The sequence below is a fragment of the Mixophyes fleayi genome, chromosome 2 (assembly GCF_038048845.1).
Source record: "Mixophyes fleayi isolate aMixFle1 chromosome 2, aMixFle1.hap1, whole genome shotgun sequence".
Classification (NCBI taxonomy): Eukaryota; Metazoa; Chordata; class Amphibia; order Anura; family Limnodynastidae; genus Mixophyes; species Mixophyes fleayi.
Window position 1 is genome coordinate 259368319 of NC_134403.1, and position 117182 is coordinate 259485500.

The window sequence follows — 117182 nt, forward strand, 5'->3', positions numbered from 1 at the left end:
CGATATCATTTCTCATCGTAAACATGTTTCCTTAGTACTTGACCGATTACGCCAGCATCACCTATACTGCAATCTGGATATATGTGTTTTTGAAAAGGATTGTCTACCCTTTCTAGGTTATGTGGTTTCGGGTTTTGGTCTGCTCATGGATCCCGAGAAACTGAAGGCAGTCTTGGAGTGGCCTCAGCCAATGGGACTTAAGGCGGTCCAGCGATTTGTGGGGTTCACTTCTTTGGTGGCACCCATTACCGCTTTGACCAAGAAGTCCACGAATGCGAAACTCTGGCCACATGAAGCTGTGGAAGCGTTTACTTCCCTAAAGAGAGCCTTCACCTCTGCCCCTATCCTACATCAGCCTGATCCCACCTTTCCTTTTTTCCTTCAGGTAGTTGCATCTTCTGTTGGAGTTCGAGCTATATTATCACAAAAGAACTGCTCTGGGAAATTTTATCCTTACGGCTTCTTTTCCCGAAGATTATCCGCTGCGGAAAATAATTATGGTATTAGGGACATGGAACTCCTTGCCATCAAATTAGCTCTGGAGGAATGGAGACATCACTTGAAGGGAGCCAAGTTTCTTATAACGATATACACGGATCGCAAGAATCTTCTATATCTACAATCCACATCTTGTTTAAATCCCCGTCAGGCCAGATGGTCATTATTTTTTTCCTTCTTCAATATGATCATAACTTTTAGGCCATGCTCGAGAAATAAAAAAAACGAACGCACTCTCTCGTTCCTTTGTTTCTGCAGCAGAGGAAGTAGACAGTAATTTAATCACCATTGGGCTTTCAGTATCCACTGGTAACAAAGAGGGAGCTGCAGGGGAGGGAGCGTTTTGTTTTTGCAATTGGGTTTTAAATTGGGCATGCCTTGTATTGCTCATTTTGCTAGTAGAATTCTTATCTAAATATTTTTTTATTCCGGAGAGGCTTAAATGATAGGATAATTAGGTCATCTACAAGAAATTAAAGTGTCACATTAAGATGGTGTGAGAATGATTATACATTCAATTATAGCAGACATAAGTAATGGATTAGACACATTGGGCCTGATTCATTAAGAAAAGCAAAGCAAAAAAAAAGTAGTAAATTTGATCCTGGATAAACCAAGTTGCAATTTAGTTTATTATTTTGCACATAAGGAAAATACTGGTTGATTTTTCATGTAGCACAAATACTTGATAGCTTTATTTTTACACTGAAATTTAAAGTTGATCTAGGACATGCCCTACCCCAACTATAAATCTGTCCCCTCATTTAAATTTAACTCCTCTTTCAATGCATCATGTTTTTGCCAAGGTGCAAATTTGCTCTTCTTCTTTTTTTGCTTTACTTTCTTTAATGAATCAGGCCCATTATGAGGAAGTCTTACAAGAAAACAAGCAGTTAGCAAAGTTTGCATAAAATGCAACTAGTGTAAATGTAACTTCACTCTAGTTGTCTTTACAGGATAAGTATGAAATAGAGTGAGAAGACCTTTCTCAGAGGTGGCAAAAACACAAAATTCTTCCTATGTAAACATAAGTTATGTGCAAATGTAACCTATTCGTTACAATTAGACCAGTTTTTATATAACAAACATAGTATGCAGGAACATATGATAACATAATATGACCCAGCAGAAAAGTAATAGTATGGAAGTTAACATTCTAATTATTTTATCTATTGTTGAGGGATCATCTACAGCAGGGGTGGGCAACCTGTGGCTATTTGACTTTAAAATTGAGGCTTCTGGCCAGCTCGGTGATACTCTGTGGCTGTCAGCAGTGATCCAGGTACCGACAGCCTCAGATCTGACAGCTTGGCTGACTGACAGCAGCTGCATCATGTGACCTCTGCATAACGCAGGGAGGTCACATTATGACAGGCCATCCAATCAGGGAAGGAGGAGGAGAGTGTGTAGTCTACTCTCCCTCCTTCCTCTGTGTGGGATCCAGTGTCTGTGTGAGAGGTGTGACATGTAAGTAAGGGGCATGTGAGAGACTGATTGCATTTGGGAATATCTGTTGGAATGTGTGGAGGTTTGATTGGCCTGCATGGGGCAAGTGGTGCGGCTGATTGGCATGTATGTGGCATGTGGTGAGGCTGATTTGCATGTATGGGGCATGTGGAGACGCTGATGGCATGTATGGGGAATGTGGGTAGATCTCATGACATGTAGAGAGGCTCATGTGTTTGTAAGGGGCATATGGTGAGGTCTGGTTTGAATGTGAAGAGGTCTGAGGGTCATATTGGCTATTTATGACTTTTTTTTATCCCCACTTCAACAGCTCCCTCCACAGCGATTGTGGATACAGAAGCAGAGTGAGCTACTGTGAAGAGACTGTAAGTACCCTTTAAACCCTCCTCCGCCGGACACATCAGCAAGGTAAGAGCCAAGTTGATTATTATTCTGAACATTTTGTCGATGTTGGATATCTTATTTTTCACTTAGCAAGATATAGATGATGTTATATTTTCATTGTACGTGTGTGGGTTATGTATGCAGATGTTCATACAGTGTATATGTATATACACATATATATATATGTATATGTATATACACATATATATCTTAATTTCCCTAGATTACCCTATTACCATCCCTAGATTACCCTATTACCATCCTCTACACTGCTAACGCAAGACAACAACCCTCTGACCAACATTGCAACACACATAGCCCACTCAGTACTTTTACCTTTGCAGTCTGGCTGGTCCATTGTGCAATATGATGTAGCACATGCCCTTGTGTTTCTAACTCCCATTGTCCTATAGATTGTAAGCTTTCGAGCAGGGTTCTCTTACCTCTCTGTCTGTATGTATTACCCAGTATTGTCTTATTTATGTTTGTTCCCAATTGTAAAGCGCTACGGAATTTGCTGGCGCTATATAAATAAATGTTGATGATGATGATGATATAAAAGGTAAAGTAGCTCTTTGCCGTATCAATGGATATTTTGTGTCTCTTAGGATCCAATTGGTTGGCCACCCATTTCGTTAGGGCAGGCGATAGTGGCGACACCCGTTTCCTAAAAAATGAGATATCATGAATTGGGAATTATCACATTTTTCTCTTTTGCTATCACCCCATTTCTTTCATAATGTTTCTGGGCTTTTTCATCATTCAGATCTTCTCATATGTTCTCATGCATGCCTTTCCTCAAAGATCCCCTTTTCTGCTCTTTTTCCTTTTTAACTCTTCACAAAAAATCTTGTTTTTCCCTTCTCTTCTCCCCCTTTCCCCTACTTATTCTGTCTCTACTTCTAAAATTACCTGTCTGTTGGTACTGTTGTCTTTTCTCCAAACCTACATGTGTTATCCTAAATCTAATATTAAATGTGTGTACCTGTTCATTATCATATTCCTCCTTATCCCTATTTAGTTTCCAAACCAAAAGGTTTCAAAGACTTCAACTTTCTTATTTACTTTACTATCCCTATCTTTAAAACTGGAACACTTTTCAAAGCTTTAAGATGACTTTTTGTTTTTTCAACCTCACCCCGAATGTGGTCCACCTTAGTTTCTCTATTTATATCTAGTATTAGTTGTAGGTAGAGCCAAAAACATGATTGTTACTAATTAATGTACACTTAGGAAAACTAATACATTGTGAATATCTTAATCATGATTAGAAACCATTAAAAACCAGTGTAACAACTCCTAAAAAAGTGAAATATTAAAACATAGATATATAACTGAGGAAAGAGGATTTAATGTGATTTAAATTAGTAAATAGATTCAACGGTTACCATCAACTGAAATATAAGTTTACAAAGATGATCAGGATGATTATGTAAATGTCATTTACTCTTTTTTTATACAGCAACAAACATAGACGTCTCCAATTTAAGAATATTATGTTTATTGTTCCACACACTTTGTATTCTAGAATAGTTAGGCTCTATTGTATAACACCTTCAAAAAATCAATAGCCAAATGTTTTAGAATGTTCATTGCAGTTATGTACTATCAGATTAATGTTCGGGATTTAAATGAATCTGTTGGTATAAATATTTAAACAATACTGAATGATAGCGTTCATTACAGTCAGTCCAATTCCCTGCAGATAATTATTTTAAACTATTAGTAACCATGTCATAATGTTAGTTCAGAATACTAATAAGTGTTTGGGGCTATATTTACTAAACTGCGAGTTTGAAAAAGTGGAGATCTTGCCTATAGCAACCAATCAAATTCTAGTTATCATTTATTTAGTATATTCCATGTAACCCGTCACTGTGTGTAGTGTGGGGTGCAAAGGATAGACAGTGCACCTCCTTCTCCAGCCCTGGCTAGCTGATGGTTATTGGTGTCACATGTCTCTTACACTCCAGTATTCCATACTTCACTGCAGTTCCCCCCTTCTCTGCAGGGGCATTCACATGGATGCTAACAGGCAGGCAGCTTCTCCGCGGTGCAATTCTGACACACGCTGTGTAACTCTCAACTGCAGATCACTCCATCTCTGCGGCGATGATTTCTCTTTTGGACTCTGACACTTCTCTGTGTACTCTCAGCTCCTGGCTCTGACACTTCAGCTACCATGCCTCTTGTAGTCACCCTCACTCCAGGAACTCTTCCATGCAATTGTCTTCCTCTCTTTCTGGGGGTTCTCTTTTGTGATATGGGGTTCTCCCCCCTCTATGGGATTAGGGACTCCTCCTCTCTGTATATGCAGCCACACTACTGCATGCAGCAATCCCCATTTCTCTTTTGGGGTCCTTCCCCTTATGGGCTCCCACACTCTTGCTTAGCGCACAGTAGTGATAGTCTATAGGCAGCAGCCTGCACTCACCCGCTCCTGGGCAATGCCGGAGGACCCTGGAACACTCACCTCCACTGTCCAAGGTCCCCAGCTTTCACATCATCTCTGCTGGTCTTGTGTCTATCTGTCTGACTCTTGGGTGTCTCTCTCCGCCTTTGCTGACAGCCCCTCCTTCCACTCACTCTGTCTCTAGCAGACTGGGCTGGGTTATTACCATAGCAACCAGCTTGTGTAACGTTTCACGAACACCTAACTTGCCGTCTAGGTGACTTGTCCTGTATTCATTGGGTGCAGAGTTTACTAAAACGCCTCTAGGTGGTGTTACATCTACAAAATGACAGATACCACTTTTTCCAACCCGCAGTTTAGTAAATATACTCCTCTGTGTCACTTTACCACTCCTAATGCACTGAGAAACTGGAAGATGAATACTTCCTTTTGCCTTCTGAGTAATGGCAAATAGATAATTTGAATACCTTTCTAAATTCTCACTAGGTATGGTTCTGTCCAATCATAAAGATAGAGAGATAGAATATACTTTAATTAAGGGAGTACCTGATTCTAATTCTGCAGGATCATGGTATAATATACCAGCATTATACAATAATGTTATTTTTTACTATTATACCATTATACTATATTTTATTTCTCTCAACAATAAGACTGTAAGAATTTAATACTGCTAGAATACACAACTGGATTAGTCTCAATTAATCAATGTAGTAAACCAGACTTCTTATAGAGATGAGCAATGTATGATAAGTTAATCGTTTATTAGTTTCAATAGTGCTCTGATATTATCAATTTAGGGCTCTGATATTGTATGCAATAATCTGCAGGTTTCAGAATATTAAAATAAGTTGTAACATTGTATTCTGTCTGCGATAGATCTTTATGACCCCATATCATTTTGTTAGAAAAAAATAAAAGAGTGCCTTCTGATACTGTTGACTAGAGCATATATTCTTCAAGTGTCTTGTCTAATTTTTTATAAGTACAGAAAACTCTTATACAATGAAATATATTGCTGTCTTATGCTGTAATTTAGAGACTTTATGCTGGATTGATACTTTTATAGCATGCGTTGCTGCCTCCTAATACCATATGGTAGTGGATAAATTGTGAGGGCATCCTATCCAGTCTGAGACATTCAAATTCTCATGTCTGATGAATAATATGCGGTAACGCACTGCCAAACTTTAAACTAACAGGGCTAACCCGATTGTTGGGTTGTCTGCAACATTTTAGGTGACCTGATCCAATCATTTAATGAAACGTCAATAGGGAAAGAGTCCGATCTTAGTTCCTACACTGGTTTATGAACAGCAATGTTGCCCAGTGTATTTAACAATCATTAGTAACAAAACAAAAAATTATAATTTAATAAATCTCATTTACATACTGATTATGTATCCAATGTGATACGGAAAAATCACATTTAATTGCCAATTTTATATACATAAATATCTACTAAATGATAATTATTGTGTGTTAATTAGTGATCTGTGATGATGTTGTATGTTAATAAAGTGCTAATGTTATAAAGTGTACTACTATAATAATGATTAGGTTCCAAGTGTTTAGAGACTCAGGCACTTGGGGGGATTGGTTCCCATTGCCCAGAAAACCCCTCCGTCCAAGACTCGTAAACCAACTGGCCCTTCCTTCAGGACCAGCACTTTAGTGCCATGGATCTACAGATCCATTCTGCCCCACTGGTCTACAGTATGTGTTCAGCCCCCTTCTTTCGTGGGATGGGCAGCATGTCATAGTGAAGTGTGCAGGAAATTGGAAAGCAGACAGAAGAGTCTGAAATTTACAGAGCTGGGTGGTAGAAAGTAAGTGTGGATGGAAAGCTCTTAATATAATAGGGGTGGAGGCAGGATATTACTATAATGGTGAGGGTGGGTGATAATCATTTAATAGTGTGTGGGAAATACCAATTAATTAACATTGGGGCAATTTGAGGGAAATAGGGTTAATAATGAAATTATTTAATATTGAGGCTGTTGAGTACCATTAATTTAATTTCATGGGCATGTTAGAGGGAAATAGATCTATTAATTCTGAATGCCATTACTTTAATGATGGGGTTAAGTGGGGGGAAATAGCTCTAGTTATTAAATGTGAATGCTATTAATTTAATATTGGGGATGGTAGGGAGGAAAAAGGTATATTTATTAAATATGAATGCTCTTAATTTAATGTCAGGCTGATTTCAGTCAGGAAGGCCTAATTATAAAATGTAGATGCTATTGATTTAACATCAAGTTTGGTTTCGGAGAGAGGCCTAAATGGGCTCACTCACTGCTGGACATTCCACATTTTATTTATCTCTCTGTTTTCCAAATGGGGCCCCAATATTCCAGGATCCAAACAAGACAATCCTGCATTTGCCCTTAAGACTCAATACAAAATTGAATGAAACTGTCCAAACCAAATGTGAATCATACCTAATGTGCATAACATGCTCTTATAAAAAGGAGTGATGTGCTGTAAATGACCAGTACGTGAAAAATGAAGTGTAGATGGAAGTTAGGTTACAAATTACCTTAGGAGTGTGTTTGATATATCCATATTGCTTAATACAGCATCTTTAAAATTATGTGAATGTGAAAAGGGGAACAGATTAATCACATAACTAATTCCTAATAATACACCACTGAGTGATATCAATTTTAAAGGTAAAGAAAACCAATCTAGTAAATATTCAACTACATTTGTATAACTGATATAAAACTTAAATATTGCCCTAGATATGTACAAATGATAATGTTGTCTTGATACATTAAAAGATAATGTGTAAACTGAAAATAGTTTACAGTGATAGGGAAAACAAAACCTAATCCCATGGTTATGGGCAGGATAGTGGCTCAGTGGTTAGCACTTCTGCCTCACAGCACTAGGGTCATGAGTTAGTTTCCCAACCATGGCCTTATTTGTGTGGAGTTTGTATGTTCTTCCCATGTTTGCATGGGTTTGCTCCAGTTTCCTTCTACACTCCAAAAACATACTGGTAGGTTAATTGGCTGCTATGAAATTGTCTCTAGTCTCTTTGTGTATGTTAGGGAAATTAGACTGTAAGCTCCAATGGGACAGGGACTGATGTGAGTTCTCTGTACAGCGCTGCAGAATTAGTATATAAATAGATGATGATGATGATGATGATGGTTAAAGAATGATTCCATTTATTGATGGAACATTCTCTTCATATTAAGGTGAACGGCATTACATATAAGTTTAGAGTATATATAGGGCTAAAAGACTTTTTTTTAGCATGAATGGTTTACATTTTTGAGTTAACCCCAAAATACAGAGATTCATAAAGGGATTATTCAATTATTGGAGCACATATCAACTGAATCGCTAGCTGCTTATAAGAAGACAGAGTAATTGACATTCTAATACAGACCTTTCTCAGTGCCACACAGTCCATTAAAAAGATCATGTGATTCTTTTTTCAATAACGACTTATCGATATCTTTTCCTCATATATCTGGTATGATAGTACTTATCCCAAAGGCTGCAAGTCCGTCAGGGTTCCCATGATGGTATTTAAGGAAGTGTTTAGCGGCTAGTGTCAGAGTCTTAAATTTAGGCTGATCTGCATACACATTGTGGATTGTGACTAAGGTTGTCAATGATTTGATCACAGCTAAAACGAAAGGCCATTACTCTCTTCTAATTCTCCTGGATCTCACTGCTGAATTTGATACTGTTGACCGGCCTCTCCTCATATAAACAATGCAATCCCTAGGTCTTCAAGATGCTCTCCTATCCTGTTTCTCATCCTACCTATCTAATGGCTCTTTCAGTGTTAATGTCTCTGGATCCACCTCCGCTCCGCTTCCTTTATCAGTTGGAGTACCACAAGGCTCAGTCCTAGGTCCTCTGCTATTCTATCTACACCACTTCTCTTGGAAAGCTAATAAGCTTCTTTGGATTTCAGTATCATCTCTATGCGGATGATACACAAATTTATCTATCCTCTCCTCATCTCTCACCATCTGTATGAGACATCATCACCATTTATTTATATAGCGCCACTAATTCCGCAGCGCTGTACAGAGAACTCACTCACATCAGTCCTTGCCCCATTGGGACTTACAGTCTAAATTCCCTAACATACACACACACAGACAGATACACAGACTAGGGTCAATTTGCTAGCAGCCAATTAACCTACCACTATGTTTTTGGAGTGTAATTGTGGTTGTTACTGTATGCATTCACTGCAAAGATCATATGCTTACTGTTACACTCCCCTCCCCTGAAATCAAACTCATAAAAATATGTTAATATGCTCTGGGTAGAGGTTTATGAGGCCTGAGGCCGCCAGACTGCCCACCTATGGGTGACCATTCTTTGGATGCAGCGATGGTATTCTGAAGTAATCTCCATCGTTAATTGGCTATGTGTATGCTAATCAGCATTGGAACTTGCATGCATGTTACATATGACATTAGTTATTAGTGTACTAAAGATATTATTATTCAATAACCTTACAGCACTGAGCAAAACAAAGGTTGTTCTATTAGTGGTTACCCTTCCACTAGGTCAAGCTGTCATTACACACCTCAATAGTTCATTATTTTGCTATCCTGCTTTCCTCTGCCCTGTTAGCCATTTATTGTTAATGTTCATTTATGTAATGTCAATAAACTTTAGTCTTTGCCTCCACTTCTGTATTTTCGGAGTAGTGTTATGGATCTTATAGTTTTCAGCACCAAGACCATCCTTTGACAACAGGACAAGATGCCTAAGTATGGAAATATGTTTTGTGGTTAAATATGTGTGTTTAAGTGCAAAACGAGAAGTTATTCCTGTTGAGGTAGGAAAGAAGTTGTGAATGAAAAGTTATAACCACCTGATTTAGAGGAAATAGAATTACAGATGAAAACACCTGAGTGTTTAACACAGAAGCATCAATTGCTGTCTCTTTCGTGTAAATAGTTGTCACACTGTGTGGGGAATTAACATATAATGCTTCAGTAAAAAGCATTTAATGAGAATATTCATTAATTTTATCTTATCAAATGGAAATAGGAGTTTCTGAAGCACTTTGGGGTTTTATACAGAAAATTATTTCTCTGTTGTAATCTACACTGTTGAGATTGCTTTAATGAGGGTAGACTGTTAAACAAAAAGGATTTGAAGAACAAGTGGACATACGGGGTCTATGTATGAAGGCAAATATGGAAGAAATTACAGCACATCGCTCCTAATTCCTCAATATTTTCTGCCATTTTGCCATGGGTGTGCCCAGAGAAGTTACAGTGTGCATATATGATATGAGATTATCGTCACCATAAGTCATATGCACCTCTCTCCCTTACCTCAGACATGGCAGTGGTCAGCTCTGCTCTATTTTTGACGCCACTCTGCCCCAAAAACAGAGATGATTGGAACTCTAGGTACATTAGCAATTAGAGCCCTAGTTTGAAAACAGAGGGAGGGAGATTGAAAGGCAACATAGGAAACCAATTCTTTGGACGAAGGGTGACAGTGTGTGAGCAGGGATGATGACAGCTAAATAATTGTAAAAAAATGCAAGAGACAAAATTCTGAACTGTGTTTTTAAAATCCAATCTATGTCCATAGCCATTTGCCATCATACTTGCGTTTTCATTTATTTGTGTTGCGTTTTATTTTAAAATGCTTCTTGCATCGTTGCAGTGCATTCAAAGCAGGTGATCACATTTTCAAAAATTTCCATCAATTTCTATTTGAGTTTATTGTGTATATACCCTTTAGGGCAGTGGCTCACTGGGGTACCACCTCGATCTCATAGGGGTGCCAGGGCCAGTGGTAAGCAAGGCTGGGGACTACTTGGTACTTATTTTGGCTTAGGGGTGCCTTGATAAAATTATGGCAAACCTAAGGGTGCCTCGAACTGCGAAAATTTGGGATCCACTGCTTTAGGGGTTAACACAGGCAGATTAAGCAGCATTACTATGTACTTTTCCATTCACGTCTATGGGATTGTGCACTACATGTTAAAACACCATTGGAAGAAATGCACCATGGACATGATTAGAGCTGCACAGCACAGGTAATTGTGATTCGATCACAAATCAGCTGAAATGTATTAAATATGTGGGGAAACAAAAACAGAGATCCTGAACCCTTCACTGCCTGTCACAAGTGACTTACATGAAAAACCACTTAGGCGAGTGGCAACTGACACTCCCAGTCAATTCATTCTTCACCCCTTCTGCAGTGTCCTTTGTTGAATGTTTTTATCCCAGTAGATTACAAAATGATCTTGCTTTGGATTAAACCAGGGTATTTGCTTTATTTACAAAAAATGTATTTATTTTTCTAAGTGTTTGTGTTCTATTTAATTTTTAATACTGTTTGTGAGCAGGAGTCTTAACATTGTACTGGAGCCAATGAGGTAACAAAGTTACCACTCTAAGGGGGTATTCAATTGTTAGCGAGATCCCCGGAAAAACGAGCGCTCGAAAAATATTACCGTTAATATGGTAATATGCGCGTAAATACCGTTAATGCGGTAGTTTACTCGCTGAATTTCATCTCGCAGCTATGAAATTCAGCGAGTAATTACCGTATTAACGCTAATATTTTTCGAGCGCTCGTTTTCCGGGGATCTCGCTAACAATTGAATACCCCCCTAATATTCCGATCCAAGGGTGTTGGGAAGAGACTCCGTACTTTTTAGTGTGATGCTGGTCAGGGACAGGCTGGGCTGGGGGACAGGGGGGCATCTGCCCCCTGGGCTGGTCCCATAATGGGCTACCTTGGGCTGGGACACCACCATTTTTGTTCGTTAAAATATGCTACTGAGTGGAGTCTTGCAGCCTGGGCTGAAATTTGCCAGCCCTCCCCTGGTGCTGGTAATTTAAGGGAGGAATATCCTGATTTTTTGTGCTCCTCCACTATGGATTTTCCCACCTGGGCAGTTTGCACTATGTCAGGGGGATCTCATGTTTCCCTGTTACTAGTGAAAACCAACCCTAGCTGTCTAGCCTGATCCTGATTTCTACCCCACATTTGTTGTCTTCCTATTGTAGAGGAAAATAACTGCAGCTATAGTGCATGTAAAAACATGAGCAAATTAATAGTTTTTTTTATAAGAGTGTTCACATACGGTTGGCACTTGGATTTTTTTTTGATTTTTTTTACTGGAAGCCCAAGGCTAGTCGGTAACTGTAGTTTCTGCATTTGTGTAATGTTTGCGTACTGGACCAGCATATTTTATATATGTATATTCTTCCTTCTATTGGGATATATAGAACCATGGATAAGAGCAAGTGGTAACTTATATTCACAACCCTTGTGATGTTTTAACGTAATATAGCTCAGCAGAAACAACAATTAAAGATTTACTAAGTAAATAGTGAAGGGTGAAATAATACCTATGTTATGTCTAATCTAAACTCATGCTATATATTTGGTCTGTATGATAGATCCCTTTCCATTACCTTTGATTAGGATTTCTTTTTTTTCTATACCCTAGATATCTGGTTAGATTGTTTCAGCTGTACAGTAAATACTTTTATATTGTGAAATAATTAACACAAAAAATCTATATTACCAAAAACAAAACCGATAAGTAGCAATATTCATTTACTGTTGCTTTAAGGAAAATAGAATTTATGTACTTGTTATTTTAAGAAAAATGACTTTGTGATGCAAAGTGAATAATAGGATAGCTAAAAGTCAGAAAATGAATGACACATAGCACCACATAAAGAACAGGATGGAGAGAAGAATAAATTGAGAAGCTACGTCAGCATAATAAAATTAATAATGAGTAGTGTTTGTCTATATAAAAGGACTCTGTACTAAAATTAAAGTTGTTCGTTTTCTTACCCTGAGTGAACTGTTATCGCTCAGTTAAGGGTTGTATTTATTAAAAGAAAACATATTGGAGGCAAGACTGCTCACCATCGATTATTATTAACATAAGAAAAAGAAGACCACCTTCCTACTTAAACAATAAACACCCCCCAATTACTGGATACTGAATACGTCATCTATGCAGGACCTGACTTGACCATGAACACACCTCCTCTCCATAGTACCATCCAAGCTGCATTAGTGGGCTCTGGCTGCCGTCATAACTGGTAATGCAAGGGGTCAACAATATGTCCTGCCCCATATAAATGAACCACGTTTTTTCTTTGATGTATATCTTTATTTTTTCTATCTCCAACGCTATATTCTGTTTTGCAGAAGGGCTTGGGGAAAAAAATGTTTTTGTTTTTATTTCACAGGTTGACATAAGACAATACGGAAAACGTAAGCAAAATTTAATAAACAAAAGATAAAGAGTGATAGCAGCAGTCTTGGGCATTTGTGTGAAATAATGGTTCTGAAAAATAGCTTAGAAACAACGGCACAGAAGTCTCATTAATAAGAGAAAAAAATAGAATCGGGTTCACTCAACAACCCAATTATACTAATACTTAACAGTAGTGAGTAACAGTTCTTTACATATTAGAGTCCTGTAATCTATTTGAAGTGTCAACAAGAACCTTGTCATAGTGGTCTATGTATTTACTCAGTTCCTGCACACAGCGTCCAGCTGCATCCTGCAAACTGGATCGCAGGGAACTTGTCACAGCAGCTTCGATAGATGGGTCTTTTTTCAGTAACGTGCTGGCAACACAAGCAAATGTCTTGCAGTCTTGAGCAAAAGCCTGGAGAGACAGTAAGAAACACAGGATTTCTGCTTTAATATATTTGCTCATGTAAAGGAAAAAGTTAAAGAAGTATTTGCTTTTATTTATTTTTACATCTGTTTATTTTGAACAACAAGAGAAATAAAACATTAGATAAGAAACAACTGTAGACAATTTGCGGTACCTTAACTGGCTTGCATAGTACACAATATAACAAATAGTGTTCAAACAACGCAATTAAGCAAGAGCCACAGTTATCTATTGTAAATGGCTAATTTAGACATGTGCTTATGACTAATAACTTGAATGCAGTAACGGGTCCCAAGATATCATGTTGTTGGGTTTTTCTTTGTAAGGAGGAGAGAGTAAGCGAGGGAGAGTGTTTTCCTTGCAGCTCTGAGAGCCACAAGCAGAAATCTGCGTTAACATTACTGTACTAACGGTAATAGTGCGCACTATTACCATAGTAACAATAATAGTGCACGTTACACCCTTGATATTGAAAAAAAACAATGAGCATTGCTTTGAATTTTGACTTGCTTTGACGAGCTTTTTTCATTCTTGGTGATGACTGTGTTTTACAGTGCATTCACTGTCTTTTGGTTTCAGGATCGTACTGGAAGATCCAGGTCTTATCACAAGTGATTACTTTATGAAACAGGTTTGGATCTGTGTCAAGTTGCTGCAGAATGTCAACACAACAATCCTTGCGACGTTCTTTTTGCTCCGGTGTGAGAAGCCTTGGGACCGCCTTTGCACAAACTTTCGTCATGTTAAGACCCTCAAGCAAAATTTTTCATAAGGTGTCTTTGTCAATGTTAACGGATTCAGCTATCATAGGAACACTGAGTCGACGGTTTTTTATGTACAATCTGACTGATTTTTTGAAGTGCAAGGTCGTCCAGGGCGTTCATCTTCGACATTCTCACGTCCCTCGCTAAATCTTTTGTGCCACTCAAACACACGCGCACGAGACAGGCAGTCATTCCCATAGGCCATAGTAAGCTTTTGAAAACATTCTGTTGGTGTTTTGAGCAATTTTACTAAAAATTTCAAATTGACACGTTGTTCAACTTTTAAACAGCATTTTTTCGGCACTCTACAGAAAACACAACCGAACTAATTGGCGACTCACAATCAACTGAACGTCATAGAGTGTTGCAGCTTGTCATGCAGCTTCAGACCGGTTCAAGGTTACTACGTATGCAGTTATAACCGGTTCTGACTGTTTTGTTTACTAGGTGGAATCACAGTCTCATTATTTAATAGACATATCTCATATATGCTTTCCAAATGCGGTGATAAATGGTGGATGATGACGGTTTTCTCGCCTAGATCATGGTTTTAACCACTCTCTCTGAAAACATTTTCTTTCTGAGAATCAAGGATTCAACCGCCCACCTTTTGGTCTGACAGTTCTGTTATATGTTCTGCTTTGTGATGTTTTTTTTTCGTCCTCTCTTGTGACTTCATTAGTAAATAAACTGAGCTCTTCGGGTGGAGGGGGCATAGATGGGAGGAGAGCAGGCTAGACAAGTTTTTTTAGTGTCATTGCTCCCACAGCGCCTTCTATACCCCAAGGTGAGCAGTGTCCCCCAAAGAGTGTTCAGAGAAAGAGATTGTACTAACTACTAGAGCATTCAATACAGCCACTAGTTCCAGAACATTTATAGGCAAACGTGCTTTCTCCAGCATCCAAGTCCCCTGCAATCTAAGGTAAAGAGTGATTGCAACCCACCCCAACAAGCTGGCATCCGTCATTACCATGGTCCAGTCCCACACCGAGAAAGGACGCCCCTGCGTTAGGATGTCCCTCCTCAGCCACCAGAGAAGAAACATGCGTATTGTCGGTGACAACCGAAAGACCTGCCTTTTTAAGCGGGGATCCGACCTTAACCACTTTGCCAGAATCTCCTGCTGGAACTTGCGCGAATGGAAAGGAGCAAACTGCACAGCCTCGAACGATTTAGAGAGAAAAGATTTTTCACCTTACGCTGGATCTTCCGCACTTTGTCTGAAGGGAGAAAAACCCTGTGACAATTTGTGTCAAACAACAATCCCAGGAACACCATACATTGGGTTGGTATCCAACTTGATTTTTTTGTAGTTGATCACCCATCCGTGTTCCTGCAGAATGTCCCTGGTCAGCTGCAGATGTGACTGAAGCCGAGGTACCAAGTCCGCCATGATCAGTAGGTTGTCTAAGTAAGGTAAAATCATCACCCCCCTGTAAATGCAGCTATCACCTGTCTGAACACTCGCGGTGCGGTGGCCAAACCGAATGGGAGAGCCCTGAACGGAAAATGCTCCAGACCCACCGCAAGAGACTTTGATGACCTGTCCTTATTGGAATGTGTAGGCAAGTATCCTTGATATCCAAGAATGCCTTTCTTAATGGAATTTATTGCAGATCTGATGGACTCCATCCGAAAATTGGGTACCCGTAATCAGGCGTTGAGGTCCTTCAGGTTTAGAATTGGTCTGAAGGACTGATCCGATTTTTGCACCAGAAAAAGGTGAGAGCAAAAGCCTTGACCTCTCTGCCCCAACAAAACTGGAACAATGACCCCGGCATACCGAAGTGACTGTACTGCCCCCTGCAAAGCCTGTCTTTTCTCTGACACCCTGGGAAAAGGTGTAGTCATGAAATACCATAGAGGTGCCCGCACTAGGTCCAAGAAGTGTCCCCTGGACACTATACCTTTCACCCAGACGTCTGTGGTGTACCTGAGCCACTGCTCCTGAAAGAGCAGTAGGCGCGCTCCCACCACCAGAGCCCCTGGTGGAGAATGCAAGAAGTCATGCTGCTTGTTTGTCTGGTGCCTTAGGGGCAAGGTGACATCCTGTCCAGGCATGTCTGCGTCTTTGTCCCCCTCCCCTTGTAACCGGGGCTTGGCTTCTGGAAGAACCACCTCTTGAGTGACCGACAAACCGCAAGGAGCGAAAATGGCTCCCTTTTGCTTTTGGTGCAGCTACCTGAAGAATAGTACTCTTCCCCATGTGACCTGAGCGATGAATTTGCCCAAAGAAGAACCAAACCTCTCCGTCATATGGGACAGATTCCAAAGCTCTCTTGGAATCAGCATCCGCCTCCCAAGATCTTAACCACAGTGTGCGCCTAACTGCCACTGCTAAGGGAGAGGTTTTTGACAACCCCTGACCCGTATCCAGACCAGCATCCCCTAAAAACTCAGCAGCATCTTTAAAATGCTCTGCCAGAGGAGCCAACTAGGTTCTAGCCATGCCAGACTGAATTCCTGCATGAAGGGTAGTGACCCATTTTTCAACAGCTTTAACAACCCAAGCCGCCACCATCACCGGGTGACGCTTTTGGCAACGGGAAAACAGTAGACTTTGCCAAGTTGCAATAGGAGCATCTATACTGGGATGGTCCATAGAAGAGGGTTATCTTTAAGATCTTGAGATACTTCTTGATCATGTGGATGGAGAAAGGACACTAGACACTTTGGTCTGTTAAAGTTTAATCAAGCTAATTCTGGATTGTTTACTATTCCATATGAAATGTCTAAATAAGGAATTTAAAAAAGTTTGTTGTCAGATTTTGTGAGGAGAAGAGGTAAACTTTGTAACAAGTACACGAGTTTAGGGAAACTAATCATCTTAATTAGGTTAGCCCATCCAAGATAAGAGAGCTGGAGATGAAGCCACCCCTCTAGTTCCTTATAGTTGATATCATGCTAGAGCCATTTAACCGGTATAGGGAGGAGAGATTTTTAACTACTTGGACTCCCAAGTATGTAAAGCTAGGTTTTGCCCAGTGGAAGGGAGTATTTCTACCCCATAACGGACATGTAATTCCTGGTTTAAGGTACATAGTGATAGACTTTTCTGGGTTAATGGTAAACCTCGATATCGAACCAAACATTTCTAGTTTGTTTTGTATTAAAGCTAAGGTGGTTTCCAGGTTGGAGAGATAAAGCAAGATATCGTCTGCAAAAGCCGTAATCTTGATTTTGTGTTGTCTGATTCCAAAAAAGCACTGTATCTTGTGACAGGATGGGCTGCCTATGCCACCCTGTCTGTTGTTGCTGGGAACCGGCTGGGCTCACTTTGCCACCATTCCCTTTCATTATCCCAAATGCGCCCTTTAACTGCAGTAGGAGTGGCTTACAAATGCTGCCACCCTGGACTCCTTTGGGTAACTGACACTGCTAGTGTACCCCGTTACTGGTGTACCTGGGCTGGTACTCCTCACCTCTTCCTATGGATCAGGGGTGCTGTGAACGGATCCCCCCTGGCTGATCACCCTGGCCAGAGCTGCTGGGTAGCAGGCAGAGCAGTGGTACCGGTAAGCTGGGTCCAAACCTCAGAAACAGCCGGGAACGGATTAGAGCTAGGTCTAATCTGTAGGTCACAGGCATAAAGAAGCTTCCAAGCAGGTCTTTGAGGCAAGTGATGTTTTTTTGCTCACTCTGGTTGAAGGTACCAGGGAGCAGGTCAGATGAAACAAGAAGAACGATTTTCAGTACAAAACAGTGCTTTTTTTATACAGTTTTTGGACACAGCCTCACAGGTTATACGAGCCCCCTGAGGTCTGAGCTGTTTTTAGAATCAGGATGCAAAACATGAATTTACATGCAATTCAAAGCTAACAATATTTACTCTTATCTGTGATATTCTAAAACTTGTTGTGATTTCCTGCATCTTGTTTTAGGCACAGAGAAAATCTACCAGCACGTCTAATTAAACCTTCCTATGCCTTCAGGTGCTGGACACATCAAAAGGACTAATTAACACGAGATTAACATGGATCCTTTCTTCAGACAGATGCAGAATACACATTCCCTAAGAAGAGTTACAAAACTCCAAACAAGTAATTTCCCTACTCCAAAATACACAAAAGCCTTCCTCAACAAAGGCTTATTGCATCAGGTATATACCTCAGAAATAATGCATTTCCTCTAGCAAAGTTAAAACAAAAAACTAAATTTCCTCCCCTGGTCTCAGGAAAAATGCTATTTCCTTTACCAACATTCACACAATATCAAAAAATAAGTATATTTGCAATTATATAAATAAGCGCCCTGCACTATTTCCTTTAAATAAATTTATACCAAGTGATCCAATCACACATCTGTTATAAGATGCATAATAGTGGATCCAATGGCAATAGTGGCCACCACCGCTGCCCTAATACTTTTGACTTAGTGACGACCCCCAATTGATGTCCCGTTAACAGAGTAGAAAGAAACAATTGTAGTAGTGTAGACATTATTTTTGCTAATATTTAAAAGTCAACATTCAAGAGTGTAATGGGTCTGTATGAGGATCTTTGTTAGGTTTTGGGAGGAAAATGGTATGGGATTCGTTGAAGGTGGGGTAATGTGGTGGTTGTTTGTGGATAGTTTGGTATAGTTCAAGAAGGGTGGCATAGTGTTATGTTAGGTCTTTTTAGAATATTCACCCGTGAAGCCATCCGGGCTGAGGCTTTATGGCCTTGTAGACCTTCAATAACATATATATTTTCCGCTAATGTCTCTGATCCGGAGTTAGTTTAGAAACGCAGGCGTTATTTAAAAGATTATCTTGTATAACAGGATCAATGCGACTGATAAATATCTTCAGAATATTTACAAAATTTCTCCGCAACATCCGCAGATTTTGTTTATAGATGTCCTGAAGAGGGGTTTATAATAGCAGTCACAAAACTCCTCTATTTCAATTTTTTCGACATGTTGGCTAAGACCCTGCCCGGTTTATTACCCCAGCGAAAATATTTATTTTTAGTGTAGTCCAAGTTATGCTGTGATTGGAGATAGTAAGAAACTCACCAGCTCAATCTCTTCTTTTCTAGCCAAGATAAATGCTGTGCGTAGCTCTTGCGCAGTGTCAGACAGTCTACATTCCACCGCAGGTGCAGAGTTTCCTTGTTCATTGGTGCCTGCTGGTACCAGACAGTCTGAAGCCATATCCAACCAACCACCCTACAAAACAAGAAAATACAGTACAGCTAAAGCTACAGAAAAAACAATGTTGACCTTGTAATATAGCACATTGTAATAATACAAGCAAAAACAAAGAAAATAAAGAAACGAGTTTTGCAGTCAAGAAGTTCTAGCAGGGCCAGACTACCATTCTGCAGCTCCTGATCCCATTAATAAAAGTGGCTCTGCCAGAACTTATATACTTCCCATGTAACCAGGCGCGGGCTGGCAGGTTTCAGCCCGGGGGGTGCACAGGCGGCCGCATCGCGTGTCATGTGATGTAAAATTAAGCTATTACTGCATCCACGGGGGGACGGACGGCCGGCCCGAACAGCCGTTAGACTGCCCCTCGGTCCAGCCCGCCCCTGCATCTGCCCCACAAACCAAAACAATCCTACGGTTTACCTAGGACAAAATCTAGACTGGTCTGTGCCTGTGTAGATGTATGTACAATTATGATTGGGGAGTGCCATCAGTGCAATAGTCCGATAATGCCATTCCAAATATCAAAGTTCTATATATTTTTTATTTTTTTTACAATGCAGACTTACTTTTTTGGCAAATAATTAACAGACTATTGATTACTTAAGTCTTAAATTCTTAAGAACCTACAATCTCACATATGGAAACCAGTAACAGCACAAAGTAACTGTCACATTTGAGCTGAAAGTCTCCTTTCCTGTAAATTATTTGTAGGACTCCCCTTCCCCGTTTTTTTTATTTGCATAATTGATTTTCACGCCTGTAAAACAAAACATCCTTTTAAATTACTTGTAACAAAAATGTACAGAATGGTTCCCACTTTAAGGTATTTCAAGATTAGAACTGAATATAGTAGCTTGCAGAACTCATGAATACAAGAATTTATTGTTTACCAGCAGTGGAACAGTCTCCTCCATTTTGCATTCATCCAGTTCCTTACTCCTGCGCATTTTCTTTCCTACAAATGTTTCTGCATCTTTTTGACCCTCCCTGAGGCTGAACTCTTTCTCATCTGAGTGTGCCCTTTTTCCAGTATGTACTCTCAATGGCACCACTTCTTCCTTAGGCTTTTGCTCTGCTGGAAGAAGGTCCTACAACATCCAAAAAGGAACTTAACAAAATAGTGCAAAGAAAACAAATGTCATAACCTATAGCAATCATAGCAGACTGGTAAAAACTCATTTATAAAAAAATAAATAAATAAAAACGTAAAACTTTTGACAATTCCATCCTGTCCTTCACGTCATATGGTGCTTGAATCAATTTGTCTGAATACTATGGTGGATCTAAATAATGAAATTATACTTGTTTGGAACACTACAAATAATGTATCAATAAAATCAACTGTATCTGTGCATATATAACTAATAATATTGTATAGAAAAATAAAAAATAGTACTAGAATGTTGACTGGCTAATTGGTGTTACGTATTATATCAACAATAAATAACCTATACTCAGAATAATGCTGTAATGATTTTCAGATGAATTAATATAATAATTATTAACTAAAATTGCTATAAATATTTACCTTGAATCTATATAAACTTATTGTATAAACCCATTCTATATACAAACACTATTTATTATACATATAAAACAAATACATAAATTCTTATGTAAACAGTGGAGCAGGTGCAAATATATAGATCTAATTACTACATAGGTTTTAGCTGGCTGAGAAATACATACAGAACATCTCAAACTCATATTGGTAAGTAGATTGTTACAAATAAGGTTCCCTGGGGAGGACATGTATGATTATTTTAGGAACACTTCCCTGCACAATTTTGTTTGACTCAGAGTCTCTACAGTATTTAAATGCTGATACATTAGGAACTTGCTTTTTTAGTCCAAAATAAGTTAATGAGCTTATGGACACAATATACAAGCTCTAAATTTAATTTTAAGACTGATTAATAAAAAGAGCAGCTTTGACCTGTTATCTTTACAAGAAATACCTCAAAATTACAGTACAATTCAAAATAAGCTATATTTCGTACCTGTCTGATATTCATAAAAGTCGTGTATCTCTCATTCTGCAAGTAACAAGAACATAAGTCAGATAAGTTTTATTATCATTAAGACCAGACCAAGGTTTACATTTATATAATAAGGCAATTACACAGGAATAACTCTTATAAAGAAAAGCCCCCAAAGAAACAGGAAAACATTGATTTCATATGGTATTGTCACTCAGTTAGTACAATACCTGAAGTAGACCCCTGGTTTATTCTGTGGTTTTTACAGTTCAGAAGGATATCAAATGTATATACCAGAACTTAGGTCTACTGGACATAATCCTGACCTCCGCTCCATGCTTTTTAATCTAAAATTGTGTATAATCAATCACCAGATGTGTGGCCAATACTTGTGGCATATACTTAACATTGTTTATTTAGTGATTGAGCAGACTGACCGGATTGCAAGGGGCTCATGCATTGTGTTAGCCAATGTTAGCCAATGACCACATATAAACACTCAACAGTTCAATCAATATTCAAAACCTCATTTGGCGACAACAACATTCTATAATGGTAATGAGCAAGTTTGCTTAGCTTGAGAGCTTCAAAAGGGCTGCATATAGGATGGAGGGAGTGCAGGGTTATGCCGTGTTACCTCCCTGCACTAGGCAGAGGAGGTCACATGGCATGGAAGTTGGTTAACCCCTTTCTGCCCCATTCAGATCGGTAGCACCTGGCTGGGGCTTGCAGATGAAGGCTTGGCAGACTGACAGCGGCTCGCCTATTGTCTACTATTGTGCTACTGTATCATTACATTTAAAAATTACTTGTGTTTTCACACATAGCTCCTGGATTCCCCTTCTTGTTAAATTGTTTACAGTAACCGTGGAGGGAGGAACTTGGTAATCGTGTCTGTGTGTAGGACGTTATCAAAGAACAGTAGCCATTTCTTAACTTTCTCATACCTTGATTTATAACAATATAACAGATATGCTTGCTGTTAATAGGTAGCTTTCACACTTCTACCTATGAACATGGGTTAGTCCTTTCAGCTTTCATACAATACACCTTAAGTATGTGATTCTATACCCACCTCTTTGGTTTCTATAATGATCTCAGTCTTTATCTCACAAGCAGGTTGTGCCTCTTCTGTTTTCAAATCACAAACTTGATTTATACGCTCTTTTGTCACATTGTTTATCTTTGCACTCTCTTGTGAAGGCTTCTCACAAAATGCTGCAGCCTTTCCACTCTCCTGTGAAGGCTTGTCAAAAAATGCTGTAGCCTTTCCACTCTCTTGTGAAGGCTTCTCACAAACTGCTGCAGCTTTTCCACTCTCTTGTGAAGGCTTCTCATAAACTGCTGCAGCCTTTCCACTCTCTTGTAAAGGCTTCTCACAAACTGCTGCAGCCTTTCCACTCTCTTGTGAAGGCTTTTCACAAACTGCTGCAGGCTTTACATACTCCTCTGAAGGCTTCTCACAAACTACTGCAGCCTTTACACTCTCTTGTGAAGGATTCTCACAAACTGCTACAGCCTTTGCATTCTGTTGTGCCGGGCTTTTAGACTTTGAGGACTTTGTCTCACTTTCATTCTGTAACCAGGTAAAGAAGTAAGGTCATCACAATGAAAGTTCCAAGCTTTATCACAAGATGAAGTCTTAGAATGAAGTATTACCTCAGAGCTGCTGGTGGTTAACGTCACAAGAGTGCGACCAGGATTATGGCTCACTAAAACACATGAAAAGACAGAGCAGGATTAGGCAATTTTACTAGCCTCTCTGGAGGTAGTAGAATTTGGAGTTTTATAGCAAAGTTAATTTGTTTCTAATAAACTATAAAAACAATATATTATTATTTTACAAATTAACTCCTTCACTACTCAGCAGCTATTTCACTTATTCAGAATAAGGGAAACATAATATGACCACGCAGTGTGAGATGTATCCATTGTGTGTGCAATAGCGTAATTTAATCTAGCATGTGTGATGTTAATGCAACGTATTCTAGTACCGCGTAAGGTAAAAGGAGGGAGGCTGTACGGTTGTGCAACATGTAAAAGGGAAATGGGTATTTTCAGATGGAGTGCACGCAACTTAACATGAAAATAATAATAAGTAAACAATACCTGATTTATTCACAAAGTAGTATGTAAATAGAATAATAGTTTCCTGATGTTCTGGTAATAAACAGCTGGAAAGTTTTAGTAATTGGCTAGTGACAACAACCTTGGGGCACAATCTCCACCAGCAGAACATAAAAAAAACAAATATATGGTAATAACTACACTAGATTACCAATAGACTACTAGAAATAGGTTACTAGAGTCAGTAATATCTGGTATTATATTTTTCTATAGTTCCAAAGTTATTATTTGTTCAATGTCCATGTAGCATTAATTCATGCTATATGAGAGTTTAAAACCATACATGGCCAGGTTTTTTCCTTAAGTAAACTTTTTTTATTATTATTATTATTTAAACTAAGACAATAGTATAAACTGTTCCTTCATATTAGTGAAAATGCTTTTTGCTCTATAATATTGAACTAGCAACAGGAAATCTTTATTTCTGGTAGTGACTTTTTCATAGAAAATGAATGAGAAGTGCCTATTTGCTTTCCATATCGACATTAGAATATGAAGCACTGTCTCCTCTTGGTGTTTGTACGCACCTGTTTGGAAAGGTTTTGGAGCACCGATTTTCCCTCGAACTTCGTTTTCTTTCTTGTGGGTCTTGGCAGGCTTACAGTCATATTTCTTGTGTTGGGGCTCTGGGGACTTGTTGTGATAATGTGAGTGCTCTCCACGCCCCCGATGGTAGCCTCCACGGTAATATGAAAATTTGTGATAGCCACTGTCATGACGCCCACCCCTCTGGAAAGCAGGTTCTCTGTGCTCTCTGTATTCCTTATAGGATCTGTCTCCTTCGTGGTATTCATGGTAAGGATGCTCTTGATATCCCACAACTTCAAAGTCAGTATAATTTCTGTCATGGCATGGATTGTCATGATATTGCCCATAATTGGCATGTCCCCTGTTAAGTCAAATAGTAGTAGTGATAACCAGGAATCTCAGGATTGTAGGAGACAAACATATGAGGTTAGTATCTAATCCTAGAATTTTTTTGTGAGTGCATTTTCTAAAGCAATACCATTGAGGCAGGAAAAAGCAAGCACAGCCAATATCTAACATAAATATATATCTTAAAGGCTGTATATTACGGAGCTAAAAAATATTGAAGTATTTACACTTCACTAAATATGCCGAACAGGCTTTCACACAGAGAATGCCTCACAAGCATGCAGATTTATTCTGCTGAAATACAATGTGTGGATTGGTGGATTCATACACAGCTCACATGACTACAATCTCAGCTTTTTGACCTGTATCTATTCCGATTAGAGCACAGTTTTAAAGATGTGTGACAGGCTTCTGTTGTTTGGAATGGAATGGAGGTATAACTTTTCTTTTCAACAGAACTGCAGAGTAATGCAAGACTAAATATGAATAATGCATTTCATCATCATCATTTATTTATATAGTGCCACCAGTTCGGCAGCGCTGTATAGAGAACATCAGTTCCTTCTCCATTTATCTGCAGCCAATTGTTTTTGGAGTGTGGGAGGAAACCGATGCAAACACGGGGAGAACATACAAACTCCAAACAGATAAGGCCCTCGTCAGAAAACGATGAATGTGGGGCAGAAGTGCTAACCACTGAGCCACTGTGCTGTATTTTAAATAAAAATGGTAAAATCGCTAATAAATAATTTGTGGAACATACAGCAAGTGAGTTATAAAATGTAATGTTTATAGTCTATTAAGTCATAAAACATTGCAAAAAAACTATTTTTAAAATGATTGTCCATAAAGAGGTATAAAATAACTACAAATAATATAAATTTACTGTTTGCTCTAATTATCTGTATGATTTTTCTCCTCTAATTCGTAGTGACATAAGCTATTTTATGTTTTTTCCAGAGTTCCCAAGATTCATGGATCTCTGTTGGGGCTATTGCTCTGTCTATGTGGGCAAAAACAATATCACATCACCAGAAAAACCACCGCTCTAACCCATAGTTGCCTACTCTCCCGGAATGTCCGGGAGACTCCCGAATTTTTGTGAGTTCTCCCGGACTCCCGAGAGAGCAGGCAAAAATCCCGGGTCCAGGTGTTCTCGCTGTTGAAGATGGCGGGGCTAAATGCGGCACCGTGGTCCCGCCCCCTGCTCCGATTGGCTAAAATGATTGACAAGGGGCGGAGCCTAACGACCGCCCACGCGTGGCCACGCCCCTCGACGGACCCCCTCCCGGACAGATGCCTCTAAAAGTAGGCAAGTATGCTCTTACCCAGCTACTTTCTATACTTAGCTGACAGCACCACCTATATAAATAAATGATGATGATGTTGATGATCAGGAGGTCAAATAGTTACAATAGCAGTGAACAGTAAAATGAGTTTTCAAAGTACACTATATTAAACTAGTTCTATTTGTGAAGGGCTACAAACATTATTAATAAGTGAATCTAACCCCACTTCAAATATTCTATCATATAATAGTATCTATGTAGCTTCATGGATAAGCTGGAGGCAAAAAATGCACCACGCAAGCCTGTTGGTCAGCTTTGAACTAGACAAATAGTAATTTCATGTTTTAAAGTTGCCAATTTTGTTTTAGGTGGTTATGGCTGGTTCACTTTAAATCAAGATAAGAAACTTTTTTTGTTGTGAATTGTAAAAAAATAAACAAACACAAATCCCTTCAGACATGTTACATACAGATATAGCACGTGTCAAACGGTCTACTTAGCTCACATAATCTTAATGTTAAGCACATACTTTCTGACATTTTACCTTTGACCTCCGGGAGTTACCATCCAGCCCACTTCGCTAGGAAGTGGGCAGGATGCGGGAGAGTGGCCTGCTCCCCCGAAGTCCAGGAGCAATTCCAGGAATTTTGGAGTCTCCTGGATATTCTAGGAGAGTTGGCAAGTATGCTTAAGCACAAAGGACTGTGGCTCAAGAAAATGAAATTGCATTTTATATTTAATAAAGTGGTAAATGAGGACTTTGGAAAACAGTACATTTGAAAATTGAGTATTTAGTTATAAGTAGTTATTAAATGGACATTAGTGTATTGCCTTGCTATTAGCCCCTCAATTAGCAAATCCTTTTACAAACACCATGTGTAGGCCAGATTGGGGGTGGTATCTTTGTTAGACCTGGTCATTAAACAGATGTAAGAGATTGGGTTTCTCCTGGATCATGGGGGAGATAGGGTTAGAGATGTAACTTAGGGCGGCGGTTCCCAAACTGTGCGCCGCGGCTCCCAGGGGTGCCGCGGCGCTGTCACTGGGGTGCCGCGGGCCAGACATGAAAAAAACAAAAACACAGAAACTTACCAATCCGTCGGGCGCCGGGACCCAGCAGCCTCCTCTCTCCTGCAGCTGTCACTGAATATCGACGTCACTAACAAGCTGCGGGAGAGAGGAGGCTGCTGGGTCCCGGCGCCCGACGGATTGGTAAGTTTCTGTGTTTTTTTTTTTTTATGGCTGGCACCTGGCGCGGGGCAGAGTGAGAGGGATCGTGGCAGAGGAGGGGGACAGAGGAGGAGAGCAGAGGATTGTGACAGCGGGACAGAGGTTGGTGACAGAGGAGGGGGAGAGGATGGTGACAGCGGGGCAGAGGAGGAGAGCAGAGGATGGTGACAGCGGGACAGAGGATGGTGACAGCGGGACAGAGGAGGAGAGCAGAGGATGGTGACAGCGGGACAGAGGTTGGTGACAGAGGAGGGGGAGAGAGGATGGTGACAGCGGGGCAGAGGAGGAGAGCAGAAGATGGTGACAGCGGGACAGAGGTTGGTGACAGAGGATGGTGACAGCGAGACAGAGGAGGAGAGCAGAGGATGGTGACAGCGGGACAGAGGTTGGTGACAGAGGATGGTGACAGCGAGACAGAGGAGGAGAGCAGAGGATGGTGACAGCGGGACAGAGGAGGAGAGCAGAGGATGGTTACAGCGGGGCAGAGGAGGAGAGCAGAGGATGGTGACAGCGGGACAGAGGTTGGTGAGAGGATGGTGACAGCGGGACAAAGGAGGAGAGCAGAGGATGGTGACAGTGGGACAGAGGAGGGGGACAGCGGGGCAGAGAAGGGGACAGAGAGCAGAGGAGGGGCACAGTGGGGCAGAGGAGGGGGACACAGCGTGAGAGGGGCAGTGGAGGGGGACACAGCGTGAGAGGTCAGAGGAGGGGACAGCATGTGAGAGGGCAGAGGAGGGGACATTGTGAGAGAGGGCAGAGGAGGGGGGACAGCGTGACAGAGCAGAGGAGGGTGGACAGCGTGACAGAGGGCAGAGGGGGCAGTGTGAGAGAGGGCAGTGTGTCTGGATGCAGAGGGGGCAGTGTGTCTGGATGCAGAGGGGGCAGTGTGTCTGGATGCAGAGGGGGCATTTTTGCATACAACTAAATAAGTATTTCTGTCCTGACCTAAATACTTATTACAATTTTTTGACCCAACTACTTCTAAAACAGGACTGCTCAATAATTATTTTGGAGGGGTGCCTTGAAAAAATTTGGAGACTCTAAGGGTGTCGCAAACTGCAAAAGTTTAGGAACCACTGCCTTAGGGAACAAAAAGAAGCTCTTTTCTGAGAAAACCATTGTGGGTGAAGCCCTATTGTGCAAAAACCCTTAATCGCTGGAGCATTAGCAATGTCCAGCATTGTGAGTGCTTATATTCGCAAAGAATATACTTTACAAAGTATGTGTGCATGGAAGGTGGATGTGCACGTTTACTTGGCAGTTATAATAGAGAGAAAAAGGACAGGTGAGGATGGGAGATGGTGAATATTGCCAACTTACAATAAGAAAAAACACATGTTGATTATGAAGATCATAACATTGTCAAAATTAACTATAATCTAAACCAAAGTATGAGGACATATCTTAACTGTGTAACAAATTAAGGTACTCTTAAATAACCTCAAGTCTAAGTGGTTAAAATGCTCTTGGCTGCCTTCACCTTGGGCTACTATAGTTAAATGCACCAAGCATGGTGATTTGTGGGGTTAAATTACATGTGCTGTCTGCTTTAGTCAGCCTCCATATACTAGACCAGAGAGTTGATTGAATTTAGGCATAATTAGGAGAAGTACAATCAGCGATTGAACCTGGCAGGCCACCAGAGTAAGTGAAGAGAGGTTTAGTGTCCATGTATACCTGTAGTTGGAATGGGAAGTACCATTTGTATTTATAATTATGTGATCTCAATATCTTTGTGATCCCCTGGAAGGTCTTAAATCTGTAGCATGTTTTGAAAAACCACTGCTGGATGATCTCATTTGACACTCACAAGTCATTTTTTGTTTCTGTAATAATGCAGTTGCACAATCACATATCTTGGGTTTTAGTCAGGAAAGGGCTTCAGTTTCAAGGCCAGGGGCTAGATTTACTAAGCTGCGGGTTTGAAAAAGTGGGGATGTTGCCTATAGCAACCAATCAGATTCTAGCTGTCATTTTGTAGAAGGTACTAAATAAATGAAAGCTAGAATCTGATTGGTTGCTATAGGCAACATCTCCACTTTTTCAAACCCGCAGCTTAGTAAATCTAGCCCCATGTGTGCTCTGTCTATGGAGATTTCCAAGCCCATCAGTTTAGAAAAAACTTGGGAAGAGCTAAGCCATCAACAGACTAAGAAATTCCTCTAATGCAGATATTGTTTCAATGCAACCTGCTCAAAGGTTTGTTCCTCCTTGATGCAGTCCAGTTGTGAGCGCATCACTTTCATCTCCCTATCCAACACAATCTCACCCTTGAGAAAGTCTCGATAGAGATGAAACGCGTCGGAACACCTTTTTTTTTCCCATACTGCCATCCGTAATCAGGAAGTAGCTGCTCACTGTGTTCCACTGTGAGACGCAGAAGGACCGTGGACTCCTCCGACACACTCCTACGGAAGACGCTGCCATTGCTTCCCGTTTTGGACTTCCTAGCCACAGTGAACCTACCTCCTACTACTTCTCTACACTTGAGATTTCACCTACGCTGGTCTACCGGTATTAGTGTCTGCATGTTTCTAGTGGATGTTTTCTATTGGACATTCTTTCTGGACACTTTTTTGAACAATTTCTTTATGTATATGTTTACTTATGGAACTTTGATCTCTACATTTATATACCTGTAGTGATTCGTTTTCGGTGCTTTTTGTTGCTTTTTTTACTTGCTATTAAATTTTGCCTCCTTTTACTGATAGACTGGTTTGATGTTTACCAGTTGACATTTACATCGTTTTGGGACATTGCTCACATTGTTTTACCTCTCAGTATTACTAGCCACGGCCCCAGTCTTTGTTTTTTTTACTTTAAGTTTTTGGGCCCCCACATATCTGGACTTTAGGGGCTTTGAGACTCACATATCATCAGAGCTTCATTTGTCTCCTTGCCCTGGCTTGCACATTTTTTCTGATTTTTATACATTTGATATCTGTTTTTCAATTTATTTATAATATATATATAAAAAAAATGTTTTTTTCATTTTTATTTTCCTTTTTCTCTTTCTTTTCATTTTTTTATATTTCTTATTTTTTCTATTTTTTTTTTTCATTTATTATTATTTTTTCCTCTTCCCTCATCACGCACCCATTTTTGATAGTTGAGCTAAATCGGATTGGACATTTTTCTTATTTCGCTAGAACACTATGGCTGTTAGATGTTTGCAATGTCCAGCATAAAGGAGAATGAAGGAGTCAAAAAAAGAGTGTGAGGAAAGGAAAACTTCCATAATTGCACACTCTTGTTCAGCTCATGGTGTGTAACCCACAACCACTATGAAATTTGAGGCCCTGTAAGAACTGTTGCAGAGGACAGAGGATGGCAAGTGGCACTTCTGTTTGCGGTGTATGCTAAATTGCTAGACTCCACATGCTTCAAATGGCAATCTGCTGTACATTTCATCACCTTTTCTATGTTCTATGGGGAGGTTGTGTTATGTTATGATGAGGCTGATCAGTTTCATCCCATCAGAAAAGCGGGTGCTAGCAGACAGTCAGTAATTCAACTCTCTAATGAGACCCTTCATTTGGAGATCCGATCATGGATCTTCTCCTTTTGTGCTTGATTTGTTGGGGGAACCTGATTAGGGACGCAGAGCTCTGGAGATCAAGTTTGTGAGTACATGTTTGTGGTGGAGATTTGCCAGGGCGGCTACACCATGCAGCAGTTATTGAGAAGAGGAGCAATCCTTGGTGTATTGTTGAAGTCAAAGAATTGGACGAAGGTGGTAATTAATAATTTCTGTACACAACAATCAGTTGTGATGCAATTCATACGTAACGTAATTATTATCATAACATTTAAATATGTCATGTATTTTCTATCTTTTCATATAAAAATATAAAGTGGTGAAGAGGCTAATAATGTTTTCAACATCTAAATTACATAAAGTTTGGTATCACTTTGTTTGCAATTGCATGAGAACGTTTCCCTTGTTATTTACCTTGTGAACGCTCGTTATAAACATCATTTTTTCATACACCAAATAGCCAATACACAGGGATCATAAAAACGAGTTTATACAGGTCTAGAGGCAGGAGCATGAGGAAAGGACACATGACAATCTCAAGGAACAATGACCAGAGGAATCCACCAATGTCACAACGAGTTCTTGGGAGGTCAACACCCTTTGACCTATGAATGAAGACCTTACTACTGTAACTGCATGTCTTTGTGATGTCACTGCAAATTACAACTGTACTGTGTATAAATTGTTCACCTGTGACTGTGGAAACCAGAGCATTCTGATAGAAGCTTGCATTGGTGCCATCAGGCGAGAGCGTATGTATGCCAAAATCTGTCTTGCAATACTTTGCGAATAAAACCTTTAGTGCTTTGGAACCACAGCAATCGTATTGGAGAATCTTTATTGCAAATGATACATACATAACACTATGATAAGATGGGGAGCCAGAGAGATAAGGCCAGATCAGCATATAAGGGCGACCAATTGCTGAATCCCTTTGCTATAAAGGGGTCTCGGCTGACACACAGATGTAGTGTAGGTGGCGAATAGGCCTTGTCGGAACTCTATCAAGCTTGCCGTGGACAGTAAGATTCCAGAAGCCCCTGTATATAAAAAGACAGTATGGTATGTCTTTGCTAACTTGATGGGGAACCCCCACTGGATGCAGATTTTGATGGCAAGGGGTCAGAACAATGGGGAAATGCATCCTCCACTTTTGACTGACAAACCACATCTCAGTAATGAAGTTTTAAATTGCCTAGCATTAGAAGATAATTTGAAGTGTGCTACATATTTATGTATGAATAAGAATATCAAGCAAGATGTAAAAGGGTAACTATTTTGGTGCTACGTGCTGTGCTAATCTGAAAGCACAAGGGTCCAATGATGTGGCAAATATACTATTAATGCTAATATCGTAATAACCATTTAATAAACTACCTTCATTATCACACAAGGTTGTTTCCAATTTGAATCCAGTTCTTAGAAAGATAATTCTATTTCCATGGCTGCTATTTACTTTGATTACCACAGATTAATACAGGCAAGAATGAATATTATATCATATCAAAAAAATAATTTCCACAAAGTCTCAATAAAGATAATATGTATTCTCATTAACAGTAAATATTTTTAGTAACAGTATTTCCACATATAACAGTGTAGAATGCATAATATTTTATATGAAATACAATGCATTACCTGTTTCAGCTATCTTATACACGTGTAAATGTACCTCTTAACCATGTTACTAAGCAAACACACATATGTGTGTGTGTGTGTGTGTGTGTGTAATCTATGACAAAAGGGTGGACAGCCAGTGTGTGTGTGTGAGACTATGACACTCTAAGGGGGGTATTCAATTGTCCGCGGGTTTCGAGCGTGGAAAAATGAATACCGTTAATACAGTAATCTCTCGCTGGATTTCAGGGAGCTGCGAGCTGAAATCCAGCGAGTAAATTACAGTATTAACGGTTTTTCCATGCAGGATTACCGTTATTACGGATTTTCGGCAATCCCGCGGACAATTGAATATGCCCCTAACAATATCTCATACAAATAGCTATTTAACAAACATCACATATTCACAACCTTTTTTTCTATGCACAAACCGTGTAAACAACACAATGTTTTTTTAAATCTTTCACTTTCTAAATTCACTAACAATCTCACTTGTAGCCTTTTCAATCAACTGAAAAAAGGGTCACAAACAGTAGTAAACATTGGGGGGTATTCAATTGTTAGCGAGACCGCTAAAATACTTGCGCTCCAAAAATATTACCGTTAAGGGAGCTGCGAGCTGAAATTCAGCGAGTTAATTACCATATTAACGGTATTTACGCGCAATATTACCGGTAATATTTTTGGAGCGCGAGTATTTTAGCGGTCTCGCTAACAATTGAATACCCATCATTGAGTCTAAAATCAACCATATTAATCCAACAAACTATGGACTACCATTTCAATGCTAGCATGTTACATTTACTTCCATTACATAACAAACTATGTACTACACAAATGTTACCATTTAACTTCCATTTTCCTCACATTTAAACTTCTAGCATTTATCCACATCACAGCAAAGACATTATTTACCGATGGACAAACAGCCTTTTCCATTACACAAACTCCATACTATCTGTACTCAAAGACAATTCCATTCAATCTCCATCTATACTATTTAAACTTTACATATTTATGTTATCTTACCTAGGTACCAACCAAAGCATTCATCCATGTTACCTTACACTTAGGGATGAGCGCACTCGGATTTCTGAAATCCGAGCCCACCCGAACGTTGCGGATCCGAGTCGGATCCGAGACAGATCCGGGTATTGGCGCCAAATTCAAAAGTGAAACTGAGGCTCTGACTCATAATCCCGTTGTCGGATCTCGCGATACTCGGATCCTATAAATTCCCCGCTAGTCGCCGCCATCTTCACTCGGGCATTGATCAGGGTAGAGGGAGGGTGTGTTAGGTGGTCCTCTGTGCTGTTTAGTTCTGTGCTGTTTAGTGCTGTGCTGTGCTGTTTAGTGCTGTGCTGTGCTGTGCTGTGCTGTGTTCTGCAGTATCAGTCCAGTGGTGCTGTGTGCTGTGCTCTGTCCTTCTGAGGTCAGTGGTGCTGCTGGGTCCTGTGCTGTGTCCTGTTCAGTCCAGTGGTGCTGTGTCCTGTGCTCTGTGCTTCTAAGGGCATAGTTATTTCCCCAATATTCCCCTGTGTTTAAAAAAATAAAAAAAAGTTTTTTTAAAAAATACCAAAAACTACTTTAATATTTTTTAATTACCACAAAATTTTCACAACCAATCCTGCAGTATAAGCCCATTGGTACTGCAATATTACCAAGTTCACACATTCAGCAGTAAAAGTCCAGTGGTACTGCAATATTACAAAGTTTACACATTCTGCAGTATCAGTCCAGTGGTGCTGTGTCCTGTGCTCTGTCCTGCTGAGTTCTGTAGTGCTGCTGGGTCCTGTGCCGTGTCCTGTTCAGTCCAGTGGTGCTGTGTCCTGTGCTCTGTGCTTCTAAGGGCATAGTTATTTCCCCACTATTCCCAAGTTTTTTAAAAATAAGAAAAAAGTAAAAAAAAATAAAAAATAATAATTATAACCAAATTTGCAAAACCAATCCAGCAGTATAAGTCCATTGGTACTGCAATATTACCAAGTTCACACATTCTGCAGTATCTTGTGCTACATATAATGGAGACCAAAAATTTGGAGGATAAAGTAGGGAAAGATCAAGACCCACTTCCTCCTAATGCTGAAGCTGCTGCCACTAGTCATGACATAGACGATGAAATGCCATCAACGTCGTCTTCCAAGCCCGATGCCCAATCTCGTAGTACCGGGCATGTAAAATCCAAAAAGCCCAAGTTAAGAAAAAGTAGCAAAAAGAGAAACTTAAAATCATCTGAGGAGAAACGTAAAGTTGCCAATATGCCATTTACGACACGGAGTGGCAAGGAACGGCTTAGGCCCTGGCCCGTGTTCATGACTAGTGGTTCAGCTTCACCCACGGATCTTAGCCCTCCTCCTCCTCCCCCCCCTACAAAAAATTGAAGAGAGTTATGCTGTCAGCAACAAAACAGCAAACAACTCTGCCTTCTAAAGAGAAATTATCACAAATCCCCAAGGCGAGTCCAAGGGTGTTGGTGGTTGTCAAGCCTGACCTTCCCATCACTGTACGGGAAGAGGTGGCTCGGGAGGAGGCTATTGATGATGTAGCTGGCGCTGTGGAGGAACTTGATGATGAGGATGGTGATGTGGTTATTGTAAATGAGGCACCAGGGGGGGAAACAGCTGATGTCCATGGGATGAAAAAGCCCATCGTCATGCCTGGTCAGAAGACCAAAAAATGCACCTCTTCGGTCTGGAGTTATTTTTATCCAAATCCAGACAACCAATGTATGGCAATATGTAGCTTATGTAAAGCTCAAATAAGCAGGGGTAAGGATCTTGCCCACCTAGGAACATCCTCCCTTATACGTCACCTGAATAACCTTCATAGTTCAGTGGTTAGTTCAGGAACTGGGGCTAGGACCCTCATCGGTACAGGGACACCTAAATCCCGTGGTCCAGTTGGATACACACCAGCAACACCCTCCTCGTCAACTTCCTCCACAATCTCCATCAGATTCAGTCCTGCAGCCCAAGTCAGCAGCCAGACTGAGTCCTCCTCAATACGGGATTCATCCGAGGAATCCTGCAGCGGTACGCCTACTACTGCCACTGCTGCTGTTGCTGCTGTTAGTCGGTCATCTTCCCAGAGGGGAAGTCGTAAGACCGCTAAGTCTTTCACCAAACAATTGACCGTCCAACAGTCGTTTGCCATGACCACCAAATACGATAGTAGTCACCCTATTGCAAAGCGTATAACTGCGGCTGTAACTGCAATGTTGGTGTTAGACGTGCGCCCGGTGTCCGCCATCAGTGGAGTGGGATTTAGAGGGTTGATGGAGGTATTGTGTCCCCGGTACCAAATCCCCTCGAGATTCCACTTCACTAGGCAGGCGATACCAAAAATGTACAGAGAAGTACGATCAAGTGTCCTCAGTGCTCTTAAAAATGCGGTTGTACCCACTGTCCACTTAACCACGGACATGTGGACAAGTGGTTCTGGGCAAACGAAGGACTATATGACTGTGACAGCCCACTGGGTAGATGCATCCCCTTCCGCAGCAACAGCAACAGCTGCATCAGTAGCAGCATCTACAAAATGGCTGCTCATGCAAAGGCAGGCAACATTGTGCATTACAGGCTTTAATAAGAGGCACAACGCTGACAACATATTAGAGAAAATGAGGGAAATTATCTCCCAGTGGCTTACCCCACTTAGACTCTCATGGGGATTTGTGGTGTCAGACAATGCCAGTAACATTGTGCGGGCATTAAATATGGGCAATTTCCAGCACGTCCCATGTTTTGCCCACACCATTAATTTGGTGGTGCAGCATTACCTCAAGAGTGACAGGGGTGTGCAGGAGATGCTTGCGGTGGCCCGCAAAATTGCTGGACACTTTCGGCATTCAGCCAGTGCCTACCGCAGACTAGAGGCACATCAAAAAAGCTTTAACCTGCCCTGCCATCACCTCAAACAAGAGGTTGTGACGCGCTGGAACTCCACCCTCTATATGCTGCAGAGGATGGAGGAGCAGCAAAAGGCCATTCAGGCCTACACAGCCACCTACGACATAGGCAAAGGAGTGGGGATGCGCCTGAGTCAAGCGCAGTGGAGACTGATTTCCGTGTTGTGCAAGGTTCTGCAGCCATTTGAACTTGCCACACGAGAAGTCAGTTCCGACACTGCCAGCTTGAGTCAGGTCATTCCCCTGATCAGGCTGTTGCAGAAGCAGCTGGAGAAAGTGAGGGAGGAGCTGGTAAGCCATTGCGATTACAGCAAGCATGTAGCTCTTGTGGATGTAGCCCTTCGTACGCTTTGCCAGGATCCGAGGGTGGTCACTCTTTTAAAGTCAGAGGAATACATTCTGGCCACCGTGCTCGATCCTCGGTTTAAAGCGTATGTTGTGTCTCTGTTTCCGGCGGACACAAGTCTACAGCGGTGCAAAGACCTGCTGGTCAGGAGATTGTCCTCTGAAGAGGACCGTGACATGCCAACAGCTCCACCCTCATTTTCTTCCACATCTATGGCTGCGAGGAAAAAGCTCAGTTTTCCCAAAAGAGGCACTGGCGGGGATGCTGATAACATCTGGTCCGGACTGAAGGACCTGCCAACCATTGCAGACATGTCTACTCTCGCTGCATTGGATGCTGTGACAATAGAAAAAATTGTGGATGATTACTTTGCTTACACCATCCAAGTAGACATGTCAGACAGTCCATATTGTTACTGGCAGGAAAAAAAGGCAGTTTGGAAGCCCCTGTACAAACTGGCTCTATTTTACCTGAGTTGTCCCCCCTCCAGTGTGTACTCGGAAAGAGTTTTTAGTGCAGCGGGGAACCTGGTCAGTGAGCGGCGAAGGAGGTTGCTTCCTCACAACGTTGAAAAAATGATGTTTATAAAAATGAATAATCAATTCCTCAATGAAGTACAGCACTGCCCTCCAGATACTACAGAGGGACCTGTGGTTGTGGAGTCCAGCGGGGACGAATTGATAATGTGTGATGAGGAGGAAGTAGACACTGTAGGGGGAGAGGAATCAGAGGTTGAGGATGAGGACGACATCTTGCCTCAGTAGAGCCTGTTTAGTCTGTACAGGGAGAGATGAATAGCTTTTTTGGTGTGGGGGCCCAAACAAACCAATCATTTCAGTCAAAGTTGTTTGGTAGGCCCTGTCGCTGAAATGATTGGTTTGTTAAAGTGTGCATGTCCTATTTCAACAACATACCTCTCAACTGCAGCTCATCCCTCCTCTGCGGGGATAATGTCTCCTGTGCTCTGACACGTCACTCTGTGTACTCTCAGCCTCAGGATCGGACACTACAGCTACCATGCCTCTTGTAGCAGCCCTCACTCCAGGGCCTCTTCCATGTGCAGTGTCCCCCTCTCTCTTGGGTTCACTATAGTGGCATGGAGTTCTCCCCCTCATCCAGGGCACACATTCCTTGCCCTGGCTCAGTCACCACGCTCAGACTTCCAGGCAATGCTGGGGGAGCCTGGGAGCTTCCACCCCAGGTCCCCAGCTACAACTCTCCTCTCCTGTGTCTTCTCTCTCTTTCTGACACTTTAAAGATCGTGCCTTTAAATGAAAAAGTCAGTCTTCATTGCACGACTATGTGCAAGTGCAACAGGGACATTTTTTTGGGTTTACAAAGTCAAACAATAACACTTCGACCCTGTCTGTCTGGGGTCTCTCAATGACGAATTGTCTGTAGCATGTTTGGAGGAGGTATTGTGGCCCCGGTATCAAATTGGGTACGGGGCCACCCCACTATGCAGTCCAGATACTTGTTTGGTGGAATTCCGACACGTGGAGGGTTTTTTAATTATATTGTGGCCTCGGTACCAAATTGTGTACCGGGGCCACCACACTACGCAGTCAAGATACTTGTTTGGTGGAATTCAGACCAGTTGAGGGTTTTATTATTATATTGTGTGGACCACTCTATCTATACCACACTACAACTCTATACCACTCTATTTCCTACTTTAATTCTATTTAATTCTATTTCCTACTTTAATTCTATTACTAATTAATTACCATAAAGAGGAACAAAAAAAACCAATTTTACCAAAAGTATAATATGACTTAGACTTACAAACACTACACTTTAAAGATCGTGCCTTTAAATGAAAAAGTCAGTCTTCATTGCACGACTATGTGCAACAGGGACATTTTTTTGGGTTTACAAAGTCAAACAATAGCACTTCGACCCTGTCTGTCTGGGGTCTCTCAATGACGAATTGTCTGTAGCATGTTTGGAGGAGGTATTGTGGCCCCGGTATCAAATTGGGTACCGGGGCCACCCCACTACGCAGTCCAGATACTTGTTTGGTGGAATTCCGACACGTGGAGGGTTTTTTAATTATATTGTGGCCTCGGTACCAAATTGTGTACCGGGGCCACCACACTACGCAGTCAAGATAGATAGATGCGTATTGCGTATCATAGATAAAGTACATTCAGTGGTGTGGGGCAAATTGAAAAATATTCCAAATGCACTGACATTATCAAAAACAAGAGGTTGTCACACGCTAAAACTCCAACATGTATATGATGGAGAGGATGGAGGAGCAGCCGTATGTGTAGTGTAATGCAGATCTGTTGAAGGTTTTTTATATATTTTATTGTGGTGCCCAGTGCCCACTCCTCTACGCAGTCCAGATACATTTATTGGTGCGAATCATAAAAGTTCAGGGTTTTTAATAGATATTGTGGTGACCCACTCCTCTACGCAGTCCAGGTACATTTATTGGTGCGAATCATAAAAGTTCAGGGTTTTTAATATATCTTGTGGTGACCCACTCCTCTACGCAGTCCAGGTACATTTATTGGTGCGAATCATAAAAGTTCAGGGTTTTTAAGATATTGTGGTGACCCACTCCTCTACGCAGTCCAGGTACAATTATTGGTGCGAATCATAAAAGTTCAGGGTTTTTAATATATCTTGTGGTGACCCACTCCTCTACGCAGTCCAGGTACATTTATTGGTGCGAATCATAAAAGTTCAGGGTTTTTAAGATATTGTGGTGACCCACTCCTCTACGCAGTCCAGGTACAATTATTGGTGCGAATCATAAAAGTTCAGGGTTTTTAAGATATTGTGGTGACCCACTCCTCTACGCAGTCCAGGTACAATTATTGGTGCGAATCATAAAAGTTCAGGGTTTTTAAGATATTGTGGTGACCCACTCCTCTACGCAGTCCAGGTACAATTATTGGTGCGAATCATAAAAGTTCAGGGTTTTTAAGATATTGTGGTGACCCACTCCTCTACGCAGTACAGGTACAATTATTGGTGCGAATCATAAAAGTTCAGGGTTTTTAATATATTGTGGTGACCCACTCCTCTACGCAGTCCAGGTACAATTATTGGTGCGAATCATAAAAGTTCAGGGTTTTTAAGATATTGTGGTGACCCACTCCTCTACGCAGTCCAGGTACAATTATTGGTGCGAATCATAAAAGTTCAGGGTTTTTAAGATATTGTGGTGACCCACTCCTCTACGCAGTCCAGGTACAATTATTGGTGCGAATCATAAAAGTTCAGGGTTTTTAATATATTGTGGTGACCCACTCCTCTACGCAGTCCAGGTACAATTATTGGTGCGAATCATAAAAGTTCAGGGTTTTTAATATATTGTGGTGACCCACTCCTCTACGCAGTCCAGGTACAATTATTGGTGCGAATCATAAAAGTTCAGGGTTTTTAAGATATTGTGGTGACCCACTCCTCTACGCAGTCCAGGTACAATTATTGGTGCGAATCATAAAAGTTCAGGGTTTTTAAGATATTGTGGTGACCCACTCCTCTACGCAGTCCAGGTACATTTATTGGTGCGAATCATAAAAGTTCATGGTTTTTAAGATATTGTGGTGACCCACTCCTCTACGCAGTCCAGGTACATTTATTGGTGCGATTCATAAAAGTTCAGGGTTTTTAATATATATTGTGGTGACCCACTCCTCTACGCAGTCCAGAAAGATACCTTGTTGCAACGTTTTGGACTAATAACTATATTGTGAGGTGTTCACAATACACTGTAAATTAGTGGAAATGCTTGTTATTGAATGTTATTGAGGTTAATAATAGCCTAGGAGTGAAAATAAGCCCAAAAACTTGATTTTTAAACTTTTTATGTTTTTTTCAAAAAAAATCCGAATCCAATACCTTAAATCCGAACCGAGACCTTTCGTCAAGTGTTTTGCGAGACAAATCCGAACCTCAAAAATAACGAAAATCCGGATCCAAAACACAAAACACGAGACCTCAAAAGTCGCCGGTGCACATCCCTACTTACACTGCAGCTTCTATATACATATTCCATACTTATTCATGGAGTGTCCAACAACAAATCTCTCCCTCTCTCTGTCCTCCAAGTGAGTGACTGTGTATCAATTAACATGTGTTTTTCCCCATTCACCCTCGAAGCTGGGCTGTCCCAAGTATAGGTTACTATGGTTTCCCTTGATGTGTTAATTAGCTTGAACACTGGGAGGAAGCCAAGCTATCACAGGTCTGTATAGATCATATTTCAAAGCCAAATAAACTGTTTTTGCTAAATAGAATTCTAATGAACAGGGGGTCTCCTCTTCATCACAACGCATATCTAGATTCGTTTCCTACCTATGTTGATGGTGGCCTCCTCTGTATGGTCTGGAGTGGGGTTTCCTAGGCGCAGGAACCTTCAAAAAAAAAAAAAAATGTTTAGAATTACTATTGCTGAATCTCCTCCATCTTCTTTGCATACAGACAGGTATAAAACAGGGAAGGGACAGACCACTAGAAGAATAACTCACTAGGTAACTAAAGCAAGAAAAAAAAACATAGTGTTGCTTTTATATGTAACTGAGGCTGGGTACACACTACAGAAAATGTCTCCTGATGCGATATTGTTAGTGAGTTTACCAACGACAGCAGTCCTGATCAGCTTGCCGATTAATGCATAAACACTATACACGTTGTACACGTGTACTTGTCTGTGTGGAGTTTGTATGTTTCCTTCGGGAACTCCGGTTTCCTCCCACACTCCAAAAACATTACTAGTAGATTAATTGACCTTAGTGTGTGTGTGTGTGTGTGTGTGTGTGTGTGCTGATGTGAGGGATTTCTCTGTACAGCGCTGTGGAATTAGTGGTGCTACATAAATAGATGATGATGATGATGATGATGAGGCTTCCCAGTTGCAATATCATCATCATCATCTATTTATATAGCGCCACTAATTCCGCAGCGCTGTACAGAGAACTCATTCACATCAGTCCCTGCCCCATTGGGGCTTACAGTCTAAAGTCCCTAACACACACACACACATGCAGACAGACAGACACATAGACTAGGGTCAATTTGTTAGCAGCCAAATTAACCTACCAGTATGTTTTTGGAGTGTGGGAGGAAACCGAAGCACCCAGAGGAAACCCACGCAAACACGGGGAGAACATACAAACTCCACACAGATAAGGCCATGGTCGGAAATTGAACTCATGACCCCAGTGCTGTGAGGCAGAAGTGCTAACCACTAAGCCACTGTGCTAAATAAATTTACATAAAGGGCTGAACTTCAGAGCACACAACACCCACAAACCAAAGATTCAGGATACGCAGAGACAACATCATAAATTTAAACATACACGCCCAGAAAGGCGTCACGGCTGGAGGAATTGTCGGCAGATTGTCGGACAGATGGTTGTGAGTATTGTAAGGGTAAAATTGTATGATTATTGATTTAATATCTATCATGTGCTATGCTTTAGAAACCAATATGTTATAACCTTAAAAGAAATCAGCAGATATTGTGTTCAGTTTTGAAGTAGAATTGTTCAAGGTTGTGAAACTGCATAACAGGATGTTCCCAGTGAGCAGAAAACAGCTCAAGGTTGTGAAACTGCAATGCAAAGCATTCTTTACAGATAAGACCAAGGACCCAAGGATGGGAGCAGCACAAGAAGTTTGGCAGAATGCTTGGAAAGAGATAAAGCAGAAAGAAGAAAGAATAGTTTGAACTTTAAAAAACTGCAACATACATAATTGTTGATTGACTTGTTGTTTTCATAATCTACTGTCTTATAATTGGTTGTTAAGCATCTATACCCCTGAACTTTATATATAAAGACACTGAAGTAGCTCCCTTTTTAGAACCGAATCAGAGCTGCTCAGCAATATATCACACATGAGTGTTTTTCTGTTCTTCAGTTGACTGAAATCAATGAAAATCTGAATGACATTGAAGGTGATTGATAGAAGTATCTGTGAACCCCCGATACCCCAACATTATGTACACACTGCAGGATTGGAATGACCTTGTTCCACCGTTGAATGAGATTTAAAAATCAAATTACCCTCCAATAGTACAAAATCTTAGGGTGCAGCTTGATACAATCGGGGGGTGCTGGCCTGTGTCCCTAAACTTTGTGTTTGGATGATGTTTTCATGATCTATAATATGTCTGTAATGCTCATCTAAATGTCTTGAAGTTTGTAAACATGCTGTGTGACACCTTGTTCAATGTACACAATGTGTTTTTTGTTAATGTCTACCTCAAAAAAAAAAAAATATTAAAAAAATAAATAAATCAAATTAAACAATATAATGTGCTTTGGAACGATAATCGCTCATCATTGGAGTGCACACACTAATGTGATATCAGACAAAAGGTCATTGATCATTTAATTTGCCCGATAATCGGCTGAAAAACCTGTATTGTGTACCTTGCCTAAAGCGATTAACACAATGGGCCTGATTGATTAAGGGGAGCAAAGCAAGAAAAGCCATTATTTTGCACATAAGGAAAATACTGGCTGCTTTAAACACAAATACTTGATAGCTTATTTGTACACTGAAATTTAAAGTTGATCTAGAACATGCCCTTCCCAAACTATAAATCTGTCCCCACATTTTAAATTTACCTCCCCCTCCATTGCAACATGGTTTTGCCAAGGAGCAACGTTACTCCTTTTTTTACAGACAATTTAGAAAGGAGTTGTATATGGGAATATGTGCTAAACTGTATTGCACAAATAAAAAATTAACTTACCTAATAGTGAGAAAGAAAACGTGCCCTTCAATTTGACAAACATTTGAGAAACAGTGGATTTAACTACTACCTGCAGTAGACAGATATTATATACAAGTTAACCCGTGTATGATACTCATGCATTCTAGTCAAATCAAGCTACTTAAGGTGTTAAAAAGGTTCTTGTCATGCATTTGGGCCTAGCCCAGGCCTCCTCAGGGGAAGAGCGCCCTTTTTTAACGTGATTTTGTCCACATGTCACCACCTCATCATTTTTCTCTATCACCTACTTAAGGTGTTGAAAACTCCCCACTGTCACCCCCGGCAACCACCAACCACTCCCAACTGTCACTTCTCCTTCAAGAAATATATAGGTCAGTGTATAACTCTGCCCAGCAGGTGGCGCTGCAGCTTGTTTTTTTTTTTTCACACACGCCACTAGGCATTTATATAGTAGATATATATATATATATATATCAAAATTATAATCAAAATAAATATAGTCATACAAATAACTTTTAACATTTAGTAGCGAGAACTTATTGACAAACCATCGCATTGCATGGTTTTTGTTTCAGTAACAATTTTTACCACTTATAATTCTTCCTGCTTTTCCTGAGTATAAAAACATACAAGTCAAAATACACAAACAATAACAAGACAATTCATGGACACAGATCTTGCAGTCAATTTAGCTCCTATCACAAACAGCCTTTGTGACATGTGTACTGTAAATGGTTAATCACAACAAATCCATGAGGCTTTCCTAGCAATTATTAATATCTTCAAAAATGCTGTTTCACACTCACTATCTTTGTCCAAAAACTGCCAGCAGAAGACTTATTTTCAAAGCTAGCACTTTACGGCAGCTTTTAGGTTCCCACAGTACAAACCAACTTTAAATTAACCAGAGTTATCATTAGCCAAACTATCCCCTGTATTTCGGTTATCTAGTGTTTAGAAATGACCAAGCTTAACTAGCATGTGAATTTGTTAGGGACCCAAAGAACATTATTAATTGGAATTTAATATGACAAAATAGTCATAATACTTAAAGTATACAAAAAAACCCCCCACTTTAAACAGGTTTCTTAAACTACAAGGAATAAAAACAGATTTATGTTTGTGTAGCTGCACCTGGGAGAGGTTGAAAAATTGCACAAATCTTCAATATGAGATTGACCAAAGAAATATCAATGGATATCAGTTTTCCATGCTTTTTAAACACACTGATTTTCTATCTCCCATCCCCTCCTTGTGAGGCCACCATACCAGGTCTATAAATATGTGAATGACATTCTTTATGGCTTTTCAACACTCCTCGTAGGATTTCTTAATCATGTAATATTTTTCTTTGGTACATCCCAGACATATTTTAAATGCATTCAATCTGTCACAAATTTACACACAGCACTCCCTCCTTTTGTGTCCCCTGCCCCGCTCTCCCCTATTATACATGTGCACTAATGTCCTGCAAACTAGTTCTTATCTACGTCCAATGGTCAGTATTTTGGTCCACCCCCCTCCCCCCCCAGCTCGGTGGCTCAGTGGTTAGCAATTCTGCCTCACAGCACTGGGGTCATGAGTTCAATTCGCAACCATGGCCTTTTTTGTGTGGAGTTTGTATGTTCACCCCGTGTTTGCGTGTTTCCTCCGGGTGCCCCGGTTTCCTCCAACAATGCAAAAACATACCAGTAGATTAATTGGCTGCTATCAAAGTTGACCCTAGTCTCTCTCTCTCTGTCTGTGTATTTCAGGGCATTTAGACTGTAAGTTATATAAATAAATGGTGATGATGATCCCTCAAGCTTGTTTACTGTTTATCCTGTGTTTGCCGACATTCTACCATGTAACCTGTTTGTGCTATCCCTGTATTGTTTTATGTCAAGCAAATTATCTCATACTATATTTCTCATTTTTTATTATGTCACATATCGCTTTTTACATTTACCCATCTCGTTTTACCTACTGTACAGTTCTGTAGAACTTTTGTGGTGCCAAATAAAAAAAATTATAATAATATGCATTATAATATTTATCAAGGTTGGCAGCCAGGGAAAGGTATATTAAGAAAATTGTTTAACAATACTGGAGGAAAAGATGGACTGGGTAATATGTGTTGAAGAGGAACATACACTTAGAGGTACGTTCCTCTGTAGAACAAGAATGACATTCTTGCACAAGAGTTTATTAATAGTGGTAATAAAAGCCACATTAGCAACACAAGTAGCGCATATAAGAGACACTGTGGCCTGGGACCATTGCCAATGGCTAATATAGATAATCAATATATCAACTTAATTGAAGTTGAATGATACAGGTTATATTATGCTTATATGCTTAAGATGTAATGAGTTTACATATTGAATTTGTCAGCTAATTTTGTTGTCTTTTAGCAGAAGTTAAACACATGCTTATGAAGTAATCTATTAATCTATTCTTATAACTTGCAACTGATCTAAGGAAATGTACCCTCCATGATGTTAAAAAAGTGAAGTTGCAGTGGGACTGCTTGGCTCAGGCCTGTTGCAAAGAGAAAAACCAATATACAGTGAAAAAACCCTTGATATGGCGCCAAAAAGTGTACTAAGTTGATAAAGTAATCAGAAGCAATCTATATAGAATCACAATAAAAAATAAATGGTGATATTGGACAGATGGGCAAGCTGCTGCAAAAAAACAGGTGGCTGCACCCACCCACAAACAAACAGTAAATCCAACTAAGTATGCAGCACTAGAACCTATCTGTCTGGACAATATAAAAAATCTAGGTCACGGATCATCAAATGTAAAAGTTTAATGTCATACCTTTTTGCTAAAAATATACAAATAACCTATTTGTGCTAATACGGACATAACACAGTGCACTGTGATCTAGTAGGCACAATACAGAAAATATATAGAAAATAATATAAAATATATCATAACATAACAATGATTTATTAATACATAACAGCGCTACTAAGTAGGTGATAATGACAGCTGTCTCGATGTAGCCAAAGTGATGTGAAAACGATATGCATATGAAAAAAAGCCTTCTGAGTAATTCCCACTCAAAAATAGCCAATAAATGCCATGGTTATCAGTCAAACCATGATGGTCAGTCACATTAAGACGAATGGTAGTGTCTTGATATCTGTATACAGCTTATAGGGGCACATTTATCATTATTCGGCAAAAGTGAGAAATAGTTATCAATCCTTATTGCAAGGATAAGGATTGAACTATTTCTCACATTTATTAAAAAGGGAACACAGAAACAGCAGTTCCGAAAAACTGCTGTTTCTGTGATAGAAAAAAAATCACACTTACCTCCCTCTTCGGACGCGCTGTCTCAGGATCTCCTCTTCTTCCTTCAATTGCGCATGTGCAGTGCACATGCGCACAAAGTCCCCACTCTGTCTCTGCAACTATCGTTGCAGAGAGAGCGCGCTGAGTGACAGGGAGGGATCATGTGATCCCTCCACACATGCGCTGTCCAGCTCTGCTCTCCGGAGCAGAGCTGACAGCAGTGGATGTCTTCAATTCGGATGATGTACGCCAGCTTCAGCTGGTGTACATTATCAAGACAAGTTCCCGAAAAAAAACATTTTTCGGGACTTGTTAGATTGCGGCCAGGAGCAGTCACCATTCTGTTGAATGGTGACTGCTCGCAAAAACGATCAGGAGTGCAAAGCAGCAGATATCCATGATATCTGCTGCGATGCACCTTTAATAAATTTGCGGAGGGCACATCGGGACTTTAACTCCACGATAAGTGCACAATAGTGCACTACCGTGATTTGTTAAATATGCCCCATAGAGCGTAGATGGTGTAAAGTTGGAGCTCAGACTTCATAAATGTTAAATGTCCGGAACCATAAGCAACAGTCCCACTTGTTCCCCAAGACAGTAAAAAATGACCCAAACGTGGGCAATAAAAGTTTGGGTACTCACTGACTTCAGCCGTGATATAGTATAGAACTGTCATACATCGCTTCACATACCAGCTTCAGATGTAACTCCGCTGGAGACTCTTCTCCTGAGTCTCGCTAGATGTCCAGTGCTGGTGATAACCATATAATCCTACGGGTTACGCCACCCGATTTGTGAAGGTGGTGTCTGCACTTTCTTGGACTTAGCAGGTGAAACTTTGTATGTCTGCGAGCGGTGAGCTGAAAAAGACAGGCTGGCGTTGTCCACGGTTCACAACTGTGTGTGTAACCGACCTGACATAGGGCTTGAAATCAGTGGTTGAAATTAGCTCCAATTGAATGGAGGAGGGGGGGTGGGCGGGGAATATGTGGATCAGATGGAGACACTGTCCATGTAAATCCAAATGGATGAATGGATAGTAACAGCTCTTAGATGTTCCATGGAGATGAAAACCGGCACTATTGGCATAAATAGTATAGAATAATGAATGCAAAAATAGGCAAATGTATAAAAGGAGGACATAGATAGTCAGTCCTGCACCCCTGTTGCAAAGAGAAGTTGAAAGGACCTGTAGGCGACCTGTAAATGGTGTAAAATTATTGGTTTAAAGTCTAAAATGATGCATTTATCTATGTATTGTCTTTGTGGTTTGAGTCCATAAAAGAGATGTGAAATAAATTAATAATGGTCATTGCTCATTTTTGATTTAATGGTCTGTAATGTACGTACAAAATAAACCAGAATATTCTGAAAAGACTTCGTCTCTGAGTTTATCCATAACAGGCACTATTATATGCTAAGAAATGACAGCTTTGCTTGGCAATCCTAAAGCAGAAGTCTCCTCTGCTACTTCTTCTAGCTTCACAATGAAAAGAAAAACCCCTAATAGAACCTTGAAAAGCTACTATGCCACCTTAAGACTGCAGAGATTTTGGCAGAGGCAACACAATGAGGTGATATTCTAGCTTCCTTGTAGGGATGTGCACCGGCGACTTTTGAGGTCTCGTGTTTTGGATCCGGATTTTCATTATTTTTGGGGTTCGGATTTGTCTCGCAAAACACTTGACAAAAGGTCTCGGTTCGGATTTAAGGTTTTGGATTCGGATTTTTTTTGGAAAAAACATAAAAAGTTTAAAAATCAAGTTTTTGGGCTTATTTTCACTCCTATGCTATTAGTAACCTCAATAACATTCAATAACAAGCATTTCCACTAATTTACAGTGTATTCTGAACATATCACAATATAGTTATTAGTCCAAAACGTTGCAACGAGGTATCTTTCTGGACTGCGTAGAGGAGTGGGTCACCACAATATATATTAAAAACCCTGAACTTGTATGATTCGCACCAATAAATGTACCTGGACTGCGTAGAGGAGTGGGTCACCACAATATATATTAAAAACCATGAACTTGTATGATTCGCACCAATAAATGTATCTGGACTGCATAGAGGAGTGGGTCACCACAATATATATAATAAGAAAACCATCAACTTGTATGATTCGCACCAATAAATGTACCTGGACTGCGTAGAGGAGTGGGCACTGGGCACCACAATAAAATATATAAAAAACCTTCAACAGGTCTGCATTACACTGCACATACAGCTGCTCCTCCATCCTCTCCATCATATACATGTTGGAGTTTTAGCGTGTGACAACCTCTTGTTTTTGATAATGTCAGTGCATTTTGAATATTTTTCAATTTGCCCCACACCACTGAATGTACTTTATCTATGATACGCAATACGCATCTATCTATCTTGACTGCGTAGTGTGGTGGCCCCGGTACACAATTTGGTACCGAGGCCACAATATAATTAAAAAATTGGGCATCAACTGTCACCGTTGTTTAATATCTGATACACCTAAATATGGACTGCACAGTGGAGTGGCCCCGGTAGTATATTTGGTGCCGGGGCCACAATACCTCCTCCAACTTCCAAGTGTAGTGTTTATAAAGACAGACAGCGTCGAAGTGTTATTAGTTGACTTTCTTAACCCTAAAATTGTCCCTGTTGCAAATATTCGTGCAATGGACAGTTACTTTTTTATTGAAAGACTCAAGCTTTCAAGTGTAGTGTTTATAAAATATAAACAACAATACAGTAGTTTTAGAGCACGTCAATACCTCTTGTTTTAAATTATGACAGGGCATTTTACTTTTGGTTTAATTTCTTGAATTTGTTTAAATTTGGTTTTACTTTTTGAACATGGCAAACGACTGTTGATTGGTCATATAATGCAAAAAAAAAAGTTCCAAGATGGAATTGTCCTTGGGCCCTCACACCCACCCTTATGTTGTTGAAATAGGACATGCACACTTTAACAAACCAATCATTTCAGCGACAGGGCCTACCAAACAACTTTGACTGAAATGATTGGTTTGTTTGGGCCCCCACACCAAAAAAGCTATTCATCTCTCCCTGTACAGACTAAACAGGCTCTACTGAGGCAAGATGTCGTCCTCATCCTCAACCTCTGATTCCTCTCCCCCTACAGTGTGTACTTCCTCCTCATCACACATTATCAATTCGTCCCCGCTGGACTCCACAACCACAGGTCCCTCTGTAGTATCTGGAGGGCAGTGCTGTACTTCATTGAGGAATTGATTATTCATTTTTATAAACATCATTTTTTCAACGTTATGAGGAAGCAACCTCCTTCGCCGCTCACTGACCAGGTTCCCCGCTGCACTAAAAACTCTTTCTGAGTACACACTGGAGGGGGGACAACTCAGGTAAAATAGAGCCAGTTTGTACAGGGGCTTCCAAACTGCCTTTTTTTCCTGCCAGTAACAATATGGACTGTCTGACATGTCTACTTGGATGGTGTCAGCAAAGTAATCATCCACAATTTTTTCTATTGTGACAGCATCCAATGCAGCGAGAGTAGACATGTCTGCAATGGTTGGCAGGTCCTTCAGTCCGGACCAGATGTTATCAGCATCCCCGCCAGTGCCTCTTTTGGGAAAACTGAGCTTTTTCCTCGCAGCCATAGATGTGGAAGAAAATGAGGGTGGAGCTGTTGGCATGTCACGGTCCTCTTCAGAGGACAATCTCCTGACCAGCAGGTCTTTGCACCGCTGTAGACTTGTGTCCGCCGGAAACAGAGACACAACATACGCTTTAAACCGAGGATCGAGCACGGTGGCCAGAATGTATTCCTCCGACTTTAAAAGAGTGACCACCCTCGGATCCTGGCAAAGCGTACGAAGGGCTACATCCACAAGAGCTACATGCTTGGTGTAATCGCAATGGCTTACCAGCTCCTCCCTCACTTTCTCCAGCTGCTTCTGCAACAGCCTGATCAGGGGAATGACCTGACTCAAGCTGGCAGTGTCGGAACTGACTTCTCGTGTGGCAAGTTCAAATGGCTGCAGAACCTTGCACAACACGGAAATCAGTCTCCACTGCGCTTGACTGAGGCGCATCCCCACTCCTTTGCCTATGTCGTAGGTGGCTGTGTAGGCCTGAATGGCCTTTTGCTGCTCCTCCATCCTCTGCAGCATATAGAGGGTGGAGTTCCAGCGCGTCACAACCTCTTGTTTGAGGTGATGGCAGGGCAGGTTCATGCTTTTTTGATGTGCCTCTAGTCTGCGGTAGGCACTGGCTGAATGCCGAAAGTGTCCAGCAATTTTGCGCGCCACCGCAAGCATCTCCTGCACACCCCTGTCACTCTTGAGGTAATGCTGCACCACCAAATTAATGGTGTGGGCAAAACATGGGACGTGCTGGAAATTGCCCATATTTAATGCCCGCACAATGTTACTGGCATTGTCTGACACCACAAATCCCCATGAGAGTCTAAGTGGGGTAAGCCACTGGGAGATAATTTCCCTCATTTTCTCTAATATGTTGTCAGCGTTGTGCCTCTTATTAAAGCCTGTAATACACAATGTTGCCTGCCTTTGCACGAGCAGCCATTTTGTAGTTGCTGCTACTGATGCAGCTGTTGCTGTTGCTGCGGAAGGGGATGCATCTACCCAGTGGGCTGTCACAGTCATATAGTCCTTCGTTTGCCCAGAACCACTTGTCCACATGTCCGTGGTTAAGTGGACAGTGGGTACAACCGCATTTTTTAGAGCACTGAGGACACTTGATCGTACTTCTCTGTACATTTTTGGTGTCGCCTGCCTATTGAAGTGGAATCTCAACGGGATTTGGTACCGGGGACACAATACCTCCATCAACCCTCTAAATCCCACTCCACTGATGGCGGACACCGGGCGCACGTCTAACACCAACATTGCAGTTACAGCCGCAGTTATACGCTTTGCAATAGGGTGACTACTATCGTATTTTATGGTCATGGCAAATGACTGTTGGACGGTCAATTGTTTTGTGAAAGACTTAGCGGTCTTACGACTTCCCCTCTGGGAAGATGACCGACTAACAGCAGCAACAGCAGCAGTGGCAGTAGTAGGCGTACCGCTGCAGGATTCCTCGGATGAATCCCGTATTGAGGAGGACTCAGTCTGGCTGCTGACTTGGGCTGCAGGACTGGATCTGATGGAGATTGTGGAGAAAGTTGACGAGGAGGGTGTTGCTGGTGTGTATCCAACTGGACCACGGGATTTAGGTGTCCCTGTACCGATGAGGGTCCTAGCCCCAGTTCCTGAACTAACCACTGAACTATGAAGGTTATTCAGGTGACGTATAAGGGAGGATGTTCCTAGGTGGGCAAGATCCTTACCCCTGCTTATTTGAGCTTTACATAAGCTACATATGGCCATACATTGGTTGTCTGGATTTGGATAAAAATAACTCCAGACCGAAGAGGTGCATTTTTTGGTCTTCTGACCAGGCATGACGATGGGCTTTTTCATCCCATGGACATCAGCTGTTTCCCCCCCTGGTGCCTCATTTACAATAACCACATCACCATCCTCATCATCAAGTTCCTCCACAGCGCCAGCTACATCATCAATAGTCTCCTCCCGAGCCACCTCTTCCCGTACAGTGATGGGAAGGTCAGGCTTGACAACCACCAACATCCTTGGACTCGCCTTGTGGATTTGTGATAATTTCTCTTTAGACGGCAGAGTTGTTTGCTGTTTTGTTGCTGACAGCATAACTCTCTTCAATTTTTTGTAGGGGGGGGGAGGAGGAGGAGGGCTAAGATCCGTGGGTGAAGCTGAACCACTAGTCATGAACACGGGCCAGGGCCTAAGCCGTTCCTTGCCACTCCGTGTCGTAAATGGCATATTGGCAACTTTACGTTTCTCCTCAGATGATTTTAAGTTTCTCTTTTTGCTACTTTTTCTTAACTTGCGCTTTTTGGATTTTACATGCCCGGTACTACGAGATTGGGCATCGGGCTTGGAAGACGACGTTGATGGCATTTCATCGTCTATGTCATGACTAGTGGCAGCAGCTTCAGCATTAGGAGGAAGTGGGTCTTGATCTTTCCCTACTTTATCCTCCAAATTTTTGGTCTCCATTATATGTAGCACAAGATACTGCAGAATGTGTGAACTTGGTAATATTGCAGTACCAATGGACTTATACTGCTGGATTGGTTTTGCAAATTTGGTTATAATTATATATTTATTTTTTTTAATTTTTAATTTTTTATTTTTTTTTACTTTTTTTTTATTTTTTAAAAACTTGGGAATAATGGGGAAATAACTATGCCCTTAGAAGCACAGAGCACAGGACACAGCACCACTGGACTGAACAGGACACGGCACAGGACCCAGCAGCACTACGGAACTCAGCAGGACAGAGCACAGGACACAGCACCACTGGACTGATACTGCAGAATGTGTGAACTTTGTAATATTGCAGTACCAATGGACTTATACTGCTGGATTGGTTTTGCAAATTTGGTTATAATTATATATATTTTTTTTAATTTTTTATTTTTTTTTACTTTTTTTTTATTTTTTAAAAACTTGGGAATAATGGGGAAATAACTATGCCCTTAGAAGCACAGAGCACAGGACACAGCACCACTGGACTGAACAGGACACGGCACAGGACCCAGCAGCACCACTGACCTCAGAAGGACAGAGCACAGCACACAGCACCACTGGACTGATACTGCAGAACACAGCACAGCACAGCACAGCACAGCACAGCACAGCACAGCACAGCACAGCACAGCACAGCACAGCACAGAACTAAACAGCACAGCACGAGATCTACCAGGACAGAGGACCACCTAACACACCCTCCCTCTACCCTGATCAATGCCCGAGTGAAGATGGCGGCGACTAGCGGGGAATTTATAGGATCCGAGTATCGCGAGATCCGACAACGGGATTATGAGTCAGAGCCTCAGTTTCAGATTTGAATTTGGCGCCAATACCCGGATCTGTCTCGGATCCGACTCGGATCGGCAACGTTCGGGTGGGCTCGGATTTCAGAAATCCGAGTGCGCTCATCTCTACTTCCTTGTAAACACAAAATGATCATTGATTGGGATTCTGGGGACAAGGCAGGGAGGAATTGCACTGATGATAGACACTGCTCTGCAATATTTATTATGGAATGATGAATTGATTGCAGAAAAAAAAATGACCAAAGTAAATGTGGGTCAATCTTTTAGACTCCTGGTCTAAACAATTGGTGACTTAGGTGTTAGTTGAGAAACATATTTCACTGTATAGTTGTGTGAAATGTCATTGTTTCAGGTGGCACTGATGTAGTACCAGAAGGCCAAATCTGCAGCTCTGCTCAGGAATGTAGTGCAGTCATCTCTGATCACTTACCTAAAGGTATTGTCCACCGTCAAATCACTTTTATTAATTGTCTTTTACATGTCCTCAAACAACTTTAAATATATTGCTTTGTCTTTCTGCTATGCATTGGTACCACTAGGCAGAGTTGTTTATTTTCATTGCCCCGAGACCACACATATCCTGTGATCTCTGAATCAGAAAGAATCCAGACTTTGTGTTTGTACTCCAGGGCAACAAAATAAATTACCCTCACTGCTCATGTTATGACATAAGGAAAAGCAGGTAAGAAAGCTAGAATAATTTAGGAACACATGTACTTAAATTTACAGATGGGCATGCACAAACCAATAAAAATAGTTATTTGAAGATAAGAGCCCCCTTCAGGGATTAATGAATAGTTTGTTTAAATGTAATTGGCAGGAAAAAAAACAACAATACGATAGTCCCTAAATTATAGCCTTTAACCATTCTCTTTTCGTATTTTGGTAAACTTTAGTTTGAAACCATTTTTGTTGTTTTCACACCCTACAAATTTAATTCTTGCAGTGTAGCAGAGGATGGCCAAGGAAGCCCTGCAGTCAACAATAAGTTACTAGACAGAAGTCAGTGCTTTTTCCATTTTTGAGACACCACCAGTACATCACACACACACACACTATAATGAATATATACCTACCTACCAGACTGCTACCTCTGAGATGGGTGGGGCACCTGACAAAAAGAAAAACAGGCACATTGGATGGGTCAGGAGCCGTGGTTGAAAAGTCCTAGGCTGGGATTGTTAAGCACAGAATTTGTCAAACCGCCTTTTCATGCAGCTAGCACACTGAGCAATGTCTCAAAGACCAAGCGCATCAAACTACATGAATTAAAACTGCAATGTTGGTTTAAAACCCGGGAAACATCCAAATGGTGCACTGTATGAATAGTCGGTTTGCAAAAGTAGCACGGCAAACTGCGAGATAAAGGTTAATGTTATAGATGTGAGCGGCAGTGTTTAATGCAGATGCTCCACAGGAGCAGAAAATTTAGAGTGAGGTTCTCCCTGGAATCCTTTCTGATAAAAATGGCATTCAAAAGTTCAAGATACCTCTCAGAAAACTATTTTTGGTATTAATAACTATGTCTATCACAAACTCTTCCATCTACACACTCTGGCTCTTATCTAACTAACTTCTATTAGGTTTTTAGACATGGCCTAATGTCTTGAGGTCACAATCTCATCTCTTTTATGAGCCACTGAAAGTCACACAATAAAATTGAATAATTACTTCACACATGGTTAGGACTGAAAAGCAGTGGTTTGGGTGTTTTCAAACAGCCCGTATTGTAAGCAATATCATGCAAACTGTAATTACAAAATACAAACTGTGTTTTCGAATTAAAAACAGCATCCAATATATGACAATTTGGGTACCACACAGTAAACCACAGCGTAGTGAACCCCAGCTTTTTTTTTTTGCTTTTTAAGGTGACCATCTGTCACCTTTGAGTAAGAAGACACTGCAGTCAACTAAATGACACGCAAATGAGTCTGCTGTCCCTACTATAATGCCCACATGAAAAAAAACAAAAACACAGGCATCTCAGACTTTGAAGACACTGCTCGCTTATAAAAGCCGATCCTGGATAAAACCCGCTTCTTCATAAGCGTAAAGAGGCAAGTAACCTAAATCTGCCTATAGCACATCGTATTACAATTAGGTTTGGCACAACATGCATAATATTTAACCAAAAACTTTAATACATGGTCAAAAGTCCAGAAGAAGAACCAGGAATTCTATCAAACCACAAAGAACGAAGGTGGCACTTGTACATTCTGGGATGCACTTCATACATTCTGTGACACATGCAGCGATTCTGCCCGCACCTGCAGCCTCTTCTGCTGCATTACACCTTCAAGTGATAGAGGTGGGATTTTGCCCCATGAAGGGCTGTCATCAGAAACAGCTTCACGATCTTCCCTTGTCTGTACTGGGCCCTCTAAGTGGCACATTTATCATTTATCGGGGAAAGTGAGAAATACTTATCAATCCTTATCGCATGAATAAGGATTGATGTATTTCTCAAATTTATGAAAAATGGATCACAGAAACAGCAGTTCCGAAAAACTGCTGTTTCTGTGTTAAAAAAAAAACCATACTCACCACTGCCTCTTCGGTCGCGCTGTCTCCGGATCTCCTCCTCTTCGGTGTATTTTCTCTTCTTCATGCAACTGCGCATGTGCCGGACCGGAGAGCTTGAGGCTGTGACAGGGAGGGATCACAACATCACTCCCTGCGCATGCGCTGTCCAGCTCTGCTCTCCGGAGCAGAGCTGGACATATCGAAGAACAAAAGTTTTAGCAGCATTTCCTATGATGTACGGCAGCTTCATCTGGCATACATTAACACAACAAGTTCCCGAAAAAAGATTTTTTCGGGACTTGTTAGATTGCGGCCAGGAGCAGTCACCATTCTGTTGAATGGTGACTGCTCGCAAAAACGATCAGTAGTGCAAAGCAGCAGATATCCATGATATCTGCTGCGATGCACCTTTAATAAATTTGCGGAGAGCACATTATGGCCTAATTTACACGGTAAGTGCACGATAGTGCTCTACTGTGCTTTCTTAAATATACCCCTAAAAGAGGACATACAGGAGAAGTATCTCCACTGAAGATATTGTGAGGAATAGCATCTCGGCCAAATTGGACACAGTATCTGGCTTAACCGTACTAAAAATGGGAAAACTTATGAGGAGCTTCATCAGTAACAGTAATGAGACACCTTGATCAGTTCAAAGATGTAATATGAATTCTGTCTCTATTCGACATTATATGGGAAAGAGATCAGATAAGCAGCTCTTATCCATCACTGCAACCTACTTATATTGCTTATTGTTAGCTATCATGAGTGCAAGACATTTCCTTGGTACCTTCTGCTACATTCTGACATTTAAAATGTGTGGGGTATGCTTAATTAAAAATGACGCAGTTTAGACAATTCAAGAAAAATGTATGTAAAAATATATAGCTATGTCTAAAATAATATTCAGAGTGAAAAATATGTTATATATGAAAACAGGTGAAACAATACATCATAGAGGATGGTAAACACAGATATATGTCCTAGACTGCCATATATGACATTTAAATACTTATCGTATATGGAGTACAGGTAAAACATGATCCAATCTTAGCTATATTAAAATAAAATCATACTGTTAAATGTAACATTAAATGCACATATAAGGATTCTTGTGAAAGAGTGTGCAGGAAGAGTCAGTATAAAACAGGTTGCGGCGAAGAAATGTCTAATTGCTTAAGACTAAATGTAATTATGATGGCAAACTACAGATTTGTCATCATCGAGACGGTCTGCTGGGATGTAATCTCAGGACAGGAAACCACAGTCCTTGTTACCCAACTTTGTAGACTGTTGCCTTTGTCACAAACTTTGCTTATACTATCAATAAATTTTTTAGGCAATTTCTGCTTTCTGCATAGGAATACACTATACCAGAATAAATACACTATAGAAATATCATCTGATTACAACAGCGCTGACCTGCATCCAATGAACATATAAGCCTGTACTTTGCAGTTGCTGGTCTCTAAAGAAATAAATATCTGGCATTTAAGACGTTGGCTCTCCCTTATTCTTCTTCTGCATAAATGGTTGCTACCAGTTGAATGGGCCAAATCTGCTGCTCTCGGATCTGCTCCAACTCTAACCTTGCTTGTGATAAATTCAGCTAAGAGGATGGGGACTTTATGCTTATTGTTACGCTGCCACTTTGATAAGTCTGCAAAAGAACCAACAAAAAAAAAAAAATGTCCCAACCCCACTAAGGGGCCTATTTATCAAGGTACTTTGAGCTGAAAACTGATATTAAGCATCAAATTATTTATAACTATAGGATTACAGCAGATATCTCCGATATTGGCTGCGGTCCCACTGTTATCTAAAACGCAAAAGAAGTCCCAATAGATTTCTATGGGGAGTGATATTTTGTGTGATTTACCAAGTTCCGAAAATCATATGATTTTTCAGAACTTGTCCTTCTTAATGTACACCATCTTAGACTGGCATTTACTAGCGTGTAAGCTAGTAAAAATGATTGTGTCAAAAATGCAGTAAATATGTCCCTATGTATTCAACATCTATCTTTTCTCTTTAGATTCTATTCACTAATTTAATATTCCGAGATGTGCACCCATACACACATATTAGTGCATTGTACACAGAGAAAGAAGAAAAAGAATATGTTTTTAGAGGAGCACTCCAAAAAACAAATTATTTTTCTCCTTACTCTCTGCAGAAAGAACCAACAAAACTGAAAACAAAAACGCTCAAAAAAGCTACCCATAAAAATAGAGTATTTATGCCCCTATTCAGAGTCGTAGGCATCTCAAGATGCATCCAGCTCAGCAGCTGCAGCAAATAATTAAGGCTTTTGTCAGGCTTACATACATCCACATACACACAACCAGATCATAAACACAAGAAAAGTTTGCTAACACTAGTTGTAGTAATTTTAAATATGACCACTGGCCACCTATAAGACCTCTTCTGGTTCAAGTCCAGCACTGAAGTGCTCAGTCATACACAGTTGTCTGTCAAAATCAATTCTGTTCATTGAGCTCACAAAACAGCTATTTATACAGAACAAATGTGCGTTCTTGACGTATCTTGCCCACACCTGGTTTCATAGATTTGCAACAGTTAACACATTCCACACTATGACCTTATCAGTTCTGCAACACAGCTGCTCATGGTTGTCTTTCTTGGTCAATCACTCATACCTTTGCCAAGAACTTCTTTTTATTGACTTTCTCAAAAAACCTTAGCCTTGAAAAGTACAAACACTTCTATGTTTCTTGTAGCCAAGCAGATTATACTTGAAGCATTTCTTACCTTAATAACTGTCTTTTACTGAAGCTTTTCCTATGTAAACCTACACTATATGGACACAATTATTTGGCCACACCTGTTAATTATTGAATTGAGGTGTTTCAATCAGATCTGTTGCCAGAGGTCTATAAAATCAAGCAACTAGTCATGCAGTCTCCATTTGCAATACAAAATTAGTCGTTCTGCAGAGTTCAGTGACTTCAAGCGTGGTACTGTGATAGGATGCCACCATTGCTTTAAGACAGTTTGTGAAATTTCATCCATGCTGGACATTCCATGGTCCACTGTAAGTGATATTATTAGAAAGTGGAAGCGTTTAGGAACAACAGCAACTCAGGCACGAAGTGGAAGACCACGTAGAATCACATAGCGGTGTCAAGAACTGCTAAAGCGCATGGTACAAAAAAGTCTCCAATGTTCTGATTCTATAGCTGAAGAGTTCCGAACTTCTACTGGCATTAATGTAAGCACAAAAACGGTGCAGCGGGAGCTTAAGGGAATGGGTTTAAATGGCTGAGCAGCTGCATGCAAGCCTTGCATCACCAAGTCCAATGCCAAGTGTCGGATGGAATGGTGTACAGCCCACCAACACTGGACTGTGGAGTAGTGGAAACGTGTTCTGTGGAGTGGCGAATCACGCTTCTCTGGCAGTCAGATGGGCGAGTCTGGGTTTGGTGGCTACCGAGAGAACATTACCTGCTTGACTGCATTATGCCAACTGTGAGGTTTGGTGGAGGAGGGATAATGGTATGGGGCTGTTTTTCCGGGTTTGGGCTAGGCCCCTTTTCCCCAGTGAAGGACAATATTAATGCTTCAGCATACCAACCCATTTTGGACAATGCTATGCTTCCGACTTTGTGGCAACAGTTTAGGGAAGACCCTTTTCTATTCCAAAATGACTGTGCCCCAGTGCACAAAGCAAGGACTAAAAAGACATAATTTGATGAGTTTGGTGTGGAAGAACTTGACTAGTCTGCACAGAGCCCTGACCTCAACCTCATCGAACACATTTTGGATGAACTTATTGCGAGACAGGCATCTCATTAAACATCAGTGCCTGACCTCATAAATGCTCTACAGAACGAATGGGCACAAATTCCCACAGAAACACTCCAACATCTTGTGGAAAGCCTTCTAAGAGTGGAAGCTGTTATTGCTGCAAAAGGCGGACCAAGTCCATATTAAAGTATATGTATTAGAATACAATGTCATTACAGTCTCTGTTTGTGTAATGGTCAAGCGCCCAAATACTTTTGTCCATATAGTGTATATGTCGTAATGGGAAGATCATTACCACTTTCTCAATAGCAAAACAAACATTCACCATTAGGTTTGATATGATACAGCAGGTATAATAATTTTTGTGTATGAATGAAATTAGCAAAAAATTAAAAAAAATCTTAATACACACAGTAACTAGTGTGGATAAGAAAGGAATTGAAAACTTTAAAATAAATTCTGCATCTGAACATTGAGCTACCCCACTGAAATGGGCTACGGGTGCTTAAACTTGTATACCGTTGTGGGACAAATTACTAAGAGACTGAATTATACAAAGATGGATTTACAGATGCATTGTTACATTACAGTAATTGTACTAATGTTTCACTAACTAACAATTTCTTACTGAGGAATGTCAAATTTGAAACATTTAATTGTCTGAGGACAAATTGTTGAATATTAAAAATTTTCTTGCTTGTAGTAAAAAGTCAAAAAGGTATTTATATAAACATAGAATTTGAAGCAGATAAGAACCATTTGGCACATCTAGTCTGCCCAATTTTTAATCTATAGTAACATCAAACCCTATTTGATCCTTTTTTCTTTGCAAGGATATCTTAATGTCTATCCAAAGCATGTTTAAATTGGTCTACTGTATTAGCTTCAACTGCCTCTGATGGGAGGCTATTCCACTTATCCACTACCCTTTCTGTGAAGTAGTTTTTCCTCAAATTTCCTCTGAACCTACTGGTGTAGACTTGCAGTACCACAACATTGCCACATTAGGGAAATCTTCCAAACAAGATCTAATATGGGGAGATGTTCAAGGGTGCTCTGGGCATCACTCTAATGGGCAACGCCTCAGGCCATAGTAACCTGGTTTCTTTGCATATTTTTGAGAGTTTGTTTTTAATTGTCCCATTGTATCTTTCTACTTTTCCACTACTCTGTGGATGGTATTGTGTGTGGCGTTGTTAATCAATTCCCATTAATTCATATATTTATTGAAACACTAATCATGTGAAATGAGGGCCTTAGTCTGAGGATATGACGCAAGGACCTACATACAAACTCCTGTACTAGTTTCTTTGCCGTAAATGAAGTTGTGTCACTTGCAACTGCATAATCTTCAACCAAACAGCTAAACTGATCTACACAAACTAACACATATTGCAACATCCTGACGTTTGGAAGCTGAATAAAGTCTATCTGCAAAATTTGAAAAGGACCGTCAGTTTGTGGAAGATGTGAAGGTATTGTTTTTACATTCTTCCTGCATTACTTTTTAAACAAATAATGCAAGATACACAGTACTTGGCTGCTACTGGTGTAAATCCAGGCGCATGCCAATATGTCTGAATCAGACCAACTATGGCCATCTTACCTGCATGGGTCAATCCATGAGATATTTGTCCAAAGTTCAGGAATTACAGAGCGGTTTGAAAGAATTTGGAAGGGAAGGATGGGATCATTCTGGTTGGCTTGGCAAATGATTTTCTTCAAGGGTGAGTGGAATTTTACAGTACGTAGTGGTGGAATTACTATTTATCAAAGTGGTCTATATCGGCTTTAAGTGTTTTCCTCTGTGCTGTGAAGGGATAAGGAAAATGTTGAACACAAAGGAAGAACCTGTTAAACAAAATGGAGGGGAATATGTGGGAATGCACATGTTAGAGGAAGGAAACGATTATAGTCAGGCTCAGGCGAGAGTAGGATATGATCGGCTTTATGAGGATATTGTTGTTCCTCAGATAAAATAAAAAAGAAATAGTAAGGAATTGGATATCTGTATGATATACACCTATGATCCTATATAAGGGCTCCCTAATATCCGATACGGCAAGTATTGGTGATTATCCCGTCACAACTGCATCTACCCTTTCCTTTATTGTCTGTCTCCAATAACCTCCTTTAGGATTGAGAAAGGATCATATGATTTGTGTAAATTGACATAGTATGTTTCTTTACAGCAACATAGACAGGAATAATATGGATAATCAATTCACACAAATGGAAGTTGAATTAAAACTGGTTATAAAATAGTAGTAGGACGCATAAGAGTTAACAAAGCTACAGTGCATATATTGACCAATTAAGTTGCTTTTCTGCTTCTTGGACAGTTTTGCTCAAAGTATATGAGGAAACATGTCTAAAATATGTTATATAGCGCAACATGTCTAAAATGAAATGTGCCCTCCATCGTTCGTGATGGGAAACGGGGAAACTGTGGTACAGCAAGTCTACACCAGATAAGATGTGGCAAGGTCTACTTGAATTTATGCCTGTATCCGGTGGGATGTGGGGTGATATTGAGTGGTCCTGTTATGTGGAGTGATATTATTGGTTAAAACGGCCTAAGCACGAGCTTTGCGAAGACAAGAACTGATGAAATACATCAATCTAACAACATGATCCAGAGAAGAAACTGTGTATACTCATATGTGTATGGGCTATAGTTGCAGCCGTATATTATTCATTACCATTGATGTCACTGTCATAGTAATGCATTACTGACAGGCATATAACACAAATACAGGTGCAGGGGAAGGAGCTAAAGGAATAGGAGTTCCAAAGGAGTCATTGATGGAGAGGTATAGTGTGCGTAAAGGAAAGGGTCATGATTTATCCCCTACTGAGATGTGTATATGTAAACATTGTGTGCCAGTCCCTGAGAGGATGCCAAAGGTCATGAGATAAATAGAAGGGAAATGTATATGGAAATTGGAAATGTAGAAATGTCAAATTGTGTATTAGAAATGCACAGCAAGATAGCTCTGAGGCTGAATGCTAGTGATTGTTGGGTATGTACACATTTGCCAGTGAGTGCTACATCAGGCATACCTTTAGTAGCACATTTTCTTACAGAAAAGGATTATATGGATTGGATTTGTGCCGCATATGCTGCTGAAAAGGTTCAGCAAGAGTATAAGACATGTAGAGAAAAAGCAGACCCATCATTAATAGAGGTAAAAATACCATGGAAGAATGTGACAAAGAAATCATTGCACAGCTCTCCAGCAATCACAGTGACAGTGTTGAGTGGTATTCCTCAATCTTGCATAAAAATAAGTGATACAGGAGTAATAGTGTGAGAGATATCCATTTAATCAGTTTCTGAAAAATGATACATTTTGTATAATTAATGTCTGAGCAACAATCTGCAGGGCTCTGCAGATTGTTACCACGTAACCGATACCTAAACCTTTTTGTTTTTCTGCTTGCTTCACATATTCTGAGAATTCTGCACAACTGACAGTTTCCTGTAGAAACCTCGCACCTTTGAAACCGCAGCTATTTCTGCCGCTGGCTTGCGAGACTGGAACAAGAACATCTGCTGATCCTAAATGTCAAACTGTTGTTCTGTTGTGGAACCATATATTTTTTTATGCCATCTTCTGTGTATAAATAAAGCTACTCTGACTGGGGGCTGGTCAGAACCAGATCGAGTTTCAGCCTTACAACTGAACTTTGTCTGTCTCTCTATCGATCGATACCCACTTAAGACAGGTGCCAGGGCTCGAGAGAAAGGACCCAATAGAGGCTATCTCTGACAATAGGCTGTAACATAAAGAACAACCGTACAGAAGAGCTAGTAGGGGAAGCGCCAGGTCAGGAGATGGGGTATGTTGAGTGATCAAAATTTGTGACTAAGTTCCCTACAAAGTATAATTATGAGGGAATGCATTGGTACAATGTAGGCAAGAATGGAAGTTTAGTTGGGAATAAAAAAGTTGTGATTTTAATCAAGAAAACTGTAACTCCATGAAAGGGAAAGAACATAAGCTGTCTTTATGATATAGGTAGGTACTGTATATAATGGATATAGAGCACGTCCGTTGCCAAAGGGTTTATATTGGATTTGTGGTAATAAGGCATGCTCTTGGATCCCATGGGGTGCCAAAATACAATGTGCCTTGTCCTATGTGTTTCCATATGTTAGGGTTACTAAAGAATTAGAACAGTATCCTAGAAATATTCCTGTAGAACATGAGATAATTCCTGCAGGGATGACATATTTGACTCACAGAGAAGAAAGAAGATCTATTCATATTCAGTGATGGAGAAAGAATTGCAGGAACACTGTTCCCTTTATCTACAATATATTTAATGGAAACAGCCTCAACTAAGATCATTAAATTAATGGAGGACATGGTAGGTGAGATAGTTGTGGCCATAAATCAGATTATGGAAGAAGTGTCCCAAATCAGAAAGGTTGCATTACAGAATAGAATGACTTTGGATCAGATGTTAGCTTCAGAAGGAGGGACCTGTGCACTGTAGGACAAGAATGTTGCACATAAAAGACAATGAGGCAGAGGTACATGACCATTTGTCTAAAATTCAGGAATTACAGAGCAGTGTGAAAGAATTTGTCTTATATGAAGTTCTATCCAAGTATTAGTTTGTGGTTTTAGGACATAAAATGCTTGCAAAGTTAATATGTAATCACCATTGATCTGATTGATTTGAATGGTCTGTATTGCGCATACAAGCATAAAACTGAGCATATTCTGAACACTTTGTCTTTGAATTATTCCTGAAAACGTCCATAACACCTACTTCCCTACATAGACAGGAGATTGTGATTCATCCTATTTTTTGCTCCAAGTTTTACACAATTTACAATCCACTGAAATCCAGCGAGAAAATTACCGTAGTAACGTTTTTTCCGTGCACTATTACCATAATAACGGTAATAGTGCGTGGACCGCGGGATTATTGGGGGATTACCCCCTTATTGTTTTACTTTGGTATGTTTTACTTATATTCACTACTGTGTTCACATTTATATATTCTGTTTATGCACAATATCACTTTATTTCACCATGTCAAAGTGTGTCTAGAATAAACATTATGTAATTGACACATGGCTAAAATAATTAAGGAAGTCACATCCTTACACAATTATCTCATGTTGTGTGGTACATTCTACTGTTATTGTACTGTCCAATATGTAAAGACATATTTTAGACCTATACATTCTGGGGCGATCTAAGAACACTTACATCACTCTGGTGGTGCCCATGATGCCATCCCCGGTCTCCTCCACGGTGATACATCTCTTCTGAACCTGGCCAGCTTGCCCTGGAAAAAGTAAAATTAATAGTGGTTTAATACTTGCTCCTATAACACTAAGGAAATAATGTTTATATTGTTTAATATAAACAAATTACATCCAGTTGCATGAAACAGATTTATAAGCTCATTTCGGCAGGGCTGTCATTAACTTGTAAGTGGTGTGGGGATCAATTGATACAAAGGGTAGTAGAATAACAATGTTAGCTGTTGGTGAGGAAAATGCATGTGGCTACCGTAAGGCAGAAGCATTATCAGCCACCAATACTGGCATCTGGTATTTTCGTGCAGCTAATGGTGAAGTGGTATGGTTGGAAGCAGATAATGCAGTGAGGCATAAAAAATAATTTAATCATCATAGAAATCTTATAACAGCTGCTGGCAATCATGACTGCCCTTCAACATTTATATTAACCCAATCCTCCTTCCTGTTCTGGTTCAAGAAAAGGTATCTGCTTTTGTACAGTAGAGGTGTATGAGGACTGTGGTATTATGGATGATCAATTGAATTAAAAGAAGTTAGATAATGTTAGAGTAAGTTCTTCAGACAGCAAGTGTAAAAAGCTTATTTTTTTATTGCACACACAAAGAATCCCATGATAGATTAGACAGAGTTCCAATTCCAATTTATACTCTGAACCCAGCCTTGAGCCAAATTTTATACTCTGAATCCAGCCTCCTAAAAGATGTCATTAATCTTATAATATTTCTTTGTAATAGTGTACATCAGATGATATATAATCAAACAAATACTTTTTACTTATTTTACAAATAGCTAGAAATCTTATATCCTAAGTTCAAAAAGCATATGTTGACCTTTACATCCTGTTAAACCATATGTCCAGCTAAAAGCATCTGGCATCAATTTAAACAAGGAAATACAAACATCTACTGGTATTTGCTCAGCTAAATATAACATTTTACCTATTATATTTCCCTAAACTATTAATAATTTCATCCAACTAATTATTATGCCAAAACTGTACTTTATTAAATAAAAATTATAAGTTGATTAAGGTAGTAAAATATTTAAAAAAAGTTAGTGGCTTGTGGAATATAATATGCTTGCAATTGTATCTTTAGGTGAGGAAAACAGCTGTGCAGGTAGAGTGGGACAAAATTCCCCAAATACAATGTAAGAGGCTGATAAACTCATACAGAAAACTATTAGTTCAAGTTATTGCAGCTAAAGGTGTCTCTACACCCAGAAACATGACTACTTTTTCACATATGGCTTCTTCATGTTGGTTTATTTTTTTTGTTGAATAAATAATGACAAAGCAATATCTGTCATGTTTAATACATCACACAAGATTAGTTTTACCAAAATCTGAGGTCTATGTCCAGACATGTAAAGCGTAGACAACTAGATTAGTATTAAATGTCCAGCAAGTGTAGAAAAGACCTCAATATCTTGAGGCATGTGTTAATTCACAGAATACACAGTGGTATACAGCATTAGGCCAAACAATTATATGCTTCAGCACTCTCGCTTATAAAAGCCATCCAGAATCTTATGAATTACGGTCTGCTTCACCCAATGGTAACACTATCATTATTAAGCTGGCATGCATTAACAACGGCACCACTTCCTATCTCTGTGTTTGTTATGATACCAGACAACAGAGAATATTAAAAGATGAAATATGACAGACAGGCTATGAGAACAATTACAGGCACTCCACAGAAAACTCCCTGTTCTATTACAGATAATCTGCAGTGTATGGCCCCTCTTAGCATGCAAGAACTTACTGTCACTTTAGACATGATCTTTCTGTACCTCAGGGTCATGGAGTCTATGGTTGATACATTATTTTATGTCCTTTGCCCTAAATATCCAAACGGACATAACAAACCAATCACAGCAACGAAAAGGGAACACACAGCATGCCTCAAGGACCCCAACAGAGGATACAGACGTCATTCTAACATTTCCTGGGGATTGGGCAAAGTATTCCAAAACACAAATCTGCGGGGGAGGCACGGTTGTCAATACAAATGCAGGGTAGCTGAACTACAGACACAAGGACATACACATGAATGCATAAAAGCTGTGAAAACATAGAAGAAGAAAAAAATCAACCAACAGGTAACAGAATATATGGGCAGTGAGAAGGAGATAAGAGGCAGACAGGTAAAAGTATTTTCAGTAGGTTAGTCAGTGAGTGGGGGAAATGTGAGAGGCATGTGGGGAGGTCTGAGTATCATGTGGGACATACTTGCCAAATTTTTGGACCTCCCCTCAGGGACATACTGGAAGGGAGATCCAAGGAAGTGATGGCATGATTTGCATCTTCACTGCCCTAACTCCCACTGAGAAACTATGCAATTTGTGTCATACCACAGCAGGGGCGGGGCCATTATGATGTGGTTCATTGAATTGCATCAAGGGCATTCCCACTTCAGGCTAAAGTGATGGGTGTTTAGGAAATGTGGTCCACTCTGTTGGGAGTCCAGGAGTTTCCCTGACAATCCGGGAATGTAAGCAACTATGAGGTAGTACATGTGGGATGTGAGAACTGGTGGGGGTCTAAGTGCCTGTGGGGGCATTTTGTGGAAAGTGGGGTTCTGAGGGCATGTGAGTCTATTTTGGAGCAAATTGCATGTAGTGTAATAATGGAGCAAACTAAAGGGCATGTAGGGCATTTGGGGATGATTGTTGTACTGTGGTATGTTTGGGCCTGTTTTTCCTTGAAATTAAAAAGGTAATGTACAGCCCTTTTGGAGGTCCTTTAAGTATATCAGGCTGTCCATCACTGGGCAATAGAAATTAATGTTAAACCGCTTGCTGCATATAATGCATTTGCACAGACATGAATGGACTTCAAGTGCATTGACATGCTTTGAATGTATTGAAATGGAACAAGCAGTGACCAAAAACCATGCTGCAATGTAGCCACAAGCATATATGGATGTATTGAATAGAATGGGTTCTATTTTGACATGCGGTCACATGCTTTACAACTGATTTATTGCAGTTTTTGTCCAAAAACATTTATATTTATTGCTCAAAAAAATATATAGCACAAGTTTCTTCTGAGACATCCCATAGATAGGTGATTAATTGCACTAAACCTGGTATCATTTTCTGGATATATACATATGAAATATGATTTTGTTATATTGAAAAGAGATACATAATTTCTATAGGTTTCATCTGGGGAATGTATATATCTTTGACGTTATTCCATTATTTTCAGGAGATGCACATTTATACAGTGGTCTTCAAACATGTATTATTCTTTTCATCAGTTATGTTTGTCATAAAGAACATATGCTGAAATTTGATTGACCTAAAGTCTACGCTGCATAAGTGGGCCCATAAAATATGTTTGATTGCTCCTCCATCTGATAACAGTGTTTCAAAAAATGGTTCAGCAACACAAGTGAAAAGAAACAGACATTGTTGGCTATAACCCATAGTAAACCTTTGTTTGCTATATAGCACATGATTTGTTTAGAAATATTAAAAAAGGTCATAATTTTCTCGGTTAGACTATAATCATGAAACACCAATTTCCATTATAACAAAAGTGACTTGCTGGGCATAGGGCTATTTCTAGATATAAAAGAGAGGGTGTTCATTACTTCAAATTAAATTTTTGGGCAAATGTAGCTATAAAAGAATGTTTATTTCAGTCCCTCAAGCAGGAGCTATTTCCCTTGAGTCTGCTATTGCTCTCTTATAGCATGAGGGTCCAATGATGTGAATATTTTAATGATAATTTCATAACCAACCAATCTCCTAAATCATGGAATACCACATTCACTATATTTTCATAGCTATTTGTGTCACTTCTTACAAATCGTTACCCTTGACACGCCAGATATTCTTAGATGTCAACTATACACAACCTTCCTAAGCTTTCGTCTTGTACCACGATCAGTATGTCCTCTTGTTGTGTCTATGTATGTTATTTAAGTGCGAGATAGCGAGGGGGGCGTGCTTGAGAAAGAGAGGGAGGCGTGCCCAAAATATTATTACAAGATGGAGGATAATAATAATATAGATTATTGCAGTATTAGGTAGCATAGCTGTGAAAATACCAGGTTTTCTGGCCCATTTCTACCCACTTCACTCTGGCTAATCCTTCCTAAGCTAGGGAAGTCTACCCAGTACCTTCTAAGGTTCTTATTAGCCACTCAGGCAAATGCCGTTAGAAAAGTACAACAGTACATTTATTGTAACAAAAACAATCACTAGATTATTATATACACACAGTAAATAAATGCCATGCAGGTTCACCAAATTATCTGTCCCTTACACCACTAGCTTAAGGAGTTACAGTCACCTGGCTGTCCGGACTTGACGACCCATGGATCTGCCGATGTATTTCACTGGTAGAGAACAGGAACTCTAAAAAACAGCCAGCCTGCAGCTTCCAGTCCCATAATGAATATCTCCTCCCCGCTGGAGTGGCTCCTTATATCTAGAGAGTCTAATTTCCACAATGTTTTCCCCTCCCTCGGCAAACCCTGGGGTCTATCCTTCTTAACCATTGGTGGGTGCTGTATTCGGGGGTCAGAGGGGGAGTGGAGATGAGCTGTACTTCCACAGAAGGTCCCGGTCTATGCTCTAGACAAAATGTCTGAACTAGTCATGTTGAGAACAATGGATACTAATTGGCCTTCCCCCTCAGATGTATTCTGCAATCTGATCCTTACCCATAACCCCCTGGATTCTCTTTAAAGACAATTAATAACAACTTCACTGCCACATCACCAATATACAATAAACAATATACATATTTACAATGAGCTACAATATCCCCTTATCCACATGTAGATCCTGCAGTTGTAGTCTGGAGAGCTGAGGAACAAAAGCAAGGGCTATAAAAATTACTTGCTATAATCCACATTATGTGAGAAACGAGGAACAGGATGGTTACAGTGTTATCACACTCGTTTCGTCACAATAGCCAATAGAGAATTAGCAATGTAGTATAGTGTTAGGCAAGATATATTGAAGGATATTTTACTTGATATAGATTCAGTATACAGATTGTAGTAAAAACACAGATATATAGATTGCAGGATATAGATACAGTATATAGATTATAGGACAGTATAAAACAGTATATATTGCAGGGTTAGATGGATTGTGGAAGGAAACCCATGCAAACACGAGGAGAACATACAAACTCCACACAGATAAGGCCATTGTACGGGCATATGGACATATATACATATATATGTATATATTATATTTTGCAGGCCACTATAGATTGTAGGCTAAAGTATATAGCAGGAGATTGTAGCAGTATATAGGTTTGAATGCAGGAATGGTATGGGTAGAATGTAGAGTGTGGCGACAGTATATATTGCAGGGTTAGAAGAAAATATAATATTAATTGCAGGCTAGTATAGATTATAGGCTAGAGTACAGTGTATAGTATGTGTAGATAAGGTAGAATATAGATATAATGTAGATATAGTATATGCAAGAAAAGGTAGAGTTAATGTAGATACAGTATATTGTGTATGATAATGTAGATAATATTTGTAATATGTAGATAATATGTAGATATTGCAGGCTATTACAGTTATAGTAGTATATAGATGTACCTTTATAAGATGCAGAGTGCAAAGAAAGCCTGATCAGGAGCCAGAAACTAGGTATGTTTTCTTTAGTGTAGTGAGGTCCAGAGAGGTGTGTGTGTCTGATCGAGAGGGCTTGGGGGCTTTTTAAAGTCCCCAAAGCCCACTCTTCCCTAGCACCCTGCAGAGCTGAACTGCGCAGCTCTTAGATATGAACTGCGCATGTGCTGATCGGAAGACACGGCGGTCATTACTGGCCCTGGAATCTGTCACTGCACAGTGAGATTGAGGACTTGGCGGCCATTACAGAGAATCCCTCAGGGATTTCCTATGGCCATTCTCGCCCCCCTATGATGACATCATCGCTGGGGGCATGTCAAGGAGCGATCGCTCTGTTACAATATTGTTGAACAAGTACTTTTTATCCCCATGTCCCTCCTAGAGTGTCTGCACTAGAACACATTATAACTGTGTATTCCGTATGTGTGTTTTCATTCCCATAGCATGTCTGTGCTCACCCCCCTACTGTTTTTGAATATTAGCTTTAAGATTGGTAATATATGAGATTGTGTCATATTATCTATTACATGGTAGGTGAGGTATTCATGCTATTCATAGGGCTTACTACTTATGCCAAAAGAGTAAGTCTTTGTGTTTTCTAGGTCTGCAGAAACAATACATCAATAATTATATTATCAGATAGACCAGACTATTGTTTAACAGAAACTATCTTTGTTTACCTAAACAACAGATCTAGCTAGGGGTAGTGTCCCCTCCTCTGTCTAGTCAGACGGGGGGCGTGGCCTGGCACCTAAGATGGCCACACGCACTTTGTGAGAGTTCCGTGGGGCCAAAATCTCCAGCCAAGACTACCTGTATTAAGTATCAGTTTTTCACCACCAACCCGCTTCCACCGGATGGGGAGATATAGACACTATCGGCCTAGGGGTATATGCTCCCTCACAAACTCATACCAGCAGTGTTGCGGAGGGACTCTTGTCCGGGCGCCATCTTGGTGCGAACTATTCCAGGTGTCCGATTCCCCTTATCACGGTTCAGCGACCCCCTACGCATGCTCAACTCTAGCCGAACCGCGGCTACCGTTTCCGACATTTTCAGACTCCAGCCCTCACATCACAGACCACTCCAGGCGACACAGCCCTTACTGACGCCGGTGAAAACAGGGACCGCACTCTCGTCTCCAGCATTTGGCAGCAAACAACTGATTGCTCTCACCTCCAACTTGTCACACTCATCTCTGGACAACTTTCCTCAAACTGGACATCGGAGCTGCATAGACTGGGGCACGGAGCTCCGCTGTGACTCACAAGCCACACTATTGGACTACAGGAGCTGCAGTGAGACTTCTGGTGATCTTCATTACCGCTGAATGGTGCTTGCAGTGTCCGCACAGTTTTCAAATTATCCGGGCATCTCCTTTTCTCCTGGTCTGTAATTTATGTGCATTCTTGACCCACCTTGTGCTTAAATATCATAACTACAAGCAAGATACTAGTAATATGTGCTTGATACCACCCAGTGGTCACTTTGATTTTTACAAGTTGGACTTGACTAGCTCCACTGTGATTTGACTCAGCTGCCACCTAGCCGTCACTTGCTGACCCTGCATTCTAGGAGAATTTCTGCAACCAAAACGGTATCATAAAAAAAGGAGGCAGAAAACATAGAAGATCATCATTGATAAAGATGTGAGCTGCACCATTGTAATCCTAGCCACTCCATGGCTGTTATGGCTGCCTAATGTCACAGATGGGGTGGGGGGGGGGGGGGAGTGACCAGTGACAACTCATGTATCCTATGTACTGCAACTGACTGACTTTTTGCAAAGTGCTGAGTGTATCATTCGAGAGCCCAGATGGGCAGAGACAAGAAAGGAAACACCAATAGTCTCCAGACAGTCAACAGCAACTCTTCAACGTTAGGACCTGCGTACATTCCTGAAATCTTCAACTGTCTCAGACACGAGCGACATGGCCTCATCTCACAGCTCTTCTCACCCATCCACACCCGAGCCTCTCCCAGCGAAGACACAGATCGCAGAGCCATCACCAACCAAAGACCAACAAGATATAGCGTAGGTCACGCAACTACTCCGCACTTTGCCAACAAAAAAAGAAGTACCCTCCAAAAAAGACTTTGAAACTCTGGAGGCAAAGCTACAGGATGTGGTTTGACAAGAAGTAGCCACACTTGAGGCATATCTTGCTGGAAGCCCTGGAGGGGGATGATGATCGTTATGGTGTATTGCAATCCACGATAACAGCACAAGGCAAAGCCCTACAGTGGTTTCATTACAAGCTAGATGACATGGACAATCGAGGTTGCAGGAATAATCTGAGAATTAGGGTCTGCTGGAGGATATACTCACCCAAGGCTTGGTTGATGCTCTTACAAAAATTTTCAACAAAGTCTTGGAACCACCAGGCAATGCGATTACTTTCGACAGAGCACATAGGGTTCTGCGACCACGAAGAGCTCCTTCAGAACGCCGCAGAGTTGTCATCTGCCGCCTACATTACTTCACGCAGAAGGACGAAATCCTGTGGAAACTACGACAACTGGACGGTCTTGAGTTCAATGGTCAAGCTATTCAGGCGTTTCAAGATCTTTCATGGCATACGCTCCTGTGGGGGTCTAGGGTCACTTGGTGTAAGGAAAATGTTGCTAAGGTTATCTTATTAATTAGAGTCTTAGAATTTTTTGCAATAATAATCCTTAAATCTGTTTGGAAGCAAGTTGTATCTCCTTAAAACTATTAAAGCAGATATTTTGTGCTAATGTTTGTCTGAAATCAAAAATCTAACTACAAAGGAAATTACATAAGCGCCTATGAATGTGAAACTTTGCAGAATCAAGAAGTAATGCCAGCCTCAAGAACCTCTCATCACAGAATCGATAAGGAAATTGATGATATTTAGCATTTTTGAGATTACTAAGCTTGACTGCTACCTTGTTTTTGTAATCAATTTTATGTTACAGAAACTTTCCATTACAGCGATTGTTGTTTTATAAATATATGAACTCTTTCCTTGAGTAAAACAGTTCAGTTTGGACACCAGACTCTGTGTGGTTTCTTATTTCTGGGCTCCGATCGATCGATACTGCTGCTACTACACTTGGAACTCTAATACTGACTTTTCAATTGAAGGTAGTTGGTAGCATCTGTATAGAAAATGCAGAAGGTCGCCCCGACACTCCAACAAAGGTGAATGCTCAGGCCCCTTACAGAGGAATTGCTTAACAAAAACATCAAATACCCCTGAGGATTCCCATTCCAATTGCAGGTTGCTCACGAGGGAAAATCAGCAACCCTAAGGGAACCATTAGAACTTTCTACCTTTTGTTCGGCTCTAGATATTCAACATATCTTGCCTCCAGAATGGCTAAAGTCAACCACATACAATACCTCGTTTGCTGCTCCACAGACGGACGAAAGATTCTGACAATTTGGCAAACAAAAGAAAACTGCCAAAAAACGCCAAAACAGGAAGATACCTGAGTCCGTCCAAAGTATCACTCACTATTACCTACTACTAGGATACCACCTGTGATCCACATCCACATATATTTATTGCTCTTTAAAGTCAGACTTATTTAACACTGTGTGGGACTGTCATGTCATGTTGGCAAAATATGCGCTTATTCTCTTTTGATATGTGCCTTTACAGGTATTAAGCTCCTGGTGGAGAGTATTTCGGTCATCCGTTTGAGAGACTTCTCTACGGTCTTCTCGGTAGATCCTCTGGACTACTTAAAGTTTGATTCAGATAAGCACATGACACCATTATCATTTACTTGTTTTAAGTACCACAGTTTCTAAGAAATAACCTAGAAGGGCATAGTAATTTAAGTAATTTGTTCGTATATGTAGCACAATTCTTTACATTTTCTAAGTTCAGTTCTTATAACCACCATTATAGGTGATGCATAGGGTATCCTCCCTCAAGGATGCCCATGTTGTAGTACCGCGCAGGTTCTTTCTGGAGCATGACTGGGCTATGGCCCCTCGTGTTTCTCTGGAGCGGTCTAATTCACATGTTCACAATGTATAAATATTTTATTCAGTTGATATTAACATTTGCATATTTCTAGATCCCTTGAGAGCAGGTATCCTCATTTTAGGCGGTGACTTCAACTGGATTCTCCACCCTGCTGTCGACATTTCATCTGGGGCAGCCAGATATTCTGGGAAAACACATCGCAAGGTGAGGCGCATCATGCACGAACACCCGCTGGTCGATACATGGAGGCTCAGACACCCCCGTGGTACTGGGTTACACTTACTTCTCACATCCTCATAACACTTATTCAAGACTGGACTACTTTTTCTTACATTACACTCACTTAACCCTGCTAAAAGAAGTTAAGATAGGTCAGACCATGTGGTAAGATCATACCCCGGTTTACATGTCACTCTCACTAATCCAGCCGGCCAGCAAACTGTATACATTGAGACTAAATGAGCTCTTAATCCAAGACGCCTGTAACAAAGCCCAAATTGAGGCAAAAAAATATGACCATTTTCAATTGAATGACACTGCTGATATATCCAAAATCTCTCAATGGGAAGCCCACAAGTGCGTCATACGGGTACAACTTATACAGTTAGGCACGCTTTTGGGGAAAAAAAATAAAAATAAAAAATCTCTTACCAAGACACCCTCCTCGCAGGAGACAAACACTCTTGCTGTTCTAGCTGAAACAGAAAGGCATTAAATAAACTGATGTCCGATAAGATAAGGCTGGATTATCATAAATGCCATAATAAGTTCATTCAATGGGGAGATAAACCTGGTAAACTCTTGGCACGAGCCCTGAGGGCTCAAAGAGCACAATTATACATACCACGTTTCAAATTAGATACTGGGAAATTATGTGCCACCTCAGCTGGTGTAACCGCAGCTTTTGCACTTATTACTCTAAACTCTATAACCTTACTAGTGATTCATAATTATCTCAGCAGGATTGACTTTCCCACACTAGATACAGACAATATCTCTTCTGGGGAACTAGAGGAAGCAATTAAGACAACTCCCTCAGGGAAGAGCCCAGGTCCTGATGGTTTAACAGTATTGTATTACAAAACCTTCAAAAACACAATTAATGCCACTTAAGCTTCAGGCCTTCAACTCAATATCCGCGCAATACCACTTTTCACGTATTCCTTGGTGCCACATATTACAGTATTACCTAAAGATGGAAAAGGCCCAGCCTTATGTCCTAGCTATAGACCCATATCATTATTAAATTTGGATTTAAAGTAAATTTATATGCCAAACTTATAGGCTGAAGTTATAATTGCCCCAGATAATCCACTCAGACCAGGTTGGTTTTGTTCCAGGTTGAGAGGCCTGGAACATTACTAACGGGACCAGGCAGGGTTGTCCTCTGTCCCCAATGATTTTTATCCTATGTATGGAGGCTTTGGCACGGTCCATTAGATTGAATCCGGATATTTCTGGCTTGAAGCTGGGGGACAAAGACTTTAAACTTGCTCCTTTCACAGATGATCTCCTTGCGGTCACTGTAATTTCAATACCGAATCTAATGTCTGCATTCCACATGTTTGGAGAACTCTCCAACTTTAAGGTTAATTACTCAAAATCCGTGGCCCTTAATATTATGATGCCACTGGCGGTAGTTGAAGGTCTGAAGCCGGCTTTCCCTTTCGTATGGCATCCTACCCAACTCAAATATTTAGGGATGATTATAAACAAAGATGTCTCACAGATCTACGCAGATAATTTCTTAACCATCACTAACACCATTCGAAACAATTTGAAAGACTGGCTCACAAAGGACTTTTCACTGATATGCAGAGTCAATATCTGATTGGTTGCTATAGCCAACATCTCCACTTTTCAAACCCACCGGAAAACTCTCAGCTTGATACATTTACCTCATAGTGGCTTTCTGTGTCTGATTTAAGCACCTTAATTAGGAAATGTGTATTGTATTCTTATGCCTTAATATCCTAAGACACAGCAGACCATCAACACACCCCTACAGACTGAGGCTATTCTGTGGGCATAAGAAAGAGCAGTGGAGTGTCAGGGGGGTTTATAGAGGAAAGAAAAGGCTGGTGTAGGAGGTAATGGTTCCAGCCAGCTAACGGAGGTCGAATTTCCCAAGGTGGCTGTGACAGGATGGACCGCCTATGCCACCCTGTCTGTTGTTGTTGGGAACCGGCAGGGCTTACGTTGCCACCGTTCCCTTTTGTTATCCAAAAAGCGCCCTCTTGCCGCAGTAGGAGGGGATTACACGAGCTGCCACCACTGGACTCCTTACCGGCATCCAGTACCGGGTTTCTTCTGGGTAAATGACGCTGCTAACGTATCTCGTTGCTGGTGTAACTGGGCTGGTACTCCTGACTGTGGATCAGGGTTGCTGTGAATGGAACCCCCCCTCCCGGCCTATCGCACTGACCAGGGCTGCTGGGTAGCAGGCAGAGCTGTGGTACAGGAAAAGCTTGGGTCCAAACCTCAGACAGCCGGAGAACGGATCAGGTTAGGGTCTAATCTGCAGATCACAAGAATACAGCAATATTGAAGATGTTTCCATGCAGGTCTTTGAAGCAAGATGTTTATTTGCTCACACTGGTTAGTGGTACCAGTGATGGGGTCAAGTTGAAATCAGAAGAACACTTTTCACATACAAGCTAGTGCCTTTTATACATTTCAGACACTGCTATTTTTAGCATCAGGATATACTCTATTTACACAAACATGGATTTACATGCATTGCAAAGCTAACAAAATTTGCGCGTATCTATGAAATTCACTCTGGACTTCGTTAGCACTTCCTGCTATCAGACTCCCTTGCACATATGCCTAATTGGAGGTTTCCACTAGCAACCTTACAAATCCTAAACAATGACACATCCATACTAAATACATCCCAATACACACAAGACCTCCATCCACAAAGGCCTATTGTATCAGATATATACATCAGAAATAAGGCATATCCTTTAGTAAGGTGAAAACAGGAAAAAAACAGTTTCTACCCTGGTCTCAGAAATAATGATTTCCTATCTCAAAATATATACAATACAAAAAATAAGTGCCTATGCAATTTATATAAATCAGTGCCTTGCGCTATTTCTCTTAAATAAATTGATACCATAAGTTATTTATGAGTGATCCAGTCACAGTGGCCATAATAGGACCGGTATTATATTGTATGTACTACTCTTGTGTTCATTGTGAATACCTGTAATTGTTACTCCTGTACATATGTTGGTTTCGTGCCTGTTGTTGATGTTCCATTAATAAAAGCTACCATTGATTAAGTTGGATATCTGCTCGAGTGTAAAGTATTTACCCACATACAGGGGAACTCTGTAGGCTGTTCAGCCTTGGTAGACCCCGTTCCCTCACACGCTCCTTCACAGTAGCTTTCTCCCTGTTCTATGTATCGGGATTCACATGATGATTTTTGTACTCTCACATACATCATCTCCCACGCCACCAACAATCTCTGTCTGTCATCAATTCTACATTTAGATGAAGGTCTCAGTATCTATCTTTCACTTCAAAGCATGGCAGGCCGGGGTAATGCAAGATCACCGAGATGCAATCATGTGATCACTGACATCACAGAGGTGGGAAGTTGAACGCCAAAACAGTATTTAAACCTGCTCTGCCTGTCATTCTCTGCAAGAGTATCAGCTTTGCTGTTTTGAGCGTGGTATCCTATTATTACCCAGCTTGTTCCTGTATTCATGAAACATAGATCCTAACTTTCCCTATCTGTCAGCACAATACAAAAGGGCAAAACCAGACTTTTCCACCACCTGCTCATTTTGTTTTGTGTTACCTGCATCCTGCAAACATCAGCTTGTCTGACCATTCTACCTGTAATACTTCGCCGAGCACACATTTGATCAGTTTGGTGGACCACAACCTGGTAACTACACGCAGCCAAATCCATCCTTTTTTTTTTTTTTAAATCTACCATATTTTTCACTCCATAAGACGCACTTTTCCACCCAAAAAAAGTGGGGTGGAAAGTGTGTGCGTCTTATGGAGTGAATACTGCAGAAACTCTCCGTTGAAACACTATTTTGATTCAATCCGGCACCCTTAGACTGGAAGTGGAGAGATTTGCGTTCCACTGTGGACCGCAGTGTATCCGCAGATCTCCGTTTAGACGAGCTTGAACGCTGCGATCATCCCACACGTTCTGAAGGAGGACACTCGATCCCGGTCTTCTTTTGCCAGGCTGCATTCTCACGCATCTACAATCATATTTAGCGTGAGTCCATGTTTGACATTTACACCCGGAACACGGTCTTATTTTCTGAGTGCTTTTGTATATCTCTGGTCTGTATGGCCATTTTGTTCAGCCATTAAATTTTAGATTACTACCTTTCCCTATTTCCAGTCATTTATGGGACATCATCATCATCATCATCATCACCATTTATATAGCGCCACTGATTCCGCAGCGCTGTACAGAGAACTCATTCACATCAGTCCATGCCCCATTGGAGCTTACAGTCTAAATTCCCTAACACACACAAACACACAGAGAGACACTAGGGTCAATTTTGATAGCAGCCAATTAACCTACCAGTATGTTTTTGGAGTGTGGGAGGAAACCGAAGAACCTGGAGGAAACCCACGCAAACACGGGGAGAACATACAAACTCCACACAGATAAGGCCATGGTTGGAAATTGAACTCATGACCCCAGTGCTGTTAGGCAGAAGTGCTAACCACTAGGCCACCGTGCTCCCCACTCTGTTACTATTCTAGTATCATTTTCATTCGTGTTGCATTTTTGATTATTGCATCCTCTCCTTTCGATTTAGTTCATATTGAAAATCCGCTGACTGCCACCCCCCTCCCTTTTCTCTTTCCCTTTCCTTTTGAGGTTTTATCCCAAGCAAGTGTGGACATATTGAGACTTTCTGATTTGAGCTCCAACTGCCATTTGAGAGACCTATTCACATTCATGTGAACCTCCAGCCTTTATATTGCTACGTGTGTGTAATCATACGAAAGCTTTACTATCATCCTTTTTTGTGCCAATACCCACTGTCAATATATATTTATTAAATATTTTATTACACTATTTGGTTCAGAATACTAGGTGCGTCTTATGGTCAGGTGCATCTTATGGAGCGAAAAATACGGTATTTAGGTATAAGGCGCCTCAGATTCTGTAGCCCCGCATACAGAAGCAAATAACAAATAGATGAGGTAATACACATAAATAGCACAGGTGAGTGTGAGTAATGCTATGGGATTCACATGATAGAATGTACGAGGGAGTCAGACAGTAGATAGACTTGGGTCAACAGGTAGACAGGACCCTGCCTGTGATAGCTTACATTCTAAAGGGATGAGAGGCGAGTGACAGTAGAACATACTGGGAAATGAAGGCGAGGAAGAATAGTTGATGGATAGAATGGTCAGGATGCGGTAGGAAAGGCAATCTTGAACAGGTGAGTTTTGAGTGAGTATTTGAAGGACTGAAGGTTGAGGGAGAGTTGAGCGATGTGGCGTAGGGAGTTCCAAAGAATGGGGGCAGCACAGCAGAAGTCTTGGAGGCGAGCAAGGCAGGAGGTAATGAGAGGCGACTTGAGGCAGAGGTCAGAAGCAAAACGGAATGGCCGGGTATGTATGTACCGCGACATAAGGTCAGAGTGTTGGTAAGGGCTTTATAAGTGAGGGTAAGGAGCTTGAACTGGACTCTGAAATGGATAGGGAGCCAATGAAGGCATTTACACAGAGTAGTAGCGGTCGAGATGCAACGGGAGAGGAAGATGAGCCTAGCCACGCATTCTGGATAGATTGAAGGTCAGAGTAAGTCGTTTGTTACTTTAGTGAGGGCAGCTTCAGTTGAGTGAAGGGGACAGATGCCAGATTGGAGAGGGTGAAGAAGAGAGCAAAGTGGGTCAGGCTACTGAAGACAAGTCGTTGGAGAATATTAGAAGCAAAGTGAAGCAGAGATACAGGGAGATAGTTGGAGAGGAGGATGGTTCAAGGGAAGGTGTGACAGGATGGACCGCCTATGCCACCCTGTCTGTTGTTGTTGGGAACCGGCTGGACTTACTTTGCCACCGTTCCCTTTTGTTAATTCGAATACACCCCTCCTGCCGCAGTGGGAGGGGCCTGCTGCCACCACTGAGCTCCTTCTATGGCACTCAGAACCACGTTTCTTCTGCGTAACTGACGCTGCTAGCGTATCTCCTTGCTGGTGTACCTTGCTGGTAACTCCGGACCTCTTACTATGGATCCGGGTTGCTGTGAATGGATCCCCCCTGGCCTATCACACAAACTAGGGCTGCTGGGTAGCGCAGAGCGTTGGCACTGGAATAGCTTGGGTCCAAACCGCAGAGACAGCCGGAGAACGGATTAGATTTTAGGGTCTAATCTGTAGATCACAGGATACAGCAATATTGAAGATGATTCCAAGCAGGTCTCTGAAGCAAGATGTTTATTTGCTCACTCACACTGGTGGAAGGTCCCAGTGTCATCAGGTCAGATGAAAATTCAGAAGAACACTAACATGCTTACAGAGCTCATCTTTTATACCAGTTCAGAAATAGTCTATTTTTAGAAACAGGATATACTCTATTGACACAAACATGATTTTACATGCATTTCAAGGCTAACAAAATTTACACTTATCTATGAAATTCATTCTGGCAAACGCCACACAGTAACGACCCCCTGATGAGGTCTTTGGCCAGAGCAGGCATGACACTTCATCACAAACTTCGTTAGCACTTTCTGCTATCAGACTTCCTTGCACATGTCCTAATTGCAGGTTTCCACAAGCAACCTTACAAATCCTAAACAAAGACACCTCCATACTAAATACATCCCAATACACACAAGACCTCCATCCACAAAGGCCTATTGTATCAGATATATGCATCAGAAATAAGGCATATCCTTTAGCAAGGTTAAACAGAGACAAATTTCTTTCCTGGTCTCAGAAATAACGACTTCCTATCTTACACTAAACAAGAATAAGTGCAAATGCAATTACATAAATAAGTGTCCTGCGCTATTCGCTTTAAATACATTTTTTACCCAAAGTTATTTAATAGTGATCCAGTCACAGAAGGCTTCTTGAGAATAGGAGAGATGAGACCATGCTTGAAGCCCGAAGCGAAGATACCAATGGAGAGAGATGTAAAAGAGGCGAGCAAGGTGATGACAGGCATTGGGAGAGAGAGTGGAGGAACTCGGAGGGGATAAGATCAAAAGGACAGGTTGTGGAAAAAAAGGAGAAAAGAAAAGTTAGTTACAGGGGTGTAGGAGCCGAGGGTGGCAGAGTGAGTGATAGAAAGGTTGGGTGGGAAGAGGCAACAAGTTTGATGAGAACAGATATCTTTATGGATAGATTCAATTTTGTCTTTAAAGTAGGTGGCAAAGTCAAGAGCAGTGATGGACAAGGGGGGGGGGGGGTTAGGACACAGTAGAGAATTAATGGTAGCAAAGAGGCGTCTGGGTTTATTGGACAAGGAGGAGATGAGGGATGTGAAATAGGTTTGTGTAGCAAGAGTGAGGGCAGAATAGTAGGAGGAAAGGATGAATTTAAAGTGGGGGAAGTCAGCGATGGAATGGGATTTCCTCCATTGGCGTTCATAGGAGCGGGAGCACTTTTGGAGGAAGTATTCTTAAAACCCAATACAATTTTATTTCAAAGAAAAAAAGGAGCAAGCTAGTGTGGGGTCTATGGACCATAAATAATAAATAGCTAAACAATTATACAGAATTTGCAGAATAGGTGTATGAACTTGACATAAACTTGCTTTGTGGTTTGCAGTAGTTAACAGACACGTTCTTCTTTAAGTAAAAATGATTATTTTACTATGCTAGCTTGGCAGAAAAAACTAAATAGAAAGTAACGTTGATGTAAGCTCACACCTATAGCACTGGTACAAAAGTTTAACACAGAATAATAATAAAAGTTTAAACAAATATAACACCTTTACAGACAATGTTTAAAATATCAAACAATGCTTAAAAAAACAGACAATATTTAAAATGTAAGAAGCTTTTAGAATTTCCAGACAGAATTTAAAAATAACTTTTAAAAATAACTTTATGCTTTGTATGCAATATTGTTAAATTTCAAATATGATTTGCTGATGATGCTGTACCACTTATAAGATTTTTTCTTTAAATAAACACGCCAAGTGTCCTCTAATCAGAACAGAATCATAGCTACTTGGCTTCATTCAATCAATGTGTCAAGTTGTCTTTTCCGTTTCCCAGTTAACTGAGCTGATATCTGAATGGTCAACATTAAAGGTGATTATTAGAAGTGCACCCCGATACCCCAACACTAGACACTCCACTCACATTTGTGCATGGTGATCTTAGGTGCAGCTGCTCGGTCATGGAACCCCAATCCATGAAGCTCCTGACGAACAGTTCTTGAACTTGGTAGGGAGTGTGGCAACTAATGACAGGCATTTTCACGTGCTTCAGCGCCCAGCAATTCCGTTTTGTGAACTTGTGTGGCCTACTGCTTCACATCTGAGCTACTGCTGCTCTTAGATGTTTTCACTTCATAATAACAACACCAACAGTTGACCACAGCAGCTCTAGCAGAACAGAAATTTTATGAACTGACTTATTGGAAAGGTGGCCTCCTATGACAGTGCTACACTGATAGTCACTGAGCTTTTCAGTATGACCCTTTTACTGCTAATGTTTGGTAGTGATGATGCATCACAAGCTTGCGTCCTAAGCCCCGCCCCCTTGGACCTCCCCTCTAGTATCTCTCTGAGGTGGGCTCTAAAAAGTAGGCAAATATGCCCCAAGAAAACAAATGCATATTCTTGAGACGTGTATCCTGATATCTAACAAATCATTTGTATACACTTGTGACTTTCCCCCCACACACAGTTTTCACTGTGATGTCCTACTTTCAATTCAAGGCTATGACAACCAGGTGATCTTATAATAATTGTAACAGTACTTATAGGAGTGACACAATGCAGATGTCCCTAAAGAAAAAAATAAATAAATACAGATATATAAACCTTCAATGTACAATCACATTGTCAGCTGAAGCTTCTGTCATTGAAGCTTCTGCCCAACCTAATTACTTTTTCTTTTACCCTTACACTGGTTTGCAAGTATGTATGCTTTACACAAATACACCTATTTATATGTACACTACGAGGCAGATTCAATTAATAAAAAATCTGCATCCGCGTGAGGTGCCTCCGGAACAGCCTGAGACACTTTGCACAAGTGTGTGTGTGTGTATATATATATATATATATATATATATATATATATATATATATATATATATATTTATTTTTTATTATTTTTTTACAGCAGTAATGCTGATTTTTGTTCTGTAAAAGTGCAAGCAAAAATCTGCATTACTTTTTACCGTAATATCGGTAAAAAAGCACGGACAGTTGAATCTGTCCCTATATGCATGAGAAAAATACTAGTTAAAAGCCAATCATTGCTGCTTATAAATTCAACATCAACAAAAAACAAGCAAATTCCCACAGTCCTTATTTTCTTTCATATTGTTCCTTTATTTATATGAATAGCCTTGCACAACTGCTGTCTGGTTACTGAATGTGTAACAGTATTCATTATGCATACTGGGACAGAACATTAGATGTTTGTAGAATTTTATAGTGAGGTGTTTTTTGTTTTTTTAATATATGTTAGAATCCAACTTTTTGCCAAAACTCATACCCGTAGGGTAATTTACTAACTGAAAAATACTTGGATGGACAGGGTATTTTCATTTTGATGCAATTTGTGTCTCACTCCTACCTATGCCTGCCTACTGCCTTGTGCTGGATCTCTCCCAATGCAAACATTTTGTGTCCCAAATTTGGGCTCCAAATGGCATATGATGGAAAATGTGATAATGTTACTCATAGTCCTTTCTACTAGCACTTAAACACCAATCCCTTTATAGATTTAAACTTTTTACATTTTCCTCCTAAAACTGCTTGTCATTGATGATCTTCCAAGTATTATACCTGTCAGCCTTTGTAGCAAAACTGAGGGTCTTACCCAAGGGATTCTATGCCAAGAGCTACTTAGAGCTGACCACATTGTAGCGCAAGATAGCATTTCCAAAAGAGGACTTCCCTTTAAATAAGTCATAACACTAAGGGGACAATGGGACTGTCTATAGTATAAGTATCACATTTCTATACTTGTATTACATTGGTATTTCTATGCATAAAAAATTATTTTTCTGTATACAGTGTGCAAAAGTCATCCCCTTATAAGCCAGCATCTGATCTTCTCCCACTCTGACAGAGAGCAAAAATAAAGTCATTTTTCAGAGATACTCTGCAGCCCCTCACTCATATACACTCTTAATGCACTCTCTCCCCACATTTGAAGATCATTTAAATATCTGGACCAATCATATGAAATCTACTTTTAGCATGTGGGTGCAAAAGTGCGTCTTGCCCACATTCAGCAAGAAACACGCTTACCTGCCCAACTTCATAGAACTTCAACAATTAGAACATGCAAACTTTTGCCCCCTGGCAGATGCTGCCAACATGATACCGCATAACATGCACTTTGGTTATAATCAGGTACATTTGCACAAAAACAGGCAAAAGAGGTTGCAATTTTGGAAACCACCCTTTGTGTACGCATATCTGTGAATGAAGGTGGAAAAGTTTTACTGCTCCTTTATGATCGGTCATACTGCTTTAACATCAAGACTAGAGTTGTGTACAAGAAGGCACTCCAGTCTACTAGATATTGGAAACATACCATTTTATTCTTAATTATTTAAAACATATGTAAATATACACACACATCTCTACATTAATTGGATCTATGACAGTAAAGTATTTAAAATAAAGATAAGAATCAAAAGAAAAGAAAGAAATTGCTTAAATTTCCTGCATGTCCTGAAAATGTTTTAATTTATCCAAGCATGGTATTTGCAGGGGGGGGGGGATATGGTTAGTTGCAGTGCCTTGTCCTAGAGAATGTGGAAAAAAACACCATCAGATGTGTTCACCGTCTGCGTCTAGGTTTATACAACAGTACTGAAGACCATATATATTATTTTGTTTCAACTAATCTGAAGTCTGATTCGTTCTTAATCATAAAGACAACTACTCACAAGAAAAACATCCAAACACAACTGCGATAAGTGCATCTCACACATCAACTACAGGTTTTCACTTTCAGTCCATGTGCCTACCTGGAACCAGGACAACCTTCCATCAATTGCGGATTTCTTTAATTTGGTACCAACCGCCGGATAACTTTTCTCCTGTAAGCAATGTGACCGCTTATTGTACTGAGCTGAAGCACCCACTGGCCCCTCCCCCACGTCCTCCGGGCCACACAAACACTGCAGATCCGCTCTGGTTTAGGGACAAGCTGCACATGTATGTTCAGAACAGACTATGGGGTCACATGCAGCTCTTTCCAGAAGGGGGTTATCATGGTACAGATAGCAGTAACTGTAACAAACCTGGAAGTAAGGGCCGCTCACAAGCAGGAGCCCGTTATTTATGTATTCCTACAGGCGGCTCCCTTCCCTGCGGACAGCACATGGCAGTGTTACTAGGCATGCAACATATGTGCGCGACAACAGCCATACACCCACCTGTTTCAAAGCGTCAGCACATGAAGATAGGAGAAGAACAGAGGTCGCCTTGCTGCCTTGCAGAAGTCTTGCCAGTTGCTTAGCTTGACCCCTCCCTAACAAAGCCCCTTCCTGTTCTTGTGTCTCAGCCTAACTCGCTACTGCTCATCCCGATTCCCAGTGTGGGCCTCGGTGCCGAGATCCAGCCTGGCTGGGGACTGTCTCTGTAAAGCCATAACAAAACCACATACCTGCATGTGTACCTCTAGGGCAAGAGCCCAGACAAATATTTATGATAATGTAAAGTAAAAGTATCACTTCTAAAAAAAATATTTGTACCTGGATTTTTTGGGCCTGGGATGGTCCCTATTTTTGATTATTGACCCCTACTGGACATTATAATATTTGTTTTCTACCTCTTTTGTGTAACCCACCTTTTCTTGTTTTTGTAGGAATAAGAGTAGGCAATTATTGAAGAGGAGTATTTACACAGGTAATGAAGTAAACATGATTTGATAGAGATTGTAGCAAGGACTGTAGGGCAAATATTAGCCTGGGGTGGGGGATTAGAGACAGCTCAACAGCTTGGGAAAAATGCAAGTAGCCCAAGTGACCCAGCCCTAGGCAGCCCGCTATGTGTCCAGCCTGGCGGCAGGTGTCCTCCCCCCCCCTGCCTTTGGTTTGTAGTGTTGTAGAGGGGTCCAGACAGTATTGTGTGTAACTGTAACCTGCATAGCTGCATCAGCTCAGCAGCAAAGTGTCCCTGAAAAATGTTGGCACGTATGTATATGTTTTTTACAATGTTTCCACTTACCTATTTGTTCACAGTTTTCAGGACATTTGACCCTGATCAGGAAATACTGGTAATTCTAAATATTTTAACGTTTTAACTTTAAACAGATTCATTTTCATGGAAGATATTTTATGTTTTTATAGACCACATTTTACAACATGACTAAAATGGCAAAAAGTCAAAGAACCTTTCCATACCATTTTGCAATAATTTTCTAATAAGTTTACAGTTTGTGTTTGAATATGGTTTCCGACCATGATGCACCCACTATGCTTCTTAAAATATTGACATTGCAGTATATAAATAGTTCTATAAAACTGAAGATTCCAGTGGTACACAAATGCGTACAAGGTTGTTACTATATTGATATTAACATACAAGTTAACCCGTGCATGATACTCATGCATTCTAGTCAAATCAAGATACTTAAGGTCTTAAAAAGGTTCTTGTCATGCATTTGGGCCTAGCCCAGGCCTCCTCAGGGGAAGAGCGTTACTTCCCGACGCAAGCGCCCTTTTTAATGTGTGTTCATGAGGTAAAATTACCTCACGAAAATGAGTTTGACCCCTCAACTCGTAAATTTAGCCTTTACTACCCCTCCCACGGGGGGAAGGGGGGATGATGAAAGTTAACTGACTTGACTATTCTAATTTTTTTGTCAAATAATGTCAGTATACCAAATTTCAGGTCAATTGGATGAGCCCTTTCTGAGAAAATAGTTTTTTCCACACACACTAACGCACGCCTCTACACATGTGTGTTCATGAGGTAAAATTACCTCACGAAAATGAGTTTGAGCCCTACCAAATTTCAGCCCTTTTTGAAAAAATTTTCCCACACACACTAAGAATTTAGTAGGTCAGTGTATAACTCTGCCCAGCAGGTGGCGCTGCAACTTGGTTTTTTTTTTCCACACACACACACACACACACAGACAGACAGACGCCACTAAGCATTTATATATTAGATAGCTATTTATCCAATGCAGAATTTCTTATTGCATGATAGTTATTTACCTAGTATAAGACATTTGTCACTGCATACAAATAATTGTGTTTTTTATTCATAATACTCTCTGCTATGAATTCCACATAAAAATGCCATAAATATGGTGTATTGCAAAGAGTAGACATTGTTTAGTTTGTTTTAGAAAGAAAAACATACAGGGCCTGAGTCATTAAGGCACGCATACTAAGCGCAACGTGCGTTTAATGTTGAACGCACGGAACTTGTCTGCATACTTCCGAAGTCAACAAGGACGGATCGCTAAATACGTTGCTTGCTGACTTCGGTAGTAAATTCATTTACGTAACGTTAACACTGGCTTACCGTGCCAATCCGTCTGTCTTCGTAAGTCGTCTGCTAGGTACTTACTTAAAGAACACACGTATGTTTAGGTACACTATGCATTTGAATTGCCAGCCTATTATAAATAGGACCATTGCCACTTAAGAGCTCACTTACAGGAAAGCTCTTAGGAGCTGGCTTAGCATCGTCCGCCCTTGTTTTTATTTTGCAAAGAATCCATGGATGGCAGATGAAATGCCATTGATGTAGTTGTGCAATAAATGTGGATAATGAGAGTTGTGTAGTGATGCTTTTAATTTAAATATAAACCTTGTGTCTGTGTTTTATTTTTATTTTACTTTGGTGAACCATAGGCACCAGAAACTGGGTGCCAGGGCATGCTGGCACTTGTGATTTCCAAAGTGCAGGCACGCCTTAACAGCCATGGTTATTATTCTGGTGTTTGTACTATGTAACGTGCAGACATTTAATGGCAGCCTGGTTTTCCTGGGACAAAATTTATTTTTACATTAATTAAATTACTATTACGTGTACGTGGGTGTGACAGTTAATATGGTAAAAAGTACATATATTGATCAAACTTATAAAATAAAAGTTGCTTTTCTTAGTTTTCCTGAATATGATATTGACACGAGGTTTTTTTCTGTTTTATTCTCGTGAATATGCTGAGCTATATGTCAAACAATCCAGATATCAGAAAGGAACATCTGTTTGACAATACGCCCAGAGCCAGTGGTGAAGACGAAGGCAAATGACTGTTCTTGAAGATAAGCAGTTACAGGCCTTGACATTTTGAGCAGTGACTAAACAAAAAGATGTATAGACTCTTTCTGCTGATACTATGTCAAATTAACTTCTGAGAACATGCAACAATTTCTAGATATCGAATGTGCCTGCGAGCACACTTTTCATATATAAATAAAGCATTCTGACTATAGGGCGGTCAGAATTGATTCTTATTCAGCCCTGCAAAGACTGAGTGTGTCTCTTTCCTATCGATCGATAATCCATTTATTGCACAGGTACCAGAGCTGATAAGTACACTATTGGGGTGTAACTCTGACATGGGTGTGGGAAGAGTTCTAGTGTTATCAGCACAGGGAGGAGGCACGCAATTTTTGAACTAAGACTTTTGATACACATTTTTACATTAATAAACACACACAATTTTTTTTTTTTATTTATTTTTTTTACTAATAACCAGTTTTATTATGCATGTAAAAAAATAAAATATTAATAATTGTAACAAATGTAATAAATACAGCAGAAAATAGAAAAAAATTTAACTTATGGCGCTGAAAGTGAATGCGGGCTGGTGGGTAATGGCGCCTCATTTCATTATTGCCTCTGAGACGTAATCTGTTCTTCATCAGATGGAGAAAGAAATTAAAAATTGTTAAAAAAAAAGCACTCTTACTACATAGATAAACCATATGCTAGCTCTATGTGTGTACTTTGTTCACACATTTTACAAGCTCAGTGTCTGTTTGTGGTGGGAGTTTTGTTTCCTCCTCAGTTTATTAGGCCCATGATATCAGACCTCTCTGAAATTGTAAACTGTAACCATGGTAAAGAGATTCAAAGCGCTCGACCTCTGATCTAATGATCAGTGATATAATGTTGCACAAGAAACTATTAATTATATAATATGATATGTAACATGTAATATTGACACATATATTACCAATTAAGTCCATATGATTCTTTACATAGATGGTCTGTGTTTCAACTGTGCATCTGGAGTTCACATGTGAATTACTTCTTGGTTTGTGTTATTTTCTCTGCATCAGTTAAGTTGAGAATAGTTGGTGAATAATGTGCACTGTATAAAATATAAAGGAACATTGCCCGGCTGCATATGACCCCTTGAAAATTTCCATTTTGTGTTATTTTGAAATATTGTTGGGATTATCAATGGCTACCTTTAGTTTCTTTTTAGTCTGTCTCCTCTATGACAAAGACATTTTACAAAAAAAAATATATACTGTATATATTTATTTATTTTTGTCATAAGATCTTATTAGCCAAGGATATCACACCAGTCAATTGTTTTGGTTTATCAAGTTGCAGCTAGTTTTATTCACCATGTTCAAAACAAAACATAAACAAAAGTTCCTAGCCTGTCTGGCTTCTTACTAATGCACAGGAACACTCCCTCTCATGTGAGGGATCTTGTGTCCCACACACATACAAAATACAGGACTTGATGGTCACTGTTTGCAGTGTCTGTCAGGAGGCATCCAACCTCTTCCCCAGATCTGAGAGAGTGAAGAAATTGTCTAGTAGATTTATATCAGCACCTGACGGGTGCAACTCCTGATTACCAGCAACTTGCTAGCTGGTTGGAAAAACTAAAAGGGCATTATAAATGGAGCCGACCTTTCTCTCTCCATTTATACCCCAGGAACCCTTATACTGGCTCTTCCTCTAGCTGAACACACTCTTTGGGATGCTTTTTCCCATACACACAGAGATACCGTATTTGCCGGCATATAAGACGACTGGGCGTATAAGACGACCCCCAACATTTCCACTCAAAATTATAGAGTTTGTTATATACTCGCCGTATAAGACTACCCCCTCTTCCGCACACCTTCCACACACACACTATTAAATCACTGGCCCCCACACACACTGTATTAAATCACTGGCCCCCACACACGCTGTATTAAATCACTGGCCCCCACACACACTGCATGAAGTCACTGGCCCCCACACACACTGCATTAAGTCACTGGCCCCCACACACACACTGCATGAAGTCACTGGCCCCCACACACACACACACACTCATATATGCTGATCACACACTCTGCATTGACATGACATAAAACAAACATAACATAACACATACTAATAACACTTACCTTCTTCTGCTGTCACTCTCCTCTGTCCCCCTCCTGTCACTCTCATCTGTCCCTCTCTCCCTTTCTCACTTTGCCCCCTCTGCCGCGCCCCAGCCATAAAAAAAAACCAGAAACACTTACCAATCCGCGCGGAGCCGGGACCCAGCATCCTCCTCTCTCACGCAGCCTGTCACTGATATATGACAGGCTGCGTGAGAGAGGAGGATGCTGGGTCCCGGCGCCGCGCGGATTGGTAAGTGTTTGTTTTTTTTTATGGCTGGCCCGCAGCACCCCTGAGACCCCTGAGTTTGGCACCCGGCGTATAAGACGACCCCCCCCACTTGGAGGCATGTTTTTCAGGTCAAAAAAGTCGTCTTATACGCCGGCAAATATGGTATATATTAAGTTTGTGAAAATTGACACACTACATTTTTTTTGTTTCATATGAGTTATGTCTTATTGAAAACTCTTATTATTTTGTATTGTTTATACATGTATTTTCAAAATAAAAAGTATAATTAAAAAATCACATATTAGAGATCATGGGCCTGATTCATCAAGGCACGTATGCCGATTTTATGCTTGCCCAGAACCCGGCCATACACAACTAAACGCAACAACGTTCAATGCACAATTACTACAGCCTACAATTTCCGGGAGTGAATGGGGTGGGAAAAGGGCGTTCGCACGTAGTCAATGTACAGTAAGGGAGTGCCAAACTCGAGCGCACTCAGCCATGTTCAAATCAAGCTTTGGCCATCTCAAAGTTACTTGTTTTTCTGCCATATCCTCTTGCTTCAGCTACAGGGCTAGTCTAGGTCCTGAGTGCTAGTGGTGACAGTCTCGTATGCATGCTTTTTGTTTAGTAGATACTAAGAGCATCCTAAAGTATATTGTGAAAAAAACATATTACAATTTAACTGTTTTGTCATTAATGCCTATATCAGTGGTTCCCAAACTTTCTCAGTTTGACGCAGCCTTAGAGTCTCCATCATTTTTCCAAGGCACCCCTAAGCCAGAATAATTACCAGGTAGTCACTTTTTTTTAAGTAGTTGGGTCAAAATAACATATGGCCTCTTTGCCATATCACACTGTGCCCCTACACAATATCACAATGTGCCCTTTCACAATTTCAATCTGTGCCCTTTTCTTTTTTCACTCTGTGCCCCTTGTCTTACGCTTTACTGCCCTTTCATCTGTGTTCTGTTTTGTTCTGTGGTCTTCAGGCTCCTCACTGCCTCGCTTTTTACTGAAAATGTCGGCGTGATAAAGTCACGCCTGATATTCAGTGAGAATGGAGGGGGGAGGAGGGCATTTTTTTTGGGTGATGGCAGGCAGATGGGAGCGCTTGGTGCCCTCCCCCGCCTTGTCTACCGCGCTCACCTCTGTATGATCGCTGCAGCACCCCATGTAGCTGCGGCACACAGTTTGGGAACCATTGGCCTATATTATTAACAGGTAACATTAATTCAATGTTTTTTTTTATCTGTGCATTCTTTGTTAATGTATATTACATATAGGCATTGGATGTATCCTGCAGTGTCTTATAGAAGAGCAGAGCAGGCCTACACCCGAATTCATCAGCGCACGTATCTTCAGATCCGTTTCATTTTGAATTCGGGAGTATGCAGAGCCGATTTACATGTGTTTTTAAACAAACACACGTTTCGCTCTGTATGCGTGCTTTTTTGACTCAGGCTCCATCTATTTAATAAACTTAGGTATTTATTGACATCTATTTATGTAGCACCAGCATTCTTTGCACCACTTTCAAATTGGAAAAAATACTCTAAAATCTATTATGCTACTGAACTATGCTAAATTACATTACGGGTGGTGATAAGCTTCTTATGCTTTTATTGATTATATCTAACTAAAAAAACTGAGCTTTAATTATGCATTATCTGAGATGTTGGAGTCTCTTTCAGGAAGCCTTATATTTTGTGAGTTACAATTATTGTTTCAGCACCAACTTCCTAATTTGAGCCTAATGTCAAACCAATTTGGAGAATCAAAGTTATTAATAAGCAACATACAAGTTCTTTGGATGTCCTTTATACTCGCTTCCACCAAATCACTTGTTAGTGTTGGGCAGTCCTCAGAGGAGAATATCTGAAGAAAGAGGCACTTAATCAATGATAACGTTTATTTTAATTGGAGCAAAGCAATGACAAGGAGCAACTGTATAGCATCTTCTGGTTTGCGAGGTCAGATGAAAAGCCTTTTAATAGGTTTACATTTTCCAACATTAATCCCTTAGGTTTTTTTCTAATAGGATGAATATGGGGAAATAAGACAGGCTCTTTATTCTTTTATCTGGCTATAGTTTGTCCATTTAAAACAATTCAGACCCAGGCATAATAGCAGAGGACCCTTTTGTATGATCAGACATTTCCAGTCCAGTGTCTCGGTCATAGTGGCATTGTTGAAGTAGTAGAAATCACCTGTGAACACCGATCCATGATGGCACATACAGCGCTGGTGCCATATGAATGATACTGATCAGGGCACTTTCTGTGTGGTTATGTTTTCTCCATGAACACATGGGTTTCCTCTGTGTGCTCTGGTTTCATCCCACATTCCAAATCATACTGGCAGGTTAATTGGTTTCAGACAAATGTAACCCTAGGTTGTGTGTGTGTGGTAGAGAGTTTAGACTATAAGCTCCAATAAGACTGATATGATGATGTAGTAATATGTAGGCACTACATAAGTGAAAAGGGACAATAAATGCATAGAGCCTAATGTTAAGTGTTACACATATGTGTACAAAAAGCTCTAAAAAGACGCATGTTAAAATAGTATTTCAAGATGCATTTGCTCTGCACTAGTCACATATGTGCCTGGTTCATATCAGGTCCTTATACCCAGGTACACCCAACCAGATTCTAAGCATAAGGAAAATTTTGGAACATTTTTTTTGATAAAGAAAAGCTTGTTTGCTATTAGGTTTGATTCAAATAAAAATACATTAATAATAGAGCAGGTATAATATTCTTTCTTGTATACAAACGAAAGTAGAACAAATTTAAATTATAAAATATGTCAACAAAATGATAAAAAATAGAGGAATGAGCAATGATGAAAGCACCTGTGCGCTTCAGAGGTAAATTATTAATTAGAAAGTTAGAAGCAGCTTTCTTTGTAATAGCTTTTATTGCAGGTTTTCATAACATTGACTGCTCCAGATTAAACTGTGTTTTGTAAAATATTGCAGATGTGCACATATTTTCAAATGTTTGTTTTCCCTGTGTGCCACATAGACTGAGGGAGATGCACTTTAATGACAAAAGTATTCAGACGCTTGACCATTACACTAACAGTGACTGTAATGACATTCTGTTCAAATACATATACTTTTGCAGCGATAACAGCTTCCACTCATCTTGGAAGGTTTTCTACAAGATGTTGGGAGTATTTCTGTGGGAATTTTTGTCTATTCATTCTGTAGAACATTTATGAGTTCAGGTATTGATGTTGGACGAAAAGGCCTGGCTTGCAATCTGTGTTCCAGTTTATCCCAAAGGCGGTCGATGAGGTTGAGGTCAGGGCTCTGTGCGGGCCAGTTAAGTTCTTTCACACCAAACTCATCAAATCATGTCTTTGTAGTCCTTCATTTGTGCACTGGGGCACAGTCATGTTGTAATAGAAAAGGGCATTCCCCAAACTGTTGCCACAAATACAGCCCCATAGAAACCATTTTTCATCCTTTCCATCAGTGCCTCCTGTATATGTGCCGCTTTATATCCACAGATTAATAAATAAGATAAAATCACCGCAAATGGGGAAGGAGAGGACTCGAAAGATGCACTGGACATTGTGGGCCTGAATCATGAAGGAACGTAAATGCTGATATATTTTGTGTAAAATTGCACTGTACATGCCCAGAACTGTAACGTACGCCAGTGAACCAAGCAAAGTCCAATTCTTCTTCAAGTGCAAATGACCATTACTACAGCCTATGATTTCATGGGCAGAACAGGGACAAAAATGGGCTTATGCACGTAGTCACTGTACAGTAAGGACGTGCCAAGCTCGAGTGCACACAGCAGCGTCCCATTCAAATTTGGGGAATCTCTAAGGTATCTGTTTATCAGTTGTATTACTTGCACCAGCTACAGGTCTGGTGTAAGTGCAGATTACTAGTGATGACGGCTATCTATGCGTGCAAGAAAATGTGTTTGCAATCAGGCGCAACTGTAAAAATGTATTTTATTTTATTTTTTTGAAAGGTTTATTTTGGAGAGTCAAAACAATACAAATAGACTTCAAGAGTCTAATATAACATTGTTATAATACATATCAACATAGTAAAATATGCCATACTCTAACAAAAGCAAAAGGCGACAATAGCATTGATATGTCAGTATCAGTTGACTCCAAGTTTTGTATAAGAAATGAGGGAGAGGGTGGAGAGAAAGAAGGGAGATAGAGATGGCGTGGCAAGAGCCGTACGGAAAAAGAAGGAGGGAAAGGTAAAGAAGGAAGGGATTTGACCGGAAAGATTGTATTTCTTAAAAAAAAAAAAAGAAAGAAATTGGACAGAGGGAGCGAATAAATCGCTGACATCTAAAAGGGGAGCAAGACTTGAAAAAGGATAACCATGGAGACTAAGTTTTGTTAAAGGATTTGGAGGAATTGTTGAGAATGCTGGTCATAAATTCCATACGTTGTATGTGCTAGATTCGGTTAATTATAGATTGGGGTAGAGGGAGGGTTTTGTTGTTTTGTTTCCAGTCAGCTGCAAGTTGGCATGTGGCCGCTGTTAAGATGTGTCGAATGAGTTGATGGCGCGTAACCCCAGGAATCCCTAGTGGAAGGAGGAAAAATTTAGGCTCCTTAGGGACAGAAATCTGAAGTATTGTAGTTATCAAGTTTTTCATTTCAAGCCAGAAGCCAGTCAGTTTTGGACAATTCCACCATCTGTGGATGAATGTCCCTTCCAGGGAGCAATTTCTCACGCAGCAGTCAGAGGTATCGGGTAGCATTTTTTTAAGGCGAGTTGGCACATAGTACCATCGATATAAAATGTTGTAGACATTTTCTTTGATTTTTACACATATGGAACTAGAGGCAGTATTCTCATGGATTTCCCTCCAATCCTCGGGGTCAAGGGATTCCCCAATGTCCTTTTCCCATGCCAGTTTATGTGGGTCCCTTTGGTCCGATATGTCTAACGAGAGTTCAGAATAGAGGGTAGACATTAAGCCAGCCGTGGATGATTGAAGGAGGCATAGGTGCTCGAAGGACGTGAGAGGGCAGGCAGTGAGCCGTTGCTTAGTTGTGTTATGGAAGTTGCAGATTTGTAAATATTGATAAAAAAAGTTTTGAAGGTATTGTAAACATTTGTTGAAGATCAGAGAATTGAGGGAACATGTTAGATTTCTGAATGACTTCACTCGTACTAACACCTTGAGTGTCACGACTGAGTATAGCGTACCTGCTATCATTGGCACTACTCGAAGGAAGGTGCGGAGTCTAACAAACGTGTCGGCTAAGCGACTGGCCGAAGGTAGACCAGAGAGAGGGATGAAGTGCACCATTTTGGAAAACCGATCAATGACGACCCAGATGGTATTGAATCCCGAACTGCAGGGAAGGTCAGTGATAAAATCCATGGCTATAGCCACTAATTGGAAACAACCCTCCGCGCCTACTATGCAGACAATTATTAATAGAGTTTGGCACTCGTACAAAATGGAGTTTATGACATGCATACTGCGCAATACCTCTAAATCATTCAACAAAGTCTGGGAGCCGTGGATGTCATTTTTTCAAATCCAAATTCCTTTTGCTCTATGACTCCTCTAAAACATTCCACTTATTGACCTTCTCAAAAATAAAACTTTTAAAAAAAAATAAAAAATCCATGGCTATACTTTCCCAAGGAGCATTAGGCGTGGCCAAGGGGAAGACTTGTGTTGAGCGCAGATGGTGCAGGCTGCAATAAAATCACGTATGTCAGTACGTATAGTGGGCCACCAGAAACGACAGAGAAGAAACGTGGTCCTCTTTATTCCAGCGTGACTCGCGATACGGGGGGAATGAGCCCATCGCAATACCTTGAGTCGTAACTGTGGTTCCACAAATGATCGCCCTGTAGGGGGAGCAGCCTTCACAGTATTGGTAACTGTCACAATGTTAGAAGGGTCGATGATGCATTGGGGAGTCAATGGATTCAGGCGGTCCGTATCATCAAAAGAGCGGGATAAAGCATCTGCTCGCCCATTTTTAGCACCTGGACAGAAAGTAACAGTCATATTGAAGTGAGCAAAAAATGATGCCCAGTGGGCCTGCCGAGGATTCATACAGCGGGCTTCACTAATGAATGTCAAAGTTCGATGATCTGTGAATATGGTAACAGGATATAAAGCGCTTTCTAGTAAGTGTTGCCACTCTTCCAGAGCTGCTTTGATAGCGAGAAGTTCTTTGTCTCCGATTCCATAGTTAATCTCATTAGGGAGGAATCGTCTGGAGAAGAACCCGCATGGAGAATGGGTACCAGATGGTGTCTTTTGGAATAACACGGCTCCAATGCCTATTGAAGAGGCGTCTACTTCCACAAAGAAAGGTCGCTGTTGGTCCGGCTGAGAGAGAACAGAGGCCGAGGAAAAGGCTTTCTTAAGAGTAGCAAAAGCAGAAATAGCTTCAGGAGACCATATCTTCGGGTTGGCAGATCTCCTAGTTAACGCTGTGATTGGAGCGATAATGGAAGAAAAATCTTGGATGAACTGCCGATAATAATTAGCGAACCCGATGAATCTTTGGATTGCTTTAAGGCCCTATGGTTGAGGCCAGTCCAAGATGGCCGACACCTTGGTGGGATCCATCTGTAGCCCTGAGCCGGATACGATAAAACCAAGGAAGGATACTTGAAGAACTTCGAAGACACATTTTTCCAATTTACAATAGAGTTAGTATTTGCACAGTCTTCGTAAGACCTCCCTCACTTGTTCTTGATGAGAACTCTTGAGTCTTTAGAGAACACTAGAATGTCATCTAGATAAACAACTACGGAGGTGTACAGTAGATCTTGAAAGATGTCATTAACGAAAGTCTTAAAGATGGCAGGGGCATTGCAAAGACTGAAGGGCATTAACAGGTATTCGAAATGGCCATCCCTGGTATTGAAGGCGGTCTTTCACTCGTTGCCCTTCTTTATACGAATGAGGTTGTAGGCCCCTCGAAGGTCTAATTTGGTAAATATTTGAGCCCCACTGATCCTGTCAAATAAATCGGAGATGGAACCGCTGATGACACGGTTACCGTCCACTGCCATTAATGATAATGGTTGAGGCAAAGAAAGTATTGGAATTTGAAGCCCAGCAACGAGAGTAGCACATATGAAGTTCCTAGAAGAGCCGAAATCCACAAAAGCCATGGTGGAGTAGGGACCTCTAGGGGTGCTCAGGGTGACTGCCATAAGAATCTCTGGAGTATGTTTAGAATAGGGAGCAACTGTGGATTCTCCTAAACCGGCCTCCCTTCTACCGTTTAGGAGGACGGGTTTCCCGGTCTCTTAGGGCAGACTTTGAGAAGATGTCCGGAATCCCCACAGTAAAGGCAGAGACGTTGCTTGAAGCGCCTCTCCCTTTCTTCCGGAGATAAGCGAGAGCGTCCCACCTGTATGGGTTCGTCCATGGGCAGCACCGGGTTTTGGAATTGTGGAGCCAGACGAGGTACAACCCGCTTAGTGAGTGACAGGACGTTATTGAGTGCGTTCTTGATAACGCAGGTCTACTTTGATACATAGTGCAATCAGGGTATCAAGGTCAGAGGGAAGATCCCGGGAAACTAATTCGTCTTTAATGCGGTCGACTAGACCTTGCAAGAATGTTGCTTCCAGTGCCTCGTTTCACTTTAGTTCAGACGCCAAGGTCCGGAACTGAATGGCATATTGCCCCACAGATAAATTTCCTTGACGAAGACTCAGCAAACTGGTGGCGGCAGAGGCTACTCTCCCAGAATCATCGAAGACTCTCCTGAAGGCTTCAATAAAGGAGGCGGTGTTGTTAAGAAGAGGATCCCCTCTTTCCCACAGGGGCAAGGCCTAGGCTAGTGCTTGACCGCTCAGGAGGGAGATGATGAATGCCACCTTCGTACGTTCTGAGTTACACTCGAACTGAATGGAGCACTGGTTTAAGAAACCCCTGCATTTTTTGGAATCTCTGTCGTATTTCTCGGGCGTGGGAATACTCATGCCTGAGGCTGCTGTAGACACGGTAACCACGCTAGAGAACGCTATCGTGGAAGAGGTTATGGCTGGAGTAGTAGGCAGAGAGCCCTGTAAAGCATCAAAGCGGGTAGCGATACCTTGGACACATTGTAGGAGATGTGCTTGGGCTGCTTCTTGCTGTTCTACACGCTGAGCGTGAGGAGTAGCTCCCGGGCTGAGGGTTCTCCCACTCCCTCCGTAGTCATCGCCAGAGTTTACTGTCACGACTGAGTATAGCGTACCTGCTATCGTTGGCACTACTCGAAGGAAGGTGCAGAGTCTAACGTGCCCCTGGTGTTCACCAGGGACCCCCGCAAGGAGGTATGGACTCAGCTGCAGGAAACACGCAGGTCTCGGTCCTTCCATGAGTCAAATAGCGAAGCACGAGAGGAATTGTCAGACAGGCCGGTTCGGCAATGGTGCGGACAAGGCCGGTACACAAGGATAATCCAAAGGGGTGGTGAGTCAAGCCGAGTCAGTAGTGTTCTGGCAGCACGGTACAAAAGCGAGATCCAAAGGGGTAGTCAAGGCAATCTGGGTCACAAGCAATACGGCAATAATCAGGAGACAGGCAAAAGGTCAGGAGACGAGCAATAACAGGAACACCGAGGGAAACGCTGGAGGACAGGAATGGACCTGAAAGTTTGGCACTGGAGGTGGGACCACGAGAGGCTTAAATACAACAGGTGCCCAATCAGCTTCAGCACCGTCATACTATTAGCGCCGTAGCGCTTCCTTGATGCAACGGGAATGCTTCCTGTACTTGTAGCCGGGCGGCCGAACGGGGCGGAAGTGACGCGTCTGGTTGCCTCGGCAAGAGGAGGCGCCCGTCCGGGATTACCAGCGGCGCCTGACATTTAGAGTACAATGGAGAAATGCCATATGTTTGAGGCCAGGGGGAAATTCTGGAGTGTTGAATAATGGTACAATATAAGAAGGCTGATGAGAAAGAGCGCCTTTCTGAGAGACCGAATCCCAGATTGTCAGAGAGTGAGAAACAACGGGGTGGAGCGAGACTCGTTTTGGACGGCGGAGTCGTGGGAGCCATAGGAGAGATGCAGGCGACAATAGACACAGCGCTCCGGCCTCAATACAACTCCATGATCTAGGGGAATTGGAGCAACACCATAAAACACATTGAGCAAGGTGAGCGGAAAGATAGTAGCGTTTGAAATTAGGGATACCTAGGCCGCCACCCGTGAGGACCTCTGCAGAACCTTCAGGCGGACTTGAGGACGTCTACCTGACCAGATAAATCGGGAGGTTATAAATTGGAGAAATATAAACACGTAGGGAGAGACGAAGATAGGAAGGGTCTGGAATAAATAGAGAAATCTAGGGAGAATGTTCATTTTAATAGTGTTAATGCGACCTATCCATGAAATCAGGCAATGGGACCATGTATTTAGATCAGACTTCACTTGGGTAAGCAGGCTTGAAAGAGTTGATGGTAATATGGACTCCAAGATATTTTATTTTTTGGAGATGCCATTTAAAAGGAAAAATCTGTTCAAGACAAAGCTTTTCGGGACCGGGTATATAAAAATCTAGGACTTCAGTTTTGTCTGCATTGATCTTATAACCGGAGAAAAAACCAAATAGATCAAGTTCAGACAAAAGAGAGGACAGAGAAGTGGTCGGGTTGGCCACAGTAAGTAAAACGTCGTTAGCATAGCGAGCCAACTTGTGCTCCGTAGGCCCCACTTTGATACACGAAATCTGTTGATTAGCACGAATCCTGGCAGCCAATGGTTCTATCATAAGGGCAAAAATAAGTGGTGAAAGAGGACACCCCTGATGTGTGCCATTAGAGATTGCGAGTTGATGTAATGCCATTAGCTGAGACAGTGGCAGAAGGGGATCTATGTAAGGCCACTATGCCACTCAAAAATCTACCAGAGAAGCCCATCGACTCCAGGACTCCGCCCATAAGTGACCAGGAGATACGGTCAAACGCTTTTTCAGCATCTAAAGCTAAAATCAGGGAGGAAATCTTACCAACATGGATAGAGTGAATCAAGTCGATGGTCCTCCTGGTATTGTCTGGGGCTTGTCTTCCAGGTATGAAACCGACCTGATCAGGATGCATCAGGGAAGGCAGGAGCAGATTTAATCTATTGGCCAATATTTTAGCATAGCTCTTCAGATCAACGTTCAGAAGCGATATAGGTCTGTAACTGGTGCATAAGGTGTGGTTCTTCCCTGGTTTTGGGATCACTACGATATTAGCTTGGGTGGTGAAGGGATCGAAGGAGGCACCTTCCAGAATGTGATTAAACAGAGAAGTCAAATGGGGTTCAAGGACCTGCGCAAACGTACTATGTATTTATGTATCTATGTATTTATAGTACTGTGCGATGAAACCATTTGGTCCTGGGGCTGAGGAAATTTTAAGAGATTTTATGGCTGCCAGGACTTCGTCTTGTGTAATAACAGTTCAGGTGGGAAAGTTGGGCTGAGGTGAGCTTGGGGAGTGGAATATTGGCTAGTTATGTGCCCAAGTTCTGCTCAAGGTCCAAACATGGCGGGGGCTCAGGAAGATTATAGAGGGATGAATAATATTCTCGAAAAATACTTGGAATAGAGGAAGGGTCATATGTAGTAGAATCCTGTGCTATTTTATGAAGCTTATCAATAAAACCTGCTGCTCGTTTTTTTCGTAATTTTCCAGCCAGCACAGAGTCCACTTTATCTGCCTTATCGTAAAAGCGCTGTTGAAGTTTTTGCATTATACAAGCCGCCTTCCGGGAGAGAGAGATATTCAATTGACCCTTTAGAGAGTCTATTTGTGTCAATAGACTAGGGTCCATCTAACGAGATCTCTGCTGCTGACCTCTTTCTAGCTGCAACAGATGTACTAATCAGCATTCCACGAATTGTGGCCTTGTGAGCTTCCCAAACAACTCCGGGAAGGGGACGAATTCTCCAAAAAATAATTAGTGATAGATGTGGGGATAGATAATGCGGCAGAGTCATTGAGGAGAATCGAATTATCCAATCGCCATCATCTAAAGCTAGGAGGTTGGTAGATAAGATCTAATAATATGTATACTCCCGCATGATCAGTCCATGAAAATGGGGTAATGCCAGCCTGGGTTGTGTAGGGCGTTTGAGAGAGAGAAACATGGAGCATGTCAATACGGGAGCATAACTGATGGGGTGCTGAGAAATAAGTATAGTCCCTAGCCGTTGAATGTTGAGGCAGCAGGAGTCGTATAGGTTATATTGTTTAAGTGGGGAAGTTAGAGTCAGTGAATCTTTAAGGGAGGAGAGATTCAATTTTGTAGAGGAAGGAGAAGATTTATCTAAGGTTGGATCAAGGACTGATTTAAAATCTCCGCCTATTATCAGATGTCCTAGTGATAGCCTCTCCATATGTTTAAATAGAGTAGTGAAAAAGAAACTTTGTCCTTGGTTAGGGGCATAGGCAGATACTAGGGAGATTGGTTTAGAGCGGAGAGTGCAAGAAACTATCAGAAAACGTCCCTCTGGGTCCGCATATGTGGAAGTGTGGGAGAAAGGAACTTTGCTGTAAAAGAGTATCGCAACTCCTTTTTTTTTTACAATTGGCAGATGCGAAAAAGGACTGTGAAAACTGTTTACCTTGGAGTTGAGTATGAGTACCTGTGAGGTGGCTCTCTTGTAAGAAGACTATGTCCGCCTTTTCTCTCCTACAGGCTCCCAAGACTATAGTACGTTTGCGAGGGGAATTGAGCCCATTCACGTTAATAGAGAGAAGTTTCAGCGCCATTTGTACAGGATGCGATCTGTCTCGAGATACAAAACACAGGCAAAAAAATATTCAAAGAAGTAGATAGTCTTTCCAGTAGAATAGGAGGAGGATTAGAGAGAGAAATGAAGGAAGCCACGTTGGGAATAGGGAGGGAAAGGGAAGCCCAATTGGGCAAAAACCCTTATGCATGGGAACCCAGAGGGGGTTCAGAAGAACAATGTAGAAAACACTTAATAACAAGTAACAAACTAGAAGGGTGCTTGGGGCAGGCCTAGGGTCTGACTTAGCAGGGAGTCAGGACTGATGGCTAGGCATAACCGTATAATATGAGTAACATGAGATACCACAGGTAATACGCAGCAGTTTGATAACCTTAAAATGAATAGCAAATAATAAAGATAACTAACATAATTAGGTATCAATGTAGAGAAAGAAGGCAGGGGGGAGACAAGAGGGAATAGGCAGGACGGATGTAAGGGAAAGTAAAGAGGGAAAGGGCTGGGGGGGAAGGGGGGAGGAAGAAGATGAGGCCGAAGAGAGGGAATAATTGTGCACAGATCAATTATTAAAACGAAGTGTACAGCAGTACATAAACATCAACATTTTATAATGTTGGATTATGTAATATTGACCAATAAAAAAAAAACTAGATGAATCGGAACTAGAGAAAAGAAACTCAGAAAACATCAATCCAAAATCAGAGAACAAACAAAAAAAAAACCAGATCAAAAACCGTAGGCGAGTCCAACCGAGACAGGAGATTTATATAAAGATATGCGTCATCCATGGTGGGTGTCAACCTGTAAAAAAGAAAACAAAAAGACCATCCCTACTAAAAGGAATAGAAAGGATATTCACAGATAGAGTCCCACTTAAGAGGTAACCTGGAAAGCATAAAGGATCTGCGTAAGAAGAGGATTGGTATGTACGGAGAATGTGATAATAGATATAACAAGTGGAAATTAATTGGAGAGCACTAAAGCACTAGCACTTTTGTAGTAAAAAGATGAAGAAAACTAAAGAAAATGTCATTTTAGTAGGAGAACGGTGGATAATGATGGAGAGTAGAGAGGTTATTCCTGTAGCTGCTATATAAATAGATTGTAGGGGAAGATACCATTGTAGCAAGATGAAGGTTGTAGCAGTCTGGATAGCATGTGTCACGAGCCTCCTGAGGCTGATTGTTAGCCCTATCCTCCTCTGTCCTGATTGGCTCTTAGTACTATTTAAGGCAGTGAGATCAGAGCCTCACTGACGATTATAGCGTCCTGTTTCAGTACTGCTGCCTGCTCCTTTGTCACTGTGTTTGGTGTTTACCTAAGATTGATTCTCCGTGTATGACCCTTGCCTATTCCTGAATTCTGAACCTGTGCCTCTGACCCTGATCTACTGCCTGAACCCGGATTCTCATTCTCTGCTAGTGACCCTGATTTTTCGCCTGTCCCTGGATTCCGAACCTGTGCCTGTGACCTCTGACCTTGGTTTGTTCTGTGGATACGCTGTCTGCTGCCGGCACCGACTCTGCCTGGACCCCACTCTGCTGTCCACCATAACACTCTATTCCTGGGTTCTCCTTAGCCGGTACACAATTCTCGACACTCTGTTAGTCTGCGGCCAAGTCTGTCCCCACCACTAGGGGCTCCAGTGAACACCAGGCTTTCGGAGCAGACTCCGGGTTTTGTTGTACCGGCTGGAGGGGTTCCTAACAAAACTGGCTTTGGAGACCAAGATTTTTTTTTTTCTGAAAGAAATAATAGGATTTATATACACCATGATAAACATTGGGGTATAGTGTACGATAAACATTGGGGTATAGTGTAGCTCCTCCCCTTCTATACCTCTCTCCTGCTTGGCCTTCAGTTTATGTTTAACTAAGCCCAACAGAAAAGGACAAAATAGAGGGAACAACAAAATAATCCCAAACCATATAAAACCAAACATGTCACACAAAAAGAAAACCCAGAGCGTAAATGGTGGGCTCCTGGTGTACCCCGGTGGACTAAGCAAAAAGGATTTATAAAATATAAAAAAAGAGTATTTTTGTACTTACGTTAAATCCGTTTCTCTGATTCCGTCTGGGGGACACTGCTTACCATGGGTTGTGGAGGGGAGCTCGGGAGTTGGCACCTAGCTAGTTAACTTTAAGCTACTGCTGACAGACCCCTCCCCTCTACAATCCCCCTGCTATCTCCCAGTTAATCAAAAAGCTCAAAGTAGAAAAGGCCAATCAACCAAGAGCACACAGAGGAAGAGCAGAAGGGAGGGATCGCAGTGTCCCCCAGACGGAATCAGAGAAACAGATTTAACGTAAGTACAAAAATCCTCTCTTCTCTTTCATCCAGTCTGGGGGACACTACTTACCATGGGGATGTTCTAAAGCAGCCCCCTAAGGGTGGGACCGCTCTGAAAGCACCGCTCGTAGAGCACTACGAGCAAAATTTGTGGACAGAGGACCAGGTGGCTGCCCTGCAAAGCTGGTCCGCAGAAGCCCCATTTCTCGCTGCCCACGATGCCCCTACTAATCTTGTGGAATGGGCCGTAAGTCTCTCTGGCACAGGACGGTTAGCCCTTATGTAAGCCTGTTTAATGGTTGCCGTAATCCATCTTGCAATAGACTGTTTTGAGGCTGGCCAGCCTCTTTAATTAGAATCAAAAAGTACAAACAGAGAATGTGTACACCTAATCTGGGAAGTTCTCTTAACATAAATACGGAGAGCCCTAACCACGTCTAACTTTTCCATAGACTGCTGATCAGAATAAGAAGTCGATGAAAAGACCGGAACCACAATTTCCTGGTTCAAATGGAATGCCGAAACAACTTTTGGAACAAAAGAAGGGAGAGTTCTTAACACCGCTCTATCCTCGTGAAAAAACAGATATGGTTCCCGGCAAGACAGAGCTCCCAATTCTGAATCCCTGCGTGCAGATGCAATCGCTAAAAGAAAGATGACTTTCCAGGTCAGACACTTAAAATCTGCCACAAGTAATGGCTCAAAAGGAGGCCCTTTAAGCATATCAAGTAGCAGGTTAAGATCCCATGGTGCTGTAGGCGGAACGTAGGGAGGCTGAATATGTAAGACTCCATGAAGAAAAGTCTTGATGTCTGGCAAATCCGCTAACTTCAGGTGAAAGAAAACTGAAAGCGCTGATACCTGAACTCTTAAGGAACCTAAACGGAGACCCGCTTCCAGCTCATCCTGAAGAAAAGCCAATAATCGAGGGAGACGTAAAGAAGATGTGTGACAGGACTTATTTTCACACCATCTGATATAGGATCGCCAAATACGATGATAGATGCGAGCTGAAACCGGCTTTTGAGCTCGCACCCCAGTGTTCATTACACTGGTGGAGAAACCCCTAGCCCTCCAGAGCCTGGCTTCAACAGCCATGCCATTAAACTGAGCCGAGGTAAGTTCTGGTGACGAAAGGGACCTTGCAGAAGAAGATCATCTCGCGACGGAAGACGATGTTCTTGTCCTACCGCCATGGAGATTATGTCCACGTACCACACTCGACGCGGCCATGAGAGTGCTATTAAAATTACCGGCAGACCGCCCTGCCTCACTCGTTTGAGTACTCGAGGAAGCATGGGAATCGGTGGGAACAGATATCCCAACCTGAAATCCCATCACATGGTCATCACGTCCACTGCTACCGCTAAGGGGTGCCTCGCCCTTGCGCAAAACCTGGGAACCTTTCTGTTGTGTCTGGAGGTCATGAAATCTATATCCGGAAGACCCCACCTCTGAACTAGAGACTGAAATACTTCCGGATGGAGGGACCACTCCTCTGGCATCATCCCATTGCGACTGAGATAATCGGCCTCCCAATTTTTTATTCCTGGAATGAACACTGCCGAGATTGCTGGAACATACTGTTCTGCCCAAAGAAATATCTGAGCTGCTACTCGCATTGCAGCTGCACTCCTCATTCCTCCCTGTCTGTTGACATATGCCACAGCCGTGGCATTGTCGGACTGAACCCTGACTGGATGGCCCCGAAGAAGAGTCTGGGCCCCCAAAGAGCCAAAAGAATTGCCTTCAACTCTAACGTGTTGATGGATAGGGCTGATTCCTGAACTGACCAAAGCCCCTGGAGCCGGAGATGCAGGACTACAGCCCCCCAACCTTTTAGGTTGGTGTCTGTTGTGGCTATGATCCATGACCATGGAGCAAAGGACCTGCCCACCGACATGTGATCCTGGATCAGCCACCACTGAAGCGATTCTCTCGCCTCCGGAGACAGCAAGATTTTCTGGCGATCCAAATGTAGGTGGGATCCTGACCATTTCGTCAACAGATCCCACTGGAAGCATCGTGAATGAGCTCGACCGAAGGGGATCATCTCTAAGGATGCCACCATCTTTCCTAGAAGACGCATGAACAAATGAATTAAGGGACTGGGAGAGGACAAGACCTAAGATGTTATCCTCTGAATTGAACTGACCTTCTCTGTAGGCAGGAACACCTTCTGCTGACTGGTGTCCATGATGAGTCCTAGGAAGATCATGCGTTGGCACGGAACCACCTGGGATTTCTTTAAGTTTATCAGCCACCCATGGCTCTCGAGGACAGCTATGGTGAGGGATAAGTGCTGATGCAAGCAAATCTCTGAGGAGGATTTGATGAGCAGATCGTCTAAGTAGGGCACGACCTGAACTCCCTTTAGGTGAAGACACGCTGCCATCACCGACATGATCTTTGTGAAGACCCTTGGAGCCGTGGAGAGGCAGAAGGGAAGGGCTTGAAACTGATAGTGGGAGGCCCCCATTTTGAATCTCAGGAGAGGCTGATGACTGCTCCAAATGGGAACGTGGAGATATGCATCCTTTATGTCTATGGAAGCCATAAACTGATCTTTCTCTAAGCCGTTTTTTACCGACCTCAGGGACTCCATCCGAAATTTGTCCACTCGTAAGTGCACATTGAGGCTCTTTAGGTTTAAGATGGGTCGAAAAGACCCGTCCGGTTTCCTGACCAGAAAAAGATTTAAATAAAAACCTTTTCCTTTCTGCTTGTCTGGGACCCTGCAAATAACTCTTTGCGAAAGAAGAGAGGCGACACAACCCTGTATCGCATGTCTTCTTTGTGGATCTCGGGGTAGCAGGGTTACAAAGAAACAATGTGGTACCGGACCCAGCAGGTCTATCATGTACCCCTTTGATATAATGCCCCGAATCCAAGGATCCTGAGATGACGCTGCCCACTGTTCCTGAAAAAGAGACAGACGTCCCCCACTGCCGCCACCTCCTGGAGAGTAGAGTGGCAGTCAGGACGCAGGCTTCTCCTGAGCCTTGGAGGCCTGACGCCTAGCTGCAAACGAGGACCTACCTCTGACTGAGAAGCCTCTAGCATTAGGTTGTCTACCCCTAAATGACTGGCCCCTAGGAAAGGAGGTCCCCCGAAAGGACTGCCTAAAGGAGCTAAAGAGCGGGGCCCGGCCTCTACTTGTGTGTACTGGCAAAAAAGTGCTTTTGCCACCCGTTGCCTGAGAAATCATACTATCTAACTCCGGGCCGCACAAACCTGCTGCTGAAAAGGGAATGGTTTCAAGGGATTTCTTAGATTCTGAATCCACCTCCCAGGATTTCATCCATAACGTTCTTCTTGCTGAAATTGCTGCAGCCTGAATAGAGGAGGACACAGACGCTGTGTTCTGAGCCGCCTCATAAAAGCTACCCTGATGCCTCTTTGAAATGTAAAGCATGGGGAAGTAATTCTGAGTTCTGTAAGGCCTCTGCCAGTTGTTCTGCCCATGCTTCCATGGCTCTAGCAACCCAAGCTGAAGCAAATGTGGGTCTAAAGGAAGAACCCACTGCTACAAAAATAGATTTTAGCTGAGATTCAACTCTGCGGTCAGTGGAGTCCTGCAGAGTTGCTGTGCCCGGGACCGTCAGGATAGGGTGGCGGGCTAAACAGGCTACCTGAGTATCTACTTTAGGGATCCCTTCCCAGCGAGCCACGTCCTCTTCCTGCAATGGATACAAGGAGGAGAATCTCTTTGGAATAGAGAACCTTTTATCAGGCTGTTTCCAGGCTCCCTCAGCAATATCTCTGAGTTCTACAGAAGGAGGAAATCGAATAACCCTTCTTTTGGCTTTCTTAAAAAGACTTCTGTCTATAGAACTAGGAAAACCCCTCAGAATCTGAAAGGACCAGTAGAGGATTAGCGGATCTAAGCTGCTTTCTTTTAGAAGGGGGCAAATCTGGGGATTCAAGCAACTGGTTTAGCCTGTCTAAACCCTTTATAAATGCTGAGGACCATGCAGGTTCTGTCGGAACCGGGGGCTGATCCGTTACTAAAGAGGAAGGTCCTGCTATAGCCGTTTCAGTAGAAACTGTGGCCACAGGAAGCCCCAAAGCTGTAACAGCATTACTTGACCCCGCAGGAAGAGCTGCCACACTTAGATTAAGTGATAATCTGTGCTAAAGAGGAAACCGACTGTGTCAGAGAAGCCACCCAGGCTGGCTCCTCCGTCAGCGGGGCTGGAGTGTGGAGTGTGTGGAGTGAGAAAAAAAAACAAGTAATCAATTAATCTATAATAAAAGTTGTACTTGTGTTAAACAAACAATGTGATATTTTGGCAAGTAAGAGAACCACAATTTAACCCCTACTAGCCCCACTTTGTAAACCACAAAATACAGTTTTCCTGTAAATGCTTAAATAAATCTGCGGTACTTAGCCAAAAAAGGCCACCCAGGGGAGAAGTCCAACAGTAGTGTCCTGGTGCCTGCTACCTCTGAGATAGCAGTGAAAGCAACCCCTAGGTACCTCCAGTTCTCCACTCAAAGAAGCACAGTCATCTGCACTGTGCCCCGTGACACTGCAGTTGCAGACCCCGGAGACCGCTGAGCCAGTAAAAAAAAACAAATAAATAAATAAAAAAACAAAACAAAAATCAAAATAAAAGGAAAACAGGCTGGAAAGCAGCCCCAGTAATAAAAAAAAACCCATGCCCTACCACGTTGGGCACTTAATCTAAACTGAAGGCCTAATAGTTAGAGGGAGTTGTGCTGGGGAACTTCTAAGTGTCCTCAAGACTGGTCCCTACACTATATTCCAATATTTCCTGTTGTTCCCCAATGGATGGCTGAGAAACAACAAAATATAGTTATGGATAAATAAGAAGGCTGAAGTATGACATCTCAAAAAACTGCCTAAAAAACTGAATGTATTCTTATGTATGGCCGCAAGACTCATCTTCCTCTCACTCCGCTCCTCCTCTGCCTCCCCTCTCTGCCTTGCCTTACACTGGCTTCCCTTCCCCTACAGAATCCTTTTCAAACTCCTCACCACCACTTACAAGGCTCTCTCCAACTCTACTGCCCCATACATCTCTAACCTTCTTTCCATTCACACTTCCGCCTGCTCCCTGCGCTCAGCCAATGACCGACGCCTCTCCTCCACTCTTATCACCTCTTCCCATTCCAGAATCCAAGACTTTTCCTGTGCTGCCCCCCTTCACTGGAATGACCTCCCCCATTCCATCCGCCTCTCTCCTACTCTGTGCTCCTTCAAACGTGCGCTGAAATCAAACCCACCTCTTCCTCAAAGCCTACCAACCATCCGTATAACCCCTTTTTCTATACTCCACTCGCTCTCCCCTTGCCTTAGCTGGCTCCCCCTGTGCCAGTCTGTTTTTCCTCCCTTAGGATGTAAGCTCACATGAGCAGGGCCCTCTTTCCTCCTGTCTCCTTACCGTTCTTCTGCTCTTTGTTTACTACATCGGCCAGCCTGGAGTTTCTGAAGCATTGGTATTTTTGTTTATTGGTTTGTACTGTTTTACCCTGTTTAGTCTACTGTTTGTACTGTGTATGGCGCTGCGGAAACCTTGTGGCGCCTAACAAATAAAGGATAATATTAATAATAATAATTATGTTTCTGGAAATTTAAAATGGGGTTTTATTTTTGTGAGATCAGTATTTTATGTACTGTGTTCTGCGTATAATAGCAATTATACTCATGACCTGTAATGGTAATAACATCATCTTACTAGGTCTGGGATTTGTAAAATAACGAACCACAACATTTATGGCAATAATGGTCTCTGTATTATTCTCATTGGCTGTAAAGGCTCTTCTCTATCACACAAAGGATGCCTCTTTTCATTTCTAAGTAAGAGAAAGACAGGGACTGTGGCAGCGGGGCATGTAAGAGAAGAGCTGGCGACTCTCAGGATATGTGATTGAATGGGTGCATTGAGGGGAAGAATCACACATGCCTCCTCCCCATCACAGTAACCTCTTCTTCTTCACCACAGATTTCCAGAAACACAACAGGACAATTTGCAGCACCTTCCTGTACTGTGTACCATGTGACTGCTGCAGCCACATGACCTGATGTCATGACGTCTGAAGGGCAAGGGGATGTAGTCACTACTGAGCTATCTCCCAGGGTGACAGGAAGCAGTTTCTTCAGTGAGAAGGTGATGGCGCCCGGTAGTATGGAGAAGGGAGCAGGGAGTCCTCCAAGTGGCTGGACCCGGAGAGCGTATCGGTTTATCACCGATAGAAATGACTTTCGCCGGTAGGGATACATGTAGCCTATGTGGTGTGTGTGTATGTGTAGAATGGGGAAGGTTACAGGACTGATCTCTCCTCTTTACAGGAACCTCCTGGTGAACCTGGGACTCTTTGCCGCTGGCGTTTGGGCCGCTAGAAACATGACTGACATTGACTTGATGGCACCACAGCCCGGCATGTAGAATATAGGGATACCAGGTGAGAGACCAAAGCATTTATATTCTCCTTCACATTTGGGACTCTACGAAGATCACGCAATCCACTAGAATCTGAGGACAGCCAGAATAAGGACAGACTCACAGCATTTATCATACAGAAAAGGGGATATACTGCACATCTCTATACATAATTATATACAGCCATTATTTTGTAGATCTTTATTTTTCAAGTATTTAACACTAGATTATTTAGCAGTATTTAGACTTGCCTAGTATGCATTTTATAGGGTGTTCTTAAAATGTGAAACAGTGAAATTGGAATAATTCCTGGAGTTCCATCTGCTGGTAGTGGGGTGCTCAGTGGGTGAGGTACAGCAGGTAGAGACTGGGCTATTTCCCTCTAAACTCTGCTGCAAGCGAGCAGATGACTGAATTGACCACCGGCAGGAGGCGCTGTCACCCAGTTCCGCTCAGTATTTTGCTAAGTTCTCCAGACATTGCCCACGTGTGTTGTATGACTTTCTTTAAGGACACATTTCAGTATATCATTGCTAAATGCTCAACTATGCGTAAAGCTAGCCAATTCTGACTTTATTCTGAAAGTTATATAATCTTGCATACATTTTCTCCTGAAAACTATGGTCTGTTTAGAAATTCTCTAAAGTATCACAACATATTTGAAAGGGTACCAAGATAAACTGTTTAGTATAATCTTAGTTTTTAGTATAATCTTATTAAGCATGCTTATGTGATCTATGTTCTGTGACTGCAGTAATGGCACAGCATGTTTAACAGATGTGTTCAGTATATCGCCTCCACATTTTTATAGTTTAAGGGGCCGAATTACTTCTCTGCAATTTGCTACATGGTGCCTCCAGAAAGGTCACACAAGCACTCCATGGTGATGCAAAATCACAGATTTTTCTTCACATCCCATAGGAGGTACTGTAGCACCCACAAATGAGCAGTCGAACATTGAAGTGATGTTTGGCAGCTGATCACTGAGAATTGAATCAGGTCCGTTAACGTGCTAAAAACCCCCAAAACTACCGGCTTGCCTTTTGTTTTTATAAAACAATTGGTATACATGGCATTAAGCAATTTTCAACCTTTGTGGATTTTCCCTCTTACCCTAACACCATAATATTAGCTACAGCTATCCAGATCTTTCCTCTGATAAATTGAGAAATGTGGATTAAATTGATCACATGTAGCCTCTCCACAGCACCATATCAGGCTCTCAAACTATTTTGTTAATATGAAGCATGTGTAGTAGTAGGGTTTCTAAAACGATCCATTTTGAACTACATACATGGATTTGACCTTTTCAGAGAGTTGCAAGAGCATCACCTTAGATTATGCCTTTGCTCACACTCCACATGTTAGATAAAAAATGTATTGATCTGTACCCATATCCACACTAAGGAGGGGGAATTCAATTAGCCACAAGGTGCCACAGGACATCCCCCTCAATACCATCCATTTTCCCTCATCTCTATGGGACACAGTGGCAAGACTCTTGAGGTAATGTGTCTTCACATACTGTTCCAGAGACACATCACATCTCCTTGCGACCAGTCCCCCACATCCTCAAGTATGTGGGGGTTCAAGTGGACACCTGAACATCCATTTGTACTTGTTTAAACATCTCATTCAAAAACCATTGGCATTAAGATGGAGTAGGTCCCCTTCTTGCTGGTATAACATCCACTCTTCTGGGAATACTTCCCACTATATTTTAGAACATGGCTGCTGGGATTCACATTCATTCAGCCGCGAGAGCACCAGTGAGTTTGGGCGATAAGGCCTGGAACACAGTATTCCAATTCATCCAAAAGGTATTTGATGTGGGTGAGGTCAGGACTTAGTGCAGGCCAGTCAAGTTCTTCCACACCAAAATTGGAATCCCCCCCCTACCCTACGGATCTCACTTTGGGCAGAGGGGCATGGTTTTGCTACTCGAAAGGGCCTTTCTCAAACTGTTGGCACAAAGTTGGAATCACACAATTCTTTAGCATGTCATTGTAAACTGTAGAACTACGATTTCCCATCACTGGACCTAGGCAAAACCATGAAAAAACAGATTTGGACCATTCTTCCTACATCAAACTTTGACTGTTCGTAATGCATGCTCGTGGAATCCATAAACCTCAGATTCTTCACGGTCACATTGCGAAGCGTTATTAGTCACTCCCAGGAACACATTTTTACTGTTCGTCAAAATGACTGCTTGACACCACTCCAGTCTGTTTGGCATTGTAGCTGCTTGACCATGGATACCCAATCCATGTAGCTACAGACAGTTATTGTGCTGAAGTTTCTTCAAGAGGAAGTTTGGAATGCAGTAGTGTATTGCAGCTAGACTGACTATTTTTACATGCTAGAGTACCCCAGAGTTCCTGTTCTGCGAACCTGTGTGCCCTACCACTTCACAGCTGAGCTCTGAAGTGGCAGGACTTGGTTAACTAGAGCAGCTCTAGCTGGGTAGAAATTTAGTAAAACTAAATTGTTGGAAAGGTGGCATCCTAGGACAGTGCCAAGTTTTAAGTTACTGAACTCTTCAGTGAGACATTCTACTGCTGTTTGACTATGGAGATTGCATAGCTGTATACTTTATTTTACACGTCAGTTAGCAGTTTACACAGCTGAAATGGGCAAACACAAATTAGAAATTTTGTCTACATACCCAAAAGTATTTGATTGGCTAGAGTATCTAATATTGGCTGTAAAGAGAAAGATTTTATGTGTTTGCTAGGAGTAAACATTCTTTTTCCAGTAAAAAAAATAATAATTTTATAAACTACTAATGTATTACTTTCCCCATGGATTGAAGATGCATCCTTTAATTTTAATGTGTTCTTCCAATTTATTCAAGTACAGTCTTTTCCAGAATGCAGCCACTGTTTTAGTCTTGCAGTTATCTGAATTTCTGATGGAATCATTTTCTTGTCCCCATTTCTCTTGTAGTTTGAACTTGATTCATGCTAGTGGGTAAGCATGCACTTCAATGCAACAGCAACTCACCATTAAGAAGTGTCAGGAAGGACATTTTGCAGTGCTATACGGAGAATGGACCTATAATGTACTGCTGGAAGTGAAGACCGATTTATGAACTTGCTAAAAGCCCAGTTGAATTATTTATTTTGTAAAAAGGGATCACCATACTGATGCTGGCCAAGTTGAATAAAAATAAAGAGGCATTTGTTGTGTTTTGTTTTTTTAATAGGAAACATTTTTACAAAAACAAGGTGTAAAAAGTAGTTTTACAAAACTCATAGAAACATAATTTCTACCCCCATCCCAACCAAAGAACTTCGCTTCTGAAATTAACACAAGATTGTGTCTTCACTCACGGTCACTCGGTGCCCAATTAGAATTTAAAGAGATTTACACCTATGTGGTGGATGAGTTGCAGTAATGACTATTAGCTGAGTGCTAATGTTTGCACAGGGGTGTATATCACAACAAAAAGCAGGACTACATGTTATTGGAAGCAGCTATTTATAAAAGTAGCAAGCAAGTCTTAATTTTTCATTCAGTAGAGCAGTTGTTTACAGCCCTGACATCAGGTACCCAAAACAGTGCATGGTTTCCTTTGCCAAGATCCCCATATTGCTTCTCGTACACAGGTTTATCATCCTTAATCAATTTAGACAAAATACACAGGCATATAAATACCAATCATTGCAGCACAGCATCATTCTCTAGCCCACATTTAGAACCTTTCATGTAGCATTTTGTGAATGTGAAGACTCAATGGGAGAAGCCTACAACATTGACTACAGGATAGTTAGACATTACCCAACCCCATTACCTGGATCTAGGTTTAATGGTGTCCAAACTCAGTCCTCAAGAGCTACCAACAGGTCATGACTTCTTTAATCATGCACAGGTTAATTTGGCTGTAGTTATCCTACCTGTTTCTACAGACAAATCCTAAGGATTGAACAAATAACAGGAGGCTGGTACCCAATATGGCAAAGACATTTCTGATCTCTATTCTGCAATGAATTATGTAAATCTGCTAATTGTGGTTTTATGAAATGGTTCTGGAAAATTAAAAAAAAATATGTAGTCTCAATACTTTCAGAAGTGCATGGATTTACATATGCTTCTAAAGTGATCTAATTTGCAACAGTAAGGTGCTATTGCAGACAGTGAAGAACCTTCAACTCTTATGCAAGGTCTGTTTGGAATATTAAAACTCAGTCTTGTACTTAATTGAATAAAGCCACAGAATGCCCTTTGTTTACCAAGAGCGTCATCACATTTTTTTTTTATAGCACTACCATAAGCCAAAACAAAATCCAATCTAAACATGAATCACATTTTTTGCTTAATGTGTTTATATTTTACATGGGCCAACTTCACTTGTGTGGTATAAATGCCTATGGATGGTACTTGTTTGTTCCATACACCACCTCATTGTGTCTTAATCCATCAGTAGTGCTACAAGGGTCTATTACATTAGTTTCCAAAAGTGTAGGTTTGGCTTCTTAATAGAATAGTATAAAGCCTGTATCTTGTGATTCTATCGTAACATACTCACTAGGGCTATGCATTTAATAGACACTCAATAGTGCATTCATTACTGAACGGACTTTAAACGCCAGACAGACCAAAATGCATGAAGCTGGAAACAAGGTCTGTCTGGGATTTGAAGCAAAGACCATGAGTACTGACAGTGCTGTCCTTAGTGATTAACTTTTCTGCAGTCATTTGTGACCTAAAATGGCAGTTTGAGGAAACACTTATCTGAGTATTAACTCCGGTCTTCGATAATACACAAGTACTATTGTCTGCCCAGGCATGTCTCAGTCTTGACTGCTGGGAAGAAGGCTGCTCTAGGCTTAAATTGCAGCAGGGCTGATGTGGTTAAAAACAAAATAAATTCTGCTCATGGCCTATGTGATAGTCAGGATATACAGCAAATGCAGTTGGCCAACAATAGGTTGTTGTCATAGTTGGACTTTGCTAATGGTGTCCCTGTTGGATCCCACCAGGCAGGTGTAATGCCAAATGGCAAGATTTCATATTTTGGCTACACAGATGACCAATTTTGATAGGTCCAACTGGGCAGCCAGATTGACCAGCTCTAATCCTGCACTGAACAACTACCTATGCATGTAGACGAGTCTCTTAAACACTAATCCCAACGCACCACAAACAGCTTATGGTTTGATGATTTAGTCTGGAAACAGGGAGTATAGTTATTGATGCAGCCACTAATACCAAGTCATCTGTAGATAAGAGAAATCCTGAATGCATGGGCTGTTGGGTGTTGTGAGAACTGTAATTAAGAAACAGCTATAGACTAAAGCCATCAGTCCCAGCACAAACAAAACATTGGTGTTATTGAAAACATTCAGGGAGTCAGAATGTCATTAAGCCTTTGATACTCATACAAGGTGGTCTGCCTTTCAAATATAAACATTAAGTACCAACAAGCTCTGTCTCCATTTTTACACTTAATCTACACAGAAGCAAGCATTGTGCACCAAGTTTGCGCAACAGCACAGGTGCATCACTTCAAAAGTAATCACACGACAGAAGAGTCCCTTTATGGGAACTGAAAATGCTACCGAAATATGCAAAACAAATATTCCTTAAGTTTCTGGTGTCAGATGTCGTGTGAGAAATCTGTCCACAGAAAATAATTGAAATTATAATTGCTTCTACTCTGATGTTTTGCTATAAAAAGGGGTACACTAAAAGTACAAAGTATATGGATCCTACTATAT

The 117182-nt window shown here is 41.2% G+C and overlaps 2 protein-coding genes across 7 annotated transcripts; one reads left to right on the top strand and one right to left on the bottom strand.

The window, feature by feature from the left end:
• Window positions 1-12958: 12958 nt before the first annotated feature.
• Window positions 12959-86000, bottom strand: LOC142138903 (uncharacterized). 6 transcript variants are annotated; one of them, XM_075195999.1, is made up of 11 exons: window positions 85887-86000; window positions 85476-85547; window positions 64664-64742; window positions 40555-40613; window positions 23965-24326; window positions 22970-23022; window positions 22386-22886; window positions 21332-21367; window positions 20222-20419; window positions 19194-19346; window positions 12959-13419 (listed from the first exon to the last, which is right to left on the bottom strand). In XM_075195999.1, exons 2-11 carry the CDS (start codon window positions 85496-85498, stop codon window positions 13210-13212), a joined length of 1674 nt encoding a protein of 557 aa, XP_075052100.1. In that variant the 5' UTR covers window positions 85499-85547; window positions 85887-86000; the 3' UTR covers window positions 12959-13209. The 6 variants fall into 6 exon arrangements, with proteins under 6 accessions (XP_075052100.1, XP_075052104.1, XP_075052105.1 ...); XM_075196003.1 differs by lacking the exon at window positions 85476-85547; XM_075196004.1 differs by lacking the exons at window positions 85476-85547; window positions 85887-86000 and adding an exon at window positions 85752-85848.
• Window positions 86001-111081: 25081 nt separating this feature from the next.
• On the top strand, window positions 111082-114638 carry TOMM6 (translocase of outer mitochondrial membrane 6). The gene is made up of 3 exons (XM_075196006.1): window positions 111082-111287; window positions 111369-111481; window positions 114409-114638. The coding sequence occupies exons 1-2, from the start codon at window positions 111106-111108 to the stop codon at window positions 111463-111465; spliced, it is 279 nt and encodes a 92-aa protein (XP_075052107.1). The 5' UTR covers window positions 111082-111105; the 3' UTR covers window positions 111466-111481; window positions 114409-114638.
• The last annotated feature ends 2544 nt before the right edge of the window (window positions 114639-117182 follow it).

What these genes read in the sequence shown, in the direction of transcription:
- LOC142138903 (XM_075195999.1), bottom strand. Translation starts at nt 85,498, where the DNA reads ATGGAAGGTTGTCCTGGTTCCAG. An exon ending in GAAGGTTGTCCTGGTTCCAG is followed by an intron (nt 64,743 to 85,475) that starts GTAGGCACATGG and finishes TACTTTTTCCAG; the next exon opens with GGCAAGCTGGCCAGGTTCAG. An exon ending in ATGGGCACCACCAGAGTGAT is followed by an intron (nt 40,614 to 64,663) that starts GTAAGTGTTCTT and finishes TTTTTTTTGAAG; the next exon opens with GTTCCTGCGCCTAGGAAACC.
- TOMM6 (XM_075196006.1), top strand. Translation starts at nt 111,106, where the DNA reads ATGACGTCTGAAGGGCAAGGGGATGTAGTCACTACTGAGCTATCTCCC. An exon ending in GATAGAAATGACTTTCGCCG is followed by an intron (nt 111,288 to 111,368) that starts GTAGGGATACAT and finishes TCCTCTTTACAG; the next exon opens with GAACCTCCTGGTGAACCTGG.